This window comes from Magnolia sinica, chromosome 3, assembly GCF_029962835.1.
Source record: "Magnolia sinica isolate HGM2019 chromosome 3, MsV1, whole genome shotgun sequence".
NCBI classification, from domain to species: Eukaryota; Viridiplantae; Streptophyta; class Magnoliopsida; order Magnoliales; family Magnoliaceae; genus Magnolia; species Magnolia sinica.
Genome location: NC_080575.1, coordinates 20059183 through 20185110, shown reverse-complemented (window position 1 = coordinate 20185110; position 125928 = coordinate 20059183). Strand labels below are relative to the sequence as shown.

The 125928-nt window shown below is 40.2% G+C and overlaps 2 protein-coding genes and 1 long non-coding RNA gene across 23 annotated transcripts; 1 reads left to right on the top strand and 2 right to left on the bottom strand.

Annotated features, from left to right (window-relative positions):
* Positions 1-9760: 9760 nt before the first annotated feature.
* Positions 9761-22099, bottom strand: LOC131239662 (uncharacterized). 3 transcript variants are annotated; one of them, XM_058237485.1, is made up of 8 exons: positions 21918-22099; positions 19107-19234; positions 18833-18889; positions 17851-17943; positions 17033-17111; positions 15187-15311; positions 11436-11581; positions 9761-10303 (listed from the first exon to the last, which is right to left on the bottom strand). In XM_058237485.1, the coding sequence occupies exons 2-8, from the start codon at positions 19230-19232 to the stop codon at positions 10063-10065; spliced, it is 867 nt and encodes a 288-aa protein (XP_058093468.1). In that variant the 5' UTR covers positions 19233-19234; positions 21918-22099; the 3' UTR covers positions 9761-10062. The 3 variants fall into 3 exon arrangements, with proteins under 3 accessions (XP_058093468.1, XP_058093470.1, XP_058093469.1); XM_058237486.1 differs by lacking the exon at positions 9761-10303 and adding an exon at positions 10322-10654 and having other exon boundaries at positions 11435-11581; XM_058237487.1 differs by lacking the exon at positions 21918-22099 and having other exon boundaries at positions 18833-18916; positions 19107-19239.
* A 32805-nt stretch (positions 22100-54904) lies between these two features.
* LOC131239659 (pentatricopeptide repeat-containing protein At5g18390, mitochondrial) lies at positions 54905-91515 on the top strand. Of its 19 annotated transcripts, none has more exons than XM_058237480.1 (5): positions 54905-56467; positions 87051-87141; positions 88752-88845; positions 90227-90326; positions 91383-91515. In XM_058237480.1, exon 1 carries the CDS (start codon positions 54967-54969, stop codon positions 56359-56361), a length of 1395 nt encoding a protein of 464 aa, XP_058093463.1. In that variant the 5' UTR covers positions 54905-54966; the 3' UTR covers positions 56362-56467; positions 87051-87141; positions 88752-88845; positions 90227-90326; positions 91383-91515. The 19 variants fall into 19 exon arrangements, 17 of the variants coding, with proteins under 17 accessions (XP_058093463.1, XP_058093457.1, XP_058093461.1 ...); XM_058237474.1 differs by having other exon boundaries at positions 88971-90326; XM_058237478.1 differs by lacking the exon at positions 87051-87141 and adding an exon at positions 57475-57576.
* A 14441-nt stretch (positions 91516-105956) lies between these two features.
* Positions 105957-108334, bottom strand: LOC131241453 (uncharacterized). Its single transcript, XR_009169035.1, has 3 exons — positions 107575-108334; positions 106195-106242; positions 105957-106043 (listed from the first exon to the last, which is right to left on the bottom strand). It is a non-coding gene; the product is annotated as an uncharacterized LOC131241453 (long non-coding RNA).
* Between the last annotated feature and the right edge of the window lie 17594 nt (positions 108335-125928).

Genomic DNA, 125928 nt, shown 5'->3' with positions numbered 1-125928 from the left:
GCAACATAGTCTCGTGAGCCAAATATGGTGGTATGGGACTGTATTCGAGCTGTCGGCCTACACTGATAAGGTGACAAGCCCTTTGTAGTAACCTCGAGCGTACTCTAAGACTGCGTAGAGGCGACGAGCCCTTACGTAGCAACAAGAGTACACTAGGCCTGCACTGATAAGGTGACGAGCCCTTTGCAGTGACCTAGAACCGTAACATCATATGAGATTTACTAGGATTGACGAACTTAAAATGGATCATCGTTTGGGAATTAATACAAGGGAGGTATCTTAGCTTCATAATCCTGCTGTATGAAAAGGACTAATAAGAACTTGGTAAACATATTCATGCATCACATTGCATGTGCCGTTTGGCGATGTGTAGAGAGCACGAGGAAGTGACTGACATGCGCGACCGTTAGATGAAGATCGCTAAGGGAGTGCAGGCGAGGGCATGCATCATTTATTCATAGTATTCCTGCATTAATCAGAGTATTTAGGGATATTCGATTGTATTGTTTTATCATTACTGCTTGATTGAATTGATAACATGTTAACTCTTGCTTTATTGTTCCATTGAGTTGATCACTCACTCCCACATTATGGGACGGTGTCTTGAACACCTACCAGACCCTGTTGTAGGGATTCTCATATATGCAGTATTCAGGCGGGTTCTCGTAGACCGTTCTGAATCGACGGGGGCTTCAGGGTTATACTTGTAGTGGCCTATTACATTTTGATATTTTGAAATTTGAAACAATACATGTAATTATTGACCTGGCGATGCATGCATACTTTGGGGACTTATACTGATTTGTAGAGTTATACATATTTGAGTTAGTCTTCCGCTTGTGTATTACAACTGTCCCTGGATTATGTTTTGCTGATTTGGCTTAATCTTATTCATGTTTTATGTACTAATACAGACAACATTTTATTATCATTAAATATGTTACATAAGTGATGCATTGGAACTAGGGAGTTGGACTTTTACTCGACCCCTGATTTTCAGGGCGTTACAGTAACGTATTGATAAGGTCACGGAGTGAAAAATAAAGACACCACACATATATCAGCTTAATCCAAAAATTTTGAAGCCCACAAAAAGCTCTTAGTGGTCAATGTTTATTTATTATCTAACACGTGGAGAAGGTCCCGGAGTCATTAATGAAGATACCACGCGAATATCATCTTAATCCAAAACTTTTGTAGCCCACAAGAAACTTTTAATAGTCGATTACCATGGTTTTTTGTATTATGGTCAACCTGAGATTTAGATCCACTTCGTTTCCTAAAATGAGTTTTCTAAATGAATATAAGCTGTGGGTAGAAAAGAAATACATCACAGGAGGCTCCACTGTCTGAGATCCCACCCACCTTAGAGTATTCAGGATCCACCCAATAGAGCTGGACAATCCTGACCCGATCCGGTGGATTCAACCCAATCCGACCAACTCCGACCCGATTCGACGGCTTGGATCGGAGCGAATCGAGTTGGGCAATTCAGATCCGAAAGCTTTTCGGGTCGAGTTTGGATCCATATTTACCTGAACCGATCCGATTAGATCCGATCCGACCCGATCCGGAGAGGATAAACCACATGCATTTTCACAGTGGGCCCCACCAGAGTTTACTCATACCAGAAACAGATTTGCTGGTTTACCACACACCGGTGTAGATACATGTCGTGCGGGAAGAAGAGTACTGGCAGAGACGGATTGGCTACTTCCCCTGACATCAGCCCCGTGACTGGCAGTCGGTGGTCTGTGGGTCACGTCATGATGTATGTGTTTCATCCATTTTACAGATCATTTTAGGGCCTTATACAAAAAAAATGATAAGGATGTAAGTCTCAGGTAGACCACACCACAGGAAAACAATAATGATTAGATATCCACCATTATAATCCTCCTAAGGCCCACTGTACTGTTTATTTGACATCTAATCTGTTGATTAGGTCATAAGGACCCAGATGAAGGGAAAAAATAAATATAGCTTGATCAAAAACTTTTTTGGCTTCTAAAACGTCCACTTGAGATTTCGATATACCTCATTTTTTTCCTCATACTATAAAATGATCTATAAAAATAAATGGAGGGAATGGATGAAACACATACATCGTGGTGGGGTCCACAGAGCACTAACGACTAGCCATTGGCTGGTGGTAGGGGGAGTAGCCTATCCGTACTTGCGTCTGGCGCTCCTTAAGCTCCGGGCGCTCCTCGAGCTCCGAGCTGTATGAATGGTTCAAAGGAGATCAAAGTTATATAGGCCCCACAGTGATGTATTTATTATATCTACACTGTTCATATATTTTTAGAGATCATTATAGATCATTATCCAAAAACTGAATAATATTCAAAGATCATCTGGACCACAACACAAATAGCAGCAGAGAATGATTTTCACTGTTAAACAATTCGTGTGGTCCACTTGATAGTTAAATCTGTCTTATTTTTCATCTCAAGCCTTAAGACGAGCTCGCCAAATGGATGGACGGTTTAGATATAACACATACCCCGTGATCAGACCTACAAAACTCGGTAACTTCAATTCAGAAGTCGCCCTATGCAAACTGTCTTTGCGTGAAAAGCAAGTCACTGCACGTCAATACAATGAAAATGTAGATACGTGAACGAAAAGTTCTCTCAGAGCCATGCGGGGCCCACCTGGATGTATATGTTTTATCGAAGCCGTTCATCCATTTTGCCATATCATTTTAGGCATTGACCACAAAAAGAAAGTATATTAAAGGCTGAAGTGGACCACACCACATAAAAGAGTTGGATTAAATTCATGCGATCTGAATTGTATCCAACCCGATCCAACTTGGTTTCCCTGACCGAGTCGGACTCGGTTCGGGTCAGGCTAACAATGCAACGGATCGGTTCGAGTCAAGTGATCCGGACTCGGTCCCGATCGGATCGAGTTCGGGTCAAGACATTGAGATTTCGGATCGGATCGAGTTGGACCCAATCCGATCCGATCCGATCCGGACCGATGCCCAGCTCTACCACCCAAACCGACCTGACTTGGTTTTGCTAGTGACTCCAACATCAGCCAACCAGTTGTTGTGGAAGCTCCATGGCCCCACCATGATGTATATGTTTTATCCATGCCATCTATCCATTTTGCTGGCTCATCTTAGGGCATGAGCTAAAAAATGTGACGAATCCAAATCTCAAGCGGACCACACCATAGGAAAATAGTAGGAATTGAATGCTTACTGTTGAAACTTTTTGGGGGTTACCAAAGTTTTAGATCAAGTGATATTTGTGTTTTGCCTTCTAGGTATATGTGACCTTATCAACCGGTTAGATGAAAAATAAGCATTACAGTATGTTGATCCCTACAAAAGCTTTTAATGATAAATAACATTGTTTTCCTTTAGTGTAGGCCACTCGAGATTTGGATCAACCTCATTTTTGGGCTCATGACGTGAATGAGTTGGAAAAAAGGGATTGGCGGCATCGGTAAAACACATACATCATGGTAAGGCCCATAGAGCTTTGGCACTAGCTAGTTAGCTGGTGTTCCATTCACAAGCTAAATCATGTTTATGAGTGGCTATGGCTTAGGGTAGGCCGAGCCAGGGATCTCCCCCAGCCATAGTACCCTAAGTGGTGGACCTCATGCAGATAGAGCCTAATCAGGCAAAAAAGCCTAAGACGCGATGTAATATACTAGCAGTTTCGATGGATAAATTTTTTCTTCTGATTATGTAATCTTAACTGATCATCGGGTAAGTAATTTTAATAATTTAAAGCAAGATTTGTGACAATCCGTCCATTGGATCACCAATCCAAATCATGAATCATTTATCTAAAACCATCTAAATTGAATAGTAATTTATTAGTTTTCAAAACTACCATTAAAATTATTATATGACATATATATCATCAAGATATATAGAATTTCCAATTAGACCACTTGATCTTTCTATGGACCATTGTTTAATATGTTCCTTGACACAATATCAACAACGGCATATAAAAATCTTGACTTTGAACAATGATAAAAAGCTTAGATCTAGGGCCAATAATTATTGAACCGTCATTTTCAGCATGTTTTGTGGACCTTAACAGAGTATACTATTTTCTTATTTCATGATTCTAGTAGATCTTCAAGACCATGATTTTAAATTATTTTAGCATACATAAAATCATAAAAAATATCCATATATATTAAAACCATACATTTAAGCATGACCCATAATATTATACACTATTTTCTTTTTTTACCATGAAATTATTTTTCACATGATCTCTATAATAATATAATGGTTGGATATAAAAACTTTTGGTATGAGCCACGTGATCATGACATGTACACACTCGAGTAATACACCCTACTTCACATGAATGCATGTGTACGATCTTTGGTACACCGTCGCTTCTAAAAACACTTGTGATTTTCTTACAATAAACTAAGGTTATTTTGCTCAAAAAATCAGTTTTACAATAGGGCATAAGGTATAAACAATCTAATCATGCTCTTAAATCAAGAAGACTATACTTGCGGGACCAACATCTTCATGACACGTACGCACATATTGTTTGCACCCTCGTCCACCCTAAAATCGTCCACCTTTAAGATGAGAGTTACATGCACTTAACATGTGTTTATCGCATGTTACATGTGCATGTGTATTAATGTAAGAGGGCTTTGGCTCCTCTATATAAGGCATGCCAAACCACTTCTTGTAAGCACTCGGGGAGAGAGAGTGAGAGAGAGAGAGAGAGAGGGAGAGAGAGAGAGAGAGAGAGAGAGAGAGAGATTAAAAGATAAGTTCTGAGAGCTTACCTCCCGGTCCAAATTGTTTATCAAGTAAGTGCTCTAATACTATATCCCCTATATGTTTTAGATAAAATCTAAGTGGACCCCACAGTGTGTAAACTGAAATGAACCATGGGATCAACATGCGTGGTACCCCACACGTTGCCTCACGGGGGCAAATGCATTGGCCACATGTGTGGATATAATGAATGGTAAGGGTGACCCCCACCCTTCTATAAGATTTTTTACATGTAGGTTTTTCCATCTAGATTTGAATTGTTGTTTATTTAGTTATTTATTTATTTTTATGATATAAATGAATTAGTTGATTATAGGATTTCATCATTAGAATTAGATGGGCCCCCATATAAATTTAACCGTACCTTTAGAAATCTTATTCATTAAATGTAAATATAGATTGAAGATCTTATAAATCTATATCCAAATTATTAAAATTAAGAAAAATATCATAATAATGATATGGACCATTAAATCAACAATCGGGTCCAATACAACCGTTTATCAAAGGTTAATAAATCAATTAAGGGATCAGATTTAAAAAAATAAAAATTATACTTGATATAATGTTATATCGGATCATCTAATCAAAAATCAATCATGAACATTGGACCAAGATCGTGAAAAATAAATAAATAAACGGTCGAAGCAGATGAATCTAAACATTTAATTGTCTTTAAGATATATATTGATCCGAAACAAAGATTAATACATTTGATATACGGTTAGAAACATTGTAAATAGACCATCTACAACTCAGATATACGAAATTAGGGAGTTGATTGACCGATTTAGTAGACTAATGTAACAATCTTAGGATCTTACTCATTTTTGCAAGTGTTTTAAGAAAACGGACACTATATAAGGAAGAAATTAACTTGATGCTTGTATTCTATCTATGACTCAAAAAAATGAAACTTTTTATGGATCATATACCCTAGTGCAGTCATCATATACATGAGAAAAATGATTAAAAGGTCAAAATGGTCGAATAAGAAATAGATGTTGTGATTAAATAGTCACTATCATGGATGGATTTTCCCGCATGCATTGCATAACATTACATGCTTACTTTTGTTTAACTTTTATAATATGTTAATCGCTGTTTAAGTATACGATTGTTTTGGATTTGATATGTCATTCTAAGAATACCAGACAACTCGGGGATCGAGTTATCCCTTAAATTCTCAGGCAGAGTTCCCAGTGGAACCCAAGTTAGTACTAATGGGGCCTCCTCCTTGGACTACGGTCGAGACCAGGAAAAGGAGTTTGACCATCTCTAAAGTGAGTCATTCATTGCTAGACTATACAGTTATACACGGTATGTCAGATACCTCAAGCCAGTGTTCGCGCAAGATATGAGTAAACTCCTACACGTGTTGGGCTCGTATAGATCTTGATCAGATGGGTGTTGGCAGACCGGACGTTGTACACAGCTATGGCACTGGTTGTTCACTAAAGAAATTGTTTATGTGGTAATGTAGCATAATAAGGTTCTTGTTTTGCTGGGCTATTAGCTCATTCTGTTGATTGGAAAACCATCTAGGACATGGGAATGAATTCGAGTCTCCACATGTGAAGTGATGACAGTGATGGCTTTGAGAGGCGTGCTCTTAGATATTTGCTGAGAAAATAATGAATTTTTCATTTTATACTTATTGACTTAAATAATGATGTATGAACTTTGGTTGGATATCAGCTAGTAAATAATTGATATTTTTGACTGGATGCATGATAACTAATCAAGTTTACTATTTTTTATGATTATTATGGTGATGTGTATAATATTATCCCCTTCCCATTGAGTCACACCTTCGACTCGGTGATTAAGTCAAGCGAACTCGGGTTTCCAGAGCCAGGGTGTGATAAGCGGCCAGCCCTAGCATGATCAAAGGTCTGAAATAATTTTCAATGTATTTTTTTCTCTCCTTTGGTGACATTTCTTTCATCTACGATGAATTTCATCATATAAATGGTCTTGATGATAAAGATATAGCTATGAATCTAAAAGTGTTTTTAAAGTGCATATGTATATTTATAATGTTCCTGATTTTCAACGTTTTGGATTTTAAAATTTCTAAAAAAATAAAAATAAAAAATTGCTAGAAATAGCTTATTTTTGTCACTTACTAACCATTAACACTCGAATCTCAATGTTAGCCTATACACAGGTTTTACCAGTAAAGAATTGGACAATTTCAATTAATTAACGGTATAAAGCTAATGAATATGCTCGATCGCCAAAATCTCAAACCTAACCTTGTCACTTATTCATTTGGGGCCCGGATCTAGCCAACATATCATTGACTAATCAAGACTGTCGTAACTAAATAAAGACTTACCTAAAGACGAGGTCGAATCTTGATTAACAAACAAAATTGACCTAGATACTCTATTAGCCTAAGAACCAGCTGTTTAGGGTGATTATGATTGAATTACGATTTTCTCTAATTGCGAATAGGTCACACTATAAGCTTAGTTAAACCAAACCCTAATTATTGCGCACAAGAAATCTCGCTACCCAATTCATCTTATAAATACCATGATTATCCGAACAAGCTTTAGGCTATTCGCTAGTGAGTTATTAAACGCAAAACTATAGAAAGATGCTTATCTTAACGAGTGTGACATCCATCGCAGATATTGAGCCAAGATTGCGCGTCGAATCATTCAATTTGAGCTCGTAAGGCGAGAGCATGAGATATGCGAATACTCTTAGAATTCGTCAGGAACTTAAGTTATTTGTCCCTGTCTGATCTTTACCAAAGTTGTGGCTTTCGGATTTCTAGATTACAACCAAATTTAGGACACCAACCTAAGTTAATACCTTGCACCTATTCCTATAAACATGGCCCCGATTGACGATCGGTAACTATTGAACTGACTCTTAATCATAATCGTTGATCGATGTGTCTGATTTGCGCGGCGATCGAAGCCTTGCGTAAATCATCTCTTAGGGAAACTATCTTATGTCATAGATCAACTTGTACTTCTCTTCGTGGACCTATATAACTAAAAATAACTTCTTAGAGGGTTATAATATTAAAAACTTGAACCTTGGGGACATTTGCATCACACCTAGCACTATATAAGCCCCATTTTGAGCAATCCCTCCATTCCATACGAACTTTATACCTTACCTTGGGTGAGAGAGAGAGAGAGAGAGAGAGAGAGAGAGAGAGAGAGAGAGAGAGAGAGGAAAGATGAGAGCAAGAGAGGAGGATAATGGTGCTTTATTTCATTGATTCCCTTAAATCAAAGTCCTAGCCGTTATCGAATCCTCCGTCAATTCCTTTTCCACCGACGATCGGATAAATGTTTCCTATTTTTTATTTTTTTAATTAAACTACTTAAGGTTAAATTATATTAATATTATATGTTTTCATTCTAATTAACTCAGGCTTTGGTAATTTTTTCAAAAAACCCTAACCCTAAGCGTGATTAGGTCGCATGAAAACCCTATCAATGTGTACCATTCTTCTAGATTTCCTTTTATTAACCCTTAATAATGTTAGATAATAATTTATTATTATTGTTAGGATTTCATATATTATGTGTACTTAAATTGCTTTATTATCCCGACTCTAATGTTACTTGTTGTTAGTAGCCAACACGTTTGATGAAATGTTTGATTAAGATGAAACTCCTACTGATAGAACTCTTATATGACAATTGATAGGTGATATTGATATACATTTGATTGTATTGATACATATTAAATTGTACTGATTTGTATATGTGTTTAATTAATATACCGTGAGGTGGTATTGAATTGATTTGTAATTATTATTATGTATTAATAATATGAATTATTAGTGTGTGTATTAAGCCCTGCAAATCGCTCAAGTAAATGACTCGCTTTGGGTTGGTTATCTTAGACTTATATGGTCGACTGAGGCTGAATACGGACGACCGACAGTAGTTGGAGCTACACGGAATTGCTTTGCACCCAATGCCAGTTTTGTTTGGGTCCCCCATTGTCGATTGGATCAGTCCAATGTATGACCCGATCATTTTTATGCTTAGCAATTGTATAACATCCAATAGAATTTGAGATTCCACTGTTACCATTGATTTAAGAGCATTCATAATTGTTAGAGGCATACCTTTGAAGTGCTTGCATGAATCAAATATGTCAATGCATGCCTTATGCATATGTGCCAATGTACACCTTCAAGCACCTCAAACATGCCATGGGTGCTACTATTCAGACTACCATTCAGCTTCAAGCCCCTCACATGCCGGATATGCCACATTTTCAGCTATCTATCTTCAAGCATCCCACATGCCGCACATGCCAGGGACTATGAAGAAACTTCTCAGAGAAAATGAAACAAATTCGAAAATAGATTCTACATTTCTAGAAAAATCTTGTGAAAAAACATGTAAAGAAAACAATGCTTCCTTTCCCATGTTTCCCAGTAATAAGGTTTCTCGAGAAACACTATTTCCTTTTTTATGATTTCATGAATCGAAACAGGCCCTTTAAGTTTTATTGAGGAAAAAAAAAATGATGCATATCTCAAGGAATACCTTGGAAATGGAAAATGATTGCCTCCCCTTCAATGGTTTTCCCAATACGATGAAAATGTCTTGCAAGAGGAAAACAATTCCTTTTCCAAGAATCTCCTGACTATTCAGTATAAACAAGCAAGCCCTTGAATGCATGACACCTGAATCCCAAGGCATGAAATGAAGCATTTCAAAGGACAAGGAATGTAACATGCCATGCATCCCGAATCACGATCATTTCCAATCTCCATTGTACAGAGTCCACGCTCATAGATTTGAACTGTTGGACGGCCATGTTGCACCGACCCATTTACGGCATCTCAGGTCAGCCCTCCTACACAGTTATATTAATTTGGACTGAAGTAGCCTGCTCGCCCTGCTAAACGTTCCTTTGCAGTGATTGGAACTGTTCATCTCATAATTTTTTTTAAGGAATTTCATTTTCTGCCACCTAAAACAATGCCTATAGATAACAAGTATTAATTAAGCCTGAAGTAACCAGCTGGCACACACTACTATTTCAGGTCTTCCAAACAGTCAGCCGTTCAATGGATTTAATGGGAAAATCACAACTGTTCACAAAAGAGAACGGAAATGGCAAAAATCATTTCTACCTTGTTTGATAAGGTATCAATTAACATCTTTTTGCCCAAAGATTTCCAGTTTGGTTCCTGAATAGTTGAGGTATAAGGCTATGATGATCATGATCATGCCTCGTTGGTCAGAAAATTACAAAGGCTTCCATTGCTATATCGAAGTCTAATCATGTTATGAGTCAGCTTCAGATGCTTCAGCAGTGGAAATCTCTGAATCAAGCACTGTTATCAGCTGTTGACGTACATGTTTTGCCACAGATACCATGTCAAGAACAACGCTCAGGTCTAAGCCTGCACCCCCGCGTTTGGTCAGCCCACAGACGTGCCCATGCCTGTTGATGGAAACTGAAACAGCTGAATTCATTTGGGATTCCTCTTCTGATGTTGCGTCCACAATGTAGTGCCTACCAACCCATGGCAAGCATTAGTCAGCAGAAAAACCATAAAAATTGAGGCAGTTGCTACTATGAGAAATGATCAGGCACAGTACATAAGCTCCATAAGCTTACCAGATGGCACCTTCTTATGGCCAATGTGTTATGTACAGGTTGCCTGAAGGTGCGAATAGTGGGACCTATCATGAAGATCATCTAGATTGAAAATCAGGTTGATCCACTCAACAGGTGATCGACCCCTTTATGTTGGGTAAGATCGAATAGCGGTTGGTGTTTAGACAGTGCGGCCCAACTGAAGAGGGAATCAGCCTGACTGGCAAGCCCGGTGATCCTCATGGTGGAGCCCAACGTTTTCACAGCTTGGATGTCCTACACAGGAGACAGCTGGGAAAAAGGGCGTCTTACAGCGACTGCATGATCAATTTATCATTCTATTCTTTTAGGGGCTGTTTAGGGTGAGGGATTTGGGGCAGGGATTTGTGAACTCCATGGATTTCAAGTCCGCCCTCTCTGTTGGGGGTTTCTCAAATCCATATCACCATGAATTCATGGATTTGGGTAATCCAAATCACCCCAAAAACAACTTACAACTGGGCAAATCCACACGACAAGAGACTCTTGAACACAATAAAAGCTATGCTTTTGCAATAGACCTGACATTGCAATAGCCAACAATTGCTCTTCAAACCCATGGATTTGAAGCTTGATTACCAAACAAGGACTTTGATATGTGCCAAAACCAATCAAAATTCAAAACAAATCCACGAATTTGAGAAGTTGATGGATTTACCAAATCCATATTCTCATTTCCATGATCACAAACAGGCCCTCAGTGTACACAATGGAAGCCCTGTTAAGATCACTTGCACGAGTAGGAATCTCAACTACTCAAATCCAGACTGTTCAATAGGCAGGCCCCATCATGTGCATGCAGGCCCGAAGATCTGGCTGGTCATTTTTCCCAGCCTATCTTTTCTTCATACACGTGTGCCCACTTGATGACATGACCAGCCTGAAATACCGGCCACTACATGGTGGGGTGTGCCTGATGAACACCCTCAATGTGGCATGCATGCCAAAGTGGCACGCCAGAGGGTGCAGGAATGAAAACCAAGTTTGTGTATCTCGAAGAACCTAGTTCCAAGTCACCTTTGTTAAAGTTATGATGACAGGAACTCCAGAAGTGTCGAACTGCAAAAACTCCTCGTCACTGATATCGACCTCTGGTTGCTCATCCATGGAAGCATTGGCTTGGGCAACTTCAACTTTCGGGATGCCTGTATTGCTCAAAGCAGCCTAATAGTTGAAGAAGATCATTTAGGAGTATATCAATCCACAGAAAACCGTATGACAATAATATCAGAAATGCCCTAATGGAATGACAACAAGAAACAGGGAACAGAAGAAAGAAAATATCAACAACAGCTACTTACGAATGGCAAGGTCAATGAGATCACGCCATGGTTCAGATTTGGATTATTTAATTGGTTGGGTCAGGTTGGGCTTATCAAAATCAAAATTTTCTTGTAACAGGCCGGGCACACTGGCAGCCTTATTATGATCATAGCAGTAGGGACCATTGTAAGGTACCCAAGATTAATATTTAAGCCCTGGAAGTAATCTAAAAGAGACAGAATATTGCATTCGAAGGACAGAAGGAGCAGGTCATGGGGGTGGATTTCTTGGTGTTCTTGGATAGATGAGTCATCTAATCATTTCTTGGTGCTGGGTGTCGCTTGTGTTAGTATTTTGAGCCCTTTTGTGCTTCTGCTCAGACTTTTTCTTTTCGAGAAATCACACAAATTTATTAAAGACGAAGATGAGAAGTCCTCACAACAAGCTACAACAAGAAAACCAAAGAAACTAAAAATAAGCTACAAGACATGACGAGAAAGACAATTTTTTGTTGCATTCAAAAAAAAAAAGAAAAGAAGAAAAGAAGAAAAAGAAAATACAAGATAAGCGCACCAAGGGCTCCACACCATGCTTGTATGGGATCTTTGAAGTGTGTCTAAAAGGAAACAATGACTGAGTCCAAATCAGTGAAGGCTAACCCCAGGTTTGTGTTCCAACGCAAAATCGTAACTTTTAGGAGCTGTTTGAGTGGAGGCGGAACAATAAGGCATTTCCACCAGTTCAGTGTCGACCCTAAAAAATAGTATCTCATGACTTTTGCGGGAGTTTCGTCAAATAAAGCAACAAGACACAGCCAGCAAGTTAGAGAAACTGCAATACATGCTATTCTGTATTGATGGGAGAAAATACCATCTATTGCTTCATGCATTTTCCATCAGTTCTTAAACGATGGAGATTCACCCACCATAAATGTGGTATGTAATTCCAGTTGTTCAAATTGAGGGTTTCATTGTAGATGAAGCACGGCCCAAACATCTCGTTGATTGTAGTAACCGTCTGAAATCAACCATTCAATTTGAACCATTGACCATTTTCCTTCTAGTTAATTATTTGATAGTTTCATAAAAAAAAAAAAGTTAATTGATTGATACTGAGGATAGGCACATTATAAATAGTTTTTCAGTTTTTTGCATGTGGGGTGCAGGTTCGGTGATTCGGACAGCTCGCCTGTTGGAACCCACCATTGGTGGACCATGCCCCAAATAGGCTAGAACATCCTAACCTTTCAATTTGGTTCCTAGAAATAGTTGGTTAAGAAATATAGAAAAACTCTACATTCACCTGAAAAAGGGTCCATGATGGTGGTCAAGATCTTCCATATTAAAAGGTTGTCGGCATACTCCATCCAGTAGGCCCTCAAGGCCCTCAACACACCAATGGCATGGATCACTAAACCCAGGGCTCCACTTACACAAACTGAAAGCTTGAATAAATTGCACATATAGTTTATGATCGAGGATAATATAATCATGGTATTAAAAAACAGTTACATAACGGCAGTAACAGGTAATGGCAGGACCGTTAAGCGATATGGAGCTGTAACAGCCATTTTGAAAAAAAAAAACACCATATTATGGCCAATATTGTAATGGCCACCATTACTGTTATTGAGTACCTTGCATATAATTGTTCTTTTCCTTTTAACCATCCATTTGATGCCCATCACTGAACGTTCAATGAGGGTAAATTTTGGAATCTATTTACCATAACAGCTGTTATCAAAAAATGACCTGTAACGGACCTTTATGCTGCCGTAACAGCCATTATGGTGGAAAGAAGGGACGTAACGGTCATTAGGGCCCATATTCTACCGGTAACAAAGATGCCCATTATGGCCACTGTTACCATTATTGAATACTTTGAATCAGCCTAGCAACTTATGCTAGAGGTAAAATACAGAAATACATGCTTGGATTAAGTAGTGCATGCTAAGAGACAATAACAACATATGCTGACATGTATATTCTATCTAAAAATCAATTACCATGACACAAACATGGGATTACAGCCATGTATTGTCCAAAACTGGCACATATGGCCTGATACATACTGGTGTCACCCATGAATGATAGGGCTGTATCAGCCCAAAACAGCCTAATACATGGCAATACAGGGTGATATAACCCCCTATTGGTGGTGATTGATACAGTATGCTGAAACTGATTTGCAAACCTTCACTATAGCCCTTACAAAGCTGTCAACAATCCCTGTCAATTATTCAGATCCTTTCTCTAATCTGCTTCCCCTATTGGTTATTCCAGAATAATCCGATCTTAATCTAAAGAAGGCAAGGACATTAGGACTCTAATTTCTGAGCAGTAAATAAGAAAGGAAGAGCAAAATATTCTAAAACCAGCACATACTCCAACAGAGGAACTGCTTTCAAGTATATCATAAGGTTGACTGGATTTCCTTCCCTATAATGTTTCTGTTGATTGCATAGAGGATTGACTAGCTGTGTATGATTGTAATACTCTTAAAATAGGATCTAGTTGATGTATGCTGCTGGAAAATGACTATTTCTTCTGGTGATGGCCCACAAATGCTGGAAATAGAAAGTATATTTCTGAAATGAGGATTCAATTGGATGTGTGGGCCCCACAGTCCAATTGGATGGGTTTGGAGGACTAGATCTGCACATACATGGCCCATCTCGATGCATATGCATTTCAGCCACATCGAGGCCCACAAATTGGATAGTCTGGATTGGCTTGCATATATGCTACTAGTGTGGCAGATGAGGCACCACCATTTAAGAAATGTTGGAAAACACACATAGTAGTCTAGCACATCAACTAATATGCTCTAAGAAACACAGACGTAACAGGCAGATCTTTAATCAGCCACCCATAAAAGAAGTACTGCTTTTGAAAAATAAGAGTCGGCTGCTCACTGTAGATATCAACCAATTCATCTGAAGTGCATATAGGTTGTGTCAGCGTGCATTATTGAATTCAATTGCAATTTTTTAGCTCAATAAAGTTGATATGCTAAATTACATTACCTTACTAAGTATTCATATTGAGAAATTAGGCTCCACATCACAAGGGTGTTACTTTTGGATTCGGAAAGAATGCAACTTCAATCAAGGGCTACTTCATTATGGACTCCAATGCAGGTAACTCCACTCAAGGTCATTTACTCTCTAATCAACTAATTTTTGCATTTCAATCCAGCAGTGCATCCAGACACAACCTTAGTTTCTAAATTTCAAAGCAAACAGCTAGAATCCACCATTTTGTGGTGACATACTTGGACTAAAAAAGAAAGGAAAAACAAAAACCTCTGCTATGAAATGCATATGCAAGCATATGTTACCTTGAACACCCTGATCCATAGCTCAAGTGGTAGACTGAGTGAAAAATAGCTCATTTCAACACTGAGGTCTTGGTATCGATCCCTAGTGGGGGTGGCTAACAGTGAAGTGTGAACTGACAGTGGGGTGTACTAACAAGCTTTTAAAAAAAAAAAAGAGCATATGTTACCTTGATAGCAGTACCTAATGCATCAAGGAGATTTCCATCTGAACTGACAACAAGGCCGTCAATATATACGTCCCAACACAACTTCCCTTCCACAACCTTCAGAGAGGAGAGATCGATTCCCGCTCCTGATGCAGATTAATTCAGTTCAAACACCAATCGAGTCAGCTGGACTAAAACATGATTCCACTAAATTGAGTATAAGAAAGCGATTTGCGACATGCATAAAAATGCCAGTATGAAGTTATATATGTAAAACTGAAGCAATCATGCACAAGCAGTTCACAAGAGAATTCCAAGAATCAGTGTTAGAAGGAAATGGATATTGAATTTACAAGATCCATGAATAGTAAGTTCCATTCCAGCTGTGCGAAAATTACACTTCAATTGATCATTACTCAAACATTTTCTTAAGATAATATAGATAAAATTTCACATGAATCAGTAGCATTGTTTGCTTGTCGCCGCCATGGTAGGCCCATCTTTCAATGATCCAACATCTCATCTAATGGGAACTGGAGTGGATCAGCAATGTTGCACAAAAACTCCCGAATCTGATAGTCCTAGCTATCCAATGATTGGCCTATGAATGGTCTTAGAAGCAAAACACAAACAATGGTCTATGAGAAAAATAAAAAGGACATGGTTTGATGGACAAAAACATTACGCTGAAGGAAATCTTCTGCTCACCTCCATCCAACCATTATGGCCACAGCAAATGAGTAGGATCCTTTCGGCAATATGGGGGTTGTATTTTATAATATTCCTAAACAGGCAAGCAAAATAGCCAATTCCATAGCTAAAGGAGTTATGAGAGGATCAATCAAAATTGGCTCTTTGGCACCTCTCATAGTGTTTTTTTTTCTTGCTTCAATACAATTACCATACACAACAAAAAGGTTTAAAACAGATGACAATACGGAAGTGCATGATAATTTGGGTACGACAATGGCAGTACGAGGCAACTGTACAAGAAAAAAAAAGAAGGTACGATGCGAGAGTTTTAGGAAGTTTAGAATCCGATGTAGAATGAGGTTAGAGAGAGCTTTAGGAAGTTTAACAGACATTCACTATTTTTCCTCTTTTCTATATATATCATTTCTTGCAAAAACAAAAAAACACAGATATGCAACATTCTCAAAACTACATAGCATGAACATCAGATAGCAGAAATTAATTTTGTTTTCCCATTATTTAAAGTCTCATTATATTATGGCACTAGTAATGGGGAAATTATTTCGTATGAACTATTAATTTTGTTGTATGGACCCACTGTCATAAGCAAATGCATAGAGACAGTCACATCAATGAAGAAATGCATTATCTTTCAAAAATAAAAATAAAAAAATCAATGAAGATATGCATTTATGCATATGAAAATGTAAACGTATTTAATCAACTGACACGTGCAGATTCAAATTTTAACCAGATAAACTCTCTTATCTGGTTTAGCAAGAAATGATAATGGTTTATTAAAATGGTGTTGTTTTTACTTTTTTTATTTTTTTTAACACAAGCACACACACCCCCACACACTCACGCTGTAGTGGGCTTTCACCACCTATGGATACTCGAACCCTTGACCGGGTGTTGAAACTCCCGAGTGTCTACCACCCGAGCAAGAGCAAGGATCCATTAGATGGTGTTGTTGCCGTGAAAGAATTATTTTGAAAGGAAAACCTTTCCTGGTGATTTGTCAGGTTATGTAATTAAGGGGACAAAAATTCTTGAAGACTTGTTGATTTTTTCTGATATTTTAAAAAAAGGGATTCCTGGTGACTTTTCAATCTTTTCTAATTTAAAAGCAGGAAATTTCTGGATGACTCCTCTGTCCTTTACTGAGATGTACCTGTTCCACTCTTACCACCCAATAAACATCTCTGAAGTGAAACTGAGAGTTCTGCTGCCAACTCTTCACCTCCTCTCCCCTGCAACAATGCGACAAATATGATTGAAATGCAAATAAAATGCTGACAAAAGCCAAATGGTGAATGATGAATTATGGAATACACAACAGACTAATTTCAAATAGCCAGAGGGGAAGAAAACTATGGTTTCAGTTAACAAAGGGAAGAGCAATCAATTTTTATTTTTATTTTTGAATTAAAACGAAAAGAAAAACAACACAGTATATGATTTTATGGAAAACTGATCTTCAGCTCACCAATTTCTCAGTCACAAACAGGAACAGGAAATGACTGTGTTAAATTTCTATTAGGTGGTTTGAGTTTTGAGGATTGGAAGGAAAGGAAGCCTCCATGGTGCATCTGATATCTGACGCAAAATGCTAACAATATAATGGTCCTGGCCATATGAATGTGGAATATTCAGCCTGTAGAACACTAAACAGAGAATTTATCGACCCTACATTTTATTGATGATAGCAACTTCGGAAAAGAAAACCAAATCTCAACACATGCAGATATGAAGCGCTGATATAAAAATGGTCTCAAAATTTTGGTTCAATTGTAGTGGAGTTCCTGTTAAGTGCTTTCTCATACATGTACAGACAGACAAAAAACTATGAACATGCACACATATGGTCTCAATTGCACAGGATGATGATCTAACCAAGATTCTTTTACAACTAGCACCTTCAAACAACCACAACCACAACCACAATAACCACAACAACAACATAATTACGAATTCAAGTAAGCCACCTACCTCAAACATCGGGGCAGCTGTGGGACTGCAGTCAACAAATATAGCTACTTTTCCTTTGTCGGGTTGAAGCATACTTGGCTTGCCGAGTTCAGCCTGTCATGAAATATTTATAGGAAATGCAGGGTATAAAGAGATAAAAGAGGTCCATTGTCAAAGAGAGTTAAATGATGGCTAACATGATCAAGAGATTATGCAATCAACATCCCAACTTAATATGGTGGAAATAAGATGGAAAGGGAAAGCTGGTTTGCACAGTTTGGTCAACTTGATATCAGCAAAGGTAAGGCACGATGCGAGCAACTAAACTGCTTGCTGGCGATAACAATAGACACTAGATGGATTGTGGCATCAGGTCTTGATAAAGATAATAGAAAAGAACCATATGCTGGGAGAGGTGGAAATGCTAGGTCTTTTCATTCAAGTACAATAGATTCGTAAGTTCCACAAACCTACCTATGACAACGCAAGAACAGTATAGACAAGCAAACTAACATGGTTTTGGGAATGGCCATTTCAAAACTTGCAAAATGATTTCATTTTAAACAAAGTAAGATGGTTTCTTCCCTTAAAAAAAGAAATGAATATGTGACATTTGGGATCTATCAAACAAACAGCTCCAACAGTAGAATTTCAAGTAAAGCTGTATCCGGGGAATATAGAAGCATCATGTGACAACAAATCAGAAACAAGAAAGAGGAATTTGTAAGGGACCTGCATGAAGAGGATTGAGAATCCTCCTCATGGGACGTGTTGGCAAAATTAGCTAATAGCTTTCCAAATTTCCCGACCCAACTCTTCCACTCCATTCACCCTAGATCCACCCCCTTTTTCCATCTCCATATATAGTGAAATAATGATCAAGCTTTAGGGGTAAAAATCAATATAAAGATGTTTTAAAGACAATGGAATGCCTTTTTTTTTAAAAAAAAAAAGAATGCTAGAATCAAGCATTAAAAAAAAACCAACAAAGACATATGAATACCTTCACACTGACAATAACATCCGTTGCACCCATTCTAACTCGTGCGGAACCATTTGCCTATTGCCAAACCCACAAATGAAGTTGCTGTCAAACCAATATGGAAGCAAGCACAACAGTCCTAGTCATTTGTTGTGGGCAATGAAGAAAGAGCCAAAGATAACCAAGGAAAAAAGGGAACATTACATAATCTGTAAGGAACATTATATCACCAGTAAAGAACTAAGTTTACTGATGGATGGTGAACACGTCAATGATATAGAGCTACATAGCATACCTGAGGAATGACTCCAGTTTCAACTGAGATCGGTCGATAATGCAGTCTTTTACGACCATCAGTTCGTAGGTCTTGTGCAATCCCACCCTGTACAAAATGCTTCTCTGCAATAGATAATCCCACCATCCCTACATGTAACAAAAGTGAAAAGATAAAAACTCATGGAAGCTTGAGAAAAGGATACGACATACGAGGGGGGAAAAAACCCTTCAGGGGCAGGCCATCCTAATTCCTTTCTTTCTTTTTTTTCTTTTTGTTTTTTGATGAATAAAGGTTTGGTCATTGATCTCACTTGACCATCATAGGTGGCCACCTTTGATGTCCTATCCTTGTCAACTTTCACTTTCAATCACTTTCATCGGATGAAGTCTGATCAATGATTCGGAGGATGGAAAATCCATATTGATTATACTAAAAGGTTCCATCATTGATATAGATTGTCCATCATTAGTCTTGACGCTTTAGCCAAGCGAAAACGTACATCAAATTCTTTCAGAACTGGAGAGGGAATGATGATGCAATTGCGCCACATACCAGCTACAAAGTATAGCACAAAATCAATAACCCTCAATTTAGCTCACAGGTACCCATAGGTCCCATGCCTAGAAAATCTAGATAGGTGTTATTTCTCTAGTAAGATGTATTTTTCTACTACCTCAATTTCCTAGAATCTTCAAAGAACTTTGATCACACAATGTGCCAGTTGGAAACCTGAACTGACCAACCATCTTTTGAGGTCATGGTAGGCATCAAGCACTTTGAGTGTACATCTTTTGACATCATGTGCGGGTTGATACCTGAATTGATCAACCATCTTCAAATGACTTCACCTCTAACATCACTAGTTGCATTTTAAGATCTACTATAATTGCCGCTTGACGGATCTATTTTTATTAGGTGGAGTAGATGATTTAGGATGAACATGCATTCCATTTTCCTCATCTACATGCTAGAATTAATCCTATTTAATTTCTCGGTCTTCACTGGTATAAATTCTTTTAATGTTGTGTTTAAAATTTAATTTACTAAAATTACCAGAATTTAATTTCTTAAAGTGTACTGTTTTTTCAAGTATATATTAAAGTTCTCAAGTGCAGTGTAGTGTTTTTAGTGTTTAAATTTTTCGATGTTCGCTCTTTGGGGCCCACCATGCTGTTCGTGCGTAATTCATCCTGTCCATCAGGTGATTCCTCTAATTTTCACCATACATACCAGAAATCAGCCAATCCAAAACTCAGGTGGGCCACACCATGGGGAGCAATGTCAAATCAAGTAGTGTGTCCAGCCTAAGTTTTGGATCTGGTTGATTTTTGAAGTGTATACTAATCTGGGTGAGGAGAAGCTGATAAAAAGGTTGGATGGAATATCCACACCATGGTGGACCCTAAAACAAATCTACGAGGTTGCCGTCCACTCCCCATTGTTCCTTGTGGTGTGGCCCACATGAGTTGTGAATTGGGCTAATTTTGGACTCCATGAACTAAAACCAAGGCACACCTAATGGACAGGAAGAATGTTACACACACAACCTGGTGGCCCATAGAGCTCAAGTGTTTTGTGTTGTAGAGGATTCCAATCTGAAGGAAACCATCACAGTGCCAAACTCCTAGATAGTTTACACCAACCAAACAGATTACAAGGTTGAATTATTTCCAGGAAATAGAAATGATGATTTGCATGCAAATTCATACAGATGCATTGCCTAATTAAAGCCCATCAGGAGTACTAATCCTTGCTCTTTATTTGTAAAGTCTCTATTCCTTGGCAACTGAAGTCCAAAGATCTATGAACTAGCTCATGCTTGACTAGTCAAGAAGATGAGATTTGGTATGATACTGATGAGATCGATGATATGAATGAGTTGGTATTCAAATGTTGATTTGACCCCATAAGTGAGACCACTACCCAATAGCATGTCGCTGCCAAAAGCAGAACCCTGTATTTCTTTCAGAGAATCTCCCAATTGTTCCAGAGCAAATAGAAGAGATTCTTTAACCAGAAAGAATTCAGTTCAGATGTAGGATACCTATCTTGAAGTTTTCACAACTCGACCATGGGAATTCGCTTCTCTATGGTTCAACCGGTATCATATTTCCTGAATTTCTACGTGAATCGAGGAGAAGGAAAGGAAGTCTTCAAATCACTGACTCAAACCCATTGTCAAATCCTACTGAACGGAACATGGAGGTACTTATGGCAGAACGGACCGATTTGGTTTCTCACAATAAAGTGATAGATGCAGCTATCATGAAACAACTTATTAGCAGATTAATAGATCACTTCGGAATGGCATATGCATCATACATCCTGGATCAAGTAATCCCCAATAAAGAAAAATCCCATTTTACCCTCTAAACATTTATCCTCTTTTTTGTCAGTAGTTCAAAATTAGCTATGCTTCTCATCCACTCTACTCTTTGACAAATGGGTCCGGACCAGAAATGATTCTCTCTTATCATAAGTCTTGTGATAGATATGATACACGAACAAATGCCCATGCTAAGGCCAAGGAATCTCCATTTTCGAATCGTTCAGAAACACAGTCCACCACTTAGGCATTTCATCGATCACATAAGAAGCACATAAATTGAACATCATGGCACACATTGAAGCAGTTAAAAATCCATATAAAAATGGAGTACATAGTTGAATGAACAAAACCCAAATATCAATACATGCCAAAGGGTTCATTGAATAATCTCAAGATTATTATAAGGGGTCGTTTGGATGCCTGTAAGTAACTGACTTATATGCTAACGGTTGAAATATTCAAAAAAAAAAAAAAAAAAGGTGGAAGAGGGGGAAACGCACCTACAGCAGCAACAACCTCTCTCTCTCTCTCTCTCTCTCTGGAATTAGCGCAGCAGCTCCACTCCTCCGCTCCCACCGGCCAGACTCTCCGCAATCAACGGACAACTTCTCTGCTCCCCTCCGGTTCGGCAACAATGTCGGGGGCGCGGATTGGGTGCTTCCCCCACCAGGACCTAGCTAAAGACAAATGGTCCGTGGGGTCCACCGAGATGTATAGCTTATCCATGCGTCCGTCTGTTTTTACGATATATTTTAGGGCATGAACCCAAAAAGTAGGCTGATTGTTGGCTCAGATGGACACACCAAAGGAAGCAGTGGGGATTGAATTCCTCATTTGAAAAGTTCCTAAGGCCCACCGCATTGTTTATTTGTCATCCAACCTGTTCAAAAGGAGGTCGCATGAACAAGCTTTATTGAAAACTCTCGTGCCCCGTGAGAAGATTTCAACCTATGCTTTCAATCCCCGCTACTTCCTATGGTGTGGTTTATTTGAGGCTTTAATGTTACATTCCAAACTTGGAAATCGGGCTCATAGAATTTCTGATCATCAAATCCAATGCCGACCGCCTTCGTAGTATTCTATTTTTGGCTTCCAGCACCTATATGCCAGATTCCGATCCTGAGATCCTACGATGAGGATTTTTAATGTGATTTTTTTTGTAAATAAAGAAGCATAACTACAAGTGTATCCAAACCACAAAGATAACATCATCATCACATATCTACTAATATAAACATTAGATTACAGTACTGAATGATCCGTAAAAATGGCATGGATAAAATATACAAATCACGGTGGACTCCACTTAGCCCCTAAGAGAATCATACGTCTCTAATTAGGTCCTAGTGGGTGCGGCACGGATTAGGTACTACCCCTGCCCGTTTCGAGCTCGGGACAGGCAAAGGCTTTGAGGGCCACCGAGGGGCCACTGTGATTTATGAGTTTTATCCATGCCGTTCATTCATTTTCACGTATCATTTTAGATAATGAAGCCAAAAAATAGAGAATGAATTAAATTCCTACCGTTGAAAATTTCTTAAGAACCACAAAAGTTTTGGATCAAGACTATATTTGCTTTTTTGCTTCATCCAACTATATATGACCATATCAATAGGTCAGATGGAAAATAATGGACACAGTGGATCCTACGAAAGTTTCAATGGTGGGCATCCTTAGTACAACTGCTTCTAGTGGTGTGGTCCACTTGAGACTTAGATTTGTCTTATTTTTTGTTCAGAAATCTAAGATGATATGAAAATATTGATAGACGGTAAAGATAAAATTCATAAATCACGGTGTCCCCTTAGTGGCCCTCAGAGCCTCTGCCTGTCCCGAGCTCGGAACGGGTGGGGATAGTACCTAATCCACGAACTAGTGGGTGGGGATAGTACCCAATCCGCGTCCCAGGGTGGCAGTGTCCGCTGCTTTCTCCCTTTTTACTTTCATTTTTTAAAATATTATTGTGTGCCCACATGGATGTGTAAGCGTTATCCAAACCGTCCATTTTAGATTAGCTATGTGGGGCCTACTCTAATAGGGTATTGATCAATCTGAATAGTTTAAAATCATTCCCATTTAGAAGTGAGAAATGATTGCATGCTCTTACAGCCGTACAATGCTTGCATTGGGAAAATTGGATCGTCTATTCCATTAATATGAACCGTACATTAAGTTCAAGATACATTCCGGGTCTATCATGCAAGAATCACAATGATAGATCTACCCAATCCATCTTTAATTTGCCCTTATTTTAATAGCCATCTACTTTCAAAGAGATGAAGTGGACAGTTAGGATCTACCAATGAAAGTTATTCTTTATAATCATAAGCAATTTATGATGGCCACTTACAAATAGATGGATTTGATTTTAAGGTTTTTGGCAGGTGTCTGTCCATGACATTTAGAAAATTCAGAAAATCCTGTTGGAATGTTTTAGTGTTGTTACTCGATGACACCGAAGGAGGCTTCAATGTTGTCGACAAGTCTTTGAGGGGTGTCGATGCCATCGAAGGTCTCATCAAGCCAACGCAGAGTTACATAAATGCTAGATTTGTTTCCTATTCCAACCATGATAGTATATATATCAGGTGTAATTGGGATTAGGGAAGAGGAGAAGGTGTATTAGGGCTTTCTGATTCGGATTTAAGGGCATAACTAAGTATTGAAAGAGATTCGAGGCTTTTTTGAATACATAAGATTATCTATCTCTTTCAATTATGCTTTCATAGAGCATTACTAGTCACTTTGTGCCATGTTTTTTTTTTTTTCGCAAGAGTTTTTCCATGTAAAAATTCATATTGTTCTTGTTTGGGCTTGGTTGTGCAATTGTGCGTACTTTGCTTAATTCCTCTTTGTGTGCTTCCACGGTTCCCCAACAATTTTAAGATCTTTAAATTTGGTGGACTAGAGTTTCTAGGAGGGAATAAATTTCTCTATGGCTAGGGTTATGTAATTTAAGAGAAATTGGGATGAATCTTTCCTCCTAATTTTTCATTAATTTGTAATAGAGAAAAATATACAAAGATGGTAAGGAAACAAGCTATTATAGTATATAAGCTAATGTGGTATGAGACTTATGGTGGTTCATAAGACCACACATATATACACTAACACTTCTCCTCAAGTTGGAGCATAAATGTCAAACATGGCTAACTTGGATACAATGTTAGAGAGTTAAGGCCCAATAATTTCATTAATGAATTTATTAGCAAGTTGCTTTAATGATAAGTAAAGAGTATAAATAATACAATTCGATCATTTTTTATTCATACAATGATAGTTGACCTTAATGTGTTTGATGCATTCGTAAAACATTGGATTAGAGACAAGATAAATGGTTGCATAATTGTTGCATAATAAATTATTAATGGACCGGATGTCAATGCCAAGTTCATGAATAAATGAATGAAGTCAAGGATTCTCACTAGTACCATGGTTTATAGAGAGAAACTTGGCTTTCGTGGGCGAATGTGCAACGACAAACTATTTCTTGCTTTTTCACATTTACAAGATTTCCCATAACCAACGTACAAAAGCAAGTTATAAACCGCGCAATTGGTTGCATAAGCAACCCAGTCAGTATCATAGAAAGCACCAATACCAAGATGATTGTAATTAGAATACCTAATGCTCTTCCCTGGAGTCATTGTAAGGTGATGAAGAATGTGATGGACTACTTCAAGATGGTGAAAGCGTAATTGTTGCATAAACTGGTTAATGACAGTCACAACATGGGCAATATTTAAGCGAGTGATTGTTAAATAGATAAGTTTTTAAACTAGGCATTGATATTGTCCTAGATTACCAAGAAGAGGAGATTAAATAGTAAACAACCAATGATTGACTCTAATGGGAATCTCCAAAGGATGTCAAGCCAGCATGCCCATGTTATCAAGGAGATTAAAGTTGACTTCCTTTAAAAGATGAAGATGCTACCATTAGACCGAGTAACCTTGATATCAAGAAAGTATCGTAAACAATCCAAATCTTTAATTTTAAAATCATGCACAATAGAATGCTTGACTAAGACAATATTTTCAGAATTACTATCAATCACCACATTATATCCAAGTATACTGCAATAATTGTAATAAAACCCTCATTTTGCTTGACAAAGGCAAAATTGTCAATAGAACATCAAACACATATGAGTTGAAGGATAAAGGCACTGAAGCACTTTAACCAAATATATGAAGATTATTTCAAACCATACAATTATTTCTTGATGTGATACACTTATCTTCCACTACCCCGATGGTGAAATTCAAGAGGTAAATGCATATATATTTCTTCATAGAGATAGTCATGGAAAGAAAAAATTTATCGACATCTAATTGGTGAAGCAATCAATGTTAATGAGCAACAATAGAGAGAATAAGTCGAATAAAGTTTATCTCTACGACATGGAAGAATGTATCATGATAATTAATTCATAACTGTTGTGCAAAACTTTGGCAACCAATCGTGCCTTATGCCTAGCAATAGTTCCATCAGCGTCATACTTGTTGGTGCAAACCCACTTGCATCCAACGATATATCGTCACTCAAGGAGAGTAGTTAACTCTTAAGCATCCTGTTGTTTGAGGGCGTGCATCTCGTCAATTATGGCAACCTTCCAAAGTTCCAACTAACCCAACTTATAGGCATCCAAACAAGCCTTAAAAGGGAGTATTTCATAAACATGAAAATTTGATGTCTACTTAATTATATGTTAAATATATGATTGAAATTAACATAAACAGATCCACTCAGCTTGTCATTTCAGGCTCTTTGAAAAACAATCAGAAGTTTTTTTTATATATGAAAAATGTTAATGTGTGAAAAATAGTCCGTTCATCCGATTTTTCACATGGACATGATTTAGGTAGAGTTTTAGATATTTTGATTTATGATTTAAAAATATATTTTTTTTGTGTCCAGGTTGATGCACCGACGATATCTGTTAAAGTTCTACGAAGGTTTATGCCTCCAAATTACTTTACCAGCTGCCTGTTTCATGAGAACTAAAACGTCATGAACGAGTTATTAATAGTGTCTTCGAAAATTGTATGACAGTGTCCCCTCGTATTGTCGAGACAATGTCATCGAAATCATTAAGAATATTTCAGCTTTGGATGAAAGTAGTAAAACTACGGTGGGGGAGAACCCAAATGCCATCTCTTTGTTAATCAAAGCATTAAAGAATGGTGACATGGATACTAATATCCGGACAACAGCTGCAATAAAAATGATTTCAATGGTTTCTTCAAATCATCGTAACCTCTGCGAGTTTGGTACGGTGGAAGCTTTGGTTCACGTAATCGAAAAGAATAAAGTTACGAAAGATGAGGTTTTCGAAGTACTCAATAACCTATCTGAAATCGACGAGGGTAGAGCGCAACTTCTAAATAATTCTGCATTGGATCAGGGACCAAAATTTTGTGGGAAGGATTCTCCCGGTCCTATATAAATTCTCAGCTTATGAGCTCACCCGCAGGGAAATGGTTAATTCGGGTGCAATCCCTACCCTGATGATTATTATCAAAGAGAGTGCAGTCGCTTCGCACCGTAAAATGGCATGCGAGGTACTATACCTGATCCGTCAATCCGACGAGAGCACATTGAGTGAAATACGAAGTGAAGAAAGTGTCGCTGGTGCACTCGCTGAGCTAGGGACATACTTGATATTCTGTAAATCCTTAATTATTCTCTAGTATCAGGTTCAGGTGAGCCAAGAGTCTATCTTTTTTACAAGCTTTTGTGATTACGGGTTTTAGAATTTTTACGACTTGTTTCACAATTTATACATATTTTTGGTTGTGTATGTTTAAATAGCTACTAAGCAGTCAAAGGAGGAGATTGGTATGATCCAGTGTGAATTTGTACATGTGGGGTCCGTAGCCTACAGATCCAGAACGTTGGTCACATGGGCTACCTACTGCATTGTATAGCCCATTCCCCAAAAATCTATATGATAGGCTATTGCTGAATCTTTGAATTGGTGGCCCACAAAAAAAGGCAGTTAAGACTTTATGTATATAGAGAGGAACGCTCAGCTACGCACCGGTTTCCACGTCATTACGTGTGAACCTTCCTATCAACTGTTGGATAAGGTAGACGACCAGGATGAAGGCGCTCTTAGTGGGAGCTTAAAAAAGCGAGTTTCCTTCTCTCGCACGCCTCTTCATCCACTCTCCAAAGGATGCGGGCGAAAGCCTTTTCACATAAAATTCTTCCACTGGAATGCTAGGTGGGTCCCACCAAGATGTTAGTGATAAATCCGCACCGTCCATACATTTTTAAAAATAAATTTATGGTATGAACCCAAAACCGAGGTAGATTAAATTCTCAAGTGGGCCACACAGTGTTCATTGAACTCTCACCATCAAAAACTTCCTGGGGCTACCAAAAATTTGGATCAAGCTGATATTTGCTTTTTTTCCATCATCCAGGTCTATATGACCTAATCTACAGGTTGGATATCAAATAAATATCACGGTGGGCCCTAAAAAATATTTAACGGTGAGAATCATTGTCACCGCTGCTTCTTATGGTGTGGTCCACTTGAGATTTAGATCTTCCTCAGTTTTGGGATAATGTCTTGAAATGATAAGGAAAAATAGATGGACGGGGTAGATTTCTCAAAAATATTATGGTGGGCCCCACCTAGATTTCCAATGAACTTTGCAAATTGTGTGCGTCATTAGGGGACACAGACTGGATAATGAGAGGGGAATGCGTATTTCCTGCGAAAACATTTGGCAGGAAGTTCCTGCACTGGGAACCCAAATGGGCCCACTGTCATATTTGTGAGAAATCCTCTCTGTCCATCAGTTTTTTGAGATCATTTTAGGGGATAAGACCAAAATCTATCAGGATAAAAGACTCAAGTGGGCCGCACTAAAGGAAAGGTAGTTAGGGAAATTTCTACCGTCGAAACCTCCATAAGTTCGACAGTGATGTTTACATGCCATCCATACCGTTAATAACGTCATTTGTACTGGGATGAACTAAAAACACAAATAATAGCATGATTCAAAACTTTTTTGGCCCCACGAATCTTTCAACTATGGACATTCAATTATCATGTTTTCGGCCCACTTGAGAATTGAATACGGTTCATTTTTGCCATCATATCTTAAAATGAACTCAAAAAATGGATGGACGGATAGGATTTCTTAAAAATATAACAGTGGACCCCACCTAGGTTCCCAGCATAGGAAGGCTTTTACAGGAAATTCGCGTCCCCCGACAGAGGTTAGCTGACGCGGATTGGATACTGATAGAGGTTGAGTAGCTAGAGTCACAAGTGACGTCACCAAGTTATGTGTACCTCACATGATGTATGTGTTATATCCCCATCGTCCATACATTTGGAGAGATCATTTTAGGATATGGTCCAAAGAACGAGGTAGATCCAAGGCTGGGGTGGACCCCACCATAGAAAACAGTGGTGAGAGTGACGCCCACCATTGAAAGCTTCAAAAGGTCCACCATAATTTTTATTCGAGATCTAATCTGTTCATGTGTTAACGCGGACATGAAAGAAGGGAAAACAAAAATATTAGCTTGCTCGAGAACTTTTGTGGCCCACAGAACTTTTTAATGGTGGGCGTCACTCTCCTCACTATTTTCTGTGGTGGGATCCACTAGAGCTTTGGATCTGACTCATTCTTTGGATCATGCACTATTACGATCTCTCCAAATGGATGGGCGGTGTAGATACAAGACATACATCATGGTGTGGCCCACAGAACTTGGTGACGTCACTCCAGTAGTGACTCTGGCTACTCAACCTCTGCCAGTATCCAATCCTCATCAGCTACTCAACCTCTGTCATGATGCGGATTTCCTGCAAAAGCCTTGGGCAAGAAGTCGCTAGGCAAGGATGCTGGGTGGGGCCCACCACCGTGTTTTTGAAAAATATACTCCGCTCATCTGTTTTGCAAGCTAATTTTAGGACAAGTGGCAAAAAATGAGGTGGATTCAAGCCGCAACTGGGCCACACGAGAGGAAACAGTAAGGATTCAGTGAGAACCGTTGGAAGATTTTTATGACCATAAAAGCTCTTTTTCATGATAAATTTTTTGTATTTTCACTTCATCCCTGTGTTAATGACCTTATAAACAGTTTTGATGGCATATAAACATCAAGGTGGAGTCCAGGAAGGTTTCAACGATAGGTATTTATTTCCCCAATTTCCCCTCTTGTGTGACCCACTTTAGTTTTGGATTCACCTCGTTTTTGGTCGATTTTCCTAAAATGAGCTCAACAAACGGATGAATGGAGTATATTTCCCAAAAACATGGTGGTGGGCTCCACCCAGCATCCTTGTGCAGGAACTTCCTGCAAAAGGCTTCCACAGGAAATCAAACCCGCCCCTAATGACGCACGCAATTTGTAAAGTTCATTGGAAATCTAAGTGAGGCCCACCATGATGTTTTTGAGAAATCTACCCCGTCCATCCATTTTTCCTTATCATTTCAGGGCATCATCCCAAAACTGAGGGAGATCCAAATCTCAAGTGGACCACACCATAGGAAGCAGCGGTGATAATGATTCTCACTGTTAAATATTTTTTAAGGCCCACTGTAATATTTATTTGACATTCAACCTGTAGATTAGGTCATATAGACCTGGATGATGGAGAAAAAGCAAATATCAACTTGATCCAAAATTTTGGTAGCCCCATGAAGTTTTTAATGGTGAGAGTTCAATCAACACTGTGTGGCCCACTTGAGAATTTGATCTACCTCAGTTTTGGGTTCATACAATAAAATTATTTTTAAAAATGTATGGACGACGTGGATTTATCACTAACATCTTAGTGGGACCTGCCTAGCATTCCAGTGAAAGAATTTTATGTGAAAAGGCTTCCGCCGCATCCTTTAGAGAGTGGATGAAGAGGCGTGTAAGAGAAAGAAACTCGCTTTTTTAAGCTCGCACTAAGAGCGCCTTTATCCCGACCGTCTACCTAATTCGACAGTTGATAGGAAGGTTCGCACGTAATGACGTGCAAACCGGTGTGTAGCTAAGCGTTCCTCTTTCTCCACACACACACACACACACACACCAAAGTCTGAACTGAAGAACTATTTGTGTAATGATTGTTTCGTAATGGAGAAGGAAGTAGTGTTGTGAGTGCTTTGATTTATTTTTCACAATCAATGCTATTTTTTATATTGATATTTGGGGTGTCAGAGCCGTGAAGGTATTCTTATATTTAGATTAACAAAATCAAATACAAGCTATAAATGAAAATTATCAAAGAATAGATGTATCTAGTTATTTTTCAGAAATATTACATCTTCTTGGTCACTGAAGATAAACATTATTATTTCTAATACTCTAGATGTTATCAATATTATTAAAACAGTTTATAGAGATTGATCTTCTGTTCTAAGGTGGTGTGCCCACTTTGGCTTTAGGTTGGTATAAGTTGTTGTGAAGCAAAAGAGTCCGAAATTGAACAGTCAAGTCTCTCTTAAATTGTTTCAATAATAAAATGATGGCTAGTTTATTTAGAAGTAATAGTGCTTCATCCTCTAGATCAAGTAATCAGAATGAAAATATTATCAATAGTATGCAATCCAGTTATGAAAAATTTAAAAACCTTTATAACAAATTGGGATATTCCTAAAATAGCAACACACACACACACCCACATAATTGGAAGATGACATTTAATTTCAAGTTTTCATATTAAAACCATAGAACAAATAATAAGCTTAACAAAAATTCAAGAAACAATCCATTTATTAAGTAGAGAAGCAATAAAAAATTATAGAAAAAATAAATATAATTATTTATATATAGGATTAGTTCAAATAAGAATTAAACCATTATTTAGAAATGGATTGAATGCTAGTATATTACTATGCTTAAGGGATGAACGACATGTAGGAAAAATAACATTGTACTAATTCCCTATTAGGAATTGTAGAAACAGGTTTATATAATGGACCAATTCATTTTAACAGTTATCCAAATTTAACATTTTTTTTAGCAGATCAAAACATATTAAATGGATTAATGTTAAACATAAAAACTGATAGATTTCAGCTGATGCCTGAAAGCTCTTTATTAGCATTAGTATATAAGGTATTTTATAAAGTAATGACAACAACTGTAATACCAAAAGCATTAAAAGAAAATCCAAAAGGACATACTATGTCATTATAAACAAATATTAACAATATGAATATTATACTACCTCGAACAATTGATTGGAACCAAGTTAGACGTCCAGAAATTTGAAGTTTAGGGACGGTTCAACTCCCATAAGAAATAGAAAATACATAAGTAAATCAAATCATAAAAAATTTAGATAGAACTGTAGATTTAAAATTTACTTAACATAGACAAGTATATTTATGTATTTCAAATATTCAACCTTTTAGACATTCTGTTTCATCTTATACTTCTAGTTATAAAGAACAAGAAACATTTTCAATTTTTAGGACAACTTCTTAACATAATGATTCCATACAATTATAAGGAATAAGAAGCACCGGTGTACAACCAAATGTAACTGAACCTTATTATTTTATACAATTTGTACAACCACAAGAATTATCTCTAACATACTCACAAATGCAAGACCCTCTATATATATATATATATATATATATATATATATATGTTTTGGACAAAATAAAATTTTTAGATCAACTAACTTTAGAAATTGATCTTAATAATTTAGAATATCAAAAACAAAAAGATAAATTTTGCATAAAATATGATAAACAAGAACAAGATAGATATAAAAAATTTCATCATCACCATTGCTTACTTCACCAAACATTTAGGGCCTGTTCGATTTTTCAAATTCACTGTGAATGCCCTATAAATATCAGCTTATTACAATTTCACCCTGTTTGGAAATAGGTTGGTACCTCTGCTTGGGAAAACGGTCCAAAAGGATTAACTTAAATTTGTGGGCCCTGCCATGATGTATATGACATATCCGCGTCGTCCATTTGCTTTACCATGACATTTTGAGGCATGAGCCGAAAAATGAGGCAGATCCAACATTGAAGTGGCCCACACCAAAGTAAACAGTGGCCCCAAGAAGTTTTTAACGGTGGGTGTTTGATTACCTTTTTCCTGTGGTGTGGTCCACTTGAAATTTAAATATGGCTCAGTTTTTGGGTCATTTCCTAAATTCAGTTGGCATAACGGATGGACGGTGTGGATAATCCACATACATCACGGTGGGCCCCACAAATATTTAGCAGTATCCTTGATTTAAGCATTGAAAAAAGTAACAGTCAAATTAATTGTGAGACCCGACCCGAGTTCGCTTGTGTGCATGTGTGTGTAAGCATGCATTTCGTCCATCTTGGTCTCACAGTCCTACCGGTCGAATCCCGGCGACCCGTGACCCTTGGATAGTGTTTGCGGTCATCTATGAGTCCAGTCATGAAGACCCGACTCGGATCAAGTTGAGACCTATGCCATTGCGACCGCATTGTCGCCGCGGTTCCAACACCATGTCTTGTGCGTCCATCCGGCATGTAGATTGTAAGTTGGGTGCATTTCATTTTCTAAGATCATGATCATGTGGCCCACGTAGGGGAGGTGTACATGGATTTCTAGGTAGGTCCCATCTCTTGGAACTATTTACAACACACTACACACACACACTACCTAGGCCCTATCCCTACACCACCCATCTTTAAAACACCACCCACTAACCTAAAATGCCTACTAACCTACAACATTGTTTCTAACTCCCTATTACAATGATTACTCTTCTCTATCCAATGCAAGAGAGAGATGATTGCTTGCCTTAAAAATCTTTTTCGCTCTTTTTCCCTCTCATTTTTTTTCTCTCTCTCTCTTATCTTCTTCTTTAGCAACTTTCCTCCATTTTTCCAGCTCACTTTCACTCATATAATCTCCCAACTAACCATTGGAATAAGATCTCAACCTTAGATCCATGTACCTTGGAGCCTGAAGACTATCTTGGAGGTGTTTGCTTGAAGACCTTGTAGGTGGGTGTACATGTACTTAGAATCTTAGGATCTACATTCCTTCTTCTTATTTCTTTTCTTCACCTCGTGTTTGAAGCATGTGGGGCCCACCAAGTGATGGTAGAGGCCCCATGTCTTCTTGGATGTGGCCATTGGCCCATCCTTTTGTGCATGCATAACTCATGGGTGGGGCCATTGTCCATGGACCCCACCATGGTATTTTTCTTAGTTATAAGGATTCTTAGGTCATCTAGACCCTTGATCCTTGGTGGAGATGACATCTCCACTATTGGATTTTGATTTAAAGATGCATGCATGAGTAGATCTTGTAATACCATTAATATAGTGAGATGTGTGGTTTGTGATGAAGGAAGAGTGTCATGCCCCAAACTCGGAAACCGGGCTCACAAAATTTTCGATCGCCGGATTCGGTGCTGACTGCCTCCATATTACCCCATTCTCAGCTCCTAGCGCACATGCACCAGATTCCGATTCTGGCATCCTACAGGGAGGATTTTCAATATGATTTTTTTTGTATGGAGCATAACCAAAAGTTTACCCAAATCACAAAGGCAACATCATCATCGCATATCTACTAATATAAATATTTGAATACAGTGCTGAAAGGGAAATGCATATGTCGAAAATCAAAACTCCAGAAGACTGCTGCATGCCCCAAGCGCAAAGCTGCTGCAACCCAACGCCATTTGCATGCATCTATCGTACATAAGCTTACAAAAGCTTAGAGGGTGGTGAAAGTGTGTGCCCAAGGTAAGTGTCAAGTATACCATAAAGCCCATAAAGCATACATCATCGGAATAAGTGAAAATACTGACAAGATCATAAATCATACAATATCAGAGTAATACGAAAATATGGGGTAAGTCCATGAATGCTATCAGCTGTACCAAAGCGGTGTGATGCAAGGCATGAATGCTATCGGCCATACCAAGGCCATGCGATATGAAACATAAAAAGACAATAACAGATGCTGAGGATGCAATGCAATATGCAAATCCTGATGAGCCATGAATACCATCAACTTCATCTAGGCTATAAGTGTAAAAACATAGTAACCCAAAATGCTAAGTACTGCGGATGCAATGTGATATGCGGTGCGAATGAAATGACCATGCTGGAATGTAAAGTTGGGATGATAATACGAAGTATCACAGGCTATGGGGTCTATCACAAGGGACTTCTATCCAAACCAGTCCCATACCTAATTTTGAATAGTTAAACACAATGTGGTAAACTCCTGATCTCAGGTTAGTTGCGCGCCCAGGTCATGTAATGATACACGTAACAAATAGTTACGCACCAGCAGCCCCAGTGGATAGTGAATGAATGAATGAATGGATATACAATTCCTGCTCAATAAGTCCTCATATCAGTATGGTTACTCTCTGAAAAAATCACCGGGGTCTATTACACTTGACACCGATTGCCTCCTCCCTAGCTGTATAGCCCAGCGAGCGGAATAGACCTCACTATCCGCCTGACCAGTAGTCTGCCAATACCTACCCGACTCGTCGATAGCGGACCCATTTATGAGCTGGTCATACTCAGCCTAGCTTATAGCCCCCTCACTCGGGCGGATAAGGCCACACCCCCTCCCAACCGACCACGACACAGTGGGAGACGATGCCTATTGGTATTCGGTAATCGGGCGCTCATGTTCCACTCGGTCTAGACGTTGGGGCTACTTCTAGCCTCGGAGGTTCTGAGATTTTCACCCCATGACATCCTAAGTGCCTATAGTGCTAGAACCAAATATTTTCGGTGTCCCATTTGGCCATCCACAATGTCTGTGGAGGCCACGACCCTGATGTCGCTAGGGCGTACAATAATTAAGTCATATATATGCGAAATGCATGAATCACATTATCCATTCATGCAGCCATCCTGCGCATACGGCGGGATAATGTGGGCACTCCGCCTCATAAGGAGTCTCATAAATAGTCTGCCCAATGGCGTATGCAATGATCAGTCACTACTCATATCCAGCACACGGATGATGCACATGGCATGAGTCATGGAATTATGCTAAGCATGTTATAAAGTAATGAACTATCCTTACAATGCAAATGGGCCTAGACGGCCAACACATAACAAGTATGGGCTTATCAATGGGCCTTAGGGGGAGTTATAATGCGGACATTTAACCAGTATTATTCTTACAATGTGGACGTTAAACCAACATTTGCTCCCAAGGCATGACCCGCCATTAATATCATTACACAAACCATAGTGGAATCACACAATGCAATAGACCTTGTATACATCCCATTGGGCCTCAACCCATGGGCCTCAAATACATCAAATGGGAGCATCATATGGGCCCTAATACATCACAATGGGCCTTAACCCAATGGGCTCCAAATACAGCACAATGAGCCTCAACCCACGGGCCCTTATACTTCACAATGAGCCTCAACCCATGGGCCCTAATACACTACAATGGGCCTCGACCCATGGGCCCAAAATACATCACAATGGGCCTCAATACACGGGCCTCAAATACATAACAGGTGGGCCCTGCACCTGGGCCTCAAAACACACAACCGGTGGGCCCCGCTCATGGGTCAAAGATACATCCTGATGAGTCACATGTATATCAAAGTGGGCCTCTTGATTAGGCCACGAAATACATCAAAGTGGGCCTAACAGATGGGCCACAAAGTACATCAAGGTGGGCCTCAACAATGGCTATAAATATGACAAGATGAGCCTAATCACTTGGGCCTTATATATACACCAAGGTGGGCCTTAACGGACGGCCACAAATAAATCAAAAAGGGCCTCATACATATACCAAGGTGGGCCTCAATGGGCGGCCACAAATAAATCAATATGGGCCCCATACATATACTAAGGTGGGGTCCACTTGAACCATAGATCTGTCTAATTTTTAGTCTCAAGCTTGTAATACAAGCTTGCCAAATGGTGGATGGTTTGGATGCAACCCATGCATCATGGTGGGGGCCCACATGAACTATGGACTTGACTCATTCTTTAGCTCATGTCATAAGATGAGCTTTTAAAATGGATGGACAGTTTGGATGCAACACATGCATCATGGTGGGTCCTATCGTCCAGGTGTGGACAGTGTGGCTAGAACACATACACCATGGGTCCCACCGTCCTGGTATGGACGGTGTGGCTAGAACACATACACCATGGGGTACCATGTTGGGCCCAACAATGTTTATATGTCATCCAATCTGTTCATACGGTCATACAGGCCGGGATGAAAGGAAAAACAAGTTTTATGTTGGCCCAAAATTTCTAGACGACAAAAGGGTCACAATGGTAGACGTTTAATCAACACTGTTTCCTTGATGTGGGCCCACCAGATAAATGGCTGGACGGCATGAATTGGACACATACATCACGGTGGGTTCCACCGTCCATAGTAGCGGACGATGGGAATAAAACACATATATCATTGTGGGTCCCACATGGGGCCCATTATAACGTTTATTTGTCATCCAATCCGTTGGTAAGGTCACACAAACCCATATGAAGGGGAAAAACAAATTTCATATATCCAAAACTTCTGGGACACCCAAAAGAGGTTTCAATGGAAGACGTTCAATCACACTATTGCATGCTGTGTGGGCCATCTGAGCTCCTCATAGGGCTGATTTTTGGGGGACCCACTGCCCTAAGGGGCCTCATTAAAATGCACGGTGTTGATGTTTACAAACATCACGGTGGGGCCCACAGCTGGGACCCCTGTCTCCAGCGTCAAACGTAGCGGGAGGCTGCTGCACGTCCTCTGGACGTCAGCAGCACTTGCTGCTTATATAAAAAAAAAAAAAATTGAAAAAAATGTATTTTTTGGGGGTTTTTCCTGTGTAAGGCCCGCATCGGCAAAATCCACCCGAGCCATTGGTTTTCACGGCTCGAGACAAACCAAACGAGTCCAATATTGAGTATATTTTTGGCGCATCAAAATAACAGGGTAGATTTCAATGGTAGATACACTGTTTGCTATGCTATGGCCCGCCTGAGAGTCAGATTAACCTCATTTTTCGACTCAACGCCTAAAATGGTATGGGGAAAAGGATGGATGGCGCGGATTGAATTTTTACATTGAGGTGGGGCCTACATGGACGGCTCTCTCCAAAGCTTGAGAATCAAGCTAATATACATTTTATTTTATTTTTTTTTTCCTTTCACATCCAGCATCCCTGGACGCTGGACGATTTGAGCATAACACATGCAAAAAGGTGGGCCTTGCTCAGGTGGGCCACCACATAGCTGAGTGGTGTGGAACAACATATATACAAGTGGGTCCCACCTACAAATCACTTGGATCAAATACATGCTTTATGGTGGGGTCCATTTGGGTGGGTCACATGGACATATCATCACATAAAAAGAAAAAGAGAGAGAGAGAGACGGGACACGTGTGATGGAGGGCTCTGCCACTATGAGCCCTCCCTTGCAAGCAATCATACATCAAGTGGGTCCCATTACTTGTGGGCCCATCAAATCGAAGATTAACGTTGGAGATCCTTCTCCACCTAAAATGGACGGTTTAGATGACCTCTTATAATGTAAGGAAAAATAAACATCATGATGGGGTCCATGGAGAATGGCCCCATCATGGAATGATCATGAGAATCAAAGTGGTCCATCGGCCACATCAAGGGTCCAAAGTAAGATCCATACCACCAATCGGTAGGCCTCACTTGGCCCATCATCAAAACAATGAAATCTAGCCTATGGGAGCACTTACCGTTTAATCTTCTCAGTCCGTTGGAAAGCTGACCTCCTTGTGCGTCACTTTGATGGTGGAAGATGAGGTTTGAATGGCTAAGATGATGGGTTTTGGAATTGAAAAGTGGGCCACACACATGCACTTCCTCTCTTGGAAAACTATGGACGTCGACTCTCTTGCTTGGATTTTTGCTTGGAAAATGTGAAGGGAAAGAGAGGGAGAGATGAGATGTAAGGACAGAGAATGATGGATGTGAGGTGAGTGATGGGTGAGATGAGTGATTGGTTGACTTTGGGGTTTGCTTGACTTGTGGAGAAAGGAAACATGGGTTACTCTTGTACTTGACATGATGTGATGTGATTGATTGATAAGACATGTTGTAGAGATTCTCTTGGGATCGCAAAAGCACGGCGTTTCTTCGGAATAAACGCCGGCCCACATCTTCCGACTAGGGTATCGCATCGGTGCGCAAGACACGGCATTGGAACCGCAGCGACGATGCGGTCGCAATGATACAAGTCTCAGATTAATCCGACCCAAATCTATGGGATACAACTTAGGGTCGTGTGCAAACATTGATTATATGTCGCAGGTTGCTGAAATTCGACGGGAAGGATCGCGGGAGTCGTTGGAACAGTATAGGCTAGGATACGGGTCTTACAAAGGGCCTCAATGAGGCGGAGCCCCTTCTCTTGTGGCCGATTCTCTCTCTTCTCTTTATAATCTCTTATTTTTCTGAGGTGTGTGGCCCACCTTTGGCTTGGAAATATCCAGACAGTCCAAGGAGAGTGGACGCCTATGGTAGTCCACTCTATGGATGGTGATGATTTGTTTGCCCTTTTAGGTGCATATGCAATGAAATTTTATAAAAGGAATAGGTCTGGATGTTTTGGGGCCCCGCTGAGGTGGACCACAACTCAAGTTTCATGGGGTGTTTTCCTCTTAATTTGAATTATATACTCAGTTTATTTCATATGCATGTTGCTGTCCAGAAAATTTCTGGACAGTTTCTGGTTGTTTTTGGGTCAAATTTCTGGATGTCTGGGGAACTATTTCTACCCCCTTAAATATACTTTTATTGAAGGTGTGAACCCCACCTAGATGTACCCTAAGTTTCAACCCCATCTGACCTTCTTTGGGGTCCCAAAGATGTGGTCTAAGTGAGGTGGACAGTCTGAATTTTCTGCACTGTTCCAGCAACATTCCACCCCAGACAGGTTGGGATTATGAAATTTATTAAAATACCTTTGGGTGTCTAAAAATTCAAAAAATTTACAGAGTGGTGACCCACTTATGGTAGGACCCACCTACAAAATTTTGGGGCCAATGGACTCCTGTACACACCATGGTGGTGGCTGGACCGGCCCACTATAATATGATCTCCAGATCAGTCCGATTTTCAGGATAGATTGATTTCTTTAAATGAATTAAAATATTCGTAGATGTCTAAAAATTCTGACATTTTGTGGAGATGGCTGGACTGCCAGATTTTTCTGCTGTGCAGTCCAGCAATATGCCTTAATAAAAATCATAATTCAAAAATATTTCCTCTGATGGTGGGCCACCTTTTTGGGTTTCCTCTTATTGTATGCATGATGAGGGACCTTAGCCCTCAATTTTCAGAATTTTAGAGGCCCTGGACCCACTCCAATGGGGTGCCCAAATTTAGGACAGCAACATGCATTGCAGAAATTTCCTGTACATTGTTGTCCCCTTTGTTATTTCAGAACTTTTGGGCCCCAGCCCATTGGGCTTTGTGTATGATTAGTTGGGGACCCATCCCTGATGTTCTAGGGCCCATTTGGGCCATGATTGTGAGGCCCATTAAGCTGGACCAGCGGTCCATGTAGGACGTCCAGCTAGGGATGTCCAGCCTGGGGCTGGCCGTCCCAGCATGCAGGCCCACCATGATGGTGTGTTTCATCCATGCCGTCCTCCATCCTTGGGTGGTCCACGTGGAAGGGCCTACCCTTGGTGGACGTCCCCTGTGGGGCCCACTGCAGTTTATGTGGGGCCCACCATATTGAGGAATTTGGGTATTTATTGCTCCCTTATATTTTATAATATTCTTGGGCTTAATTAATGCTTTTTTTTGTCTCCATTGATGATCATTTGTGGGACCCAAATATAAACCAGATTTTGGGGACTTCCTAGTGGGTCTAGATTGGGCTGGAACGTCCCAGCTTGGCCCAGCCATATGTTGGGCTGACTTCCACCATTTTGATGGACTTATGGGCTGAGATAAGGGTGGTATTGAGCCCTTAGTTGCCCACTTAGATTGCTAGTTATTGGGCTGATGTAGTGGGGCCCATTTCACCCAACTTAAACTTATTTTTAAGCCATGTTTTTGTGCACGTGGCTGCCCATTAAGTTTAACTAAATGTATGAGTCCTATGGCCATTGGGACTTGGGTCTTGGGCCTTGATTCCCCTCCTTAGGCCCATGCTGTTGAAGGTAGTATTGGACTCTTTTTCTCATGCCTTTATGTGGGGCTTATGTATGTGGTTTGGATGTGGGCCTTGGGCCTTGTAGCTGTATGGATTATGGTTGGCTATGCCTTGGGGAAATGGTAGTCGAATGTCCCCATTATGGACCCTTTTAAGTGTGGGCCCACCTTAATCTCTTGTTAGGCCCATCTCTATATTATTTAGGCCCGTAGCTTATATACTTAGTCTCGTGGGGTACCCCAGGTGACTGGGCCCCCACTATAGGTTGTATTCCTTAAGAGGAATTGGTTAAGTACCTAGACTTTTCATTGTTAGGTAGAGAGAACATCTTCATCGCATTGGCATTTCTTGTTCATCTTCATGGCCTACTCCTATACGCATCATATGCATGCTTGGCTGAGATGTGATTGGTCATGGTTATGCCATTGGGCAGGATATTATGAGGGATGAAGTTTTCCCCTCTTGAGCATGTTGGATGTTTAGGTGTGATGCATAGCTGTTTGTGTGATTCATGCATGTGGCATTGCATAGTGTGATCAACATCCACCCTTATTTTATCAGGGCCTTGCCTCCATAGGGATATTCGTGGATGACCGTATGTGTGGACACCAAGAATATTAGTTGAGCATACCGGGTGCATAGGATGTCCATGGGTGAAAATTTCAAAACTTCCATGGTACCAAGGATCTGCTCCAATGTCGTGACCGGGTGGAATACATGAGCGCGCGAGGGCCTTATTTCGTTAGCCCGCGACTCTCACTGTCGTGTAGTCGGTTTGATAGGGGTGTGACCTTACTTGCCTGGTGTGAGGAGGCATTGCTATGCTGAGTCTGACTAGCTCATAAATGGGTCCGCTACCGTCAGGCCTTGCTAGTGATTGGTTGTCCATAGGCGGGTAGTGAGGTCTCTTATGCTCGTTTGACTGTGCGGAGTCTGTAGAGCGGCAGTCGTTCAGTAGTGTAATAGACCCCGATGATTTCCTTATGATTGGAAATGTACTTGACATATGGTTTGGTTATGAGCACTGGCATTACTTGCATTGCATTAGCATTGGCTGTATAAGCCCCTTCATGCATTGCCTTGATATGGCTCCCAGTACTCATTGTATGGTATTCATGATAAGCCTTGATAAGGCTGGTGATATTCTCATTAAGCATGTTTCTTTCTTTGTACTTCCTACTATTCTTCTGTGCACCATTGACACACACTTTTACCACCCTCTAAGCTTCTATAAGTTTATGCATGATTGACGCGTGCAGGAGATTTTAGACAGGTGTCATAACAGCAGGGCGTAGAATAGAGTTGAGCAGTGAGGACTCCAGTGTTGCTGATTTTTCTCTCTTTTCTTATTTCCTCATGTATGCTCTTTTGAACTTAATGTAAACTTGTAAAAGTTTAAATTTATAGTGGATTTTGCGATGTGTGCCTCTGTTATTCTCAGATATACTTGTTGTGATCTTGGGTATGCTCCCATTGAAAATGATTATACTGTTATGAAAATTCTCCTTATAAGATCCCAGGATCGGAACCTGCCTCAAGAGCTGAGAATGGGGTACTACGAAGGCTATTATGGCCAGAACCGGCTATCGGATTCCTTGTGAATCCGGTTATCGAGTCTGGGGCGTGACATCAATCCTCGAAAACAATGCGATAATTACATATGGAAATAATCATTACTTATTTACAATGCAATTACATTTACCTTAGAAAATCAAACGGGCCCTTAAACCTTTTTTTGAATGGATAACTAGTTACGATCTAGAAATAAATGTAATTACACGACCCATTCAAACTTGGAATACTAAAGAAGGAAAAAAAAATTAGCTGTACATCCATCAAATGAACAAATCAATATACAATTAAAAAATTCTATTATATAAGCAACACCATTCAAATCTATGTTAGAACAAGAAAGTAATCGAGCATTAGCCAGTAGAGATATTAAATAAATAATAGATTAAAATAACTATATAAATCAGTATTTATACACTGTATGAGACCAATTAATTATGATTGAAAACACTTCAGATAGAATATACATTGTAGTTGAAGAAACTTATTTAACAAAATATCAACAAACTATAAGTTACATACCAGCACAGAAAAACTTAATTCATAATGAAGTTCATTTATTTAAACCCCATGAGATTCCCATGAACATGTTTTTATTCAAAAATTCTTCACAAGAGATGTTAACAGCAATTACAAAAAAAAATAGAAAACCTAAATATCCCTTTGACTTCTAAAGACAGATATATAGTTCATTTATCACAGGAAAATACTAGATCGAACAATTTCAATAAAAAATACACTCCTTTATCCACAATCAGAAATTATTATCCTAGACCTACTCTTATAGATCTGCCATTTTAAGAATGTAGACAATTTATACAAAATACATATAACGGTGGATCTATTTATGAATAAAACATTGAGGTATGTTTAAATACCAGATTCTCAACCAAGCTCATCAGATGACTATGCTTGGCTCCGCTTATAAAACTAAACAAGCTAATGATGATTTTACTATTGCTCAACTTCTTGTCCTCAGATTTGCTAGTTAGCTTAAAGGCTGGTGGGATAATTATCTAACTAACGATGATAGACAATCCTTATCACAACGATATAAAATAGACCCAACCGGTAATCCTCTTCTCAATCATACTGAATACCTAATATAAGAAGTCGTAAATACAATAATATTTACATTAATTAAACACTTTGTAAGAGATCCTACTAATGTTAGACAAAGAGCTAGTAAAGTCTTAAACAATTTAAGCTGCCTAACTTTATAAGATTTCAGATGGTATAAAGATGTATTCATTAGCAAAGTAATGTTAAGAACAGATTTTAATATGTCTTATTAGAAAGAAATATTTATAATAGGATTACTCAAATTATTTACCGAAAGAGTTAGACAAAAATAATTAATTTTATACAATCACGGTATTTCTTACGATAGATTAATTTATATTGATTTAGTATCAATTATAATAACAGAAGGGTTAGATCTATGTAATGAAGGAAGATTATTAGCAAAACTTAAAAAAAGAAAAAAGATTAAGTAAATCAGAATTAGGACATTTTTGTGAATAATTCGGATACAGTTCTACTATAGCACATTCCTCAAGAAAAATATTTGGACAAAAAAGAAAATATTTTAAAAAATATTTTAAAATAAATTTTAATAAACTCTACTTATGGAAATAAAAATATCCCTATAAAAGAAGACTATTCAAAAAATTCCCTTATTACAATAAAGATAACAAAAAAATAATAATAATAATTTTAAAAGTTTCAAAAATAAAACACCAACATGCTATAAATGTGGTAAAATATGCCATTATAAAAATAATTGTCCGTTAAAATAAAAAATAAATAAATTTAGAACTAGTTAATAAGTTAAAATAGGATTTATATACTATTATAAAAGAACATTCAGACACTTTTGAACCACAATCAGAATCGAGTAAAAATACTACACCAGAAATATCTGATAATGAGTTAAATGAAATAGAAATAAAATCAACAACCTCATATATACAAGTAATAGTATAGAAAGTATAGAAGTATATTATAACTATGATATGTGTTTAAGATGTAATAATAAAAAAGTAAAAGAAAAAAAAAATATTTTAACCAATGAATAACACTCTTTTAGATTTTACAGAATATATATGAGACATAACTATTAAACAATAATATTTAAAAACTTTACAAGACTCATTAATAGAAAAATCAGAGAAAAAAGAAACAGAAATTTATAATATAAAACATATACTAGACAGATTTCAAGAACCAACTATCAGACTTTCAATTTTATAAGATTTACAGTAAAAAATAAATATTACAAAAAGATAAGTTTAAGAATTAAAATCACAAATATATATATATATATATATATATATATATATACTGATCAATCTTTCCTACAAGAACAAATAATCAATAATATCAAAATAAAAAATTCAACAGAAATACACAACACTTCTAATACTCCTTTAAATTATATAGACATAATCACATAAATAGAATACAAAAAATGGCATGTTTTAATCAATATAATAATAAATCAAGAATTTCATATCAATATGATAACTTTAATAGATATAGGAGTATATATGAACTGTATACAAGAAAGATTAGTGTCACCTCGATATTTTGAACCAACAACCGAAGAATTAAGAACAGCTAGTGGAGCAAAATTACAAGTTAACTATAAATTATCAAAAACACAATTATGTAATAAAGGAATATGCATAAAAACAGATTTCTTCCTTACTAGGGATATTAATAAACCAATCATCTTAGAAATACCCTTCTTAGAATTAATAAAATATTTTAGTGTATATAGTCAAGGAATATATACAAAAATTTTATATCAAAATATTACTTTTGAATTTATTAGTCCTCCACAAAAAAGAAGTATAGAAGAATTAAAATTGAACAGGTAGTCTAAAACTATTAATTTTTTACAATATAAAAAGAAAAAATTAAATATTTAAAATAAAAAATTCATAATCTTATAATAGAACAAAAATTAGAAAATGTATAATTGAAATATAAAATAGAAATATTTCAAGAAAAACTAAAGCAAGAGGTTTGTGCAGATTTACCTTCTGCCTTTTGGAATAGGAAAAAACATATAATCAATCTACCTTATGAAAAAGAATTTGATAAAGTAAAAATTCTTAATAAAGCAAGACCAATATAAATGAATCAATAATTACTAAAACATTGTAAAAAAAAAATACAAGACTTGTTAAATAAAAATTTAATTAGACCATCTAAATCACCATGAAGCTGCTCAGCTTTTTTTTTAATAAACATTTTAAAATTGAAAGAGTAGTTACTATATTAGTTATAAATTATAAGCCACTAAACAAAGCTTTATAATGGATTAGATATTCTATACCAAATAAAAAAGACTTACCAATTAGACTAGTAAATGCTTCTATATTTTCAAAAATTGACATGAAATAAGAATTTTGGCAAATATAAATAGCTGCAGAGGATAGATACAAAACTGCATTCAATGTTCCATTTGGACAATTTGAATGTAATTTTATGCATTTCAGATTAAAAAATGTACCTTCAGAATTCTAAAATATCATGAATGAGATATTTAATCCTTATACTCACTTTATAATAGTATATATAGATAATGTTTTAGTATTCTAAAAAAATATAGACTAACACTGGAAACATCTTAAAACATTCCTCCAAATAATAAAAAATAATGAACTAGTTGTTTCTGCAATAAAAATAAAATTATTTCAAACAAAAATCAGATTTTCAAGACATAATATATATAATAAAACTATAATTCCTATAAAAAGAAGTTCAAAATTTTCTGATAAATTTTCATATGAGATAAAAGACAAGAAACAATTATAAAGATTTTTAGGCAGTTTAAACTACATAGAAGATTTTTACCAGAATTTACATAAAATATTTAAACATTTATATGGTAGATAAAAAAAGAATCCTTCTCCCTGGACACAAGAACATACTAATATAGTAAAACAAGTTAAATTATGAATTAAGAAATTATTTTTACTAAATTTAGCACCCTAATTACACTATAAAATAGTAGAGGCAGACGCCTCTAATATTGGCTACGAAGGCATACTTAAATAAAAATCACCAAAAAATAATAAAGAACAATTAGTTAAATATACTTAAAGAGCATAAAATCAAGCTCAAAAGAATTATAATACAATAAAAAAAGAAATGCTTTCCATAGTTTTATACATTACCAAATTTCGAAGTGATATTTTCAATCAAGAATTTTTATTACGAATAGGTTGCAAAAGTGCCAAATATATTTTAGAAAATGATGTTAAAAATTTAGTTCATAAACAATTTTTCACCAAATGGCAAGCTATTTTATCAAGTTTTGATTTTAAAATATAATTTATAAAAGGAGAATCTAACTCTCTTTCCAATTTTCTCTCTAGAGAATTTATTCAAAACAAGAATGACTGAAAGGCCAAAACCAACTTCAAAATAAGATTATGTCATTTCGCCTTTGCCAGTTACTCCTAAACCAACCAGTCTAAATAGAATTCTTATAGGATCCACATCCGGATTAACTCCTAAATTCAGGCATTTTCTTCCTCCATATCAGTATATAGAGTTAGAAAACTAGTTTGATCTCTTAACCTCACCAGCATTAAAACAATCCAAGACTTTTGCTCAAACAGTAACAAAAAATAACATAGTAGAATTCTCTTCCTCTACACCAGAACAACCTCAGAGTATTTTTAATCTTAATCCACAATACATTTACAAATCAGAAATTTGTCTCGTCTTACCCATTGACTAAGCATATCAAAATCAGGGTATATTCCAAACGCTACAACGACACTTTCTACCAGAATGACACTGGCCTGCTACTATAGGGGCAAAATTGTAGAAATATTATGAATTTATATTAGTAGACACAAACTCCTGTTAAATTACTCATATCCCAGATCCTAAAGAGCCTAACAAGATTTCTTATTTAAAATGTGTGATTTTACAAATCCTCTCTTACAATGATTGGAAAAAAAATTCCAATACTGATAGACAGTTCTCTCAACATTTTAATCCGCCTACATATACTTATTATGATTACCAAGAAGTATGAACAAAAATATTTTTCTTTCAAATAAACAATCTTAGTCATTAATGGTTTTTTCATTTCTCCACAAAAAAATAAATTAGAATACCCATGATGGTTTTTTAATTTTTTAAAATTCTTTGGACCAGATATAAAAATCCTTCCTCAACTAGTATAAGACAGTTTTTCTTTTTATAAAGAAAATTTTTAATTATCAAAAAAATCTTCTCTTTCCCCATCGCTCCTTATTTTCTTCACCTATTTTTCACTAGCAGGGATTGCCATGTGGGAATAAAATATTTAAGTCATACGACCATCTGAACTAGTTCATTTAGTTCGACGTTTTAAAATAAAATGGTGGAAAAATCTTGATATAAGAAAAATAGAAAAACCAGCATTATTAGAATTCCTCAAGAAAAACCTTTATCTTTACAAAACCAGAATTTCGACAGATCATGAATTTCTTATCTCCAAATCAAGTATTCAAACAAGACTTGCATCAGCAAAGACAATGGCAAAAGCAAATTTTTTTTTTTATCAGAAGCAACATCACAGTTATGTTCAGATGATGAACATGACACTTTTTCTAGTACTCATTTTCTACAAGCAAACAAAGATGATTGTTACGAACTTGATTTCATACAACCACTTCAGTGAACTAGTAACCAAAGTCTAATTATCGGCACCAGTATGATTCGTCTCAATTTAGTAGATTCCTTTAAAGAATTTAACACAAATGGTATTAAATGAATTGGTCTTTCATTTTCTTTCCAATTGTTGATGATTTCTTGGTGAAATATCATGTGTTATTGATATTTTGCAATATCGATGGATGTTTGAATGGACTGTTGGATGGTTAAATAGGTCAGATGGAATAGTTGGACTTATTTGTTACAACAACACATGCTTTCAAGGCCATTTTTACAATTTTTTCTTTTTAATTTCTAAATATGCAAGTATATGCATTTTAACATCTCCTGAAGTTTCACTGAAAATTCCACTATTTTTCCCATGTTTCCCAGCATTTCCAGTTATTGGCAATATTGATCTTGTTTCCGTATCCCTGGCCAGTGAAACTTCTAGCGATACCAATACCTCAAACACTGGTTGGATGGTTAGTTGGATGGGATGGTTGGATGGGATGATTAAATGGTTGGTTGGATGGATGGATGTGATTGATGGATGGATGTTTGGGTGATTTGATGGGATGGTTGGATGGATAGATGGATGATTGAATGTGATGGTTTGATGGTTGAATGGATATATGAGATTGATGGATGTTTGAATGATTGGATATACAGATGGGATGGATGGATGGATGTTTGAATGATTTGATGGGCTAGATTGATGGTCAGATATAAAAATGGGTTGGATGGATGAATATTTGGATGATTGGAAGAGATGGATGTTTACATGATTTGATGTGATGTGATGGATGGATGAATTGATTGATAGATGAATGTTTGGATATGATTGGATGAATGTTTGGATAGTTAGATAGATGTGATGGTTGGATGTTTGGATGGATAGATGGGATGGTTAGATTGTTGGATGGATGGATCAATAGATGGAAGATTGGATGGGATGATTGGATGGTTGGATGGATGGATCAATAGATGAAAGTTTGGATGGGATGGTTGGTTGGATGGATTGGTGGTTGAATGGATGGTTGATTGGTAGGTTGAATGTGATGAATAGACGGATAGGTGGTTAGATAGATGGATGGATGTGATGGATGGATGATTGGATAATTAGACCATCATACATATGTATTTTATTTATAAATTATGCGCTTAATTATGCATGGATGTAAAAATGTATGAATGTACTGTGTTTGTTTGCTTGCTTGCTAATTGGTTTAATGAGATTTTAGTGATTGTTGTGTTACTATTGGACTGATTTCTTATGATAGCATGTGTTATTAAGCCCTTATTAAAAGATATTTTACTATATATGCATTCTTTTTATAAATTTTTTATTCATAAATATACAAATATAAATATTTAGGCATCTCAAGAAGTCTCATTAAAAAATTCCACAGTTTCTCCCATGTCTGCTAGCATTTCCGATTATCGGCGATATTATCAATGATAACGATATTATATCTTTATATTCGGCCAGCGACACTTGTAGCGATACCAATAACTCAAACATTGCTTCCACTTAAGGTCTTTTAAGGATCTAATATTGAAGATGAAATAAAGGAAGAAGATAGAAATAAAAGAAAAGCACAAAAGGATAAATGTGACTAATTATATGAAACATGATCACTAATTAGACGAGATACAATTGGATCAATAAGATAACAATAAAGATGAACGATTGCATGGTTGGCTTTTCGAAGAGTAATGAGAAGGTTAAGAGATGTAGAGTTGGCAGGAGCTTGAATATGCTAAGCTTAAAAAGGTGCACAGTGAACTTGAGTATTTGTTCTGTTGTGGGAGTTGACTTCTCTTCTTGCGTGGAAGCAAGTTCAAGAGTAGGGAGGGGGAGTAGCACTAGCCATGGCAGGAGATGTGGGTGGCAAAAAGTAAGGAACGTTGTTTTTTTTTAATAAAAAAAATTTTAATTTTTTTTATTACGGCAATGTTTTTGAAAACGCACTTGCATTTGGTGATAGGAAAGTAACACTTTAACATTTTTTAGTATTATAATATCTAAGGAATATACAATAAACCGATCGAAGTTCAAATGAGATGGATAAAAAGACACACCTGAACACGCAATGAGGAATGTTTAAAATGACAGTATTGGTCTGCAATAGTTGAAAAGGATAATTATTCGCTAGTGATGAAGATGTCATTTGATTGGTAACATATATATGTGGCAATAAGGATACCTTCATTCCAATAAGTTTTGAAAACCGACATTTCTATCAACACAGACCCAATCATCTTCAATAAATAACAATTTTTGTGCTCAACAACTCCATTGTGTTGAATGGCATAAACACAAGATGTTTGTGACTCAATTCCCCAACAATAAAAAAATGTGTGGATCTCGTACCTATGCGTTCACTAGCATTATTTGATAAACAAATCTTTACAATCTTTTCAAATTGTATTTTAATATATTTGATGAGGGTTTGTACTATAAACACGACTTCTAATATATTTTTCATAAAGTACAAGCATGTACATTTTGAGTAATCATCAACAAAAGTAATAAAATATGAAGAGCCAAATATACAAGTGACTAGAGGATGACAATTATATCCAAGTGAGTCAAATCAAAATGTGACGTTGATTTATTGTTACTATATTGATAAATAGTACTGAAGTGTTTTGATAATTGACAAGTTTCACACTGAAAAGATGAAATATCATGGAATCAGTTAGGAAATGGATTAACAATTGAACTCGCTGATGTATGTTCTAAGCAGGCGTGCCAAAAACGTAGGACCTCCCCTTTTATTGGAGTTGGATGTCGCTACACGAGAGGAAGAGAAGCTATCCACGTTAAGTAGGTATGAGCCATCAGATTCATGCCCCCATCCATCTTCTTCCCAGAAAAAAATGTGACTAAACATTGTAGTTGTTTAGTTAAGGAATTGGTAAAAATAAGAATGAGAGGAAAAGACAGCACATGCTGAACAGATGGAATGATCAATGATAAGCTAAGTTGACAAGTGTTGTTTTCAATATAAAATCTATTTGTCAATTTAATTTTATTATGAAATAAAGAATAAATAAGGAAATTACTTAGTGATGCTTGATACATGATATGTAACACCCGAGTCAATCATCCATGATATAAACTGAGATGAAAATGGATGGGAGAAATGATTAACGGATATACCTAAAGGATCCAACCAGGCAGTAAGATAAGCAGTTAAATCAAGATAACCCATGGAAGAACGACTCGCTGTAGTATTCTGATTCTTCCCTTTAACAACAAAACTAATGGCCCTCTATGTGGACTTGGGTTGAAACGATGAGACCTATAATAAACTTATATAAATATGAAATGGCAATGTGCCCCACAAATCAATTATATGGGCAGTAATTGTGAGACCCGACCCGAGTTCGCATGTGTGTGTGAGAGTATGCATCTCATTTATTTTGGTCTCGCGGTCTTACCGGTCGAATTCCGGTGACCCATGGCTTTCGGTTAACATTTACGGTCTTCCTCAAGTCCGGTCATGTAGACCCAACTCGGATCGACCCAAATTTAGTGCCATAGTGACTATATCGTTGCTGCAGTTTCATCGACGCGTCTCATGCGTAAATCCGACGTGTGCATCAAAAGATGTAGGTCGAGCAATATTTGGACCGTTGATCATGATGTGGGACCCCACCCGGTGCTTGTACACGTTCTCCTAGATGGGTGATATCACCCTAGATTCCATCATTACCTATGGCTACTTAGCCTATTACTTATATCCCTAACCTAGCAACTTCATTATGGATTTTCTTCCCAAGACCATCATTGGATTCTCTACCCCATGTGCTATGATGGGTTCTCTTACCAAAACTCATAATGACTTTATACCCTCATCATTCCACCTCTACTACTCTTCCATATCTCCCTCTCTTCCTTCATTTTCTCTTCTCCTCCTTGCAAGATCACCCAAACATCCCACCTTGCTGAAAATTCCAGCCACATTTCTTCCATCTCTCCCCTCATCTAACCCTTCACTTTCCATCTTGACCCTTCATCCATGGTCGTTAAAGCCTAAGGATTTCAATGCATCAAGAACTTTGAAGATCCAAGCAAGGTGGGTGCTCTTAAATCTTATTTCATCTCATCTTTAGAGACTTGTGGGACCCATCAAGTGATGATGGAGGTCCCCTATGTCTCCATGATTGAGGTCAATGACCTATTTTCTTGCATGCATGATTCATGGATGAGGCCATTCTCCATGGACCCCATCATGGCAATTTCTTTTGATGCATGTCATGTATGGGTCATCTAGACCATAGATTTTGATGGGAGAAGGCACTCCCACCATATGATTAATTCCTAGTACATGCATGGAGCTAGATCTAGTTTGTATGTGAATCAGTGCATGATTAAAGGCCCATTCCAATTGGATTCTTCTCGGGCTAGTCTTCTAGTTAATGGGCCTTATAGCCTTGGTTGGGCTGGAACTTTTGATAGGCCCATTAGGCCCTTGGGTCCTATATTTACCTCACCATTGTGATGGGTCTTATGGGCCAAATACTCAAGCAGTTGGGCCCTTGCTTACCCATTATAATAAATCCATGCTTGGGCTGAGATGTGAGGCCCAACTTACTTGCGTTAAATATAAAGACTTTCCATATGTTAGGAAAATGGGCTGTCCACCATAATAAGTGAACTCATGATCCTTATGGTTGGGCCCAAACTTCACTTGAGTGCCCACTTCATGGCATATGATTTGGGCTTGGGGTATGGCGCACAAGACTATACATTGCTTAGACTTTAGATTTCTTATCATATGCGTTGCGGGCTACCCTTTTGGGATTCAGTTGAGGTTGGATGTCCTCCTTGGTGGCCCTAAGGTAGGCCCGTAGAGGCCTTTATAGGTGGTTAAAGGCCCACCTTGGGTTGGCTAGGACCGTCCCTCTTTACGGCCATGACTCTCTCTTAGCATGTGGGCCATCCTAGATTACTGGGCCCGCACTAGAGGATTCATTTTCTTCTTAGAATACCTGTCTACGTGCCTAGACCTTGACCCTCCTCAGGATGGAGGATTCCATAATTTCTGCAGGTAGCCCACTTACATTTCGTGACCCATATGCATCATCTGTATGAATTGATTGCATTGTGTGGTGGTCCTTGAGGATGGAGTTTCTCCCATCGCGCACATTGTGTGCTTGTGGCTAGTGCATGATTTGTGTGTGTGACTCATGCATTGCCATCGTATTTCATGATGGTACCGCCCTTGCTTCATCGGGGCCTTGCCTCCATAGAGGCGTTCGTGGATGACTGTATGTGTGGACATCGAAAATATTATTTGAGCATATCAAGTGCATAGGATGCCCATGGGTGAAATTTTCAAAACTTCCATGGTACTAAGGATCTGTTCTAACGCCATAACCAGGTGGAATATATGAGCGCACGAGGGCCTTATACTGTTAGGCCGTAACTCCCACTGTCGTGTAATCGGTTGGATAGGAGTGTGACCTTACCTACCTGGTGTGAAGAGGCATTGTTAGGCTAAGTCCGACCAACTCATAAATGAGTCCGCTACCGTCAGGCCTTACTGGTGATTGGCTGTCCATAGGCGGATAGTGAGGTCTCTTACGCTCGTCTGACTGTGCGGGGTCTATAGAGCGGCAGTCATTCAATAGTGTATTGGACCCCGGTGATTTCATTATGATTGAAAATGTATTTGATATGTAGTTTGGATATGAGCACTGACATTACTTGCATCACATTAACATTGGCTGTGTAAGCCCCTTCATGTATTGCCTTGGTATGTCGTCCAGTACTTATTGTATGGTATTCATGATAAGCCTTGGTAAGGCTAGTGATATTCTCATTGAGCATGTTCTTTCCTTGTACCTCATGTTATTCTTCTATGTACCATTGATACACACTTTCACCACCCTCTAAGCTTGTATAAGCTTATGCACGATTGATGTGTGCAGGTGATCCTAGACAGGCGTCGTCGAGGCAGAGCGTGGAGTAGAGTTGAGCTTGAGGACTCCAGTGTTAATGATTTCTCTCTCTTTTCCTATTATCCGATGTATGTCCTTTTGGGCCTGATGTAAACTTGTAAAAGTTCAAATTCTTAGTGGATTTTGTAATGTGTGTCATTTTTTATTCTCAGATATACTTGCTGTGATATTGTGTATGCTTGTATTAGAATGATTATACTGTTATGAAAATCCTCCTTATAGGATCCCAGGATCGGAATCTGCCTCAGGATCTGAGAATGAGGTACTACGGAGGCTGTTGTGGCCAGAACCAGTTATCGGGTTCCTTATGAGTCCGGTTACCGAGTCTGGGGTGTGACAACAATGTAGCCCTGTAGAGGTCAATGTAGGCCAAGGGTTGAAAGGGCCCTAGCAAGATGTTGATCATAATCATCATCCGGTGATGATTTGGGTTCCAACGGTCCCAACAATCAATAAACCCAAACTAAGGAAGATGAACACTTGCAAATTAAAATTTACGATTATAAATCAACCACACAAGTCACTTGGGTTGGGGAAATCTCATGGTTTTCCAAACCTTAAAAAGTAATTTTACTATTTCTAGCTACCCTTAGTTATTTGGTCCAACGCCAATTGCCTGTGCCCCTTCCCATGGAGAGTCCACGTGGTTGAAAATTACGTGAGATCTATTGATATGCCTATGAGAAATCCACACCGTTCGTAAGTCTCGCAGACGGATTCCAAAATGAAGGAAGATCCAAGAACTCAGCCTGGCCGACAGAACAGTAAACAAGATAATCGAAACGGTAATCAGTGAAACCTTGTTGGAGCCGACGATGATGTTTATATACCATCCAAACCGTTCGTAACGTTACTACCTCCGGGATACACTGTAGGCACAAATATCATCCTTATCCAAAACTTCTGTGGCTCCCACAAAGTTTCCAATGGTGAAAGTTAAATCTCAACTGTTGTGGTCCACCTGAGTTTTGGATCTACCTGTTTTTTGCATTTCCATCTTATTATGATCTTAAGAAACTGGTGAACAGATTGGATTTATGACTGGAATATTTATGAGCCCTACATAGCTTCCGACCACAGCAACTTCCGGTGGGCCGGAACCCCGGACCGGGTCGCCATCCGGTCCGGGTTTTAAAACACTCGATCGAAAAACCGCACCCTCCCTCCCGAATTTCCATTCACTATCTTCCGACTCCCAGCCCAAACACAAATGCTCCTCCGCAAACCTGCCACCCTTCTAACCCTCCTCCGCCTATCCTTCCTACACCAACCCCATCTCCACCGTCCATCTCCCCATCTCCACCGTCCACTCAACACCCAAACCCCATCCCCAACCAATCTCCACCCTCCATCATCCCACGACGACTACTTCGCAGCCGTCCATCACATCTCCAACATCGTCCGTCGCGACTTCTACCTTGAACGCACCCTCCAGAAGCTCCGCATCTCCATCACCTCCGACATCGTCTACCGCGTTCTCCGCTCCTGCTCCAACTCCCCAATCCCGTCCTTCCGTTTCTTCGCGTGGGCCCGCTCCCAGCCTCGATACGCTCCCACAGCCATTGAATTCGAGGAGCTGATCCGGACCCTTGGCGGCTCCCGCCACTGGGAACACATGTGGAAGGCCGCCGAGCAGATGAGGTCCCTCGGCCTTCCATTCTCACCCGACACCTTCTCCCTTGTCATCGAATCCTACGGCCGGCACGGTCTCGTCGACCGGGCCGTCGAGGTCTTCAATCGAATGCGGCACTTCGGCTGCCCGCAGACGGTCCCTGTCTACAATTCCCTCCTCTCCGCCCTCGTCGAGGTCAAGAACTTCCAGGGAGCATATGCACTTATCCGCCGGATGGCCCGGAAGGGTGCGGCCCCTGACAAGCAGACGTTTTCAGTCCTTGTCAATGGCTGGTGCTCTGCTGGTAAGTTCAAGGAGGCCCAGGAATTCCTGGAGGAGATGAGCCGGAAGGGGTTCAATCCGCCTGTCCGTGGCCGTGACCTCCTCATTGACGGCATGATCAATGCCGGGTACCTTGAGTCGGCCAAGGAGATGGTCCGGAAGATGACGAAGGAAGGATTCTTGCCCGACGTTTCCACATTCAATTCCTTACTGGAGGCGATCTGTAAGTCTGGAGAGGTTAATTTCTGCGTCGACCTCCTCCACGATGTTAATCGGTTAGGGCTGTGCCCAGATATTTCAACGTACAAGATTATGATCCCCGCTGTCTCGAAGGCTGGCCGGATCGATGAAGCGTTCAGGCTCTTTCATTGCTCGGTCGAGGACGGGCAGAAGCCGTTTCCAAGTCTTTATGCCCCGATTCTTAAAGCACTTTGTAGGAGTGGGCAGTTTGATGATGCATTTAGCTTTTTCAGTGATATGAAGGTGCAGGGCCACCCACCAAACCGACCTGTTTACACAATGCTGATAAAGATGTGTGGTCGGGGCGGGAGATTTGTTGAGGCTGCGAATTATCTGGTGGAAATGACAGAGATGGGTTTCGCCCCAAGGGCCCAGAACTTTGACATGGTTACGGACGGGTTGAAGCATTGCGGGAAGCACGAGCTGGCAAAGAGGATCGAGCAGTTGGAGATTTCGCTTAGAGGCACTTGATTGATGGAACGGTTATTGTTTTCGAGATTGATATCTGCTTCAGTTACCATCGGCGGGCCAGAACTGGGAGATGGGTATTCCTTGGGAAATTGAAAGGAGTTTTAAGGTAAGCTAGTCACTGTACTTGATTTGGCTTACTTTTACATGCATTTGGTTTTCTAGAAATTTAGGTTCTTGTTTGAGAATGTTGGTATTTTATGAAAGTGTCATGTAAAATTGCTCAGACTTCAATGTTTTGAGGTAGTATATAAAGAGATGCTCACATCCAAGTGGTTGGACTGGTAATTTGGTGTTCAATCAATGAATATTTTCTTCGTATCATGTTTGTGCAACATCCAACCTGTCCAAAAGGTTGGCCACAACATGAGGTTCAGCTTAATAAAAAATCAGCCTAATCCACCCATTTGGTGGGCCTCACAAACATTTCTTTATTGTATCAATGGCCATTCATTGTTTGCTATAGTGTCTCCAACCCAATGAGTCGAATTGGCTGATTTTTGCACTAGGAGATCCCTATGGTGGGACCAACACATTGGAAGGGTTGGATTTCTCAAACATATGAAAGGTTGGAACTTATTGTCTGGTTGGACAATAACTTCTCATTCAACCAGTTGGATGTGAACATCTCTATTATATAAATGCTTGAGCTGAGAGCTTGTAGTATAATGTGTTTGGGTTTTACAGTTTGTACAACTTGTACCTGTGGTTCAGTGATCCAAACCAATGGTATGATACGGCTCATTGCGGATGGTCCATGCACAAAAGGTCCCCGAGATTGGAAGATCCTAGCGGTAGGATACTTGGTATTTTTGCTTCAATGTACAATTGTAGTAGTTTCTTTCTTTACTGTCTACTTGTTAGGGGACTGAGGCTACCTATTCCACCTTGGAGATTTTGGTGCATGGGCCATTGGAAGTGGGTCCCACAATATCAGCAATTGTAATCACTGAACCATGATGCCCATTTTACAAACTGAAAGACCGGGGGCTACTATTACAAACTTTCGACCCAAACAATGCATAATATCTCATCATTTTAGCGGAGAGTGTCAAACATAAAGATTGAGGCCGTTTACATAATGGGCAATACAATGTTCTATGTTCATGTGTGGAGATGGAGGGTGAGAAATGCTGAGGCAATGTGGGTGAGGATGGTGAAGAGGTGCTTTGCAGTACATGTGCCAACTTTGCATAGCGAGATCAAGATATTCATCAGGTGGGCCTGCCACGAACATTCCTGGTCTGTAAAACAGTCTGGTCATCTCATAAAGTGGGTCAAACATATTTGAGGAAAATGGACTGTTAGGAAAAATGAACTTTCAATGTCCATGTGTGGCTTGGATGGGCGGGCCAGCATCAGCCGGCAGCCTGATTTGTGGGTTCCTGATGGGACCCACCTTACGAAAGGCTCAGAGCCTCAGATCCTGCAGATATGTACCAGCTTGGCATGTCTGCTATTTTACTACTACTTCAATCCAACCTTACCATAGCATTTCTTGTTACTATATTATTGCTATCTTACATAAATAATGGTTTATTTGTTAATTTTCTTTTCTTTTCTTTTCTTTTCCTGCAAGTTTGAGAAACCACGAAGATTACTCACTCCCATTGAAGTTTTCATTGCCTATCCACCTTAATGTGAATTGTGAACCGTGCTATCAAGGATTGAAGAAAGACTTGAAAATTTCTGACATGATGTGATAGCTTTTCAATTTTTAACATTTAGGTCTAAGAATTGCTCTGAATGTGTTATGAAACACTTTACTTTCTGGATATTTATGTGAACTACTGGGAAACTGAGGCCAATCTTCTGGTCTATACAACATTTAGAAAATGTAAATAATTCATCCGAAGTCTTGGACGAAACAAGTCTTAGGTGATGCTATAGCTTCATGATGCGGGAGGAGATCTAAGCTTTGCATGTGGACATCGAAATGGGTTGTTGTGGCACTTTGCCTACCAAAAATTGACAAAATGTCTTTTGAATATGTTAGTCTCCTCCATACAAGAAAAGAACGGCATTAAAATGGTTGTTTGATGGGATAAAGACATTACTCTTGTATGCTTCTTTGGTGATGAGGAGAGCGAGGAACACCATTGAACTGAAAGACCTGGATAACAGTAAGATTTGTTCTAAAGCCCGAAGGAAACTGAGGATTAAATGCTTTTGTCACTTGCTATTTTCAACTTTGCTTAATAATGCTTGTTCTAGCATGTCACCAGTTTGGGTAAAGGAGGGTCGATGTCAGGTGGGCAGCTGGCCGTCGAAATTTTGCTAAGCAATCATAAGAATTCCTGTTTAACGTAGTTCGTAATCATCATCATCTAAGCCTTATCCCATTTAATTTGGGTCGGATGACAGAGTTCATAATGCTGATCCTAGATAGCTGGGAAGGTTATGATCGTATGATGATCACACAGAGAACTTTGTGGCAATGCCACCCAACATAACATCGAGAATATTAATGTGGGGGCAAGCCATAATAAGACCCCCTAGGCCTGATGGGTTCAATGAATTCCTCTTTCAGCCTTGTTGGTTTGGCATGGAATCTTGTGAGGCAATACAAGAGCTCTTTAATTGAGGCAGATTCCTTCTAACCCCTTCACTCTTATCCCTAAAGGAGTACAACAAATTAGTTTCAACCATTATTCTTTCATTTTGTTTTTCAAGGATCCTTTACAATTTTTGTTGAAAGTGCTTTGCTAAACATACTAATTATGGTAGGTGTCGATGTAGTTTTCCTGCAGACCCTCCTTGGTTAATCCTTTGGAACCTGCATACAAGAAAGTAAAAGACAAAGGAGACCCTGGCTAGTGCAGGGAACCCTCCGATGCCTAAGTCAGGAAATGAGGTCTTTTTAGGAGGTGATTCTTTAGGAAAATAGTCACCAGTCGTATTCTAGATAGAGTATTCATATGAATGTGTGTACCTTTCACTGTATATGGTTGAGAGGGAAGACCATTTTAGCAGGAAATCTTCTCTATTTAGTAGGGAAGATAACGCCGTTGGGAGCCTTCCCCAATTAGGACTCCTGCTGTTTTGGAGATCTTTCCCGTATGGGTATCCAGATCTTCTGGGGATCTTCCAGGGATTACGGTCATCTGGGATCCTTGGGATCCGCTCTTATCTCTTGCAGATCTTGGGAGAGATCTTTGGGACGTTGGAGAGATTTTCGGGCTATTCGTTCAGGACAAGGTCGGGCGGAGGATGCGCCAGATAGAGTGGAAGTAGATAATGCCGAGCCTCTTCGACAGATCAACATTCACCTTGTCAGAGGTTACGCCGACCTAAGGCCGAGCTACATTTGACCTATGGTCATAGGCCAGGTCGATCTATAACCGACCTATGACCAATATGTAGTTATACCGACGTAAGGCCGAGCTACATCTGACCTATGGTCGGGTCGATCTATAACCGACCTATGACCGACATGTATTTATGCCGACTTTATTCAATAGGTCGGTCATTTAGGCACTACCCGATATTATAAGCCCATATCAACTAGCTTTCATCTCAAGCCAATTTAATGTCAATTACATTCTTCTGGTGCCTGAATCGATGAGGGACCTATAGTAAGAGGTAGGACATGCACGTGTTACTTGAAGACATGGTAGGCACTCTTTGATATTATCAACCAATATTGGTCAGCTTTCATCTCGAGCTGCTCGAGTGTGGATAACATTCTCTCACTGCATGAACTGATGAGGGATTTGTACTTATTAGAGGCTAACAGGAACATGCGGACTTTTACTGGATGGTATATATCTGCAAAGCTTGTGATTTGGTGCTGTGGATTTCTTGTTGTCGGTCATGGATCAATTTGGTTTTGCCTAAAGTTGATTGGTTGTATAAGAAATTCTAAAATCTTGTCTTTTTGTTGTTATCAATGAGAACTCCTATTTTGAAGGATTCTGCATTCTGCAAGGAAATCCACTGTCCTTAATCATCATGGGAGGAATTTGGGTGCCTGCTGAACCAATTTTTTTTTTTTTTTGGGTTGATTATTTAAGGTACGAGCAGTTCTAATGTTCCCTTTGGTTGTTTCTCTTGCAGATTGTCTCCTTGCTAATTTTGTCGACTCTCTTGATGATTTGCCAATGTTTCAAGCCTTAAAATCAGTACAATGAAATGGTTCTACATTCTCTCAAATCTGCTTTAGGGTGGGAGGCTACTACATTGGTGGCTGTTGGCTTTTGTATATCTATTCCTTCATGTAATTACTTATGGATTCAGCTCACCATTTCAAACTCCTCAATGCATATGGTGCCCCTTGTTGAATTGCTATAGTGTCTAAGGCCATCAGTGGGCCGAGGCCTGGCCTAAATTTTGTTCTGGGCTGCCTGGGTAAATCAAGCTGGATTGATTCAAATGTTTTGATTTCCCTCTGCCTGGACTGGCTTGGGTCCACACCCATTGACACTCCTATGTCTTTGTAGCTGGAAGAGGAGAGTTCTTTCCTATGTGGCCTCAACTGAAGATAGTCTCTTCCTCATTTCATATCTGCTAAAAGTGCTGCTTTTGCTTTTCCCTATAGTTGCATGAAGCGTGAAGTGAATTGACAACAGATTTAGGTGCGAGAGCAGGGAAGCCTCTATTTTGAATTGTTAGCAAGTATAAATAGCTAGGAAGCAGGAGTTAGAGTGTCATGCCCCAAACTCGGAAACCAGGCTCACAAAATTCTCAATCGCCGAATCCGGTGCTGACAGCCTCCGTAGTACCCCATTCTCGGCTCCCAGCGTATATACGCCAGATTCCGATCCTGGGATCCTACAAGGAGGATTTTCCAACGTATATTTATCTCGTAATGAGCATAACCACAAGATTACCCAAATCACAAAAAAAACAGCATCATCATCACATATCCACTAATATAATCGTTCGAGTACAATACAGAAAGGGAAATACATATATAAAATAAATCAAGGCTCCAGACGACCGCTGCACGCTCCAGGCTCAAGGCTGCTGCAACCTAACACCACCTGCACGCATCTATCGTGCATAAGCTTATAGAAAGCTTAGTGGGTGGTGAGAGTGTGTGTGCATAAGGTAAGGGCCAAGTAAGCACTATCAGAGTAATCAGAGTAATCAGAGTAAGCGGAAATACTGAAAAACCCATAATCATACAATATCAGAAACACTAGCAAGATCATAAATCATACGAAATCAGAGTAATACGAAGACATGCTAATAGGCCCATAAATACCATCAGTCTTATCCAGGCTATGCGACGCAGAAATATAATAAAAACAATATCATATACTGATGAAGCAATGTAGATCAACTATGCAATGCGGAGACAATAAGCCAAATATCAGATGCCGCTGATACAATGTAATATACAAATCCTAATGAGTCCACGAATACCGTCAGTTGTATCTGGGTCATATAAACGCATAAACATAGTAACCCAAAATGCCATAAGCGGCGGATGTAATGCGATATGTGGTGCGAATGGAATGACCATGCTGGAGTGTGAAGTCGGGATGATAGTACGTAGTATCGCAGGTCACGGGGTCCATCACAAGGGGCTTCTATCCAAACCAGTCCCATACCTAAATTTGGATAGTCAGACTCAATGTGATAAACTCCTAATCTCAGGTTAGTCGCGCGCCCAACCGAAATCCTGGCCATGCGAAGGTACACGTAACAAATAGTTACGCACCACCAGCCCGAGTGAATAGTGAAGGAATGAATGAATGAATATGCAATTCCTGCTCAATAAGTCCACATATCAGTACGGTTACTCTCTGGGAAATCACCGGGGTCTATTACACTCCAAACTAGATTGCCGCCTCATCGCGCGCAACAAGGTGAGTGGAAGAGACCTCACTATCCGCCTGCCAATATCGGGCCCGGCTCGTCGATAGCGGACCTATTCCTCGAGCTGGTCAGACTCAGCCTAGCATTGCCCCCTCCTCTCGGGCAGGTAAGGCCGTACCCCCTTCCAACCGACCACGACACAGTGGGAGACGCGGCCTAATGGTATGCGGCCCTCATGCGCTCATACATCCACTCGGTCTAGACGTTGGAGCAACCTCTGGAACCAAGAGGGTTTAGGGACTTTCACCCAGGGATATCTATAGCACCCCATGTAGAACAGATTTTCGGTGTCCCATCTGACCATTCACGAAATACCTGTGAAGGCTATGCCCTTAATGTCACTAGGACGTACAGTAATCACAACACACAATGCAAGATGCATGAGTCATACAAACCAGTCATGCATCAATCCTGCGCATACCATGTACTCATGTGAGACAATCTCCTCCTATCCGGGAGTCTCATAACAACATGCCCAATGTCATATGCAATGGTCAACCACATCTCATAACAAACATGCAGATGATGCATATGGGCATGTATCGTGATGCAATGCTGTCACATACTCATAATCGGTATCAATAACTGGCACCGACAATCGGCATCGACAATCAGCCTGGACAATGTAGAAATTTAATCAACATTACCCCCAAGGAATGGCCCACATAGAGCCTCACATATAATGGACCCATGCCTCACAAAGGGACTGATATACAATGCCATGGGCCGCACTCAAGAGCTTAATACACATCACAATTGGCCTTTCACATGGGCCTAACATACATCACAATGGGCTCCATCGCCTGACCCTCAAATGCATCACAATGGGCCTCATCACATAGGCCTCGACGATCGGCCTCAACAAACGAAATCGACACTCGAAATCGGCCTCGACACTCGATCTTGACAATTGAAATCGGCCTATATAAACGGCCTCGACAAATCAAAATCGGCCTCGATACTCAGCCTTGACAGTCAAAATCGACCTCGACAAATCAAAATCGGCCTCGATACTCAGCCTCGATAAATCAGAATCTGTCGATAATCAGAATCGGCAAATCAGTTACGTCAATCAGAATCGGTAATCGGTCACGACAATCGGTTACGACAATAGGAATCAATCGGTAATCAGAATCGGCAAATCAGTCACGACAATCGGATCAATCGATAATCAGAATCGGCAATTCGGCCACGACAATTGGATCGGTCAATAATCAGAATCGGTAAATCGGTCACGACAGTCAGGATCGATCGATAATCAGAGTCGACAAATCGGTCACGACAATCGGATCAATCGATAATTAGAATCGGCAAATCAATCACGACAATCGGGATCGATTGATAATCAGAGTCGGCAAATCGTTCATGACAATGGGATCAATCGATAATCAGAATCGACAAATCAGTCACGACGATCGGGATTTATCGATAATCAGAGTCGGCAAATCGGTCACGACAATCGGATCGATGTATAATCAGAATCGGTAAATCGGTCACGATAATCGGATCAATCGATAATCAGAATCGGCAAATCGGCCACGACAATCGTGATTGATCGATAATCAGAGTCGGCAAATCGGTCACGACAATCGGATTGATGGATAATCAGAATCGGCAAATCGGCCACGACAATTGGATCGGTCGATAATCAGAAATGGTAAATCGGTCACGACAATCAGGATCGATCGATAATCAGAGTCGGTAAATCGGTCACGACAATCGGAATCGAACAAGGCCTGAGGGAAGGTCGCAACGTGGACATTAAACCATCATTACCTAACAATGTGGACATCTAACTAACATTGCTCTCAAGGAGCGGTCCTTATAGCGCCAACATATAGTGGGCCCATGGTCTCACACAAGGGCCTAATACACATCATCATGAGCCTCGCTTATGGGGCGTATACACATCACATTGGGCCTCACTCGTGGGCCAATATATATAACATCAGGCCGCATCAATGGGTTGAATTAAATGGGCCAAGTCAAAGGGGCCAATACAAATGGGCTAAGTCGAATGGGCTGGAAATACATCTCAATGGGCCTCATCATATGGGCCATAAACACATCACGTCTGGCCTTGCCCATGGGCCTCAAATACCTCACAACAGGCCACAACCCATGGGCTTCAAATACACAATAGGTGAGGCCTACACATGGGCCTTATACACATCAAGTGGGGTATATCAATGGGCCGCACTAATGGGCCTCATATACATTAAGTGGGCCGCAACCGCTACACCATTCATTCATCTCTAGAGATTAGTTTAGAGTATTATCCAAAAATTGAATCATAACAAAGATCATCTGGACCATACCACACATACCAGTGGTGATAATGATTTCCATCCTTAAAATTAAGGGGGGCCCACCATAGCATTTATTTTCCATCCAGTCTATTCATTTGGCCACAAAGACCTAAACCAAGAGGAAAACAAATATCATATTGATCCAGAACCTCTTTGATCCCTAAGGATCTCAATGGTAGGCGTTCAATTCCGCACGTGTGGTCCACCTGATAGATCTGCCCCATTTTTAGTCCTAGGATGATCTCATAAAATGGATGGACAGTGTGAATGTAACGCATGCATCAAAGTTGGGGGTCTACATACGTGCTCATCAAATGAATGGACGGTGTGAATACTAAATATATAGTAAGGTGGGTCCCGCTCATTCCAAACGGACGGACGGCTAGAAAACCAAATCATATATCAAGGTGGGTTCCATCCCACACGTACAACACGTGTGGGGTGGGCAACACACGATCTGGGATGGGATTGGATGGTGAGATATAAAACATACATCTGGGCCGTGCACACGTCCAGCCACTGGACTGTGATGTGAAATGCACACATCAAGTTGGACCCCACCCCACACATGCAGGGGTGGGCCACGTCATCCAGATGGATGGACGGTGTGCTATAACACATATCACGGTGGTCTGCACCATTCATACATGGACGGTGTGGATAATAAAATGCATACATCATAGGTGGGTACCCACCGTCCAGGCTTGCTGGACAGCTGAGATATACAATAATCATTAAGGTGGCCCCACCAGAGATTTAAATCTACCTCAGTCTAGGTGAGGTGGGTCCACGTGGGGCCCACATAATATAATATTATATTATATAATAATACATACATATATATTATATAATACAGGGGGGTGTGGTACGTCCAGCGTCTGGTGAGTCCCACCGTCTCTAACAGCGGACGGTGGGGATGAAATGAATACACCTACTGACGTCATTTCATAGCTATATAGCTAGTGAGGTATCTCTGCCCATCCGTCCAACAGGAGGGTCCCACATGGGGCCCACCACAGCATTTATATATAATATAGTATGTTATTATTATATTTTTTTATTTTGAAAGAGGTCCAGCGTCCGGACCCTGGACGCTGGACGGTGTGTATAAAACACATACTCCATGTGGGACCCACCAATCTGGACCGTCTGGACGACTCACGTCCTCAAGCAGGCCCCACCATCCCATGTGGACAGTGGGTGAAATACATACATTCAAGGTGCTTTCCCACCATTTGGACGGTCTGATGGGTTCCCCCATACGGACCATGAAATACATGCTCCACCGTCCAAGGTCTGGACGGTGGAGACAACACATCAAGGTGGGGTCCACACGTGGCCACCTCACATGCATAGATGAAGCAAATAAATCATGGTGGGGTCCACAAGACCAAACTGCTATTTGTGTTTTCTCTTCACTCACGGTGTCAGCAGCACTACTGCCTGCAGTGGATGAAAGATGTACATAATATATATTATGTATAAAATTCCTGGTGAGGTCCACGCATCCTACTGACGTCCTCCAATTGGACTGTGTGCGATTTTCACACGTGTAGGGTGGAACCTGCAGATAGACGGTATGGAGTACAGATACATCATGGTGGCCTAACACCATCCAAGCTAGTCCAGCAGATGGACGGCCAGATGCACACATACATTGAGGTGGGTCCTCACGGCCGTACGGCGTAGATCAAGTGGGCCACCCCCATTATCATCTTTAATAAAAAAGAGGGAGAGAGAGAAGGTGAGAGGAACGGTGAAAAATAGGAGGGACCCCACCACTATGGGCCCATCCAAGATACAAAACATACATCAAGATGGGTCCCACCACATGTGGGCCCTCAAATAATCAAATCCACACAAACAAAACAAAAGAAAACACCCACCTCGAGATCTCTTCTTCCTTCTTCCGCCAATGCGTGATAGAGTCCCAAAGAAACAACTTCAATGGTGGAGATGATCATTGGGTGGTGGAGATGGGAGATAGGGAGGTGGGCCACACTAGCCCTCTCATGGGAGCCATGGACGTGAGTTGCTCCATGGAGGGATTGCTTAGAGGAAAGGAGATGAGAGAGGAAGTGATGTAAGAGAAGTGATGGGAGAGAGATGGTGAGGTGATAGGAAAGTTGACTTTAGGTAAGGGTGATGTAAGAAAGGGATGTTGCTTGTACTTGACTTGATGGGATGAAGTACTTGACTTTTGACATGATTGATGGGACATTATCTTGGGATTGCAACGCGCGGCGTTTCCTCGAACCGAACGCGAGCCTACATCTCCTGGCCTGGGTATCGCCTCAGCGCGCGAGATGCGACGTCGGAACCGTGGCGACGACGCGGTCGCACTGGTACAAGTGTCGTGTCGAGCCGACTCTGGAATACAAAATACGATTCGAGGTCGCACGCAACTGCCGATAAAAAATCACGGGTTGCCGGAATTCGACCGAAAAGACCGCGGGAGCCTACGGAACGGTACGAGGTAGGACACGGGTCTTACATAGAGCTTGAGTCTGAAGTGTGATTTGAAGCCGGAGTGCAACCTTACTAGAAGGATCATGCAACTAAGATTCGCCCTCCAATCTTAAGTTCAGGAAGGTTTTGTATGATTTCTTCAGGCTTGGACATCAAAGATGAGAAGCATGGTGTTTGCTGGGACAAGATCTGTTGCCTCAAGTAGAGTGAGATGGGATTCAACAAAAGTTACCCATCGGTTTCCAAAATTATGATAGCGTAGTCTCCCCCAACTTAGGTTACATTGAAGGCAAACAGTTGTGTCATTAATGCTTTTGGTGGGCCCTCCTTCATGTTTAGATTATAGTTTATCAACTTGGAAAACTATCATGGACCTTCATAACGAAGCAAATGTAAACACGCGGATCTTTATAGAAGATGTGATGAGGACATCGTGCATACGCACGCCCGCTCGCCACCTACATGCACACGCACACCACCACCCCTATGCACGTACGTACGCAGAAGGAGGACCCCACCATCGATCTGGCTCGATGACGACGTCCAGAGAGGGCCTCCTACCTAGAAGATAAGTTTTGGTTAAAAAAAAAGTGGGCCCGATAGTCAAGAAAAGCCCATCATAGGATCTCATGATCGTAGCCCACTCGTCGGATTGATTTTATATTTTAAGTTTTGCTTATTGTTATTATTTAGAACATCGTGAACGCTTTAGATTTCTTTGTTTGGTTTTTATTTTAGTTTACTTCCTCGCCAAGTAATAGGTTGCGCACATAGTGTGAGTTTTTTTGGTATAGGGTTTTCCCTATAAATAGGCACCCTTTGTAGTTCTTTTCATTCATTCAAGTTTAATAAAAATTCTTGCTTTATTTTTCTACTCTCTTCGTGAGTTGTGGAAGAATTCAAAAGTGGGTGCCAAGCCCTCCCTTCTTCGAAGGGCTAACTACCGTGGTGCGAAGCTACATCTATCCCCATCCGCCCTACCCTCTTCCATCCATATATCTCATCTTCTATCATCATTATTGCTTTGAATTTTTCAGCTTTTGCAGCTATTCATCCACCTACAGGCAGTTTCCAAAATCTGGACCTGTAGGAGGGCTGAAACTTCGGCAGAACACTACGCCTCGACCTTAGGTCGGATCGTCGTCAGACTTGGAGAGATTGAAGGTCTTCCCTGGCCGACCAAAGCCTAGGTGTCACTTTGGGAGGCGGCCTTCCATCACACCCGCGACCAGCCCACTCGCGCACGTGCGTCAGCCCCGGGTCACCATATGCACGCAGGAGCTTCTCCAAGTCAGGTTTTCCTCTTTTCATTCATATTTCCTAAACCCTAGCCTTAGTTTCCATTATCCTTAATTTATTTGCCCCTTTTTCACGCTAGGGTTCCTTGAATTGAAATTGGGGAATCCCTTGGATTAGAGACTAATTTTCATGCATGTGTGGTTGATTTCTATTTCCCTTTGACATCGTTTGGTTTATAATTTTTATTGGTACAGTCTTAGCCTATGTCGGCCTGGACCGGCATAAATTCCCCTTTTTAATTGAATGATTTGGATTGTCGTGTGGGATGTAGAATTTGTGCAACTGTTTCTGAATTGGTATGATCTAAGCCTGAATTCTTGCATCTCATACGTAAATTTCATGTCCTGCATCAAATTTGGTATCAGAGCCTAGGGTTCTTGTAGGGGAATTCACAAAATATTTAGGGTTTAGTTTGTTTGAGTCCTTCATGCATTCAGTCCATCATATATAGCTGAATTTTAGTAACGGTGTGTAGTCTCCTTCATATAGAGTCTTGTACGGTCATTTAGTTTTTAGACGCATATAGTTGCCATAGAAGGTCCTTAGGTTGAGCAAGTCAGTGTATGCCCACACGTATGGGTTGTGGTTTCGGCTTGCACCTCACACTAAACATGGAGCAACTGCAAGAAACAATGGCCAAGTTAGCCCAGCAGGTTGAGTCATTGAATAAGCACTTGGAACAACGCATAGATGAACGCCTTGAAGAAATAGAGGTCTCCTTTAGGGCAAACCCCACCACTGGGGAGGATGCCCAATCTCAGGCAGTTGGTCAGGAGGTTAGACCAAGGAATGGAGGTGGCCAAGGAGCTAGTCATGGGCACGTACCTGTGCACCCATCCGTGAGGGACATCATGATCAATATGACGTAGATGAACAACTCTTCAAGGGAGTTAGGGTAGATGTCCCTACATTTGATGGCAACTTGGACCTTAAAGCCTTTCTAGATTGGCTGACGGATATGGACCACTATTTTGAGTGGTATGATATGTCAGATGCTCGACGAGCCCGATTCGCCAAGATGAAGCTTGTGGGTCAAGCAAAGAGGTTTTGGGCGACGGTTGAGCGAAAGAAAGAGCGAGGGAACTCCCAATAGTTCATTGGGTAGAGATGAAAGAAACGCTTAAAGAAAAGTACCTCCTTTTCTCTTATCGCTTACGATTGATTGATGAGTGGCAGTCTCTTCGACCGGGTTCCATGAGTGTTACAGACTATATCGAGAAGTTTTAAGAATACTCGACCCGCTGTGAGGTTGATGAGGACCCAGTTTTTACCCTCGCTCGTTTCAAAATGGGCATCCGTCCTGATATCAGGAGAGAATTGCTCGCCAAAGAGATAGACACTATTGAACAATTGTACCAAGTAGTGTTAGATGTCCAGCAATACCTTAAAGCATCTGTGGGAAGGCGGTTTGACTTTCGCGAATCCGGTGCTAAGGCCAACCCCTTCGGGGCTAGACCTAACACCGGATTCCAAAACAAACCTTCCCTTAATGTTCAGCCTAGACCTAAGGATGATAAGGGTAATGAGATTGTCGGGTTTAGTTCACATGGAAGTGGGGCCACTAGGTGTTTAAGTGTTAGGGGTTTGGTCATTTTGCTCACCAGTGCGGCATGAGAGAGGGCACCAAAGTACTTGTTATTGGTAGGCAAGTAGAAGTAGTGCCCCCAGAGAGTGATAGTGAGGAGGAGGAATATGAGCCAGTCGAAACCCCTAGTGATGAAGAAGAGGGAGCACAAGAGTCTGTAACCCTCGCAATTGTGCGTTGCGCCCTGGCTCAAGCCAAGAACACTAATGACTGGCGCCGCAACACGATCTTCTACACTTATGCAAAATGTGGGGAAAAGAGCTGTAAGATGATTGTGGATAGTGGTAGTTGTGCCAACGTGGCATTGACTAGCACTGTGAGTCGCTTGGGCTTAAAGCTAGAAGCCCATCCTCAGCCCTACAGAGTCTCCTGGGTTGATGAAACATCCATTCCAGTCTCACACCGTTGTCTTGTCCCTATTCAGTTCGGATCATATAAAGACACAATTTGGTGTGATGTTGTTCCTATGGATGTGGGCCATATCATTCTGGGTAGGCCGTGGCTCTATGACAGAGATGTTACCATATTTGGTCATTTAAATGTGTGTACATTCTGGTTTGAGGGCAAGAAGGTCAAGCTAAATCCTCTGCCACTCAAGAATACAACTGAGAAAGAGTTCACTACACAGAGTGGTGTGAGTGGCCCAAAAGAAGCGAAGGAGTTGAAGTACAAGTCCAAAGCGCTCCATATTTTGAATGCCAAAGACTTTGAGTGAGAGACAGGCGAACTCGATGATATACGCCCCTGTGGCTAGGGAGAGTGCACCAGAGACTAGCGTAGAGTTACGCACTGAGGCAATTCAGGTAGTACATGAGTTTCGTGATGTTTTTCTTGATGATCTATTGAATGAGCTTTCCCCTATGAGGGATATACAACATGCCATTGATTTAATCTTTGGGGCGACTCTACCAAACCTCCCGCATTACAGAATGAACCCAAAGGAGTACGCTGAGTTGAAGAGGCAGATTGATGAATTCCTAGAGAAGGGTTTCATTCGAGAGAGCATAAGTCCATGTGCCGTGCTCACCCTTCTTACACCTAAGAAGGATGGCACATGAAAGATGTGTATTGATAGTAGGGCCATCAACAAAATCACAGTCAAGTATCGGTATTCCATACCGCGTCTTGATGACATGCTAGATATGATGGCCAATGCTATTATCTTTTAAAAAATTGACCTCAAAAGTGGGTATCACCAAATCCGTATACGCCCTCTGGTGATGAGTGGAAGACGGCCTTCAAGACGAATGATGGGCTATATGAGTGGCTAGTTATGCCTTTTGGGTTAATTAATGCCCCAAGCTCTTCCATGCGCGTGATGACCCAAGTGTTGAGACCCTTTATGGGGAAGTTCCTGGTCGTATACTTTGATGATATCTTGATTTATAGCATAACTAAGGAGTAACACCTAAATCAGTTGAGGTAGGTTTGTGGGATCCTTAGGGCCGAGAAGTTGTATGCTAACCTAAAGAAGTGCGCGTTCTTGTTTAGTAGTGTGATCTTCTTAGGTTTTATTGTGTTAGCTGAGGGCGTATCGGCGGATCCCGAGAAGGTCAAGGCCATCACTAATTGGCCTGAACCCTGCAATATTCATGAGGTGCGCAACTTTCATGGCTTAGCCACTTTTTATAGGCGGTTCATTCGAGGCTTCAGTTTCATTGTAGCTCCCATCACGGACTGCATAAAAAAAGGAGAGTTTCAATGGACAAAGGCCACCTCGAAGGCCTTCGAGGAGATAAAGGTCAAGATGACCGGAACTCTAGTCACGCGACTTCCAGATTTTTAAAAAGCTTTTGAAGTCGCATGTGACGCGTGAGGAGTCGGCATAGGAGTACTTAGCCAGGAAGGGCACCCTGTCACCTTTTTTAGTGAGAAACTAAATGAGGCGAAACAAAGATATTCCACCTATGATAAGGAATTCTACGCGGTAGTGCAATCACTATGCCATTGGCGACATTAAATGTTACCGCAAGAATTTGTGATGTAGGACATTTAACCACTTGCTCTAAAAGCTCGAACTGTTAGAGTATGACGAATTAATCCCTTTATCTCATTGCCCAGGCCCCACATCTCATGGGTTAGGCCCTCGGTCGAACCCTCCTCGTGGGCCCCAAATCACATGGGTACCGCCTCACACGAGCCACCCGAGTCACACAGGAGGGGCCCGCATCTCACGAGCCACTTGCCTCACACAGACTGCCCACCTCGAGTGTGCCCCTGCATCTCACAGGCCACCCTACTCGAGCCCGGTGTGAAAATGCCCCCGCATTCATCACCTCCGGTGATGAGTCTTGAACACGAGACCTCTCGTTCTGATACAATTTGATGTAGGACAATTAACCACTTGCTCTAAAAGCTCGAACTGTTAGAGCATGGCGAATTAATCCCTCATTGCCCAGGCCCCACGTCTCATGGGTTAGGCCCTCGGTCGAACCTCCCTCGTGGGCCCCAAATCACATGGGTACTGCCTCACACGAGCTACCCGAGTCACATGGGTGGGGCCTGCATCTCACGAGCCACCTGCCTCACACAGGCCGCCCACCCCGAGTGTGCCCCTGCATCTCACAGGCCACCCCACTCGAGCCCGGTGTGAAAATGCCCCCGCATTATCCATCCCCTATTACCAACTTACCAATGCACCAATGGCAGGAATGGTCTCAGAGCTTCCATTAGGCAACAAAGAGTCCAACTAAAAATCACTGGATCTAACATCTTGATGCAGGACATGAAATTTAAGTATGAGATGCAAGAATTCAGGCTTAGATCATACCAATTCAGAAATAGTTACACAAATTCCACATCCCACATGACAATCCAAATCATTCAATTAAAAAGGGGAATCTATGCGGGTTCAGGCCGACACAGGCTAGGACTGGACCAATAAAAATTATAAACCAAACGATGTCAAAGGGAAATAGAAATCAACCACAAATGCATAAAAATCAGTCCCTAATCTAAGGGATTCCCCAATTTCAATTCAAGGAACCCTAGGATGAAAAAATGGGGCAAATAAATTAGGGCAAATGCAAACTAAGGCTAGGGTTTAGGAAATATGAATGAAAAGAGGAAAACCAAAAGAAAACTTGACTTGGAGAAAGCTCGTGCGTGCAGATGGTGACTCGGGGCTGACGCACGTGCGTGGGTGGGCTGGCCGCACATGTGATGGAAGCCCGCCTCTCACATTGACACCTAGCCCTTGGTCGGCCAGGGGAGACCTCCAATCCCTCCAAATTTGACGACGATCCGACAAAAGACCGAGGCGTAGTGCTCTGCTGAAGTTTCAGCTCTCCTACAGGTCCAGATTTTGGAAACTTGCTGTAGGTGGATGAATAGTTGCAAAAGTTGAAAAATTCAAAACAATAATGATGATAGAAGATGAGAGATATGAATGGAAGAGGGTAGGGGCGGATGGGGATAGATGTGACTTCGCACTATGGTAGTTAGCCCTTCGAAGAAGGGAGGGCTTCGCACCCACTTTTGAATTCTTCCACAACTCACGAAGAGAGCAGAAAAATAAAGCAGGAATTTTTATTAAACTTGAATGAATGAAAAGAACTACAAGGGGTGCCTATTTATAAGGAAAATCCTATATCACAAAAACTTGCACCATGTGCACAACTTATTACTTAGTGATGAAGTAAACTAAAATAAAAACCAAACAAAGAAATCTAAAACATTCACGATGTTCTAAATAATAACAATAAGCAAAACCTAAAATATAAAATCAATCCGATGAGTGGGCCATGATCATGAGATCTCATGATCGGCTTTTCTTGACTATTGGGCTCACTTTTTTTTTTAAAAACCAAAACTTGTCTTCTAGCTAGGAGGCCCTCCCTGGACGTTGTCATCGAGTCAGATCGATGGTGGGGTCCTCCTGCGTACGTACATGCATAGGGGTGGTGGTGTGCGTGGGCGTGTAGGCGGCGTGCGGGCGTGCGTGTGCGCGATGTCCTCATCAACTCTCCTCGGTTATGAAGATTTCGCCACTAGCGAAATAAAACTACTGAACCGCTCTAGGATGTCAGGATCAAGTCTCTGAAGCTCCTCCTTAGTGAGCCATGTGCTGTCTGAAGCTGGGTGTGACTTCCATTTAACTAGGTACTTCTGAAACCCGCCATTGGACGTGGAAACTTTCTCATAGTCTAGGATATCCTCTATTTCCTCTTTGGGTGTGTGAAGGCTAGGAATGGGAGGCAGAGGCTGGGAAGAAAGGTTGGGAAGAGGCTATGGATCAATGGGTAAATCTAGGGAATCAGGATGGGTGGGCGAAAGGCCGGACAAAGTATCAGTGGGTCCCTAAAAAGCAACTAGATCCTCCACGTTGAATGTGGAACTAATTCCCATGGAAGGTGGAAGATCTACCTTATACGCATTGAGACCATTTCGCTTTATAATTTTGAAGGGCCTAGCGCTACGCGCGTAACCTACAAACGGCCCCTGGAGGGTATCGCTCGGGCTTGATGCGGCCCATCACAGAGTCCCCAATATTGAACTCTTTGAAACGTCTATATTAGTTTGCAGAAAATTTGTAATGTTCATTACTAGTAGTGATCTTTCGCCTGATTTCTTGATGCAATGAATGTATGTGATGTGCAAAAGACTCTGCAGACTCTGATGGCCTATGGGACAATGACATGGGGATAAGATCAATAGGCTTCTTAGGCTTGTAACTAGTAACAACTTCAAAAGGACTTAAGACCTGTGGACCTATTGACAGAACTATTGTATGCAAACTCGGCTATGGGTAGTACGGCGTCCCATGGCCTAGTATACTCCCCCACTAAACATCGAAGTAAACTCCCTAGGCTCCTATTAACCACCTCAGTCTGACCATCGGTCTGAGGGTGGTAGGCAGAAGAAAATTGGAGCCTGGTATTCATCATGTGCCATAGTGTCTTCCAAAAGTAACTCATGAATCTCACGTCACGGTCAGACACTATGGTTTTTGGTAACCTATGCAGTTTGACGACCTCACTAAAGAACAACTTGGCAATATGAGATGCGTCAGAAGTCTTAGAACAAGGAATGAAGTGGGCCATTTTAGAGAAACGGTCCACGACAACAATTATGGAGTCATGCTTCTGAACAGTCTTGGGAAGTCCAAGCATGAAGTCCATATTGATGTCCTGCCAAGGGATGAATGGGACTGACAAAGGTGTATATAATCCTGTATTTTGTTTCATTTGCTTTGCCAGTTGACAAGTACGACATTGTCCTATAATTTTGGCCACGTCCTGCTTGAGGCTTGGCCAATGAAATTTATCCTCCACTAGGGCAATGGTCTTGTCACGACTGAAATGACCTGCGACCCCTCCTAAATGTAATTCCCAGACAAGAAAATCGCGAAGGGAGGTGCGTGGTATGCACAAGCGGTCACTCTAAACAAATATCTGTCCAAAATCAAATACTCACTGTTAGCTCCTGACGGACTCTCTAATAAAGATGCATACATAACCCCAAAATCTGGACACTCAGAATACTCTTCTTTGATGCTCTCAAAGCCCGTAACTTCAATGCTTATGGAGTTGAGTTATGCAACTCGACGACTCAATGAGTCGGCAGACTTATTCTTTACACCGGCCTTATGCTTAAGCACAAAAGTATACTTTTGAAGGAATTGAACCTACTTGGCATGCCTGGGGATTAATTTCTTCTGAGAGTTCAAGTATCTCAAGGCCTCGTGATTTGAGAACAAGACGAACTAATGTGGGGGCATTTTCACACCGGGCTCGAGTGGGGTGGCCTGTGAGATGCAGGGGCACACTCGGGGTGGGCGGCCTGTGTGAGGCAGGTGGCTCGTGAGATGCGGGCCTCACCCGTGTGACTCGTGTGGCTCGTGTGAGGTGGCACCCATGTGATATGGGGCCCACGAGGGGGGTTCGACCGAGGGCCTAACCCATGAGACGTGGGGCTTGGGCAATGAGATAAAGGGATTAATTCGTCATACTCTAACAGTTCGAGCTTTTAGAGCAAGTGGTTAATTGTCCTACATCACTTATTGTGTATGCCCACTCGGACTGGTAGAGGATTTGGTCTACACTCGATTTTCAATATGGAACAGTTGACTGAGATGATGAACACGATCAACCAACGTTTAGCTACCATTGAGGCACAATCTAGGAACACGAATACCTGTATGGATCAGATAGAAGCATCCCTAAGAGAAATCTCCGACATTGGAGGGGATGAACAGTCTCATGTAGGGGGAGTAGTTGAGGAACGGGTAGGAAATCGTGGAAGAGGTCGTGGAGCACGTGGCCGAGGGGTAGGACGTAGAGGGGCGCGAAATCCGCAGCTTGCTGTTGAGTATCAAGACCGTTATGATGTCGATGAGAGGGTCTTAAAGAGTGTTAAAGTAGATGCTCCTAGTTTTGATGAGCGTCTTGACCCAAAAACATTCCTTGATTGGTTAGCGGATATGGACCATTATTTCGAATGGTATGAGATATCTGAGAACCGACAGGTGCGGTTTGCGAAAATGAAACTTGTGGGTTAAGCTAAATTGTTTTGGACAAATACAGAGCGTAGGATCGAGAGATCAGGAGGTGTCCCAGTCGCACATTGGGTAGAGATAGAGTTATTAAAGGAAAAATATCTTCCTCTCTCTTACTGTCAAAAGCTCCTAGATCAATGGCATGCATTACGCCAAGGATCTATGTCGGTTGCAAATTATATCGCAAAATTTGAGGAGTATATAATGCGGTGTGATATTTAGGAGGATCTCTTAGTGATGCCGGCGCGTTTCAAGGTGGGTCTTCGCATGGATCTGCAGCGTGAGCTTATGACCCATGCAGTGAGTGACTTGGATCAGGCTTATCAAGTTGTACAGGAGATAGAGCTTTACCTAAAGTCTCCTGTCACGAGGCGCTTTGAGTCTTGAGACTCTACTGGTAGATCTGGTTTTCAGGGAACCAAACCTAACATTGGAAGTTAGCCTAGGGCGCAGGTTAGTGCACCGCCTAAGCCCAAGGATGATAAGGGCAAAGGTGTCCTTGGTGCCAATCCTGGTAGTGATAGTCACTTGAGATGTTATGAGTGCGGAGGTACAGGTCATTTCGCATACCAGTGCACGGCAAAGACTCGCGGGAAAGCCTTAGTCATAGACGAGTCAAATGAAAATGCGGATGACATGGGTGATTATGAAGTTGAGGAATATCACCCAGAGATAGGTGCTAGTGATTATGAAGAAGAAGAACTAGAGATTGCACCATTAGTTGTAGTTAGATGTGCTTTAGCGCAGGCCAAAGAGAGTGATGATTGGCGCAGAAACACAATTTTCTACACGTTTATCAAGAGCGGTGACAAAAATTACAAAGTCATCGTGGATAGTGGTAGTTGCACCAACGTGGTCTCAGCTAGCACAGTCACTCGTTTGGGTTTGAAGCCCATCCCTCACCCTCAACCCTACAAGGTTTCTTGGGTTGACACGTCTTCTATGCCTGTGTCCCAGCAGTGTTTAGTCCCCATCCAAATCGGTTCATATAAAGACATGTTGTGGTGTGATGTTTTACCTATGGATGTAGGTCACATCATTCTAGGGAGGCCGTGGTTATACGATAGAGATGTCACGATTTTTGGTCGCTCGAACGTGTGTACATTCACGCATGAGGGCAAGAAAATCAAGATTAATCCGTTGCCACCCAAGAGCCACACGGACAAGGCTAGGGATGTGAAAACGAGTGAGTCAAGGAAAGATGTGAGGAAATCTATTCCGAAGTCTCTACATATCATAAATGCAAAAGAGTTTGAGAAAGAGACAGAGGATGATTCGACGGTGTACGCCCTAATGGCTAGGGAAGTTACACCCGAGGTTCATGTAGAGTTACCCCCTGAGGTGACTTCGGTTCTTGAGGAGTACAGTGATGTATTCCCTGAGGATTTACCGGATGCGCTTCCACCTATGCGGGACATCCAGCATGCCATTGATTTTGTCCCGGGGTCTACTTTACCGAATCTTCCTCATTACAGGATGAATCCTGCGGAGCATGCAGAGTTGCATAGACAGGTAAATGAGCTCCTGCAAAAAGGTTTCGTCCGTGAGAACATGAGTTCGTGTGCCGTACCAGCGCTATTAATGCCAAAGAAAGATGGTACGTGGCGGATGTGTGTGGACAGTAGGGCCATTAATAAGATCACGATCAAGTATTGGTTTCCGATACCGAGGCTTGATGATATGTTAGACATGATGGCCAGATCCACCATTTTTTCCAAGATAGACCTCAAGAGCGGGTATCACCAGATACTCATACGCCCTGGAGATGAGTGGAAGATAGCCTTCAAGACGAAGGATGGGTTGTACGAGTGGTTGGTCATGCCCTTTGACTTGACTAATGCGCCCAGTACTTTTATGCGTGTGATGACCCAAGTTTTTGAGACCCTTTATGGGGAAGTTCTTAATGGTTTATTTTGATAACATACTCATATATAGTACCGCTGAAGAGCTGTATCTCGACTACTTGAGGCAGGTTTGTAGTGTCCTGAGGGCGGAGAGGTTATGTGCGAACCTTAAGAAATGTTCGTTCTTGTCTGATAGGGTTGCCTTCTTAGAGTTCATAGTGTCGTTTGTAGGGATGTGAGCAGCTCCAGAAAAAGTCAAGGCCATAGCTGACTGGCCTGATCCGCGGAACATACATGAAGTGAGAAGCTTTCATGGCTTAGCCACATTTTATCGTCGGTTATTCGAGGGTTTAGCACTATTATGGCTCCCATTACTGATTGCATTAAAAATGGAGAGTTCATATGGTCTAAGGCCGCAACTAAGGCATTCAAAGATATTAAGGGTAAGATGATAGAGGCTCCCGTCATGCGTCTTCTAGATTTTTCTCAAGTCTTTGAAGTAGCGTGTGATGCTTCAGGCGTAGGTATAGGAGGAGTACTAAGCCAAGAGGGTCATCCAGTTGCCTATTTCAGTGAAAAGCTGAATGAGGCAAAACAAAAGTATTCCACCTAATGCAAAGAATTTTTTGCGGTTGTGCAGTCGTTACGTCATTGGCGTCATTATCTTCTACCGCAAGAATTTGTCTTGTTTTCTGATCATGAGGCTTTTGAGGTATTTGAATTCCCAAAAGAAGCTTAACCCAAGGCATGCCAAGTGGGCAGCGTTTCTTCAAGAATATTCATTTGTCCTGATACATAAAGCCGAGATCGAGAACAAACCAGCTGATGCCCTTAGTAGGAGAGTGACATTGCTCAACTCCTTGAGTGTAGAAGTTGTTGGGTTTGAGCAATTGAAAGATGAGTATCCCATATGTCCAGATTTTGGGGGAACATACGTGTCACTCTTAGGTGCCTAGCATAGTTCGGGTGAGTTCGTGTTGAAAGATGGTTTCCTTTTCAAAGGAGACCGACTTTGTATTCCTCACACTTCCCTTCGGGATTTCCTTGTTTGGGAGCTTCATGCTGGAGGTATTGTTGGCCATTTTGGTCGAGATAAGACCATTGCCTTAGTGGAGGATCGATTTTATTGGCCAAGTTTCAAGTGAGACGTAGCAAAAATTTTAGGACAATGTCGAACATGTCGACTGGCAAAACAGAAGAAGCAGAATATTGGATTGTACACGTCATTGCTAGTGCCACACGCACCGTGGCAAGACATCAGTATGGATTTCGTGCTTGGACTTCCCAGGACAATTAAAAAGCACGATTCCATTTTTGTGGTCGTGGACCGTTTCTCAAAAATGGCCCACTTTCTCCTTTGTTCTAAAACCTCAGATGCATCCAACATAGCTAAGATCTTCTTTAAGGGGGTGGTTCGATTACATGGTTTGCCTAAGACCATAGTGTCTGACAGGGATGTCCGGTTTACTAGTTATTTTGAAAGACATTATGGCATATGATGGGTACGAGACTCCAGTTCTCGTCTGCCTACCATCCTCAAACTGATGGCCAAACTGAGGTTGTGAATCGAAGTCTCGGAAATCTACTACGATGTTTGGTGGGTGAACATATTAAAACTTGGGATTTAGTCCTGCCAGTCGCCGAGTTTGCATATAACAGTTTAGTTAATAGGTTTACGGGTATGAGTCCATTCGAGATTATTAGTGGTTATAAACCTAGACTATCCATAGATTTGTTACCTATGTCAGTCACTCAGAGGACCTCAGAGTCAGTCGATGCATTTTCCCATCACATTCATGAGTTGCATGTAGAGATTAGGAGGCGGATAAATGCTAGTAATGAACAATACAAAATTTCAGCTGACTTACATCGTAGAATTCAAGAATTTAATGAGGGTGATTATGTAATGGTTGGGATGAGGCTAGAACGGTTCCCACAAGGTACCGTTAAGAAGTTACAAGCACGCAGTGCTGGACCATTTAAGATTCTGAAAAAGATTGAGTCCAATGCGTATGTGATAGATCTTCCACCTCGCATGGGGATTAGTTCAATATTCATGTGGAGGATCTAATGCCTTGTTTAAGCCATCCTATAGACCCTAATTTTGTTCCAAACCATTGGCCAATTTCTGAATTTTCTTCCGACTACACCACCTATGCCTATTATACTTGAGATAAGAGAAGAAATTGAAGGAATTGTGGATGAGCAAATTGTTTCCACTCAAGACGGTGGATTTCAGAGGTACTTAGTAAGTGGAAGAACAAACCATCATCCGACTGTACATGGTTGACAGAAGCAGAGCTGCAGTGACTAGATCCAGATTTGTTAGAAAAGCACAAGAGTTTTATCTCGCCAGAGTTGAGATCTTCTCAGCCGAGGGGAGTTGATGCGGACACCAGGCCATTCAAAGTATATCAACGTAGGAGGTGTGCATTACCCGTGTCAATGTGGTTGGATGATGGATACGGGTCGGGTCTCTAAAGGTTGAAGACCTTACACATGTGTAAGTTGCTTATAGGAGACACTTGGACCGTTGGATCGCGAGGATGGTGTGATCGGACCGTTGGATCGTCACGGCTCACCTTCATTACACCACCTTCATGGCGCTATCATCGGGGCCCATCGGGCATTTTCAATTTGCATTTAGTTTATGAACATTTGACTTATTTAAGTTTTGAGACGGTTTGTGCACAATTTGTGCAAATTTCTTTTTTTTTTTCAAAACTTTTTTTAGTAGGGGTACTTTGGTAATTTCATGTAATTACGAATTTATAAGGGTTGCCCTAAACCCATAGCATGTGATGTTATGTTTATGAACAAAAAAGGAGCTTTTTTGCTTCTGACGATCTTGTCTTCGACTTCCAGTGATTGGAAGAGGGCGTGAGGCTCAGGTAAACGATTTCTCATCCCCTATTTCTTTCTCCTTCTCTCTTTTCTCAAGGTACTTTTTTCTTTAACCCCAGTCTTTTCCTTTTGTCCTAGAATCTTTATATCTAGAAGTCAAATCTTGTTTCTTTTTATCTAGATCATTAGATCTCAAAAGATTTTCATCCTCCCATAAAACCCATCACTCAAATCTAAATTTGAAGAAGCACCATTTTTTTTTCCTTAAATTTTCCAGATTTCCCAATCCAGGAAATTCCTATTTTTCTGGATTAGAAAATCCACTTGGATCGTTAGACGGACCTATTGCAAGACAAAAGTTCTATCTTTCGCCGGATCCAACTAAATTCAGATTTTAAGATTCAATACTTCATGTTTGTGATGGATGGCCCTAATCAATGCTATATTAACCTTATTTCTTTATTGTGTTTATGGTGTATAAAGCAGGCTGATATTTAGTTGTTTTTTTTTTAAAGATTGCATGAATCTGCCCCTTTTAAATACCATGCTCATTTAAGGTTGGATTAGGCCGTCCTACATCAATTTTGGTATCAAAGCTTAGGTTCTTGCATTGGGTCGTCTTAGATCGAGTAATCAAGAGTCTAGATTTTTATTTTATTTATTTTTCTAGGGTTTCATGCATCACATATAGTCTAGATTTGAAAATTTCAGATTTGCATTTAAAAAAAAAAGAGTCTAGATCTGAATTTTTCCACATTTGTATCATTCTAAAAGTTAGGATCGTCGGTGTCCATAGTCTTGTGTCAAAACAATCTCCTAGAGTCATGTTTTAGGAAACCTAAGTTGAGTCTTATTAATGCGGGAGCATGTTCACACCGGGTTCGAGTGGGGTGGCCTGTGAGATGCAGGGGCACACTCGGGGTGGGTGGCCTGTGTGAGGCAGGTGGCTCGTAAGATGCAGGCCCCACCCATGTGACTCGGGTGGCTCGTGTGAGGTGGTACCCATGTGATTTGGGGCTCACGAGGGGGGTTCGACCAAAGGGCCTAACCCATGAGACGTGGGGCCTGGGCAATGAGATAAAGGGATTAATTCGCCATACTCTAATAGTTCGAGCTTTTAGAGCAAGTGGTTAATTGTCCTACATCAAATTGGTATCAGAGCGGGAGGTCTCGTGTTCAAGACTCCTCACCAAAGGTGATTAATGCGGGGGCATTTTCACACTGGGCTCGAGTGGGGTGGCCTGTGAGATGCAGGGGCACATTCGGGTTGGGCGGCTTGTGTGAGGCAGGTGGCTCGTGAGATGCGGGCCCCACCCGTGTGACTTGGGTGGCTCGTGTGAGGCGGTACCCATGTGATTTGGGGCCCACGAGAGGGGTTCGACCGAGGGCCTAACCCATGAGATGTGGGGCCTGAGCAATGAGATAAAAGGATTAATTCGCCATGCTCTAACAGTTCGAGCTTTTAGAGTAAGTGGTTTATTGTCCTACATCAATGGAGTGAAAGTTTTTTTTTTCTCGAACAGGAACTGGGATTTGCCTTCAGTGCAAAGGCCTGAAATATTGTTAACAAGATGGAGATAATGCTGCATTAGGGATATTGTGGTCTGGAAGGTGTACACAGACAAAAATATCTCATCTTCTTTAGCTTGAGATAACATGCTGACATAGCATCTACAATGCCATGGTGTTCATTTGTTGTCACTTCGGTGATATTCTTGTTTGAGTCCATGGTGATGGAGAGAGAAGAAAAGGGAAAGTAAAAGGAAAGAGATGAGGAAAAGAAAGAGATGTCTATGAGAGCATCCTTCAAATGCCTCCTGAAATTCTCATTTGTATTAACCTAACCCTAAAAAAAGTGCACCCTAGGAGTACAAAAGATACATGAGACAGTCTTTACACGAGTACACAAAACTCGGAAGTAACTTTCTCTCAAATGAAGCGACAATCAACTTCAATATGTGGACGATGTGGTGGTCAAGTTGACCGATGCAAATGAGCATCTGGTCCACTTGTGTAAGTCCTTTAAATGGATGAGACTCCATAAGTTGAAGATGAATCCTTTGAAATGCGCTTTTGGAGTCTCAGCCGGTAATTTCTTAGGATTCTTGGTGCATTAAAGAGGGATTGAATTCGACTAGAATAAGGCTCAGGTCGTGATTAATGTTCACACCCCAAGTATAGGGTTGTGATGTAGTAATAAACTTGGTGAGACCAAGGTCGAATCCACAGGGACTGAAACCTGTACGTAATCTGAAAATAACTAGAACTAGAACTAGAATAAGATGAAATCTAAATCAAGTGAATATGAGGGAATAATGGTGAAAATATTAATCTAAAATTTGTTAAAATCAAAGGTAGGAAACTAGGGTGCCAAGGATCCACTTGTAGAGATCAAGGAGATCTACGCTTGATTCAAGAACTCAACTGGACTTCAAGTCCCATCTTCATCCAGTTGGAAGATATAACCATGAAAATCAAATCTGAACTTCTTTTGATCTAGTTTTCAAGAGATAATAAGGATGTAAATTAGAATGGATTCTATCACAAAACCATGCCCATGAGACAAAGTAAACAACAGAATTAAACCAATCCATAGCCAATCTGAGAGATGTATGAATGTTAGGAAAGGTTCCATCATCCAACCATGTCCAAGGGGCGATGGTGAACAACAGGGCTTCCTAACTGCATAATCATAATAAGGGGAAGGAAATACTCAAAGCCATCGTAGATCTATTGTAATTTTAGTCACAACAAACCATTAAAAACTGAAAGCATTCCTATTAATCAAACCAGAATCAACATTAGTTCAATTGTGAATTCAGGCCGTAGAAATCACCCATCACGCTACAAGCTTCACCTCTTAGCCCTAGCTAAGAGGTTTAGCCCGACATGATTTGGCTAATTCTCTTAAACAGAAACATAAAAAATAAGAAATAAAAAAACTCTATCTCTCTCTCTCTCTCTCTCTCTTGCGCAGCCGTGCCCAGATAGGATTGAATGCCCTTTCCTTTCTTCTTCTCTCTCTTTTATATACGATGGAGGTCGGCTGGGAGTGCGTAAGGGCTGGAGTCGGTGGAACTCTTTCGCACAAGTGTCGGTTCAACAAGTTGGTGGAAACAGAGAGGTTACGCAGCGAAAATGCAAACCGCGTTTGCGTTTGGACTGAGTTTTGGGACGAAAGATCGTCCCAAACTCTGATTTGTTTCCATAGTTGGGGTCAGGACCCCCCTCTGCATCTGCTGGACGGATCAGATCATCGATCCGATCATCCCTTTGATCACACAGTGGCCCACTGACTCTTTTACTCCGCCACCCGTCCTCCGTTTGGGTTCTTCAAATGCATGAAACATCTGAAGAAATCAAGCCGTGGGTCAGGGTACGGTCGGTTTGGTCCTCTGAAGGCAATGAACGGCTCAAATCATCCACCTACATGAAGATGGTGGCCCACCTGCACCTGACCGCCAGGCTCTGTTTCTCTATTACGTAGAGAAATTTGAATTTGGATGGAAGTTGCGGTCAAAGGCAGTTTGACTGCTCTGGCCGGCTCGGTGCACTGCGAGATTACATCTGCTATGTACACCATCCACATGAAGTGGGTCCCACCTTGATGCGTGTGAGAAATCTGCTCCCTCTATCTGTTTTGTCAGCTCATTTAAGCGGTTGAGCCAACGTTTGAAGCATATCCAGATTGCAGGTGGGCCCATAATCAACGGTTTATGGGCTGATCTGTCAGTTGGGCCACTTTCACAGGGATCCGAGGGTTGAAATTTGACGTGTACGGTTAAGTTATGATCCTCAGGCCAAATCTAAAGTTTCGAGCCGAACGGTTGTTGAAAACCCAGTGATCTTGCATTCAGGATGACTTTCAGGTCTCTTTAGTGTGAAACACGTGATTTTCTCAAATCTCGGCCGTGTAAAATCATCGATCTCGGTCCCCTAGAGTCCGTCCCTTGCCTTGGTGATTTATGAGCGTCAAATCCATGCTTTTAGTACCCTTTTTCAGTCCAGGCTCCTAAATATACCCTATAACACAAACACGATTAAAATAAGGCATTAAACAGTATCGTGTTCGTAAAATCCGGTAATAACTGGGGTCTAATATGCAATATTTGACCCTTAACAATTAATGCATGGCCCCCAGGAAACAAGGCTGAGCTGCAAAAGTGGTCTTGAGTTACTTTTATGATGAATCGAGCTTGGCCATTTCCTAACTTACTGCTCACATTCTTCTTTTATGAGACGTTACAATTTTGCATGAAAAATTCCTTTATGGGTTGTAGTTGATCCTCTTAGATTAACTCCAGGTTGGTTCCATACTGTTTCTGAAAAAAAACCCCCTCTTGGTTGGCTCCATGGTGAAAGAATAGGGGACACAATAGCCGGGTTTTGGTCATGGTAGAGTTGTCTTGTGGTTTTTGAGTATTCCAAATTCTATCACCACTCCAGGATATTGGACCATCCAGATCTTGTTTGCGGTTATCTTGCTTGTTTCTATGAACTAGTGATGAACGAGGATGGCTTAATCTCCATCGATCATTTGTTGCATTGTTGTTTTGGGCCCGTTACCAAATGAAAGTATGGATATTCATTTGTTTTATGGGTTCTAGTGTTAGGCCCAATTGGATATTCATATTGGAGGATCTCATTAAGTCTCTTTCAAGAGGTCCATTGTGCTTGGATTGGATTGACTTGATGATATCTTAGCTTGGACTTATCCATTTTGACTTGAGGATGCAAGAGGCGATCTTAGTCTTGTTGTGATGGCCTGACACATCTAGTGATGCTACAATATGTGGTTGACATGGATGTGATTGGGTACATGCATTGAGATTTAAAAATCCCTTGTAATCTAATAAAGGATGCACCATCGTCGTGGACTCGTGACTAGTGCCTTAGATCATGGATATTGGGATATTATTGTGCCAATCTTTTTGGACCCATACTTTTAGATGTTTTGAAATTGTTTTCCAAAGTTTTACGAATATATCTTTTGTTTTAACCATTGATTTTGTTTTGTCATGCTTGATGGACAACAAATGGTCGTAATTTATTAGTGGCCCACCTTTCGTTTGGCATGGGTTTGTGATTAGTGACTTCGATCATGGTTATCAGGACTCTATCATGCTCATCTTTTGGATTTTTTGAAATGGTTTTCCAAAGGTTTTTAACCATTGGATCTTTTGTTTTTTACTTTTACTTAAAATAAATAAATAATTATTATCATGCTTGATGGAAAACAAATTATCATGAGAGAAAAAGAGAAGAAATCTGAGAGAGAGATATGGGGATTTGCTTCATCATGGGTGGTCCATCTCTTGGGTTGATCTCGACCCTTGATTCTAGATCCTAGCCTTATATTGGGATCTATGTTTGTTTGGGCATTTGTTCATTAAGGATAGCTCGTATAGGGAATTTTTTGTTTTGAAGAAGAATGACATGGCAATTGCTTCTTTAGCCGTATTGATCTAAAGTATTAAATATAAACCATCTGTTTTGTTTTTTGCCTCCCAAACCTCCATCACTACACACTCACACACAATCTCTTCCGTTTATCCCCCCCCCCATGTGGTCTCACCCTTTAGAGTGTACCATAGGAGGAGGCATCACTGACAGAGCACCGGAGCGGAGGAGTTGATGTGGATGGACGCTGGGTCCATTGGACCCACTTTCTGACGTGCTACAAGTGCAGGAGCAGCATGACCGCACCTTGACCACAGATCCATGGGTCGGATTTCACACTTTACCACATGGGTGTTTTAGTTTTAGACATTTTTTGTTCTTTTTTCTTGTTTCATGGGTTTTATTGCACATTCTTTATTTTTTCATCTTTTTGCTATTTTTCTTGTTTTCAGAGGCTTTAGTGCACTTTTACTTTTTCCATGGCTTTTATATATATATATATATATATATATATATATATATATATATATATATATATATATATATATATATTGTGAGAAACCCCATTTTAATTATTATTTGAATGAATAGAAATTCATATATTTTCTTCTTCTTTTATCAAGAGATTAGGGTTTCAGGATTGGCCCTTAGGTGTTGAAGATTTCACCCGATTTCAGGTTTCCTTCTTTCTAGATATTCGAGGTGCAGGAAAAGGTAACAATCATCCGCCTTATTTTCTTTTGATGACAAAGGACCGGTTTTTTCTTTATCTCGAACCCTTCATTCTTCACCCATTTCGTTCCTCTTTAGATCTCTCTCTTTTGGTTTGAAAGGAAAAATGGAGATGGTTAGTCAGTAGAATTAGATTCAAACTTGATCGTGGACTGAATTATGCTAGATCCAGGATATCCTCATATCCCCAGATCCTCCCTTTTTACTGTTTACGTGATTTTATGCTACGGGGCATGATATTGATGGAATGACCTCATCTTTGTGTTGAGATTTACCTAATCCCTTTGATTGGAAACAGTTAGTTGATTAATGTATTTATTTAAATATTCTTTAACCTTATTATACATGCATCTAGGATTAGGTCATCACATGTCCCTGCACATACACCCATATATATATATATCTATATATATATATATATATATATATATATATATATATATATATATATATATATAAACACGCGGGCACGAGCATGCCCAAAGAGAAGGGATTGATGCATCCCAGAAGTAGGTCATTATCAGGATGGACTGTTAGGTCCAGCATATGGGTCCTACGACTTAAAAAATCAGTCTTAATAATATTTCATGGTTTTGGTAATTGATTCTGGATTGTAGTGGATCATTTGAACAGGAGTAATATGCGGTCCGTAGAGGTTGCTTCGGGTTTTGGGCCATGTGGCAGATTTTCTGGAGAACCTGTGAATTACTTTGGGCAGTTTATATAAAGAACTTCATTAAAAAGGGCTTTCTGTATAACCGTCAGGGCACACCACTTTTTATGGAGTCTATACATGTTGTACCTACTTTTTATGATACCTTAGCTGGGCACAATCAGTCTAGGGGTCGAAGCTAAATCCGCATCTGGCTTTGTTAGGTGCCTTTAGCTGCAAGCCTCTGTTTCTGGAAGTCTTCTGTGGCAGATGAGGTTGGAGAGTCAGTTTTGGTTAGGAACAATTATTAGGACAAATATTACTTCCTAATGAATGGGGTGGTTAAAGGAACCTTTTTGATTGCTTGGAGGAATCATTGTCAGAGTAGGCAAACGGTCTCACTTATCACCACAAAGTCAACATAACTGATAACACTAGGGTTCAAATTCTTAGTAAATCTTTAAAGCCTTGAGAAGGGAGGGGATCCCTTATTCACACTGATTTGAGTATCCAACTTGGTACTCCAGTATTTTAGGGGCTGATTATCATAGCCCCAAAGCTGGTGGGTATCAGTGGCCCACAAATAGACGTTTGAAAAAATTACGTCAATGGTCCTAAACAAAGGCCATAAATTCGATGGCTAGGACCAACCAAATTGGATTAGTTAAGGTGTATCCATTATCCCCATTAGCAAGGAGGGAGGGTAGGGAACAACCGTAAGTACGAGGGAGAGAGTGAGAGGGAGGTAGGGAACAACCATATAAGTAAGAGTTGGTTTCGGCGATAATTGAACATTGATTGGGTACTGTCTGAAACTTCAGTTTGTTTCTCTAACCTAGTGACTGAAAGTTTGTTTGTGAATATGCTCCTTGCTACTTGGATGATCACATTCTTAAAAAAAATTCTACTGACAGAATCTCACGGTTCTGCTTTTTGGCAGTTGGAATGTTGTCCTTGACACACGGAGACTTCTTAAGTAACTCCAATAGGATTCTCCATGGTGCCCTGTTCGGCATTTGGTTTCAAAACCATTGGTATGCTTCTCTCTCTTTTACACATTTTCTATTTGCATGGCTGTCTACATTTTTGAAAGTACCAAATGCTTCAAATAGGCAGGCATCGTTTTGGATTTTATTGCTGCCACTGTTATGCTTTTCAGGTCTCCTGCTTGTTAGATGAGCTGGTGGAGACAGCATAGTGCTTGTGAGTGATTCAGGGGTCAATCCTTCGCGGTGTTACCTTTCAAAAAAATAAAAAAATCTGTGATGCTTTTCGGGTTTATGAGAAGATGCATACTCTTATCCTTTGTATGAATATTATTTCCACCATCTGCTTTTGAAATTCTGAGATTCTTTCCACTAATTTAGAGCAATAATGAAATATAGAACACCCTCCGCCCATGGAAAACCAATGTATTTTGGACTAGAACATGTCTGTTGGTGTCTCTGCATTGGTGCAGGCATGAGGTTTCAGACATGGCAGTCTTCAAAAACCACAGTCACGAGCATATCAGTACAGGTAATTAAAATAGTAATATCTTTATAGCAGAGTGATTATCTATGTGTAAAGGCCAAACCCAGAAGTCAATTATTATTATGTAAGAATATCCCAAAAGCAAATGGTAAAAAAATAAAATAAAATTTGAAAGGTGCTAAGAGTGTCAGACAAGCAGCCTGGACATGTGTTGATGTATCACAATGTCAAGAAGTGCTGTGTTCTCATCACATAGTTGAACCTGTCATAGAGCCAGGTTCTTTGTCATGTCTGTATTGTCTTATATTCCAATTTCATAGTTTTCCCAGTTTGACTGCCCTTATATGTGCTTTATTATAAGCCTGGGAACACCAACATATAGTGGATAGTTCACCTTAGAAAAAAACATATAGTGGATGGTCTGGTCCCTTGTTCCCTCATAATAAGTGATAATACAGCTTGTGTCATTTCATACACTCAAAAACCTTCCCACTCCATAACATGGTTTGAAATATCTTCTGATTTCAACCAAGTCATTGGTTTTGGTCGGGAGTGGAATGAGTCACTAGACAAATATGGGGGATGGAAACAACCAAAACCGACTGAAACTGGTGAGTCGTACTGGTTTCATTCCTCAGTTGAGTTGCACTCAGAAACGGCTATTTAAAATCATGCTTCATAATGTTTCATAGAAGAAACTGCCTAAATTTTTTCTTTTGCGAACCTTCAACTTTTCATTCAGAAACATTTCCTCTATCAGGAGGTACTTCTTTCTCTCAAACCAATAAAAATGTGGGGATCGATTGAATAGAGAGAGGTCTGGTTGAGATCAGGGTGGGCTTTGATCCCGTCCCTCGTCAAAATTCACGTTATGGCCCAATGATGCATGCTCCAATCCCATGTCCATGGTTGCTTCGATTTAGGCATTCCATTCTTGTGCAGTTTGCAGGTTGACAGCAGTTAAAAAGGGTTGGTCCTTCAGCACACCAAGGCATGTAACACATTATATGGTCTCCAGACAGCAGTTTGCAGCATTGATCAAGTAATTTGTTTTTCATTTTCTGATCTCGGAGATTATGTGAAGTGTTTTCTTTATTTCTTTTTACGTTTTTCCTTAAAAATCTATAAAGAATATTTAAGTTTGGAAATCATTCTTATTACCTCTCATCTAGAAGGTATTAGATTTTTGAATTCAATAATTCATTTGAAGTTCATTAGCATGGCTCCCGGGGTCCCTCGAGCTTTGGATCCATGATCCATTTTCTTCGAACCTTGATTACCAATCACTGAGAGGTTCTATATGCCACTTCTTTTCCCATGGTTTCTAACACAATAAACATCCAACTTGATCAAAAGCACATTTCAACCACCTTTCAAAGACCAAAAGGTCCCCTAGACTGGATCTCCTGTGCATTATGTACAAGGGAGCCCATCTACATGCCATCCCACCATGCCCATGCCCTTAACAAAAAATTATGCTTGTTCACTAACCAGTTGAACCATATTCTACAAAGCAGTCGATGGATAGTTTTTCAAAAGCATACTTTTGTTTCTAGCATCCTGGCCTGTTTGATGAGTGTGGATTAGACTAATCTTTAGATAGGATCATCTACCCATTGGGATCCATTTGATTGATGGCTTGGATCTCAAACATGCTGCAGGTGGGGTTTTGTGTAAATGGCTCTCTTTTGCATGCATGGTCTTAGCAAACCTCATTGTATGTATTCTGGAACTCGAAATCTGTACAGGCTCTTGAAATATTTAGGTGCAGGAGGTCATATTTGGTTGAGTCTGAGCTGAATAAAAATTGGGTTAAGCAGCCGGTGTGCAACATTTGATAGGACACATTGGTTAGAAAGCTGGCATCGTCAAGGAAACCAGATGTGCAAGAAAACTATGCTGATTCTAATTAAAATAATAAAAAAAGACACCACTTCTAATCTTGGTTAGAAGAGCTGAAATAGAAAACTCAATTTGTTAGCAAGTTTGGAAAAGCAACGGTTACTGAGTGGTTTCTACAATCTAGGTGTTCTATTTTGGAAACGTAGGATACTTTTGAGTCAGAAAAGGAAACTGATTTTTGATGTTTCTTTTGTAGAATTTATGCTTAAGGACAGTGAGATGTGTGAGGGCTGAACGGGGTTTGGGCAGAGATGACAATGAGAGGGGAGAAGGGATAAAAAACTAAGAAGTGGGATGTGAGTGCTGCTGCTTTTTTTTATTTTTTTTATTTTTTTATTTTTATTTTAAATTTTCATTTTCGAACATTAACAAAAACATATTTGAGTGGAAAAGTTATTTTCTGACCACTTCTCCTTATTAATATTCTCTTGTTATGTGGGTTCTTGTGTTTCGCTATGTAAAGTGTATCATTTGCTGTTCTCTGAATTATACAACTAAATTAGCCCTTGAAAGAACAGTTTTTGCTGGATACGTTTACAAATGAAGACATGATAGTATCAGTAATTGGAGATTGTATACCTTGGATGTGTAAAAATCTTCACCATTAAGAAAAAAAGATGCTGAAAAATCTTCTTGAAAAACTGGGGAATAAAGACAAGGAACTATGCATGATCAATGCGCCCAGGAGGCATGGCATCATCTAAGACTGTTTAAAGACGGTGGGAAATAATAAGCACTCAGGCTGCAAAACATGGCCTCCTGAGAAAGAGTTGCGACATATTTTTCTTGAGAATTGAATGCCATTTTCCTCTTTTTTATTTAAAAAATTGTGGGCTGCATGATGTACGAACTGAGCACCGTTGATCCAGAATCACATGTGGGCCCACAAGATGGGTGTTTTAGATCCATGAATAAATTTCTTGTCATAAAGATTTAGAACGTGAACTTATTTCTTGTCATAAAGATTTAGAATGTCAACTTATTTGGCCATGGATTGCATGGTTAGGATTGTTAGATCAAAGTGATTTTTGAGAGGAATGGGAATCACTAGTTGCCTCCACATGATGGACACTTCAGATCCATGATCGTATATATATATCTATGAATCTAGTTAGTCCATTTTGTTGGCCATTTAATTTAATTTAATTTAAATTTTTTTATCTAAGCGATTCTTGAAAGGAAGGGGAAAACAAAGGTGCAGTCCACAACATCATCTTTCTATACTCATGAATGGACCTTTTTTGTAATAAATTATCAGGTTATCCATTTTGTAGGGCATCAATAGGATAGCTAAGACCATCAATCAGAGTGATTATTGGCTAATAGGGATACCATAGGTGTCTTTCAATTTAAAAAAAAAAGGATACCAGAGGTGTGTGGGCAAGATGAACAGTCCAGATCCATGCGAGACAATTGTTTTCATAAATGATCTATACCATGGATTTTTGTTTGTGATTGAATAGATTGCTTTGATCATGATATTAAAACATTCTTGATATGAATTGAGGAAACAGAGGTGGGGGGCCCCTTAAGATTCATGGCCAGATATATTATAGGAAGGTATTTTGTTATAAATGATCCAAGTTGCATTCATTTGTGTTAGCTACTGATCATATCAAGGAAAAAGCAAAGGAACATGTGACGTCGGCAGCAGGTAAATTGTCATCAACAGTAGGAAAACCAAAGCCTTTGAAAAGAAGTCTTGGAAAACATTTTCTTTTGCATTGGAAGTTGTTAGGATTGTTTTTTATTATTATTATTTAATTTTTATTATCTTACATTACTATTTAAAATATCACATTTGACTTACTATAAACAAAAGTTTAAACTTCCTTGTTGAGTAGGAAAATGGACTGGCAATTTATTTGTTGCAACATCCTCTGCTTCTCAAGCAAGAGCAAACGTCTTGCCAATGTAAACCGAATGTCTTTCCTATTTCCCACTCTATCCAGATGGGCCCCAAGTGATTCTCACCTAGAGGTGGTACCCACATCGTGGGTAGTATAGATTCATAATCACTTTTAAAAAAAAAATAAAAAAAATATTGTAAATGGTTTGGACTGTCCATCTTGTTGGCCATTTATCTGTGGTTACTATTATCAGATCAAAGTGGTTTTCAGAGGCATGTAGAGTCATAGGTAGGGTCACCTTGGGGATATTTTTTATTTTTTTGGGTAAAGATGACTTGGACTGTTCATTTTTTGGCCATTGATTGGATAGACAGGTTCATCCGCTTCCTGAGAAAGAGGAGGAAGCAGAGGTGAAACAACAAAATAGACAGTCAGATCGGAGACTGGACCTTTTTTATTTTTTTATTTTTCACATTTGAGTTAGACCTTCAAAATTTTTGACAATTGATCAATGGTTAGGATAATTTGATAATAAAGAAATTGTTGAAAGTCATTGGCAACCAGTGATGTCCCATGAAATGCATGGTCCAGATTTATTATTATACCTTTCATTGTAATCAATTTGGAATATATTCTTCTGGAGTAGTGGTATCAATGAGGCGGGTTTTTGGATCACGTTGAGGTCAACCCACCCCACACTGATTCATTTACAAAACGGGCCAAGAATCTGGCCTAAACACTACCCACATCACCTTCTGACCTGACTTAAACCACTTAAAATTCATCAACCCCAAGTATGTCTAGACCCAAACTACTTAATTTTAATCGGACCAGGGCTCGACCTACCTAATCCACCATGGGCATGACCCAACTCGATGAAATATGTGGCTAAAGGTGGACCTGCAGCATGCATACATACATACATACATCATATCCATATATCTATACTTATATCATCTATTATTTTCTTTCAGGCTTTGGGTCATTGGTTGAAATGTACCCACCAACATTACTCAGTTTATAGGTTACAAGATCAAATACAAGTTTGGTGAAAACATCAAAAGGCATCAGCAATGCAGACCAGGCAACAACACCTATTCATTTATCTCAGCAACAAGGACCATACAGTTAGATTTCTTCATCTGTGGTCTTACCATATGGGTTGTTTTGTCACCTGCCAATCGTCTTTTACAAATGGACGTGAAAAATGCATTTTTACATCATTAATTGAAGATAGAAAAAAACAGCCATTAACATCCAATAAAAGTGAAGACATTTGTAAGTGGAAGAAGCGCCTTATGAACTCGAAACAAGTGATTGCGAGCATGGATTGGCAGTTTGTATGCCATTGTTCGGCTGCGATTTCTCTCTTAGAGAATGTACCTTATAAAGTTCTTAAAATACATGAGACGAGAAATTTTAAATATTTTGAATGGCTAATGAAAATGAAATTATATCAATGGAAGTATGCTCTTGGTTAGAGGTGGGCACGGGACGATTCAATCTGGCTAACTCGACTCGTTCCGATCCCACTTAACCCGAACCGAATGGGTGAGTCGGTTCGAATTGAGTAAGCTTATCCCAATTTGAACTCAAACCGAGTCGAGTTTGAGTTACCCAGTAACTAGACTTGACTCGACTCGAAACTCGATCTGGATAGACTTGACTCAACCCAACTCTCTAACCCTACCCCAACCTGATCCCAAGCTCTCTCCCTCCCTCATCCTCCTCCTCTCCCAAGCCCGGCAACCACCTACCACCATCACCCTCCTCCTCCTCCTCTTTGTCCTCTCCACTCCCTCCCTCCCTCATCTCTCAATCCGACTTGGTGCCAACTCGACCCGACTTAGTACTTCAGACCGGATCAGTCCAGGCAAGACCGAACTCGGATTGAGTCAGGCATGCTGGACTCGGTATCGAGTCAGATCGAGTTCAGGTCAGGCCTATTTCAAAACCGGATCGAGTCGAGTCAGACCTAACTTGGTCAACTCGACTCGACTCTATGCCCAGCTCTACTCTTGATCTTCTTTAGAAATAATATAGATATAGACGTATTATGTGGGCCTTGTAATACCTTTTTTTTTGGTTTTTTCGAAACTACTGATACATATTCGCCATGAATTGCGTCCGCTCATGGATGGTCCAAAGACAAGTCTCCTGAAACAGATGAAAAGGGTTTCTTCGAAACATTAAAGTCACCATCAGAGTAGTAATGTTACCATTTAAAGACATCATCCATGGAATATTGTAATGTTCAATGCTTTCATTTCGGCTTTTCTCGGCTAGAAATAATAGATAATTGTTTCTCGATCCGGTGCTGAAGTTGAATATAGATCTACAACAGTTGTGTTTATGTACAAATGACCTTGACCTTGATTGGGTGGCAATTGTATGGGCTGGGGTCCACTTGTGAAAGGCTTGTTTATTAATTAGGCCTTGAAGTCGGGTATGGTCCTACCAACCTTGCGATTGATTGATTGATTGGGCCTGAATACCTGTGGCCAAATGATATAAGTGGTGAAATGAAATGTCCAAGGCATGGGCTGGATTCAATAGAAAATGGTGTCTAACTGGGTGTGGGCCCAACCTGTTTCTAATGTTCATACCCAGGCTTCGACCTGCTGTTATTTGGGCCTGGAAGACCAGTGGGCCATCATGGCCCATTGATGGCCTTAGGCATATGCATTAAGATTTTTGAGAGATGGGTTTTCTCTAACCTACTTTGCCAATGGATGTGAAAAATGCATTTCTATTTTGTACAAGTTTAAAAGGTTATATTTCCATCGAATCAAAGCATATAGAATTGTGGACGGTATTATACCTATCGTAGAAAAAATTATTAGGTTGTTTGATGTCTTGGAATACCTTACATTTTTTAATCTGCATGTTCAAGTATGCCGTAAATGGTGCCGATTCGGGCATGCACCGGAGCAACTCAAATGTCGGATTCAGGTGGGCCTGAAATTCATGGGTCTGTTTTGGGGTGGGTCGTGAACGTTTGATAGTTATCAGGTCCAAAAATAAGTCCCAGGCTGACCCATTTTTTGTTTGGGCCTGATATTCATGCCTAGGATGGGTCCATAGAGGCCCAGGAATGACTGTCCACCTCATCCAGACTATTTATGAATTGGACCTGAGGATGGACCTAGGCCCAAATGGTAGGATAGAGATTCAGGTCAGTCCAGATCCATGAACGTGGTGGTGGTCACGATCGCCCATCAACGTCGCATTCAGGCCCTGTCCTGTCGTAGCATCAGTTAGAGCTTGTTGGTAGCCTGATGGGCCAGATTTGAGCTACACGTCCTCCATGGTAGGGCACGCTTGATGAACGGCTCAGATATTATCTGCACATGCCGCGTTGTATCTGCTGCGATGATGAAGTGGGGCCCTCCCTACAAAATCTGTCATTTTCTTCATGCATAAGCTTTATTCTATTTATATGGTTGGGATGAATTGGGCCCATAACAGTGTCATTGTCTAGTGGGAGAGATATGAGCTTCATCTGATGCAATCAGTTGTAATCAGGATCACCAAACGTACGTTAGTATATATAGATAATCAATTTCATCACCAATGGCTTGAAGAGTGACACGTGGCTAGAGATGGTTTCAAGACTGACGTGGCCCACTCTTTGGCTCGACGCTTGTCATGCTCATATGCAGATGCAAAATTTCCAGGTTGTAGATGTGGGGTCCATGATTTAATGATCCAACCATTGATAACATGGGCCACTAATGTGGATGGACCATTCACCCAACAAATTTCCCAAAAGGAAATATCCATAACTGCATGTTTTGGTCAGCATGATTGCATGGTTAAGGAAGAAAATACATCAACGATCCACATCCAACCAAAAATAGGCCAAAGATTCGCAGGCCACAATCTTCCAGCTTGGGAAATTTTGGGTGCATACGGTATCAGTGTTGGACCCCATCATATCAACAGTCTGAAACACTTAATCGTGGTGGGCCCCACTTGTGAAAACTCATAATCCAGGGAGATGTACATATTCTGGTGTCCAGCATTGTATAATACCTCTTAAGTTTTGACCAACCTGGCATGTATGTAGAATATCTGGACCGTCTATCAGGTGGGTCTCAATATCTAAAGGTTCTGGCCCAAAAAAAAAATGGCCCATAAGCATACCAGGCATGTCACTCTTAAATAAAACGTGGACGGTCCACATCTAACATACACATATGGCGCTCTTGTAGTGACCGCACCAGTCCAATTTTCGCGCCTGGTCATCTAGTCAGTGGGACTCACCTTATCCACGGTTGAGATAACCCTAAACATGGAAGATCGGTACGTGTGGGCCGCCCGTGGAGGCTAGTAGACCTCTACAGTGGAATATTCCCGAGAGGTAGTGAGACAACGGTTACAGGGAAGCATGTAACGAGCACAAATTGCTATTGTGTAATTATTTAAATGGTAATGCCAAAGTCATATGATTATTTTTGTAATTTTGAAAGAATTAGATTCTAAAGCTTGGAATAAAAAATAAATATTAATATAATAAATAAAGAAGCACGGATTTCGATGCTACCAAAGGTATCAAAGTAAAAATGTCTATGTGTGCTACTATCATAATATATATATCGTAATATATATATATATATATATATATATATATATATATATATATATATAATAACATCACCTTCGCTGGATTCAATAGTCGATTTTTACGTCCAGATCTGCTGATCAGGAAAATATCTACTGTGTTTGAAGTTCCTCCCCCCCCCCACACACAAAAATGCTCTCATGGGAACGGCTCTCACATGAGAACTTTTAACACGTGATGTGGGCATAAAATCTGAACGGTCCACTAGACGAGTGACCTCTTGAAACTCTTAATAATAACTTTTTGGCCTGATTAAAAAAAATCCGGAGGGCTATAGTAAAGTGAAAACCTCTAAGCTCTTAATTTCTCTTATTTTGTTATGGCCCACTAAAATTTTGGATCAGATCAAAAAGTTAGTCTTGGGGGTTTCATGAGATGATTCATCTAATGAACCGTCCAGATTTTATACCCACATCACATGTCAAAAGTTCTCATGAAGTTTTCATGAGAACTGATTCCTCGGTTAGCTTTACTCGTACATGCATGCATGTATGTGTGATTGAGTTGTATGACTGGAAAAAGGGCGATTACAAAGGTTCAAAAATACACCAAGGGCTTGAAATGGTCAGGTTAACCCATTTTGTACTCAGGTCTATATTTTAGCAATAGGCCTGTTTGGTTAGTATATGGATTGGGTATGAGTTGGGTTTGGGTTGGGTATGGAATAAGAGGATCTTTGCCCAGTCTGTTTAACTATGAGTTGGGTCTGGGTCAGGTCTTATATGGGTTAGTTTAATTTTTAGTTCCCAATTTAATTTTAAAATTTTAAAATTTTAAGTATTCAAACACATGTTCTATTTTATGGGTTTTTATATTTTAGTCAATTACGGTTTATAAGTGTCGATTCGAAGTTGAGTTTGGTCAAGTCTATTTTTGGGTGGGCCACATCTGACCCACTTACAAATAGTGTCCATGGGTGCTTGTGTTAAGTCCACTTTGAGATATTTCAGACCCGAACCCATTTAATAATCGGGGCAGTATTTCGGACCCTGGAACAACCCGATGTGCACGGTTTCTTTTAAGACCTGATTATTTTGGTGTGTTGGGTCTGATGACCTGTCTGGTCAACTCGACTTATTCAGGGTATTTGGCCCAAAAATTACACTTGTGCCCGAAACATTTGTTTATAAAAGTAGGTATTTTTGCCTCAGTTTTCAATGCGTGCAAGTGAAGCTGCTGGTTGGTGGTAGACTCACAAGAGTTTCGACATGAGTTCACAAAGGTGTGTGTACAATTGAAGCTATTTAGTATGTGCAAGTGAAGCACCTATTGAAGCTATGGCTCAGTGGTAGACTCATAAGAGTTTCAACATGAGGTCATGGGTTCGAGCAGTGGTAGACTCATAAGAGTTTCCACACGAGGTCATGGGTTCAAGCACGTATTGTAGTGTGAGTATGCTGGCGTGTGTGAGTGCCTTGGATTTGTACGGGGAGACTAGAGTTGTAGACGAGTCGAGTTTGCTAAGTTAGCTCACTCGACTCGCCTTGGCTCGAAATTGGATTCAGACCTCAATGACTTAGTTATTTTAATATGAATGTTGCTCACCGAGTGTTTGATGAAATGACTCAACGAAGTGTTGGCGAGGAAGGAATGGATATGTTGACTGTTTGATTTTGATGCTGCTCTCTAGGTGTTTGATAAAATACTTGTAAAATATTGTTATTATTTTACATCCTGTGAGAAATTGAAGATGCATTCTACCTGTTTGAGAAAATGTCGAACAGGCTCGAACTGGCCCGAGCTACTAACTGAACCGAGCCGAGCTAGCAAGACAAGCTTGAGGACCGAGCCGAGTCGAGTTTGAGTTGGGGTTAGCTAGTAGACGAGCCGAGCTGAGCTGTGCCAAGCTTGACTCGGTTTGACTCGTGTACAGCTCTAAGTGAGACTAATGTAGGAGTCTGATGTCGATTTTCCAACATAAGAAATCTCTAATTAATCTATCCTAGAAAAGAGGAGACAAGAGAGCCAAACGTGCACCCAATGTAGGACTACACATGAGAGCCGCCCACGGGATGGGCCTCTCACATTTGGACGTGTGGAGGGAAGGAGATAGATAAAGGCATTCCTCTCTCTTTTATTCCTTTATCATTATTTATTTATTTATTAATTTTTTTTCTCTCTCAATCTCTAAACCTCCACAGGGAGGGGAGAAGCTTACAAAGGCTTTCTCTTACCCTATACCCATTGGGATATAATCTATTTATAAGGAAGAATTAGTATTTCAAAGAAAACATTAGTTATGGTTTACCTTATTCTTATAGACTTTAATATATCTCCTACATTATCAAAATTCTGTAAATTTGCTTTATTCGTGCAACTAAACTAAGCCAATCATTCTACTGTTTGGTAGTATCCACTCATGACCAAAATCTTATGGCAGTCTAATTGGTGGATCATAAGATTTCAACCATTAAATATCTATCAAGCATGAGAAAATATTTTTAATGATTAAAATATGAGATTAATAGTTAAAAGCCTCAAATTAGACACTTAAAACCTTTTAAGCATTGGTCTTGGTTAAATATTCGCTTGATGGACTTCAAGTACTAAGATCTAAGCCATAAATAAGTTCTTTGAAGTTACTAATGGATCCCATGTTAGAACATATGGACCATAATTACATCCTTGATGTACGTACCGAACCACACCCACATCTCAGCTACTAATACAACCTCACGAGGTGATCCAAAGCATACAATACCAAGACCTTGTCCACAAACATCCTAGTTCTAAGGATTAATCAAAGTTAGCACATGATCAAATCAATTCAATTTGGCAAGATGGGTTTCTCATACTAGAAACTTCATACAATTCTCTGATGCAAGTGCTCAGTCAGGCCTAAATACAAGAACACGTGTTCCGTGAACAATCACACTCCTATGTGGGAATGTACAGTTATTCTGATTGTAAAGACTTTCTATACCAACTCGTCGTTGGTTTCTTATTACATGATGACTAATTAACCTTTCATAGATTGCCCAATGTCGCTATTATGGTCATAGATTTAGAGTACAAAGATCTATGAGCCACAACTCTCCCTTGGTTAGTGGCTTTAGTGTCCAAACTCACCTTTCCCTTGGACAATTGGAGAAATTCCTCCCCATAAATTAATCATAAATCATAAACAGTTGAGGCTTCCCTCACATTTAATTATGGCATCCATTGTAAGAGCAAACACATGCTGCCATTTATGAGCATGATCATAATAATTTTCATTAACTTTTAGGGCACATAATACTAACATCCGTTGTTGTGGATTTGATCCATAAACTGTTGAAAAGTCCATTGTATCAATAGTTAGAATAATCAAACCATGATTTTCTCATTGTGTAGAAACTGAAGCCAAACAACACCCAATTAAGTGAAAAAATGGCTAGCAAATGCCTTCACTAAATCTAGTTGGGCTAAAAAATGCATTTCCTTGGGGAGTTCATTTTCCCTATAACACAATTCATTGTCACTCCATGGGGCTCAAATGCAGAGATACATAGTGATTTGTGAACGCTGGGAATCGGTGCCCACGCTGATTAGCATGTTTTTGGGTTGTGATTTGTGGGGGGTGATTAGGTTGATTTGTCGATGTTGGAGTCGCCACTAGCTAATTAATCTTAGAATCCCGCAGTCGGCTAGAATCCGCGGAATATGTAAGGTTAGAAAAATTCAAAGACTCTCCTACCTTAGATTGACTCCTGATCTGTGATCCAGGATTCCGTGTAAGGGACCTCGGTTACAAAGAGGGGAGGTGTTAGGCACCCTCTCTACCCATACGAATGTACGGTCTCTACTTTGTGTGGTAAAACAATCTAAGGGATGAATGATGTGGTCGAGATAGGACTAAGCACATATGTGGATTTCTGATGTGGCAAGATCTGAGATTTCGGCAAGCCATATAGCATACGTCCAACAGCGTGTCTAGATGGCGGATGTAATGATGCCTATGTAAAGAGGTAAGAAAAATGGACTAGACTTCTAGAAATTTTTGATGTGATAGGATCCGATATATAGCAAGTCACAGAGCATATGTTCACTAGAAATCTAGAGGATCAGGGGGGTTGAGAAGGGAATAAATGTCATGATAAGTGCTCATGCATGAGATGAATGAGTCTTTTGGCTTGAACTTAAATAGGCTAAGATATAGACCGAGCCATGACCAATTTGGGCTAGGCCTAGGGGTTGAGATGGTTGAGGTGACGTTAGGAGGTGGCTGGAAAAATCTGGAATTTAAGGTTTGGGAGCTCCCCCTCACCCTCATTCTCACTTTCTTCTCTTCTCTCCCTCTCTTTCTCTCACACTTGGAAAGTGGAAGTTGTTGTTGTCAAAATATGAAGAGGAGATGACTATTCATAGCCTTTTCCAATGGCAATGTGGTAATTGCTGGGTTTGAGAGGGGTAAATGCCGACATTGTAGCTTGGGATTGGTTGAGGAGAGATGGACGCCATGTGGTGTACCCCCATTGGATCTTGGGGTTGGTAAAAAAGTAAATAGTATTGACCGAGTGGGTAATTTCAGGAGAAAGTTGACTTTCGGGCGCAGAGACAACTGTTGCTCGGAGGATACATGCGCCCCGCGAGCGGAGGTAATCGGAGTACCGCTGGCGGTAGTCAAACTACCGGACGGGCCTGGTCCGGGCCGGGCTTTGGTCGATGGGCCTCGTTTGGTGCGCTGGCTTGTCCGATCGTCTTCTTTCGGGCTTTTGGGTTTGAATAGGTGGGTTTCCATGCTGAATTGCGTGTATATTCTGATTAGGTTCAGATTGGAATCCGGGTTAAAGTCTAGGCTGAGGTTAAGTTGGGATTTAGAGGTTCGGATTAGGGTTTCGGGGTTCGAATTAGGGTTTTGAGGTTCGGGTAAAGGTTCTGGGTTCGGATTAGGGTTTCGGGGTGTGGATTAGGGTTTCAAGGTTTGGGTAAAAGTTTTGGGTTCGGATTAGGGTTCTGAGGTGCTGATTTGGGTTTCGAGGTTCGGATAGGATCATGGTTCTCGGACTATCTTAGCCTTCTCAAGATATTAGCCTCGGTGGAGTGTTTATATTATTATAACCATCCATATTCTTAGTGCTAACATATATGAGATTCAAACCAATTGTCATACTTTAAGGATGATCTTGACCTTTGATTTTTTAGTTGAATGATTTTTTTAATTATTATTTAATTTTTAATGCTGCGAGTTAAATGAAAATTTTCCTTTCAACGTGTATTAGGTTCACCTAGAGCTTGTTTTGTTGTAAGTAAAGCTGTGTTACAAATGTTGTCTTGGATAAGCCATCTATGTCAAATTGTCTTGGTTAGCTATTCTATATGCTGTTTGTCAAAATAAGTGGAATAGGTAGTAAAGATGACTTCAAAACATATATGATAGACATGAAGAGTTTAAAGATGGGTGGTGGCACATGTAGGACTTATGATGAATGCACATGTTGACACATGTGACAAATATAGAGTACTTGAAGATTGTTGGTGGGTTGCTTGAACATAGAGGGTGGCACATGTGAGACATTAGGCATGTTGAGCGCTAATACCCTTTGTTAGGTGCCAAAGCAACCTCAGATAAGAATCAAACAAGCAATAAAGAAAGAAAAAATATTCAAGCAAACACAGAAATCACACAAGATTTTATATGAAAAATCCTTGTGGGAAAATACCACGACACAAAGTGACGATCAATCAACTATAATGAGAAGAAGCCAATAAGAGATAGAACAACTTATAGTAGAATGGGTGCAAAAGGGTTTTGGAGCCTATAATGAATTCTCAAGAGTTTTGAGGGGAAAACTAGGGTTTCTACTGTAAGTTGTTCCATCTCTTATAACTTTCTTCTAATTATAGTGGATTGATAATCTCTCTGTGTTGTGGTTTTTTCCTTAAGGATTTTTCATGTAAAATCTCGTGTGTTTGCTTAATTTTTTTCTATTGCTTGTTTAATTCTTATATGAGGTTTGTTCTGTGCCTAACAAGGCATACGTGAAGCATGTGCTTGGAACATTTGTTTCCTACTTCACCAAATTAAGATTACCTCTCCTCAACTTTATTACACATTTTTTCAAGAGATATGTAGTTCTTGTTAATATTCAAATGTTAAGAATAGAATGCCTTTATTTTTTTCGATTCTTGTGCAGTATTGGATTAGACAAATCATGAATACGTTATTAGCCTTAAGCAACCTGTTAATTTGTGCTTTGCTTGCATTTAGACAACCCCATAGGGATGGTTAAAATCATCAGTCCAATGAAGTCACTTACCACTGGCATCATAGCATATCATCCATAACATGGATGGTTTTAATTATCAAACCATATCAACATATGAGTTCAATAGCACAACATGCATTGATAATAATGAATACTTCATGGAAATTAAATTTTCTTTGCACATTTTCTTACTTGAAAAAAATTGCGTGGGTATTTATATATAAGTGGGTATTGAAAATACTCAAAGTTACAAGAGATTCAACTTGAATGTTGGAGTTAACTGGTTCTTATCTTACATCACTATGATATAATTTCGAGCCATAACAAACCTGGATCAATCCTAGGTATTAGAAATTCAGATCTAATACTATTGTTAATCCGTGCGCTTTGCAGAAGTACGTTTAATGAAGATAGAACAATTACAATATCTAGAATAACTAAAACAATCAAGCTAGCAAACACAAAACACACCAAATTTATGTGGAAAACCCTTACTAGAAAAAACTATGCACAAAGCGATAGAGATCTCTACTATAATAAAAAACCTTAGAGTTTACACTACTCACCTTTTTCGATTATAGAATCTCTTGATCTCCTCTTGTGATGAGCACCTAAGAAAACCTTGCCCATTGAGAAAATATCTTCCTAAGTCCCTATAAGTGTAGAAAACTCTCACCTTATAAAACTCTTACCCTTAGAGAGAAGACATTCGTATTTACAAGCCCTAATCAAAATTAGGCTTAAATACCATGATTTGTACAAAACTGTGTAACTTAATTGGAGTATGTCGGTCGGACTGACAGCTCCTTGTTGGTTGGACCGATTCAGATTGATAGAACATGCTCTGCTCTTGAGAAAACCCGCACTTTATGGGTCGGACTGATAGAGCTTTGTATTGACTCTCAGACTGACAGAGCTCTGCATTGACTCTTAGACTGATAGAATCTAAGACATCTTGCACAACAATCTCCACCTTGACTTGAATTTGTTCAAGTCACCCTGAAGCTCTCCCGTGCTAGCCTCCACCTTGAGTGTATATCTCTCCCTGCATCCTCAACCTAGAATGCATGTCACGCCCTAAACCCGGAAATCGGGCTTACAAAATTCTCGATTGTCGAATCTGGTGCCAACAGCCTATGTAGTATCCCATTTTTAGCTTCTAGTGTCCATACACTAGATTTCGATCCTTGAATTCTACAAGGAGGATTTTCCAACGTACATTTATCTCGTAATAAGCATAACCACAAGTTTACTCAAATCACAAAGGCAACATCATCATCACATATCCACTAATATAAACAGTTGAGTACAATGCTGAAAGAGAAATACATAGATAAAAAATGAAGGCTCTAGAAGTCCGCTACACGCTCTAAGCTCAACGCTGCTGCGACCTAATGCCACCTGCACGCATCTATTGTGCATAAGCTTATAGAAAGCTTAGAGGGTGCACTACCAGAAAACTGGGCAAAGGCTACGGATAAAAGCCGTAGCCATAGACCTATAGCTACGGTTTTAGTCCGTAGCACGACCGTAGTCGTAGGTGCCGTAACAATAGGTCTTAAACCTATGGCTACGGATTAAATCCGTAGCCATAGATTACAATAGCTACAGATGTAATCCGTAGCAATTATTTCTGTAGTGAAAAGTGCAAACAGCTACGGATATTATTTGTAGCTAAAAGCAGTGCTAGATCCGTAGCAATATGCCGAATTTAATAACGGCTACAGTTGTCAGATTACCAGCTACGGTCAATATCCGTAGCTATTTCCTACATTTAAAAAATTCATAATCATTTGTTCATTCAATTACCACCTACATAATCATTCATTCATTCAATTACAATCCTTCATTAATTCATTCGATTACAATCAATTACAATCCTTCATTCATTCATTCAATTATAATCAATTACAATCCTTCATTCAATCAATTACAATTACAATTACAATAATGCTGAAAATACAAATCTTGGTGAGTCTGTGTGCACTCGCATATGGTCAGGTACATCCTTTATCCTGGCCTTTGGCTTCATTAGAGAAATTTCTTGACTTCACCCTGAAATTTCAATGATAAGGAATTGAAAAAGAATATAGATTTTGACGGTATGGTATAATATAGTTGGGCCTTGTCCACAGAATTGCAAGATGAGAAAGTTACTCAGGATCTTCTCAACTAATATCCATTTCAGCCAACAGCTAGCGCATATAGACAATACAATCATCAGCTTTGAAAGCAATTATTATTTATTATTCAAGGTCTATTAAGAAAAGGACCAGGTAGTTTTCACAAGCAGCTCAATAAGGCAATTCAACATGGAATTGACAAGGTAGTTAATAGATGAAATACCCCAATGTTATTGTATTTCCAAAGCTTATAAACTCCATAATCAATTACCTGTAGCCAAAAACCAGCTCATGTCAACCAACAACTTTACACACATCATTTCTTGAATAAGCATCCATGTAAAAATCAACAGGAGATTGTCCAGGCATGGCATGGATATTGCTAGTTACTAAAAACAAAATTGCAAGCAACCTACAACTAAATGTGGCCAAAAACTATACCTAGGCACAAGCCCTTAGAGGTTTGCAATCCCCTCCATAGTCATCTCTACACAAATAGACATGCCAACCTGGCACATGCACAGGAGATCCAATCCAGTTTATCAGGTGAAACCACCATTAAACAATTAGATCATGGTATATGCTTTTCGCACCCTATAAAGCTATTGGGTTTATCAACATATGATAGATACTTATACCCCGCCTCATCCGGGTTAATTCCAATAGGGAGCTTCAAGATTTGAAACAAGTAAATTTTTTCCAAGCATGCATCTAACAGTCATGGGGGCCATTCAGGGTAATTTTCAAATAATAATAATAATAAATATACTGGCTGATTCCTTGTATCCATGAGATACTAACCTGCATGTACTTTGGCATGTAACAAATGGTACTAAAAAACTTACATCTACAGATTTTAAATAAAAGGCTGACTACGATGATCATCTTCTGTTACAGGTGAAAGACTTTTTTCTTTGATTTTTTACAAAGTTCCATTAATAGAGATTCCTTTAATTCGTAAGTGTTTCCTTAGATCCATGTTTGACCAATGGATGGTCTATTTGGCCTGATCTACATGAGACACTGACATCAAAGAAAAGAAATAGTTCTAGTGAACTTATCTCTAGAAACTACAAGTATTTAGGGCTGACATTTAAGATTTAGGTGTTTGGTTCCACAGTATAACACGAGATGTGTGGCTGGTCTTCCTGGCCCTTCGCTTTCTAACATACAGGGTTACCTGCTTAGGGGCCCATGGTATTCTCCGATTCAAACTGTTCATCTACCAGCCTTGACAGTAGCTGAGTGATGTACTGGAAATACACCAAATAAGAAAATCCTAAGCCTTTGATATATGGACTTGTCATTATGAAATATGGAATGTTAATGTACTCAGTCTACATTTTTAGACAACCAAGATAAGTGTTTGGAACATCCTAGGATATTATAGGGCATTCCTCCTCCATAATGAGGAACATCATATCAACAGTTTGGAACCCTAAACCATGGGCCACACATGCAGTGAAGCATCTGATGAATAGGACTTTCTAATTCATCTACAAATCTACAATCACCATTTATTTATTTCGGTTAGTTACAAACATGGCGAGTGAAAGAATTCAAGGAAAAGCAACAAGGAGAGAGGAAAGGAGTGTCAGAATACCTGATCGAGCGAGTTGTAGTTATTGGGAATTCTTGAATACCCTCTGGATTCTTTATGGTAGATATCATAGGATTCCAAAGTAGAGGTATTCCCTCCTATGATTACTACTAAAATTTCTATATGCTTAACAGAATCAGTAGCTTTATTCGAACAAATGGCTTTCTACCACCAGCAGAACCATCCAATCACATCCTATGACTGCACAACATATCAGATAATTAAGCTTAATACTTCATACCAATACATAGGAAAACCAAAAAACTGATGCTGCAGAATTATTGAAATGTTTCTTTTAAGAAACTGAGTGTAGTTTAATCTGAATTTTTATCATTTCTATATATGCATGTGGCAGTTTTCCCAGATTTAAACAGTCAATTTTAGCATTATAACTGTACACATGAAATCTGATATACATATATAGTACATTGTGAAGTTTCTATTAGAAAAGTTATAACAATAGAACTTTTCTTCTACACCATGTACAGAAAAACCCAGCTCAGGGGAATAAAGCAGGGTTCTCTCCAATACAACAAGTTTGGGTCGTTTGGCATTTTATCAAGCATGTAAGGTGCCAAAGAATAACATAACCATTTTTTTTTTAAATGACTGATGTAAACTATACAGATTCAATCATTTGCAACTCATTTTATAATCTACATTAATATACAAAATCCAAAGAAAAAAATCGATTGAATTGATGAACGAAAAATATGTATAGAGAAAGAGGACCTGTAGATCTTCCGGGAGAAATTTGTGCTTTATGGAGAGATTCATTGCATGCTTAAGGTGCTGGATCGTGGGGTCGATGATCTCACGAGGAAGGTGGGCTAGGGCTTCCATTCTTGCTTCCATGTGCAAGAAAGAAAAGAAGAGCAAGGGTTTTCTTACGGTCTTACCTGGCGCGAGAGCTCTTTTTTGGGCGCGGGAGCTCTCTTTCGGGCGCGGGAGCTCTTTTTTTGGTGCCGATTTGGTAATACATATGACGAAGGAATTAGAGACGAACGGTTTTGTTGGAAGCTCCGTGGGGCCTACCGTGATGTATGTGGTTTATCCACACCATCCATTCATTTTAAAATATACTTTTAGTGCATGATCCCAAAAATAAGGTAAATCGAAGGCCCAAGTCGACCATACCACAGATAACGGTAGGCACTTAAATCTCGACTCTTTCCTACCATGTGGTCCATTTATGAATGCTATCTACCTCTGTTTTTGTGCTTATGCCTAAAATAAGCTTTCAAAATGGATAGATGGCTTAGATGAAACACGGACATCACAATGGACCCCATAGGTCCCCTTAAAGTGGTGAGATTCTAGCTTTTAGCTACAGTTTAAAGGAGATTATAGTTACAGATATAATCCGTAGCAATATAGCTACGGTTTATATCCGTAGCAGAAGAGTCCCATAGTCCATAGCCTTTACTCATTTTTTTGGTAGTGGTGGTGAAAGTGTGTGTAAGGTAAGTGCTAAGTATGCAATACAATGCCATAAATTATACAATATCAGAAATACTAGTAAGATCATGAATCATACAATATCAGAGTGAGTGGAAATACTGACAAGCCCATAAGTCATACAACATCAGAATATGCAGTGTAGATCGGCTATACATTGTGGAGACATAGTAAACCAAATATTAGATGCCGATGATGCAGTGTAATATGTAAATCCTGGCTAGCCATAATATCATCGACCTTATCTAGGCCATGCAATGCAAGAACATAATAAACCAATATCATATATTGAGGAAACAATGTAGTACACAAATCCTGATGAGTCCACGAAGGCTGGAATATGCAATATGTGGTGCGAATGAAATGACCAAGCTAGAGCGTAAAGTCGGGATGATGGTATGTAGTATCACAGGCTACAGGGTCAATCACAAGGGACTTTATCCAAACCAGTCCCATACCTAAATTTGGATAGCCAGATTTACTTGATCTCAGGTTAGTCACGCGCCCCAACCGAAATTCTTGCCATTACGAAGGTACATAACAATTAGTTGCGCACCACCAGCTCGAGTGGATAGTGAATGAATGAATGAATGAGTACGCAACTTGTACTCAATAAGTCCACATATCAGTACAGTTCTTCTTTGAAAAATCACTGGGGTCAAGTACACTCCAAACCAGATTGCTGCCCCATCGCGCGCAACAAGGTAAGTGGAAGAGACCTCACTATCCGCCTGCCAATATCGGGCCCAGCTTTTCGATAGCGGACCCATTCCTCGAGCTGGTCAAACTCAGCCTAGCTTTGCCCCCTCCTCTCGGCCAGGTAAGACTTACCCCCTTTCAACCGACTACGACACAGCGGGAGACGCGGCCTAACGGTATACGGCCCTCATGCACTTATGCATCCACTCAGTTTAGACGTTGGAGTAATCTTTGGAACCAAGAGGATTTAAGAAATTTCACCTAGGAATATCTATAGCACCCTATGTAGAATAAATTTTCGGTGTCCCGTTTGGCCATCCACGATATGCCTGTAGAGGCTACGACCCTGATGTCACTAGGGCGTACGGTGGTCATATCACAAAATGCGAGATGTATGAGTCATATCATCTAGTCATACATCAAACCTGTGCGTACCGCGCTCTCACGTGGGGCAACTTTGCCGATCAGGGAGTCTCATAACAACCTACCCAATGACATATGCAACAGTCAACCACATCTCATAGCAAACATGCAGATGATGCATATGGGCGTATATCATGATGCTATGTTGTCACATACTCATAATCGGTATCGACAACCGGTACCGATAATCGGCCTCGACAATCGACCTCGATGATCGGCCTAACAAAGGGCCTAAGAGAAGGTCACAATGTGGACGTTTAACCATCATTGCCCATCAATGTGGACATTTAACCAACGTTGCTCTCACGGAGTGGCCCACAAAGAGCCAAAGCCAAACATATAGTGGGCCCAAGGCCTCACACAAAGGTCTAATATATATCGCAATGGGCCTCATCATATGGGCCAGAATACATCATAATGGGCCTAATCGTATGGGCCGGAGATACATCACAATGGGCCACGTCCCATGGGCCTCAAATATATCACAATGGGCCACATTATATGGGCCATATATACATCACAATGGGCCGTCCATACACAACAGGTGGGCCCCATCACATGGGCCAAATACACATCAGGTGGGCCCCATCACATGGGCCTCAAAAACATCGCAATGGGTCATATCCCATGGGCCCAAAAACTAATTGATGGTAAGGATAAAACATATATACCATGGTGAACCGCAACCCATGGACGACGTGCATACAAAACATACTTCAGGTGGGTCCCATCCCAACTGGATGGTGTCGATAAAATACATACACCATGGTAGGGCCCACCATCTTATAGACGGTATAGATAAAACACATACATCATATTGTGGCCCGGCAAATGGGTGGCGTGGACATACAATACATACATCAACGTGGGCCCCACACCACCCTGGACAGATGGATAGAGTGGATATAAAATAAATACATCAAAGTGGGGTCCACGTCCCCAAACGGATGGACGTTGAGGATACAACACATACCTCATATGTGGGCCCCTCAGAGACTTGCTGACGTCATACAGTGGGACCCACAGAGCTTGCTGGATGGACAGTGTTTAATAAAATACATATGTCAAGGCGGGGCATGACAGCATCGTCCAGCACATCTGGACAGTGTGGATGAAACAATATCACAATGTGGCCCACATAACACCGTCCAGAGATGGACGGCAGGCATAAACTACATACATCGAGGTAGGGCCCCACCCCACATGTACAGCACGTGTGGGTGGGTCCCATGCCCAAAATAAAAATGGATGGGCGGTATGCATAAAATACATACATCAAGAGGACCCCACAGAACTTGCTGACATCAACCTCACCAGCTAGATAGCTGGTGTGCGGTAGACTAGCCAATCCACTTCCAATCTAGGTGGGTCCCACATGGGACCCACCATCATAAGTAATATAATATATTATTATAATATTTATTATTATTATTATTATTATTATTATAATCATCAGTGTTTAGCGTCCAGACCTTGGACGCTGGACGAACGGTTAGATATAATACATACGCCAGAGGTGGGGTCCACCGTCCCTGGCCACCTGGACGGATGGATATCACATATATCATGGTGGTACCCCCACACATGGCAGGATGGCTTGGATATAACAATGCCTCATGATGATCCCACACGGCTACTGACGTCCATGCAGTGGGATCCACTGTCCCAGTTCTGCTAGACGGATGACTGGATAAAACCCATACATTACATGGGTCCCACATGGATGAAACGCATACATAAAAGGTGGGTCCACACGTGTGGGACCCACCAGCTATAGCATAAAGCTGATATTTGTGTTATCCCTTACATGCAGTCCAATAGCCTCTGCTGCTGGACGTCCAATGACTGGACGGTGTGAATGCAACACCCGCATCAATGCGGGGGTCCATGTACACGTGGTCCACCAGCCACGCACATCGAGGTGGCCCCACGTCCAAGTGCTGGACAGCGTGGATGGCACACGTACAACACGTGGGGTCCATGAATCAGGCCAATATTTGCGTTTTCCCTCTAGCAGGGCCTGCCCAAACGAGCAGCAATTTGGTCGCTACGTGGGCCCTGGTTGGGTCCACTTGGTTGGACAGCGTGGATCAAACTCATCATGGTGGGCCACATAAATACACATTACACAAAAAGGAAAGAGAGAGAGGGAGATCGGAGTAGTGGAGGGACCCCGCCACTATGGGCCCCTCTTATACAATACGTACATCAAGATAGGTCCCACCATGTGGGCCTTAAATAAAAAAATGAGATCACTTACTATGAACACCCACCTATTAGCCTTCTTCTTGGTCCCTAGAACTCCTAGGATCCTTGGCTTCGATCTTGATGGGGGATAATGAAGTTTTAATGGTGGGGATGAGAGATGTGAGGGGTAGGAAGGTGGGCCACACTATAGCTTCTCCATGGAAGCTTGAGAAGCTTGGATGTTGGGGCTTTGGTTTCTTGGGAGAATGAGAGAGAGAGAGAGAGAGGGGGTTGTAAGGAGAGAGAGGGATGGGTGATGGCTGAGTGAGTGATGGGTGAAAAGGTGAGTGATGTGTACTTGGCATGTAAGGGATGGGTTGCTTTGACTTTGGGGTTGCTTTTGGGAATGAGACATGTACTTGACATGTGAGGTGATTGATGGGATTGATGAGACATAATTTTTTGGGTTTAGCAAATGCGCAGTATTTTCTCGAACTGAATGTGGGCCCACATCTCTTGGCCTGCGAATCACCTCGGCGTGCGAGGTGCGGCATCGGAATCACGGCGACAGCGCAGTCGCAAGGATATAAGTCTCGGGTCGAGTAGACTCTGAAATACGGGATATGACTCAGGGTTGTGCGCAAATGCTATTTACAAGTCGCGGGTCGCCGAAATTCAACCGGGAGGACCGTGAAAGCCTATGGAATGGTATGGTCTAGGATATGGGTTTTACAATTCATCTCTATCTATACTCGTATGCAAGGATGCCCAATCTCATCAATGACTAGTGAAATTGATTAAGCCTAAACAGTGCTTGAATTGGTTGTGGTCACTAGCTTCATCAACATGTTTACGGCATTCTCATCTGTATGAATCTTTTGAAAATGAATCTCTCCTGAAGCAATGAGTTCTCATATCTTGTGAAATTTCGCATCGATATGCTTGGTTCTTGCATGATACACTTAATGAATCGCTAGATGCATAACGTTCTGACTATTATAGTACAACTAAATTGCCTCCTGCTTCAACTTGAGTTCTCCTACCCTTCAACCATAGTACCTCCTTTGATGCCCCTTTTGTAGCCATGTATTCTACATCGGTTGTAAACAATGCTATAATAGATTGTATATTAGATCATGAAGTATCGTGCACCTCCCTTAGACAGTACTGTCATTGGCCCCCAAATATCAAAATGTATATAATCACATACCCTGCTGCTAGTATGTGTAACAGTCTTAAACCTTACCCTACATTGCTTCCCATAAATGCAATGCTCATAGAAATCCACTTTGCACGCCTTAACTCTTTTCAATAGTTTCCATTTATGGAGTTCCATCATGCCCCTCTCACTCATATGCCTTGGCCGCATATGCCACAAATTAGTGTCATTTATGTCGGATTCTGAGTGTGAGATGGTACTAGCCTCACCTATAACCATATGTGTAGCAATCTTAATTAAACCTTACCCTACACTGCTTCCCATAGATGCAATGCTCACATAAATTCGCATTGCACACCTTAATTTCCTTTAATAGTTTATGTTTATAGAGTTCCATCATGCCCATCTTGTCCATATGCCTTAGTCGCATATGTCACAGATTACACCTATAACCATGCTCCCAACCAACTTGTACAGATTTTTCATCTTATGTATCTTTATTAACACTATTGCACATCTGGTGACCTTGATTACACTGCTAGATGTGGTGAACGTGCACTTGTTTATATCTAAAACCTCCAACGATATTAATTTTTTTTTTATTCAGATCCAGAACATGCCCGATATCACATAGAGTCCATATGATTCCATCAAACACCCTTAACTTGATGGTCCTTATTCTGATGGCCTTATATGCTGCATTATTTTTCATCAAAATACTCCCACCATTATAGGGTACTTGTAGGAATCAAATCAAGTCTTATCCAGGTACAAATAATTCAAACATCCTGAATCAAGTATCCAAGTATATGAAAGATGACTCATACCTAAAGAAACCGAGAGAAGGTCTCTTTTTTAACTATCTTCCGTTACACTATCCGATTCTCCCATTTTTCTTTTACCTTTATTTTCTAGGTCATCCTTCCTTTTATGTCAGTCTCTCTTGAATTGTCCATTTATGTTATAATAAAAGCATCCATCCTTAGGCTTTGTTTTCGATCTAGATTTTTTCTTCTCATTAGACCGAGACCCTTCTACATCCTTGTCCCCATTTCGCAACTAATCCTTCCACCTGAGAGTCCTCATTGTTTAATTTCTTCCTCATCTTGTTAGAAATGAGAGCCATAGTGATTTCTTTTAGCTTCATGTATTATTCTCATATAACAGAGTAGTGAGGGGATGATCGTATAATGTGAGGAGTGATACTAAAAGTAGCACTGCTTTATCTTCATTATCGATCATCACTCCAAGCCTTAATAACTCGTTGCATACCTTCGAAAATGAGTTTATGTGCTCTAAGAGATCGAATTTTGTCCTCATCCGTAGCCCCAAAAGTTATTTCTTTGCAAACAATTTATTGGTAAGGGACTTCGCCATGTATAGGTCTTCTAGTTTCTTCCATATCTTTAGAGAAAATTCTTTATCTAGAACGTTGTATATGACTTCATTCGGTAGACCTAGACGGATAATGCTCATAGACTTCTTCCCAAGTTCGCTTCAATCATCATCAGACATCTTCTCTGGTTTAGTCCTTAACAACGCTTTCCATCAAATTTCTATATATCAAACTTCAACCCTAACATCTTTGCAGAATTCCTAAATGTCCTTTATACCTAACACTCTGATACCACTTTTTTGGTGTTAACCGACTCTTATCTCATATTACTATTATGTAATACTGAGCCACAACAAACCCGGATCAACCATAGGTATTAGAAATTCGGATATAATACTACAATCAATCTATGCACTTTGTGGAAGCATGTTTAACGAAGATAGAATAATCACAATAAATAGAATAAAAAAAAAATCAAGCAAGCAAACATAGAATACACCAATTTTATGTGAAAAATCATTGTGAGAAAAAAATCTTGGTACAAAGCAATAAAGTCGCAAAACCCTTGCCCTTAGAGGGAAAACACTCATATTCACAAGTTGTTATTATGCTTAAATACTTTGATTTGCACAAAACTGTGTAATTTAATTAGAGTTTTTCAGTCGGACAAACAACCCCCTATCAGTTGGACCAACATCCCCTGTCAGTCGGACCGACAAAACATGCTTTACTATTGAGAAAACCCACGCGCACTCCGTGGGTTGGACCGACTGTCTGTCTGTCTAACCGAGGTCCAACCCATAGAGCTCTGCGTCGACTCTCATATTGACAGAATCCAAGGCATCCTGCACAACAAAAAGCCTCTCCTTCCCCCCCCCCCCCCTCCCAAAAAAAAATAAAAATAAAAAAATAAAAAAATAAAAAATAAAAATCAAAACTACTGAAAATCTTGCATCATTTTATCATCCAGGAACTCACAATTAGGATCTTTTGAAACTTCACTTTATCTTTTCTTTCTTGTTTTTAAAATTTTATAATTAAAGGAGTTAGAAAATCGGACATTAGATGAAGAAGATTACAAGAGAAGTGGTTAAAATTGATGGATTCTACCTTAGGTAGAATGTGGCTCAAGTGAGAAAATTAAAGAATGGTTAGTGCATATTGCATGTGTGCATTTGGCATGTGAACACAAACACACATGACATATTTTTTAGTACTTGAAGATTGATGGTGGCACGCACTCGCATGAGGGATGATGAACTTTGGCAATGCACATGGGGCACATTAAAACATGTCACTTATGTTCATGGATAAATATGATCCTCATCCTCATCCTCATCCTTATTGAAACTATAAAGTGTCTATGACAAGTAGTTTTGGTCCAATTACTTGTCCAAAAGAGTACTTGTTCGTCCTAAGGAAATTACAAACATATACCTACATGCTTGTCTATGACTACAAGTCCAGACACAACTTTTTATCAACGTAGATGTTCATAATACTGTTTGCTCTACCTAAGTACAGTGATATCTATGAGAGTGCTTAGCCTTGAAGACAATCCAACTCCAACTTATCACTTCTTTCCAAGTCAATGTAACCATTAAGGAGATCTTAGGCATGTTGGCTACTTTGGCTTTCAAAGCTAGTTTGATTCTTTTTAGTTTTGAGACGACTACATAAACTGGAGTTCCATGGGCTGGAGGGGACCAAGCATCAGCCACAGAATTAAGATCCACCCTATCCATGATGTGTGCCCTTTGATGTTAAGACATAAGGTAAAAGATAAGCTTGACCAGAAACTCAAGTGGACCATAGTGCAGGGAATAGTCAGGAGGGAATGTCCAACCAATAAAACCTCCTAAAATGCTTTGTGAGCCATCAAGTGCTGTATATGTTATCCAATCCATTCATTAGATGTGTCTCTCAAGAAAGAAGGGACACACCAGAAATCATGCCATCCTCAAACCTGAGTGGCCCACACAAGTTAACATAGAGATTTGGGCATGATTTTCAGTTTTCCTTTTGGTGTCCTATCCAAGTATCTGATCCCACATATTAAAGTATAATTCAAAACCATATAACCATATACGTACTGGTATCGTCCATGAACAATACAACTATAAACGACGTATCAATTTTGGAACAACTCAATAAATTATGATTAAGGCTACATGGGTGGTGAACCGTACCATACCTAATACATTGATCTAAAACCTTGATATGATTAGACTGATTTTTGATCTCTTTGAAGGAAACTTCATCAAAGATCAATGGTCGAATGAGACTTGATTCCCGTTGGGCACTTGATCACCGGGGCACATGGTTTATCTAAAGCTTAAATGTTAATTCTGTAAGAATTCTATAAGGTAAGCCTTATTGATTACGAGTCTGGATTGTCTTAAGGGTTGGATAGTATAATTGAGAGTACCAGTAAACCATTGTGATTCATCTAAAATCATGTAAAGGGTGATGCACCTACAACTGTGTCACACACTTCTTCAAGTTAGCCATGTGCAATATTTATATAAATATGCAATTCTAGCTGTTGCCTTTTCCTGTGGAAGAAGTTATAGCCTCAATTCAACCATTCTTCAATATGATTAGGTCCTTTTCAGTTGTTGTGGGAGACTCTTTCAACTATCTTTTAATATAGAAGTAACATGCCTGTGTGACCCGACTTACGTGCACACATACACGTGTGCCAACACTTGAAGTCGCAAACACAATGGACGAAGAGGATCTTATGCAAACATCCCAGTGAGGCCAAAGAGGTCATATCTACTGTAACTGACTTCATTGGATAGGACCTTTCACACCTTGCTACTGTCAATCACACTGCCACATGCAGTTTGTTGTCACGTGTGATCATACACGTGTGAATAAGCCAATATCCCCTCTCTACGTAGATATGGACAACCATCTCATCTATCAAATGATATATTGCAATAATTCATAATTCATATACGTGCATGAATCTCTCCCGTTTTGAAATCTCACGTCGAGTTACGTACGTAACGTGACAAGAAAATGGGCGTGAGCAGAGAGAAATATACACTCTGGTATAGACTGTCCATATCTGTGCATGCACACAACCACCACATAAATTGCATTCATCTATTTCAATCCAAACTGTAGGTAGGCCCTATTCTAAGAAGCGTAAGTAATAATATATAATCTCAACCATCATTTTTTGGCCATGAAATTGGCATTTGAAAATGAAATATTATTAACGGTTCAGATTTAACAAATGAATGCAATTGATCAGAAATCATGACTGTCCAATCAAATGTGATTTTGGGGCTATGGTTTTTCTTTTGACATTGAGATATGATGTATTGGATGGGTATAGTGGTTATGGATGAGTACGGATTTCGGTGGTCTGCCAACGTGGCCGATAACTCCTCTTCATGTATGCATGTTTGTACGTGTATCTATGCAAGGATAAAGGTGGCTACATTAAAGAAAGAAGAAAAATAGATAGTCCGCGGGACTACTAGAGTCTAAATACTCTAAGTACATGCGGCCCACATTTCATGATCATAACTACTCATCCAACGGTCCCCACTATGATGGCTGTTGATACTAAAATCATGCTAATTGGATGATCTGATGGGTCCCATTCTGGATTTAAAACTGATGGTCTCTCTACATGCATAATTCCTCATAAGATCGCTGGCTCAATAAAAGTATTTCATGGTGGGCCATCCATGATGGGTCACCTTTGATGAATGTTTTTAATCGCCAAGATGTGGGTCAGGGAGTACAATTTCAGGTGGTCCTGAGGAATACTGAAAAACAATAGAAAGAGGAAAAAAAAAGAAGAGGAGAAAGTGGGAGTTTGGTGAAATGGTGTTGCCGAAAGTGGTGGAGTAGAAGCTGGCATTGATGGGAGTTTGTTTTGTCTCTGTCGCCACTTAATTCCACCGTGCGTCGCGGGACACTGGGGCCCATATTCTGAGTGGTAGGATGATCTGAACAGTCCATGTTGTGGATTCAATGTTATATGCTACCATATATAAGAAAAATATCCAGAATGGATGATCCTGACAATCAAATTCGTAGTTGAATTTAGACCAATGAAAAGAAAATTCATAATGGCTTACATTCAACTCTGAAAATCAAACTCTAGGATTATCGATGTAGAGTAATTATCAGATAATAGTTTATTCATGGTAGTAAAAAGAATATGGAGAGTTCAGATCACTGGAACATTTCAGCATGTGGGGCCCAGTAGGCTGCGATAAACGGTGGTTGAAAAAGAACTAATGAGTTGGAAAGGGAGGGGACATGAGCCCTGGTTTTACTGACATGGGCACATTAGAAAAATATTACAAAACCAAAGGAGAAGACATATACACTCCCCCAAACACAATCCTTTCCTTTCACTGCCCTTTTTTCCATAAAATACAATAAAATAAAAAAATTAAAAAAAAGATAGAAGAAGGAATCCTCTCCTTTCACTCATAGGAGGGAAAGAGGATGATATTATATTAATGAAATGTTCTTCAACCTCCTCTTTCCTCTCACTTCACGCGGTTTTGGACCCTTTGGCTGCCAGTTTCACAAGTTTGGTTTTTTCTCTGCAACCAACGATTGCCAGTTCATGTGTGTGTGGCGGTTTTGGATCCTTTGGCTGCCAATTTCAGAAGTCCGGATTTTTCTCTGCAACTAACGATTACCCGTTCATGCATGTGTGTGTCGCGGTTTTGGACCCTTTGGCTGCCAGTTTCACAAGTCTGGTTTTTTCTTTGCAACCAACCATTACCAATTCATGTGTGTGTCTATATATATATATATATATATATATATATATATATATATATATATATATATATATATATATATATATATATATAGTAGAAATTGTTGGAAATTGAATTTTGAAAAATTATTTAAATTATATAAAATTAAAATAAGAAAGTTAGAAAACTTATCAATTTGTATAAGTCGAGGCGTGATGTGAGTCAATCAGCTTGAAATCGAATTTGCTCCCCTTAGACAACGTCCCAAGTGCAACAGGTTTACAGAGCAATCGACCTCCAGGATACAAGGACTATGACCCGGTCCCAGTGGTGCACTTATTGTATACGGGCTTGAATCATTTGTAGTCTTAACCCAAACTAGAAATACTTAAAGACTGACTTTGTAAATCCATTACAAAAATTAAAAGCAGAAGTCTATTTATAGATTTTGTGAAGACACCCTTAAGGGTGTAGAAACACCCTTTCAAAAAGGTTGTGACTATTGAGTTTAAACTTAATTGCTGCGACCCTTAGGTTTCAAAAGGCACAACTTTTCAAAACAAAAATTGAAAGGATGCAACCTTTCAAACTTAAGTGAAAAGATACATCTGTAGAGGCCCGTCTCAACGAATATTTTGAAACATTAAATTATTTTAAAATAATTTAAAATACAACAGAAATTGGGCCCTTAGGATATCATGGGGTGCTGCATCACGTAGACCATTCAGATTTGGAGCTCACATCACATATGATGAGTTCTTGAAAAGTTCGCACCAGTTTGGTGGGAACGAGTGCACAGCGTGTGTGGGAAAAGGTTCTATGCTGTTAAGCTCATGGGAACTTCCCATGAGGTTGAGCTGTGTGGGCCCCACCATGATACGTGTCGAACATCTACCCATCAGTCAGATGCACCATTCCACAGCGGGCCTAAGGCTTAAAAATCAAGTCAATCCATAACTTGTGTGGGCCACACCACATACAAAAGTTGACAGGGCTTACTCTCCATTAAAACATTCATAATCATTTGTTGGGCCCATTGAGAACTAGTTCACAAATCTAGCTCATCCATTATGTGTGTCCCACTTGGATGAGGGGTCAAACCAAGTTTCAAACGCATCCAAATTTCAGGTGGGGCCCACCAAGTGATTTTATATGTTTTAGCCATGTCTTCACATGATTTTAGATGTTATGGCCCACCTGAGTTCCATATACGGTTGATTTTTTTAGATATCCCATAATTTAAAGGGGACACATCAAATACATGGTGTTGATGTTCGATATACATCATGGTGGGCCTACACAGCTCGACCTCATGGGAAGTTCCCATGAGGTCGACCGTATAGAACCTTTTCCACACACACACACATATAGTTGTACATATGCATATGAAAAATGCTTAGGTGCAACAACTGCATGGAACCTTCGTCATGCACCCAATTGCATTTTGGGCGTGTGGATGGTGGATTTTGGTTGGATGAACAGATTAGTCACACCAAATTTGCAATCGAAACTATTATATAACGAACTTGTAAAATTTAAGTTTTGATTATCAACATGAATCGCTCATTTAGTGGACCTCATTTAGGACTGTTTATGGACTGATGATTAGAATTTAGTTCTGATACTAGCTGTTAGAATAAATTACTGAATAAGTACTGATTTATGCAATAATGGAGATCAAACAAACAAGATGTAAACATAAAACATATTTGATTGAGAAGCTTCTATTTGATATCCAATTAGATTTTTTTAGATCTTCATTATTGTACTCCCTTTATTAATGAACAAAATTTCATAACGGGTCAAATCAAAACTAGAATTTTTAATTTTTTTAAGAGTCTCAACGTGGATAGAGTTACATATCTATCTTATTAATGCGGTAGGTAAGAACTACCCTAAATTCATTTGTAAAGATCATAATATAATGAGATACACATATATGCTTAATCACAGTAATCCAATAATCTGATATAACTCGATGATCAATGCTGCTCGATGATCAGATAATGCTGGTCTAATAAAAGTCTTACATGGCAGGATAAACATATGATTTAAGGATATGGCCGTCTACGAAAATGGATTGTTTGAATCATCTCATTAGTGTGGTTTTTACGGAGTGGACTGGGAAAAGTGGATGGACATGATGAATGGGTTGGATTAACGATGCAAACCATCCGCGTGTCCAAAAAAATAAAATAAAATAATAATAATAATAATAATAATAATAAAATGAAGATAGGCCCGTGTATATGTGTATCTATCTGCATTTGGAGATATCTACCACTTGATTTATGGATCAGGACTGCACATTTTTTTCCAGCCTATTCTAAATGGGTCATCAAGCAAAAGTTTCCCTCTCATTTATCTATAATAACTTTCAATCTAGTGGGATCCTTACTCTTGTGCTGGTGGTAGACTAACAAGAGTTTAAAAATGAGGGTCATGTGTTCAAATGCCCACTGTGGTGAAATTTCGCTGTGGTGGGGATCCATTGGTATATCCTAGCGGTAGGAAAGATCTAGGCCACGTTGAAGATCATCCATTACAAAGATCAGGACAATCCATTCACATTCCGGGCCACACGTATGCATCAAGTCAATCCTTTGGCCTTGCATGTTTTCTATGGTGTCGTTCATTTAATGAATAGATTGGTTCGATTTTTGGTGCAAATGAAAATCAAGGCAGTGCCAACCTTTTCGACGGCTAGGATCTTGTATACATGTTAGATGTTGGCTGTCTGAAACTCAATGGATGGTGTTTTTGTTGTCCACTTTTTATTCCCTTCATCTAAACCAATGGTAATTGGGGGCGAGTCAAAACCAAAAATAGGTATTTTTGGTCAGGATTATACGGTCCGGATGCATTCGGACCTGGATAATCATCCAATGCTTGGGCTTCTATAGATTCGTAGATCTTAGCCATCCGATGTTTGGCCTTCTCCAGAGGCCATTGCCACACCTTTCTCAACCGTCAATTTCTTGTCCACAGATTGGATGAGTCAGGAACTTCTGGTTTGGGAGATTTTCTGAGCATTCCCCATCGATGGTGGGCCCAATTAGATACGTGGTCCAGATCATGATAGGTTCCATGCCTAATGACTCAGCCAATCAGCACTCTCTATACCCTGATGCATCATAGTCCTCGTTTCCACGCTGGGCATATGACTGCCTCTCGCACGTGGCAATATTGCACACGTGTAATAAACGGGGCCACCCATCAGGAAGGCACCAGCTTTTAGATCCGTGCCATAAAAAAAAATAGAAATCAGGAAGACCTTATGGTAAGGTCTGATGTGTCCAGAATTAGTGAATGGTTAAAAGAACCAACCAGCGGTCCAGATTATATGTGTTGCAATTCCGATAACCGGATCAGCTTGATTTTTTACACAAGGAAACTACATAGTGGGGCCCACCTTATGAACGGCTTGGATCTTTCACAAGTATGAAAATTTTCCATATGTGCAAGGCCCATTTTAAGTGCAAAACACAAACGCCCCACGTGTAGGATAAAGGATTTTCATAGTATTGATCCTCAACGTGAATGCTTCTTTGGCCCAAAAATCTAGGCAATTCATTTATTAGGTGGGCCATACATGATTTCATGTGTCCCACCTGATCATGGACCCCAAGCTTCTGATCTTTACAACTAGGACATGTACTGAGAGCATTGTGATGAATGATTCAGATTGGTCACACGTGTGCCATGTCGGCACGTGGGGCCAAATAGGTAATCATTAAACACCATAGAAAATTCTCTACCTAATCATTAACCACCCTTCTGTCATATATGATTCCATCTAAGCTTTGATTGGGGGATTTTCCATTGTTTTCAGTGAAAAGAGAAGAACACCCCTACCAGCTCTGCAACGGCCACTTCCCCGTTCATTTGAATTTTCATCGGGTTCCCCACCCCTCCACCTAATAATCGTGTGACACGTGTCCTTTTCAACATGGGCTTCTTGCTAGCTCTCATCAATTTTGCACTCTCCTTACACGTGTAAACAAAGAACACGTGTCTAAGATCGGAGCATCCTATCCCATGATCGACACTTCAGATGTGACACGTGTAAAATTACAGGCTGATATGATCATCAACTATACCACATTGGGTGTATGGAATTTAAACAGTTGATTGATTTCTCTCAGCCGTTTATTTATTTTGTACATGTTTGGCCCACCTGACAATCATTCCAGCGAAATTTTTGAGACCCAAAAATTAATCATCAGGGATGGTCTGATGAACGGCTCCATTCTTGCACACGTGTTCCAAATTCTCACGTACGATGATGCACTGTAGATAACTCCTCCATCCTCATGTGTTCACATTACATTTCAATGATTGGGAGGCACGTGGTTACGAGGGATTTGTATGAATTTATTAGGCCTTCTTATAATACTGACACCAAAGGCATCTTTGAAGTTTGAAAGGAATTCTCGAGAGAGAGTGAGAGAGAGAGAGAGAGAAAGAGGGTCTTGAGATGTGTGAGAGGGACGGTGCCCGGTCAGACATGGAAGTGAGGAGAAGAGGTTGTTGGATCTTGACCACATTCACGTTCGTTCTTATAGCTAACAATGCTACATAAATGCACATTTTTTAGTAGACATTTCAAATGATTTTGATTTATTTTCTTCTAAGTATATGTTTAGTGGTCTACACTAATATTCTCTACAAACGTTTGTAGACTAAGCTTCTTTTACAACAATGCACCTGTTGCTAGGAGTGTACATGAACTGAGTTAGCTCGATTAGCTCGCTCGACTCGACTCGAAAAAGCTCGATTTGACTCGGTTTGAAGCTGAGTTTGAGCCGAGTCAAGTTAATTTTTTGAGCTCGAAAAAATTTCAAACCGAATTCAAGCTTGCTCGAGCTCAACTTGACTCAGATCAAACTCCAAATCGAATCAAACTCAGATCGAACTAGTTTAGTGACTAGATTACTATGATATTGATGTTGCTCACCAAGTGTTTGATTAAATGACTCAATGAAGTGTTGGCTACTGGCAAGGAAGGTATGTATATGAAACAAATACCATTTTTCTTTGATTTTGATGTTGCCTATAAGGTGCTTGATGAAATACTTGTAGACAACTACTGCTGTTTTACATACAGTGAGAAATTGAAAGTGCAATGTATATGTTTGTGAAAATGCCGCAGAGGCTTGATTTGGCTCGAATTGGCCCGAGTCGCTGATCGAACTGAACCGAACTGGCCAGTCAGGATCGAGGACCGAGCCGAGCCGAGTTCGAGCTGTGGTCAGCTAGTGGCCGAGTCGAGTCAAGCCGAGGCCAGCCTGACTCAGTTCGACTCGTTATACACCCCTACCTGTTGCCTTGCCTCGGTGATAGAGTTTGAGTGTTCCTTGTGGTGTGAGTGTGTGGGAGTATGTGGATGTATGACTATGTAACTTATTAACAAGCGTTTGAGCTTGTTCACCTATGTGTACGCGCATGGGGTACATGCAATCCAACCCATGCATCAAATGAGCCCCAATGTGTTGATGGGACACCTCAAAATAAAGTATGTACAATGGTAAGGTGGGGCACTCTATAGAAAATAATAGACATCTATCCAAAAACTTCCTAGCTCATGTGGTGGCTCACATGATGGTTTGAGATTCTTAGTTTTACACTCTAATACCTTTTTAGATGAGTTGCATGTTATGCAAAAACCAGTGGATCCCACGGTCAGATCACGGATTAAGACTAAACTACAAAAGTGGCTGAGGATTGGTGGCTCGCGTGATGGTTTGGGATATTCTTAGTTTTAAACTCTAATACCTTTCTAGGTGAGTTGCATGTCGTGTAAAAACCAGTGGATCCCACGGTCAGATCACGGATTAAGACTAAACTACAGAAGTGGCTGAGGATTGGTGGCTCACGTGATGGTTTGGGATTCTTAGTTTTACACTCTAATACCTTTCTAGATGAGTTGCATTCGTGCAAAAACCAGTGGATCCCACTGTCAGATCACGGATTAAGACTAAACTACAAAAGTGGCTGAGGATTGGGTCCCTGAAATGTAAGAAAGATTGTACATTTATTGGACATCTTTTATTGCAACATCTTTTAATACAGTCGTAACGGCAGAAACTATCAGATACAGCTGCTGCATGTAAACTTTCTATACAACAACAAAAACTTGTCACACGTGTAGAAGAGGTGGGCTAAATGATTGTGATGGACTTGTATGAAAATCAGGCCCATCCATGGATGGAGTGGGACACAGTGCCAAAATAACTAGAGAACTGCTGGTATGATTCAAATGTGATGGTCTGGCCCACACAATACATTGATTGATCGGCCAGATTTTTCATAATGGGTGATCATCATTTAGTGGATTGGATATTCTACGGATG

Excerpts from the sequence above, each read along its gene's own strand:
- LOC131239662 (XM_058237485.1), bottom strand. The coding sequence starts at position 19,232 with ATGGTGGGATTATCTATTGCAGAGAAGCATTTTGTACAGGGTGGGATT. Across the intron at positions 18,890-19,106 it reads AAACTGGAGTCATTCCTCAG|GCAAATGGTTCCGCACGAGT; the intron begins GTATGCTATGTA and ends GTTTGGCAATAG. Across the intron at positions 15,312-17,032 it reads GGGTGGTAAGAGTGGAACAG|GAGCGGGAATCGATCTCTCC; the intron begins GTACATCTCAGT and ends AATCTGCATCAG.
- LOC131239659 (XM_058237484.1), top strand. The coding sequence starts at position 54,967 with ATGCTCCTCCGCAAACCTGCCACCCTTCTAACCCTCCTCCGCCTATCC.